This window comes from Anabrus simplex, chromosome 1, assembly GCF_040414725.1.
Source record: "Anabrus simplex isolate iqAnaSimp1 chromosome 1, ASM4041472v1, whole genome shotgun sequence".
Lineage (NCBI taxonomy): Eukaryota > Metazoa > Arthropoda > Insecta > Orthoptera > Tettigoniidae > Anabrus > Anabrus simplex.
The window spans coordinates 457,405,880-457,527,775 of NC_090265.1; the positions used below are offsets into that span (position 1 = coordinate 457,405,880).

At 40.4% G+C, this 121,896-nt stretch overlaps 1 protein-coding gene across 1 annotated transcript; it reads left to right on the forward strand.

Annotated features, from left to right (window-relative positions):
- Window positions 1-56,468: 56,468 nt before the first annotated feature.
- LOC136867309 (locustin) lies at window positions 56,469-118,898 on the forward strand. The gene is made up of 4 exons (XM_067144468.2): window positions 56,469-56,579; window positions 77,690-77,822; window positions 94,945-95,106; window positions 118,519-118,898. Exons 2-4 carry the CDS (start codon window positions 77,786-77,788, stop codon window positions 118,551-118,553), a joined length of 234 nt encoding a protein of 77 aa, XP_067000569.2. The 5' UTR covers window positions 56,469-56,579; window positions 77,690-77,785; the 3' UTR covers window positions 118,554-118,898.
- The last annotated feature ends 2,998 nt before the right edge of the window (window positions 118,899-121,896 follow it).

A 121,896-nucleotide genomic window follows, 5' to 3' on the forward strand; every position in this document is an offset into this window, starting at 1 on the left:
CCCCACTGGGAGTGGGGAATGGGAGGGGATGACATGAAAAATTAATGGGAAATAACCGATATTAATGTTGAGTCCATTGTGTGTGTCTCGATGAGACGAATTGTGACGCTATGAATACCGTTTAAGTTCACGTTCACCCTCCATTGAGAAGGGGCTGAGAGGGGCTTAAGAGTAAATAGTCTAAAAATGAGATTAGAGTTGGATCCACTGGTTTTAGGGTCACAAGGCTGATTGGTGACAGGCTTCATGACAGTTGAAATCTTATACATCCTAACTACACCGCGACGGGTAAATACATCTGTAGTTATCACTTATTATTTTTTTTTTTTTGAAAGGATCAAATACTTCCCAGAAAATTCGAGCTTCCGCAAGGACAAAATTTTACTCGAAAATTAAATAATCTAAAACTTGAAATCAAACACAAATAAATAACTCTAAAACTACATAACAGATAGTAAAATCGGCATCATAAAAAGGAATTATATAAAAATTCTCTTCACACATAACTAACTGGTAATACAAATCTTAAAGGTAATCATTTAAAAACTATCCTGGCAACGCCGGGTACTATAGCTCGTGGTAAATAAAATTAATTCATGACCAATACGCGTAATATTGAACAGAAATATGCATATTAACTGCAGAGTACAGCAAACATTTAATCAACAATGAGTAAACCGCAAGTGTTCGTCTACTTCTGCCACTGCCGCATCTTACTCATCCACTCTCGGCTTCTTTTTGTGCTCATTTCGGGCGCTTACCCTTGCACCCTCCTGACAATCTACGTGTACCACTCGTGTCTTCCGTCCTTGTCTTAACCTAACAAACAACGTTCTATGCATGGAAATGTTCTTAAATTAATGTTTGTTTATTAATTACGTTGCTGGATGTGACAGAATGTAGATTCTTAGAAGAACTGCACCCATATTTTACCAAAAATGCTCGATTACATTTTTTAAATTACTTCATAGTTACGTATGTAATTTTAAAATTAATATTCACGATGAATGACATCCAATGTTACAAATTTATAACATGTCAGCTTAGTTCATTTGTGCTGCACACTTACGAAACAAGTTCTTGCTCTTCTTCATGCAAATGCGGAATCATAACTTCTTTTCTGTGCTGAATGAAATCAACACTAAGAAAAGAGGAATCAAAATGGGACCGGAACTTTTGGATTCAATTTTAGTTACCATTTACTTCCTGAAGGACGCCCTGTGGCGGGGGCGCAGATGAAGAATACACCCACGGTATCCCCTGCCTGTCGTAAGAGGCGACTAAAAGGGGTGACCAAGGGATGATGACATTAGAACCATGAGACCACTTGTGTTTAGTACAGTTACGTACGGAACACCATGGGTCGACGTTATTTGTGACGAGTACCACCTTGCGAGAGAGCCTCCGTGGCTCAGACGGCAGCGCGTCGGCCTCTCACCGCTGGATACCGTGGTTCAAATCCCGGTCACTCCATGTGAGATTTGTGCTGGACAAAGCGGAGGCGGGACAGGTTTTTCTCCGGGTACTCCGGTTTTCCCTGTCATCTTTCCTTCCAGCAACACTCTCCATTCTCATTTCATAGCATCTATCAGTCATTAATATATCACTTTGGGAGTGGCGACCCCATCGTACTAACAGCCTATATATGCTTCATTCATTACATCAATGACTGGAAAACAGGTTGTAGGGTTTTTCTCACCACCTTGCGAGGAAAACCATGTGTCTACGTTACATAGGAATGGTGTTGCTCACATAGTGATACTAATCACAGGCAAGTGTGTTTTGTGAGAAACACCGCGGGTTTGGCTGGTGCCCTTGATTAGTATCACTATATGAGGAAACCCATGGATCTACCTCGTACGTTGCCTGAGAGTAGTACCATTATGTAAGCAACACCACGGGTTTGTGTTGCCTGTTGGCGTTACCATAATATGTAATACACCGTGGGCCTACATTGCCTATGATTAGTAACACAATGTGAGCAACTCCATGAGTATACGTTGCCGTGGTTAGTCCACTAAGTGAAGAACACTACGGCAATACCGGCGCCCGTAATTAGTCTCACTATGTGAGGAACACCATGGGTCTGCGTTGCTTGTGAATAGTACCCTTATGTGCGAAACACCATGGGTTTGGGTTGTGCCGTTGTCTGTGACATACCATGGGTCTACATTACCTGTGAATAGTACCGCCATGCGAGACACACCATGAATCTACGTTACCTGTGATTAGTACCATTATAGGAGAAACACCATGGTTCTGCTTTACTAGTGATTAGTACTATTACGAGGGGTCGATGACCTGGATTTTGGACCTCCTTTTTCTAACAAGCAACATCTCAGAATGGAGTTCCACGCCTGTTGCACTTGGTTGGTTAAATCAGCAACGGTTAATGCTGGTATTGGATGACGCTGGGTTTGTCGTCTCAAAATGTCTCACACGTACTCAATGGGTTAAAGGACTGGTGATGTCGCAGGCCTGGTCGACACTCTGTAGAGCACGTTGGGTATCAACCATCGGTATGAGAGTCATCCTGTTGGAAAACACCCTTTTCAGTACTGAGAATTGGAATATTGTGAATTGCATCCACTGATTGTTTTGGATTCATGTCATTTTTCATCATCATTCATTTTATATTTTAGTCAGTGGAGATATTTTAAAGTTTTAATTATCGATTCATTTCGTTGCACCTCGTTCCATTAGGGGCCAATGATCTAGGTGTTAGGCAACTTTAAACAACAAACCTCATCATCATCATCATCATCATCACTTCCTGAGGGCGCGAAGAAAAGACTCTGGATATCGCAGATCGGCGGCACCTATATTTCCATAACCAAAATATGTATGATTTCAGGAAGGCATGATCAAATTCAGCTGATGAGTCCAAAGATACGTGTACAGTGTAATCAAATAAGAGTAAAAGTTACATTATGTATAACAAGGTTTTTATGACACAAGATAAGTTTTGTTTTAATGTCTACAGTAAAAATACACTGGTGGGAAATGAAATCTCAACACCAAGAAGACATTAATTTAGAGGAATGCAATTTAGGATAAGCAATTTTCTAGGTGACATGTTCATTTTATTAAAGTTTCCAGGTCACAGGTTCAAGTACGTGCGAGAAGACATGTGACATGGTGATACAATAATAACCGCTGAAGTCTCCACGATTTTAAATGCAAGCAGGCATTGTGTCGTACAGATGCTGTATGTCATTTTGTCGTATGGAGTCCCACGCCTGTTGCACTTGGTCGGTTAAATCAGCAATGGTTAATGCTGGTATTGGATGACGCTGGGTTTGTCGTCCCATAATGTCTCACACGTACTCAATGGGTTAAAGGTCTGGTGATTTCGCAGGCCAAAGCTACTGGTCGACACTCTGTAGAGCAAGTTGGATAACAGAATCGGTATGAGGACGAGAGTTATGCTGTTCGAAAACACCCCTTTGAATACTGCGAATTAATGGCAACATAACCGGTTCAATCACGAATCTGACGAACAAATTCGCCGTTAAGGTTCTTGGAATAACGACGAGAGTGCTCCTGCTGTCAAAGGAAATCGCTCCCCAGACCATAACTCCTGGTGTACGTCCAGAGTGTCGACACCGCATACAGCTTGGTTCCAAACGCTCACCTGGCTTCATCCTTACCAATCTACGGCTATCACTGGCACCTAGACAGAAACGGCATTCGTCTGAGAACACAATAGATCTCCACTTCGCCCTCAATGAGGTCTAGCTTGACACCACTGGAGACGCAGATGGCAGTGATTAGGAGTTAGTGGCCTGAACGCTAAAGGCCGTCTAACTCAGAGCTGTTCCTCAAGCAATCGATTTGTTACAGTTCGCTGTGCCACTCTGGTGTCAAGCTCCAATGGCTGCTGCAGATGCAGTGAAATCCACCACAACTCTGCAGCAAAAACGGCAGTCTTCCCTCTCTGTAGTGGTCTATGCCAGACACCGGTCTTCTTGAGTCAGTGCCTCCCGTGATAATTCTTGCCAACATCGATGCACTGTGGATACATCCCTGCCAAATATTTCTGTAATATCGCGAAGAGAACTCCACCTTCTCGTAGCCCTATTACACGGCCTCGTTCACATTTTGTAAGCTGCTGACATTGTCTTCTTCCTCTCCTTAAAGGCACGTTTAACTCACACTTATCTCACAAAGTCAACACTGGACGATGACTAACGCTCACAAAATGTACAGCGCGTATTAGAAGCAAACTTGCCTTGCAGGATGATAGTGGCACTACTAGCACAACTCTTCGTTGACTAGCGCATAAATTTAAATAGGCGTCATCCTTCAGATGTACAAACAAGCCTCGCGAACTTCGTGTATCTAGCAAAACTCCTTGGTGTTGGGCTTTTATTTTCCGCCAGTGTAATTTTGTTGGAATTTCAGATAAAATATAGGGACTTTATATTTGCTTGTAGGGACACGACCTAAAACGAGCTGGCGATACTGATTCCAATCCATTCTATTCCATTGCATCCCATACGATTCGAACGAGTTGGCTTCATAGTACTCGTGAAGTAGCGATAAACTTCCATTCGGAAGACAATGGTTTCGAGCCCCATCGTCGTAGCACTGAAGATCGTTTTCTGTGGTTTCCTGATTTTCACACCGAGCAAATGCTGGCCTCGGTCAATACCTTCTCGGCCCTTCCCTATCCCATCGTCTGCGACAATCTAAAATAGTAAGACGGTAAACATATAGTCGATGAAACATTCCCTTTCCTCCTCATTTTATCGAATATCACATTTTAGAAAAGGATCTTCCCTGTTTATTCATCACAACGGACGAATCACAGGATCATGCTACTCACGCATAGTACTAAGGAGAAATTTCAAACTTCCGTTAATAATTTGAAAATAAGACCGATTTATAATAAGTTAATGTTAAATATTTTCTACTATGTTTTAATATTTTGGAAGAAAATAATACATACTTGATCGATGTATCAGAGAACGATGCAGAACGCCTTCTATTACGACGAGGCAATTTTAGTCTCTGGCTCGGGACAAATTCTGGTGCTTCAGGATTAAGTCTAGAATTCTTCAAGTTAGGCACACCTGGCCAGTTATGATCCATTTCCTCTTCCAATTTGCAGGTTTGTTCAACAGTCTGATCTATGGAATATATACAAGAAGCATAAACGGGCACATTCTTTTGAAGACATGTCTTGTTTATTTGTTAAGTCAAGAGTCTGGGGGATAGATAAATCGCGGTTTGGGTCACATAGCAGTCAGCTTGCATTCGGAAGAGGTGGGTTCCAACCCCACTGTCGGCAGCCCTGAAAATGATTTCCCATGGTTTCTCATTTTCACACCAGGCAAATGCTGGGGCTGTACCTTAATTACGACCACAGTCGCTTCCTTCTCACGTCTAGTCCTTTCCTATCCCACCGTCACCATAAGACCTATCAGTGTCAGTGCGACGTAAAGCAAATTTTTGGTTGATTGATAGATCCTCCCAAGCAAGCAAGTTAGGAGTTCTGCGTGACTGTTGATGTCGATATCACACTCACGAGACTTCCTGCTTTATGTGGAATATGAATCTCACGAGGTTATTTTTCATTTCTAAAAATCCGACATGCATTGTCTAGAAATCAAGCCACGGCCAGTAACTATGTTTCTCAGCTATCACGCTCCAAAACACACAACCCCCGCGACATAACAGCCCTGATGGGCTTTGGCCTATCAAGTGACCGCTGCTGAGTCCGAAGGCATGCAGATTACGACGTGCCACTTCTTGACTTTCTAGAACGGGCCCGCCATCTCACTGTCAGATAGCTCCTCAATTGTAATCACGTAGGTTGAGTGGACCTCATACCACCCCTCCGATACAAGTAAAAATCCCTGACCTAGCCAGAAATTGAAAGGAGGCCTCCGGGCAAGAGGCAGGCACGCTACTCCAAAACCGCGGGACCGGCTCACGCCCCTTTACCGCAGGTTATAGCTTCCTCTGTTGATTATCGGTAGTGTGTAGGACTCAGGTTCCCAAGATCGTTGGCTCAAATCCGGCATATGTATTCGATTTTTGAAGGGCAGGAAAACTCCGTTAGACACTCCATATTGCACGATGTTGGTATATGAAAGATCTCTGGTGATACATTTTGTGTTTATAAAATCGCCCAACAGAGATCCATTTCACTCTGCCATCTCATAAATTAAAGCGGAACGTCAAAATTGAAGGGCAAACAACCTATATGGCGTCAAATTAAAATATCTGCACATTGTAATATGGAGTTCTACGTGACAGTTGATATCGAGATCACACCCAAGAGACTTTCTATTTTTATGTGGAATCAGAACCACAGAAGGGTTTATTTTTCAGTTCGAAGAATTCCACATGCATTGTCCAAAATTCAAACCACGGACGTATTGGTGAGAAGCCATCTTCTTCTTCTTCTTCATCTGTTTTCCCTCCGGGGTCGGTTTTTCCCTCGGGCTCAGCGAGGGATCCCACCTCTACCGCCTCAAGGGCAGTGTCCTGGAGCTTCAGACTCTGGGTCGGCGGAGATACAACTGGAGAGGATGACCAGTACCTCGCCCAGGCGGCCTCACCTGCTATGCTGAACAGGGGCTTGCGGGGGAATGGGAAGATGGGAAAGAAGCAGCCGTGGCCTTAAGTTAGGTACCATCCCGGCATTTGCCTGGAGGAGAAGTGGGAAACCACGGAAAACCACTTCTAGGATGGCTGAGGTGGGAATCGAACCCTCCTCTACTCAGTTGACCTCCCGAGGCTGAGTGGACCCCGTTCCAGCCCTCATACCACCTTTCAAAATTTCGTGGCAGAGCCGAGAATCGAACCTGGGCCTCCAGGGGTGGCAGTTAATCACACTAACCACTACACCACAGAGGCGGACTGGTGAGAAACCATATGATCCGTAAATATACAGGATGAACCGAAATTCGCGCACTCGGACGTCGCAGCGCGACTCCTCACATGCCAGCAATAAAAAAAAAGTATCTCACAAAAGTTCGTCATGCGAGTATATCCGGCAGGAAAAGGACGTTGAAGAGTGGCAACTTGACAACTGGGGAGAATAACCAGTACCTCACCCAGGCGGCCTCTCCTGCTATGCTGAACAGGGGCCTTGCGGGGGGATGGGAAGATTGGAAGGGATAGACAAGGAAGGGGGAGGGAAGAGACCGTGGCCTTAAGTTAGGTACTATCCCGTCATTTGCCTGGAGGAGAAGTGGGAAATCACGGAAAACCACTTCCAGGATGGTTGAGGTGGGAATCGAACCCACCTCTAGTCAGTTGACCTCCCGAGGCTGAGTGGACCCCGTTCCAGCCCTCGTACCACTTTTCAAATTTCGTGGCAGAGCCGGGAATCGAATCCGGGCCTCCGGGGGTAGCAGCTAATCACACTAACCGCTACACCATAGAGAGAGAGACACCTTTGTTCTTTCCTTCCATTAATTACAGGCAGGAGCCAGTTAGGTTTAGGTCAGATTTGCAGCTTTATGGTTTCAAGGCTTTTTTTTTTTTTTTGCTAGTTGCTTTACGTCGCACCGACTCAGATAGGTCTTATGGCGACGATGGGACAGGGAAGGGCTAGGAGTGGGAAGGAAGCGGCCGTGGCCTTAATTAAGGTACAGCCCCAGCATTTGCCTGGTGTGAAAATGGGAAACCACGGAAAACCATTTTCAGGGCAGCCGACAGTGGGGTTCGAACCTTCTATCTCCCGAATACTGGATACTGGCCGCACTTACGCGACTGCAGCTATCGAGCTCGGTCAAGGCTCTTTATATATCACTATTCTATCATACCAATGTCAAGGGTCGCTTAACCACAAACAAAAACAAGAGCATACCTGAGTGAAAATGAATAAATGCCATTATTTAGAAATTACCAGAAAAATTATTCGCACTGCCAAACAGTTTATATCCGCCACATAGCGTACTCCTGTCGAATAGCACCAAGAGATCTCTCTAACAACCATCAACAGTGTCATATGCCCTGACTCCATGTGAACACTGCGGACAGGCTTTTGGCACACAATCTAGTGGTTATACATTTTATACCACCTCCTCTCTTACGTTGCCGGCCATCATTCTGACGCTGAAAATTTCTTCGACCAAGGGAACTCGAACCGGGTAACCACGGTGTCAGACCATATAGACTTGACGATCATGGACACTAGACGGGCCTCGACATTTGTAACGGTACGTATCTAATCAATAGCGGGTAGAGACCCTCTTTGAGACAGCTCTACTTCATGGTGTGGCGAGCCTATCCACGTGAGTCCCGGATCACACTGACCCGGTGTGTAGCATCTGGTAAGGGTCCTAGCTCAGGGAGAAGTTCGACTTCGATACCATGGAGATGACGGAAGAGACAGCCCTGTACTCGGGGATTAATAAGAGTACAATAAATTCATCTGCTGGCTTGTAGGTGAAGTAGAGGACTACTAAATGCTAGGGTAATTCACTCTGACAGAAAACCACTCGACAGTGATAGGCCTAGCAAGTCAGCAGAAGGAACATCAAACATATTGCTTTCAATACAAAAACGAGCCTCGGAGAGAATAGTAAAAGAAAGACTGCGACTAATACAAGCGGTATGTTCCGAGCTGTCAGCGGAGAGTTGGCGTGGAATGACATTAGTAGAAGAATAAGTTTGATTGGTGCCTTTAAAAGCAGGAAAGGACACAGTATGAAGATAAAGTTGGAATTCAAGAGGACAAATTGGGTCAAATATTCGTTTATAGGAAGGGGAGTTAGGGACTGGAATAACTTATCATCATCATCATCATCATCATCATCATCATCAGTTTTCCACTCCAGTTGCCCGGGTGTGGTTTACGAGGACTCTCCACTTCTGTCTGTCCATGTACCACTCTTCTCTCAAGGCGACATCCCAGCTGACTCCTCTTGTTCCTATGTCCTCTTTATCAAGGGAGATTTTCAATAAATTTTCAATTTCTTTGAAATCATTCAAGAAATGGCTAGGAAAACAACCGATAGGGAATCTGGCGACTGCCCTAAATGCAGATCAGTAGTGACTGATTTGCTTGATTGAAGAGTAATGTAGCGAAGCAAGTGTTGATCCACAACGTTCCAAACCATAAATTTGGCTGATTTGTTAAAACATAAAAGAGGTAACCGGTAATCTACTGCTGGGAATCTCAACACATGAAGAGAGGGACGAACTACCGGTAGTCGGTGGGGACGGTAGATTACATCCACGGTATCTATTGCCTGTCGTAAGATGCGGCTTAAAGGGGGGCCCTAAGAGCCTCTCAACTTAGGAGGGTGGTTTGACGACCACGAGTGCCTTAGCTGAGTCTGTTTCCACTTACTTGTGTCAGTCTCCTCATTTAAATATTCCCTGTCCGACCTCCCTTGATCAACTCTTGTTATCTTCCGCCCCAACGTTATTAGGTTGCGAGTCTTGGGGTGTCTTTCATTTTCACTTCCTACGTGGTACTTCGCTTTCTTTTGGCGACACCATCATTTTTCGAATTGACGGACCTGTTGCGTTTCCCTTCTGATTAAATTACTTTTACTAGAGGAATTTTGCTCAGTTGTACTTTCTCTTTAAACGATAATCATCACTACCACCACCAGAGAAATTAACTAAATTAACACTTCTTTCAACACACCGCACAAAATTAATATGAGTGAAGATGCACACTGCACGGAATTAATATTAGGAAACGACGTTCAGATGTGCTAATACCGTCAATTAACTGAAGTACGGTAACTGTTTCTCCGTCCTACGTCCAAAGATGTATCGAGGTGAGGTTCCTTTCCATTAAATCCTATATCTCTTCATTATGTAACAGACAGCACGTGCATGGATTCATGTTTACGTAAAATATAGTAAAATTGTGTAAAATATAGGTACATCTAAGTTATTCTTGTAAGTAGGGTAAATATTTAACACTGTAATCAGCAGAAGAATGAAATCTGACAATTCACTACATTTCTATATAAACACTCGTGTACAGTTTTTAAGACTGATATTCGGACAATTACCATAATATGTAAGTAATTTATTTATTATATACTTATGAGATACCTGTCGCGACACTGATGGAAATTTTGAAGGTTACGTTTAAAATGAATAAACGAACGGATTGGCCCTATTGATTAATGGCAGAACCCTGGAACATAAATAACGGAGGACTAACCTGCTCATTTTTAGATAGCAACTCCATTGCTCTCTCATTTACCGTTATACTATTTTACACGGCCGACTTGAAATATTGGCCCGGACTGGCCTGGACGCACTTTCATGACGTCAGCAAAACGGCATGGGAATGACAAGAGCACGGGTAATACAAGTCAAGGAGCCATTTTAAGTCCATGGCGTATGAAGCCATTTTCGTTCCCCGACACGAGGAGCCAAATTCAGTCCGTAATATCCGGAAGTGTTTGTGTGTATTTGTGCGATACTCAGTAAAATCTACGACATGCAAAGATCTGAAAGTTTTGTCATAGGTCGGTACAGCATTTCACCGATCACGTAAGGCTGTGTCAAAGGGAAATGCTTGCGCCAAGAAATGAAGTTGTCAACGTCATCAACAAGCGGCTTCTACAAAAATTACCCTGTGTTCTACAAATTTCCAAGTTTATCGACACAACATGTAATGTAGATGAGGCTGTCAACTACACTACAGAGCTTCTGAACAACTTGTACCACGAACATCTTGGAGTGGACGATTGTGGCACCGATTATCCTTCTCAGGAATAAGAATCCTCCTTCCCTCTGCAAAGGAATATGACTCTCAGTCGAGAAATTGATGCCGAATATCATTGAAGCCACCATCATGGCTGGTTATGCCACAGGTGTAGTATTCATTCCTCGGATTCAAATGATCTCTTCGGATATACCGTTTCAATTTAGACATCTGCAGTTCCCCCATTTGTTTGATTTTCGATATGCACATCAACAAGGTACAAGGGAAATAGCTTAAAATTGTAGGACTGGATCATCGGAAACTGTGCTTTCTTTATGGTCAACTGTATCTGGGTTGTTGAAGAGTTCGAATGCCAAACACACTATACATCTTAGCTCCAAATGGAAGGGCAATTAATACAGTTTATCCGGAAGATCAATCAATCAATCAATCAATCAATCAATCAATCAATCAATCAATCAATCAATCAATCAATCAATCAATCAATCAATACTGATCTGCATTTAGGGCAGTTGCCCAGGTGGCAGATTCCCTATCTGTTGCTATCATAGCCTTTTCCTAAATGATTTCAAAGAAATTGGAAATTTATTGAACATCTCCCTTGGTAAGTTATTCCAATCCCTAACTCCCCTTCCTATAAATGAATATTTGCCCCAGTTTGTCCTCTTGAATTCCAACTTTATCTTCATATTGTGATCTTTCCTACTTTTATAAAAGCCATTCAAACTTATTCGTCTACTAATGTCATTCCACGCCATCTCTCCGCTGACAGCTCGGAACATACCACTTAGTCGAGCAGCTCTTCTTCTTTCTCTCAATTCTTCCCAACCCAAACATTGCAACATTTTTGTAACGCTACTCTTTTGTCGGAAATCACCCAGAACAAATCGAGCTGCTTTTCTTTGGATTTTTTCCAGTTCTTGAATCAGGTAATCCAGGTGAGGGTTCCATACACTGGAACCATACTCTAGTTGGGGTCTTACCAGAGACTTACATGCCCTCTCCTTTACATCCTTACTACATCCCCTAAACACCCTCATAACCATGTGCAGAGATCTGTACCCTTTATTTACAATCCCATTTATATGATTACCCCAATGAAGATCTTTCCTTATATTAACACCTAGATACTTACAATTATCCCCAAAAGGAACTTTCACCCCTTCAACGCAGTAATTAAAACTGAGAGGACTTTTCCTATTTGTGAAACTAACAACCTGACTTTTAACCCCGTTTATCAACATACCATTGCCTGCTGTCCATCTCACAACATTTTCGAGGTCACGTTGCAGTTGCTCACAATCTTGTAACTTTTTTATCACTCTATAGAGAACAACATCATCCGCAAAAAGCCTTACCTCCGATTCCACTCCTTTACTCAAATCATTTATATATATAAGAAAACATAAAGGTCTGATAATACTGCCTTGAGGAATACCCCTCTTAATTATTACAGGGTCAGATAAAGCTTCACCTACTCTAATTCTCTGAGATCTATTTTCTAGAAATATAGCAACCCATTCAGTCACTCTTTTGTCTAGTCCAATTGCACTCATTTTTGCCAGTAGTCTCCCATGATCCACCCTATCAAATGCTTTAGACAAGTCAATCGCGGTACAGTCCATTTGACCTCCAGAATCCAAGATATCTGCTATATCTTGCTGGAATCCTACAAGTTGAGCTTCAGTGGAATAACCTTTCCTAAAACCGAATTGCCTTCTATCGAACCAGTTATTCATTTCACAAACATGTCTAATATAATCAGAAAGAATGCCTTCCCAAAGCTTACATACAATGCATGTCAAACTTACTGGCCTGTAATTTTCAGCTTTATGTCTATCACCCTTTCCTTTATACCCAGGGGCTACAATAGCAACTCTCCATTCATCTGGTATAGCTCCTCCGACCAAACAATAATCAAATAAGTACTTCAGATATGGTACTATATCCCAACCCATTGTCTTTAGTATATCCCCAGAAATCTGATCAATTCCAGCCGTTTTTCTAGTTTTTAACTTTTGTATCTTATAGTAAATTTCATTGTTATCATATGTAAATTTTATTACTTCTTTGGCCTTAGTCTCCTCCTCTATCTCGACATTATCCTTGTAACCAACAATCTTTACATACTGCTGACTGAATACTTCTGCCTTTTGAAGATGCTCACATACACACTCCCCTTGTTCATTAATTATTCCTGGAATGTCCTTCTTGGAACCCTGTTTCTGCCTTAAAATACCTATACATACCCTTCCATTTTTCACTAAAATTCGTATGACTGCCAATTATGCTTGCCATCATGTTATCCTTAGCTGCCTTCTTTGCTAGATTCAATTTTCTAGTAAGTTCCTTCAATTTCTCCTTACTTCCACAGCCATTTCTAACTTTATTTCTTTCCAGTCTGCACCTCCTTCTTAGTCTCTTTATTTCTCTATTATAATAAGGTGGGTCTTTACCATTCCTTACCACCCTTAATGGTACATACCTGTTTTCGCATTCCTCAACAATTTCTTTAAACCCATCCCAGAGTCTGTTTACATTTTTATTTACCGTTTTCCACCGATCATAGTTACTTTTTAGAAACTGCCTCATGCCTGCTTTATCAGCCATATGGTACTGCCTAACAGTCCTACTTTTAAGACCTTCCTTTCTATCATATTTATTTTTAACTACCACAAAAACAGCTTCATGATCACTAATACCATCTATTACTTCAGTTTCCCTATAGAGCTCATCTGGTTTTATCAGCACGACATCCAGGATATTTTGCCTCTGTTTGGTTCCATCACTTTCTGAATCAGCTGTCCTTCTCATGTTAACTTATTTGCTATTTGTTGGTCATGCTTCCTGTCGCTCGCATTTCCTTCCCAATTGACATCTGGCAAATTCAGATCTCCCGCTACAATCACATTTCTTTCCATGTTGTTTCCCACATAGCTGACTATCCTATCAAATAATTCCGAATCCGCGTCAGTGCTACCCTTTCCCGATCTGTACACTCCAAATATATCAAGTTGCCTATTATCTTTAGAAATGAGCCTTACACCTAGAATTTCATGTGTCTCATCTTTAACTTTTTCGTAGCTTACAAATTCTTCTTTCACCAGAATGAACACTCCCCCTCCCACCCTTCCTATTCTATCTCTACGATACACACTCCAGTGCCGTGAGAAAATTTCTGCATCCATTATATCATTTCTCAGCCATGATTCAACTCCTATTACAATATCTGGTAAATATATATCTATTAAATTACTTAATTCTATTCCTTTCCTTACAATACTTCTACAGTTCAACACTAACAATTTTATGTCATCCCTACTTGATTTCCAGTTCCCTGTTCCCTTATCACCGCTCCCTAGGCCAGGGATGGCGAACCTTTTCCAACTAGTGTGCCATTTTAAGTCTGGTTTATTATTCTCAACTGTTGACTGTGCCACTTGTTTTCCATTAAGGAATGTCTACAAACACCCACCCCAAGACTACCTTTCTAAATTCCCCATTATATTTCATAATATGTTATTTATTTATTTATTTATTTATTTATTTATTTATTTATTTATTTATTTATTTATTTATTTATTTATTTATTACACAGATATTTGCAAATACATTTGATTGCATGTTCCGTGGGGCAGTACCTCAATTAAGGCCATGGCTATTTCCTTCCCACTCGTATGCCTCTCCTATCCCATCGTCGCCGTAATACCTATCTGTGTTGGTGCCACGTAAAGCAAATTGTGAGAAAAAAATTATTAGGTATAAAAATCAAAAGTAGTAATATTGCGAATGGACTTCACTTCCTCCATTAGCTTCATTATCTTTCCATGTTGTCGTAGTTCGTATCACATCTATCCTTGCTTGTAAGATCACATTCATTCTTTCATCAAAATATACATGTGGGAGTTATCCAAATTAGCTTTCAATTGCTCGGAAATTCTTCACTCATTTTGTTATTATTCTACCCTCGACAGCAGTTCAGCTGGCTGATATTCTTCCAATTCTGTTAATTATTAGTTGTTTGTTAGGGAAGTTTTCAAATAAAGTGCCGGACGTCAATAAGAAAGTTTCTTTCAACAACTCACCTTGAGAAATCGGTTTCCCATGCATGCTGTACAATGCAGTGAGACAGATGGAGACAGCCGTACTGATATTATTACTGGGCCGGAAATATGATACAAAAGAACTAGTTAGTTTTGTGTAATACTCGATATTTGTGAAAAGAACTCCCTTCTTTCTTCATTTGAAACAGAACAAACATTAGAATGATTAGTCTCGAAATTAAGCTTTACATTAAATGTGGGGGATACAATTGTTTTTGAACACAGGCAACACATCTTTCTATCAGTCCGAATTCCCTTGTCCAGAGTTCTTGAAAAGTACGGTCACCATCTTTGATAAGTTTCTCTTCTTTTCGGCACCGAAAACATGTTTGCGATGTCCGTATGCAAAACTACCAGAAAACGACACTATCTCACTTGACTTTCGGACCTATCAGTGTAGCAGTGTTGCCATATTGCACATCCGAATGGAACTAGTATTTAGATTTTCGATATTTATTTCTTACACGTGAAAAACTATAAGTTAAGTAATGTCTGTAGTACATGACTTATATAAAAACATTATTATGTTCATGTGGCGTGCCACCGAAATAGTGTTCGCATGTCACCTAGTGACACGCGTGTCATAGGTTCGCCATCCCTGCCCTAGGCCATCCCGTTTCCCTGAATGTACCTCCCTATTACCCTTCCAAACAAATTTCCTAACTTATACGTACCACTGCGGTTTAAATGAAGGCCATCTGAGCGCAGATCCCTATCTCCTACCCACCCATTAGGATCTTACTGCTACATGGCTGAAAGCAACGGGAAACTACAGCCGTAACTAACTCCCGAGGACATTCAGCTCTCTCTGTATGAATAATGTACTAATGATGGCTTCCTCCCCAGTAGAATATTCTGGAGGTAAAATAGTCCTCCGTTTGGATCTCTAGGGTGGGGACTGCGTGAGAGTAGGCAATAATCAAATAGATGAATACTGACAATCTGCGTGTCGAAGCGCGAACGTTAGAATTTGAAATGTTGTGGTAGGCTACGGAATGTGTAAAGGGAGATGGATAGACTAAAGTTAGATGTAGTGAAGTACATTGGCAGGAAGACCAGGATTTTTGGTCAGGTGATTACAGAATTATCAACACAAAAGCAAACAGGGGAGATGCAGGAGTTGGTTTAATCATGAATAAGAAAATAGGGCAACAGGAAAGCTACTACAACCAGCACAGTGATAGGATTATAGTTGTCAAGTTGGGCACCAAACCAATTCCCACCACAATAGTGCAGGTTCAGCAGATGATGAAGAAATAGAAAGAATATATGAAGAGATAGAAGATTTAATACAATATGTAAAAGGGGACGAGAATCTAATTGTGATGGAAGACTGGAATGCAGTGGTAGGCCAAAGAAGAGAATGTAATACAGTAGGAAAATTTTGAATTAGGACAAAGGAATGAAGGATGAAGTCAGCTGGTTGAATTCTGTACCAGTCATAATTTTGTCCTTGCTAATACTTGGTTCAAACACCGCAAATGATAACTGTAGATGTGAAAGAGACGTGGAGATACTGGAAGGTATCAAAGACTTCATTATGATTAGGCAGAGATTCAGAAACCAGGTGTTGGATTACAAAACTTTCCCAGGAGCAAATGTGGACTCTGACCACAACATGTTGGTCATGAAATGTCACCTGAAGTTGAAGAAATTGGAGAAAGGTAGAAATGCAAGCAGAGGGGATGTAAAGAAATTGTAAGAAAAGAGTGTGAGGGATTATTTCATGGAACATGTTGCACTAGGACTAAATTTAAAGGCTGAAGGAAACACAAAATAGGAAGAATGAACAGTCAAGGAGAATGAGGTCTCTAGGGCTGCTGAAGAAATGTTAGGAAGAATGGAAAGATCAACTAAGAATCAATGGATAACTCAGGAGATACTAGACCTGATTGATAAATGACAAAAGTACAAGAATGCAAAAAAATTAAGAGGGCAGAAAGGAATACATGTGATTAAAGAATGAAAGGAAATGTAGATGCTGTATACAGGAAAATCAAGGAAACGTTTGGGGAAGAGGAAAACTAGGTGTATGAATAATAAGAGCTCAGTTGGAAAATCACAAGACAAAGCAGAACGATGGCAGGAACATATCCAGTAGTTGTAACAAGGTAAAGACGTAGATGATATGGTTCTGGAACAAGAAGAGGCTGTTGATGCTGATGAAATGGGGGACCCAATTTTGAAGTCAGAATTTGACAGAGCTCTGCGAGACCTAAAAAGCAACAAGGCACCTGGAATTGATGGCATTCCCTCTGAATTACTGACTGCTTTAGGAGAAACCAGCATGGTGGGGTTATTCCATTTAGTGTGTAAGATGTATGAGACTGGAGAAATGCCATCTGATGTTTGGCAGAATGTTATTATACCTATTCCCAAGAAAGCTGATGCTGACAAGTATGAAAACTACTGCACCATTAGTTTATTATCTCATGCCTGCAAACTTTAACATGTATTACAGAAGAATGGAAAGACAAGTTGAAACTGAGTTGGGAGAAGATCAATTTGGCTTCAGAAGAAATGTGGGAACACATGATTCAATCCTGACTTTAAGTCTGATCTTAGAGGATCGAATTAAGAAGGACAAGCCCACATACAGTACATGGCATTCGTAGATCTTAGAAAGGCATTTGATAATGCTGATTCGACCAAGCTATTTGAGATTCTGAAGGTGATCGGGATCAGGTACCGAGAACAAAGAATTATCTACAAGGAGTGAGACAAGGTTGCAGTTTGTACCCCCCTCCTTTTCAAGGTTTATATAGAACAGGTGTTAATGGCAGGGGCGTATTCTCCTTGAATGCAAGGCATTCACTGCATGCGTTACGATAACGCAAAGAACTGTCTGAAGTATAATTTTAGGTTGTTTCAAGTCAAATATTAACGATTTCATCTCTCAGAAGTTCAAAAGTTCCGCCCAACTGTACTAGTTCCGTTGCTTGACTACGTGTGGTGCTGGTGTAGTCTCGCCATCTATTCCACTCTTGAAAGAAAGAGACAGCAAACGGAAGAGTTAAGGATGTAAGGCATTCAATCTTAAAATTGCATTCTATGGCAGACATAGTTCGGAAACCCTCCGAATGATGTCGCTGTAATTGAAACTTGGTCAGACTTTGTCAACCCATACCAAGGTCAGTATAGGAAGGTCTGGTCACGCTACCACAATCCTTTGCGGTGACGGCCATATTGGGTCTTAGGCATCGTTATGATGTGGGCGGGCCCGATGTGATAATATTTGCATTTTTAAGGGAAATGAGATACTGCCCTACACCAAATTGTCAGAATAAGTCAACTGGCGGGAGTATAGTTTTTCGCTTTCCAGTGATAAGCAATGGAGAGCTCAGTGGATACGGTAAATATTACAGGCGTGATAAATGGCAACCCACTTATAATTCCGTCTTGTTCGAGGTTAGTAAATTATTACAATGGAATTATTCCTGAAGAATCACATGTTTATATGAACAGTTTTTGTATTTGTGGGTTCCATTATGTATTTTCTTCTGATATTTTAGTGAATCGCAATTTGGACGGTAACACTCAAGTGGAATTCGATCCCAAAAATGTTTCTAATCCACCCAAGTCTTTAAAATGTTATAGGAAAGTTTCCAAACAAATATGTTTTTTTAAAAGAAGCAGCAAATGTAATAGGAACTGTATAATAATATTATTCGTGTTTTCTTTTTTTTTTTTCGAGTTAACTACTCAAGGGAGGTCGTTTAGGAAAAAATGAAGTATGGATCCCGGCACAAGTAAGCTAAGTGACAGAAAAAGGCCAGGACTCAGGTAAGGGCTCCGTAGTCGCCAATCCGGGCTTCCAAATTAAGAGACCCCGCGGCCTCTTTTAGTCACCTCTTACGACAGAGACGAGGATAGCGTGGGTGTTATTCTACTACCCCTACCCACGGAGGGAGGGGGGGGGGGGTAAAGATTATGAAAGCCTATACAAATAGGTTCGCAGTTATATACCGCAAGTATTATACCACTCCTACAAAAGTGATACATGTGATTCGAATGATAAGTGTAGCCCAGTATTCACATAATGGCTAAGTATTCTTCTTAATCTTTTTTACAATATGGTTGACGTCGCACCGGCACAGATAGGTCTTATGGTGACGGTGGGATAGGAAAGGGCTAGGAGAAGAAAGCGACCAACAGCCCCAGCATTTGCCTGGTGTGAACAACGGGGAAACCACGGAAAATCATCTTCAGGGTTGCCAACAGTGAGTTTGAACCCACTATCTCTCGAATGCAAGTTGATAGCGACGTGACCGAAACTGCACAGCCACTTGCTCGGTCTTCTTCTTCTGATGAAGATTAGTATTACCTTGACCTTTTTTTGCCAAAAGCCAACTGAAGACTGTAGTCCTACAAATTATCATCACTGGTTTCCAAATGATGTTGACATAAATATAATACAGATGTCAGGTTTGAACCATTTTGTGGAGACAGTAGAATACATCCAGGGTATCCCCTTTATGGCGTAAGAGGTGACTAAAGGGGGCCCCAGAGTCTCTTAACTTGAGAGTGTGGGTTGGCGACCACGGTGCCTTTAGTTGTGTCTTGGCATTCTTTCCACTTACTTGTACCAGACTCCTCACTTTTTCTACCTTATCCGACCTTCCTTGGTCAACTCTTGTTCTTTTCCGACCCCGACGATATTAGAGCAGTCGAAGCTTTGGGAGTCTTTCATTTTCACGAACTTCGTGGCCTTCGTCTTTCTTTGGCCAATACCACAATTTTTCGAAGTGTCGGATCGTTTCAAAATTTCCCCTCTGATTAGTGTTAAAAGTAGATGGTTGCCCAATAGTACTTCCTCTTGAAACAGTAATCACCACCAGCACCACTTTGTACTACTCAGCTGCATGGGTTATCCATAAACTAGTTAGAGTAGCTAAGAACATCACTCTTGTTATATATTATGAGAAGAGTATTTATGCCTCAGTACCCAAAGACTTTACCACATCAGTGGATAACAACAGCGTGCGGCCAGTATCCAGTATTCGGGAGATACCGTAGTTTGTTCGAACCCCACTGTTGGCAGCCCTGAAAATGGTTTTCTGTGGTTTTCCATTTTCACACAGGCAAGTGCTGGGGCTACCTTAATTAAGCCCACGGTCACTTCCTTCCCACTCCTAGGCCTTTCCTGTCCCATCACTACCATAAGACCTATCTGTGTAGGTGGGACGTAAAGCAACTGGCAAAAGAAGGATAACAGAGAACATAATTTAATGCACTCAACTCAAGAGTCAGTCAGTCTTTGTCAACAAGCTGAAGTAACCTTTTAGAAACGCAGCATCCGTTACTACTTTCTTAATAAAGGAAATGCTCACGGAAATTTACTACAACTGTCTTTAAATCTTTTAGGTTCAATATTTCATCTATTCATGATATAATAGAGGTACTGTACAGATTTCTATGTTTCTGTCAATGAGTTTACGTATTTTGACAAACGAAATTGATTAGAAACACGGTAAGATCAAGTAATATAGACGTGAAAGAGTATACATGACCACTTCTCCTGATTCTTGTTTCTAAAAAAAAAAAATTAAATTTAGGTTCTATTAATTATCTTCCTATTCAAATAGCTGTGAATGGATTCATGTCATTTACGAGCTGTACAATTATATATACATGAACAATAGATGCCCAGTTAAATTCAGCATGAAAAATAGCTGTTCGTTTGATTTTTGTTCAATATTTGGTGCCTAAATCCTCTAAATTCGAATACACTTGCCTTTGGTTACGTTCATTTAAAGACCCAATATGGCGGCTCCATAGGTAGCATTCGTGACTTGACCTCCCTAGACAGACCTTGCCCATACACGTGCTATCCTCTGTCATCTGTTAGCAATTTGTAGAAAGTCGGCATGTCCAAGTTTACTGCGAACGGGGCCCACGGATTACCCCCTAGCGAGAACAAAACCTGACGAAACTGACAAATGCCACTGGGGTGACTTACCTCTAGTGCTTGAGTTGTGGCTGACTAGTGAGTTCATTCATTGTGTGTTTTGCTGATTAGTGATTAGTGTGCTGTCCCTGTGCCATTCGTCGTTTTTTGGTGTTTTTTTATATTCTCTGCATGTGTGGTATTAACGATGGATGAGTCTAAAACGGATAAATTGTAAATCTGTTTGAAAAGCCAATTTACTGGCCGTTCGTTTGATGAAAAGATTCAAATACTTAAAGCCGGGAGACCTCTCTCTTCCCTCGAAAATTTGAATATTTTTTTTTAAATTTAAAAACAGAAAACAAGAATTGTGTTCGCACGTTCAATCCAGAGACTTACAGCAAAACTGTTTGGCTCTCTGGCTCTGAGTCACTAAACAAATTATTCTGTTGGCATTGCTTATTGTTTGTTACTGAAAATTCCCCTTGGAACAGCAAGAAACTATTGTCATATTCACGCATATCCTTAGGTACCGTACCTTTGGTAAAACTAGGATAGAACTAATTAAATTGTTAGCCTAGTTTGATGAAAAATTAGAGTCACTTCACAAAAGCGAGTGCATTTACAGGACTGCTTCCACTCATTCAGAACGATTTGTCCGGCCCCATGGCTAAATGGTTAGTGTGCTGGCCTTTGGCCACAGGGGTCCCGGGTTCGATCCGCGGCAGGGTCGGGAATTTTAACCATAATTGGTTAATTTCGCTGGCACGAGGGCTGGGTGTATTTCATCCTCATCACGACGCACAGGTCGCCTACGGGAGTCAATTCAAAAGACCTGCACCTGGCGAGCCGAACTTGTCCTCGGACACTCCCGGCACTAAAAGCCATACGCCATTTCATTTCAGAACGATTTAATTCAAAGCAACTGCATCGTAATGACCGCTGAAAGAAAGATTCAGGTTGGGGAAGCTAAATTCGTAGGAATTATGATCGATGAGACTTCTGATGTTTCGAACTTTTCACAGTTATCTATTGTCCTCAGATACGTTCATAATGGTGATGTTGTTGAAAGATTTGTTGGTTTCTATAATGTGAGTTCTGATAGGACAGCGATGCATTGGTGAGACTTGTGATTGAGTGTCTGGGTCTGGATAACTTTGACTGTCGCGAGAAATTAGTTGCGCAGACTTTCGATGGAGCGGCGGTGCTTGCAGGTCAGGTGAATGGTATGCAAGCTAAATTAAAAGTAGTTCCTGAGGCTGTATTCAACCACTGCTACGCTCACAAGTTTAATTTAGTCTTCTCTCAACAAGCCGTTTCATGACAAAAGAATGTCGTGCGGTATATTCTTCGCAACGATGAGTGACTTTGCGACATTTTTTAGCAATTCTTCTAAGACAACTAACCTGCTGGACAGTATCCTCAAGAAAAGGTTTTCTAAACTTGCTCCAACAAGGTGGAACTATTCCAGCCGTTTAGTACAGACCATCGCGGAATATCGTGCTCCTCTCCAAGAGCTTTTCGAAAGTATTTTGGAGGAATCTGGGAACTGGGATAACAATACAATTAATGAGGCAAGCGGGTTTCTCGCGAAGTTAATAGAATTTCAGTTCAATTTTCTTTTGAACGTTTTTAATGAATTATTTTCATTGACTGATGTTACATATATCATCCTTCAATCTAAGACACTAGACATTGCATATTGCACCAGAGAAGTGAATTCTTTAGAAACTAAAGTATCTATAATGGGAAACAGTGGATTTGATAACATGTGGGATAGAACAGAAGTGAAATTTGATCCACTAAGGAAGAGAATAAAGGATGAAACTTCATTTTCGGTTAAAGATGAGTAGCCTATATGAGGGTTTACCTGGAAATACATGATATTATTCTAGCACAGTTAAAATATCGCTTCTGTTCATTAGGAGATCTGTCCTTCATTGAAATGCTTGATTGTAAGAAATTTTCATTTTTTCTGGCGATTTTCCTGAAGAGCAATTCAGTAAATTGATTGAAGTTTATGGAAAATATTTTGATATAGTACGACTTAAATCCGAATTGGGGGCAATGCTCGCTTCTGAACACTTCAAAGATGAGACTGTGGCTCAAATCCAGAAATTCCTATTGACCAGTGATTTCCTCGGCGGTCTTCCCGAGCTTTATAAGTTGTGCACATAGATTACTACTATTCCCGCTACATCACCATATGTAGAACGCTATTTCTCGGCCCTAAAGCGAATAAAATCTTTCGTCCGCAGTTCTCAAAGTCAAAGTCGTCTCTCTGCATTAGGAATGATGTCTGCGATTCTTTTTGCGAAATTCTTTACAGTGACGTCGCCGAGGAATTTCGCAAAAAGAATCGCAGGGTCGAGTTCACCTACATGTAATTAGGGTGAGTAGAATTGAAATTTACTTAATACATTGTGTTACTAGTTGCATGCCTCAGTGGAGATTCCAGGATACGCCACTGGTTAATGGATATCAAAGAGGAATTTGGGAAGGGAATCAAAATTAAAAGAGAGCAAATCAAAACCGTGAGATTTACTGACGATATTGTTATTTTACCTGAGACTGCAGAAGGTCTGGAGAAATTACTGAATGGTATGGACGGAGTCTTGGGTATGGAGTACCGGTACAACATGAAAATAAATAAGTCCAAAACAAAAAGTAATGGAGTGCAGTCGAATGAAGTCAGGTGATGCAGGAAATATTAGATTAGGAAATGAAGTCTTAAAGGAAGTGGATGAATATAGTTACTTAGGTAGTAAAATAACTAATAATGGTAGAAATAAGGAAGACATGAAATGTAGACTAGCACAAGCAAAGAAGGCCTTTCTTAAGAAAATAAATTTGCTCACTTTGAACATTGATGAGCGAATTAGAAAAATTTTTGAAGACTTTCTTCTGGAATGTGGCATTGTATAGAAGTGAAACGTGGACAATAATTAGCTCAGAAAGAAAGAGCTTTTGAAATGTGGTGTTACAGAAGAATGATAAAGGTGAGATGGATAGATCAAATCACGAATTTAGAGTTAATTAATCGATTTGGTGAGTGGAGATTGATTTGGCTAAATGTGACAAGGGATAGAATGATAGGGCACATCTTAAGACACCCAGGAAATTGTGCAGTTGGTTTTTAAGGGAAGTGTAGGTGTTAAGAACGGTAGGGGTAGACCAAGGTATGAATATGACAAGCAGATTAGAGCAGATGTAGGATGCAGCAGTTACATAGAAATGAAAAGATTAGCGCAGGATAAGGTGAAGTGGAGGGCTGCATCAAACCAGTCTATGGACTGATACTCAAACAACAACAACACCATTAAAAACTTAACAGCCATTTCATAATACGTAGTTACTTCCTGCCCACCCTGTATACCATGCACCTGTGCTTTGCTACGGAAGGCTACATTGTATACAAGATAAGATATGGAAAAGGAAAAGAAAGTAGAGTCAGCTTTGAGTAAGAGGAACTGCAGTATTCAGAAGCTCTAGGAAAGCCTGGTAGAAAACTATAGCATTGTGACCGAGCAAGTGCCTGCATGGTTTGGGCCACATAACTATCAGCTAGGATTCGGGAGATGGTTTTCCGTGGTTTCCCATTTTCACACCAGTCAAATGCTGGGGCTGTATTTTAAGTAAGGCCATGGTCGCTTCCTTCCCACTCCTAGCCCTTTCCTACCCCATCATCACCATAAGATCTACTTGTGTTGGTGCGACATTAAACATATTGCTAAAAAAGAAAATCATTTTGACCAAAATGAGTCTGTAAAGGTGAAGAGAATAAAAGATAGACCATAAATATAAAAGAAAAGAAGATGTGCATGGTGAATAAAAGTTAGTTCAATGAACAGTATAAAGCTGTCTGATAGAATGCAGAAGTACATCTGATCTTACAGCTGTAAATGAGGCAACAGCACTCAGAAGCATGTCTGATAATATTGATGTAAATGTGACAACTGACGGTGAACACTGTAAAATTCTCTCACAGAATAATGTCTTCTTCCTGCCAGCTTTCTGCATGTCTTACAGTCCTGTGCAAATTAATCGGAGCGCAGCAATAAATTACACATTTTTTCACTTTTTCATTTATTTACATAATACATACCTTGAATACCTTCTAACAGCTAACATGTCCTTCTTCATCCTTTGTGAGTTCTTTCACATGTTTGAATTCATTGCACAAGCTTTGAGCTCATATTTTTCAATTCATCATCATGAAACCACTCTTTAATTAGAGACTCTATCATGCGTATTTTGGTGGAACAGTCAAGTTTTGCGAGTCTCCTTTTGCAAAAAGCCCACAAGTTTTCTGTGAGATTTATGTTAGGAGAGTTCCCTGGCCACTCTAAAACATGAATATTGGTTTCACTGAAATTTATCTTTGACTTTTTTTGAGGTATGACAAGGAGCCAGATCTTGCTGAAAAATTCCGTCACTGTCTGGAAACATCTTCGGCAGCTCAGGAACAACTCTTCTTTGTCGTATTTGGATGTACTGGTGAGATTTCATCATACCTTCAACTAGGGAAGGGTCCTAATCCTTCATGTGTGAAATACCCCCAAAACATCTTCTACACGGTCTGTTGCAAATTATATGAAGTTGTTGCCTCATTATTCGCTCAGCACACACATTGAACCCTCTGCCCCTGCACTTGGAAATAACTCTAATCAGAGAAAAGAACTGTCTTCCAGTGTTCCATTGTCCATTCCTGATGACTACATGCCCATAAAAGATGTTTCTCATGCATTTCTCATGTTAGAAGGTGTTTCTTTACAGGTTTTCAGGCTTTCCTTTGGGCTAATAGAAGTCTATGGCAAACATTAGAAACATGCAGATTTACTCCCCTTTCTCCCAATTCATGTGCCAAGTCCACAGAAGTTAGCCTAGGATTTAATTTACTTCCCCTGAAAAGAAAACGGTCATCTTGTTCCTGCCACAGTTCCCCGTTTCGGTGAAATTGATCCAGTTTGTTCATACCACTGAAAAATTCTATTTATAGTGCCTACACCAACACCAAATTTAGTAGCTATCTCTCTTTGTGTCATAGAAGTATTTTGAGATAATGCTGTAATCATTCTACGCTTCCTGCGAGTCGTAATCATTGAAGAAATAAGTATTACTACCAACCAAAAATACTCCAAAGTGACTCACTTTGAAATAAATACAGCTTTTATCCACAACAATCATCACACAAATTAAACAACACTGAATAATAGTGTAAATAATGTGTAGAAAGCATGGGAACTAAGAATAAGACATGTAGCACACTGTCGCTAACGATTGGGAAAAAAATGAAAAAATTCAGTTTAAAACCATAGCAATATTATTGCTAGTAATAATAATATTACAAATACACTTCCACGAATGACGTCAAGGCACTGGAAAATGTAACAGAAAATGAATTCTTTTTACAGGAATATTATAATGTTATAGGTGTTATATTTAGTGTTCAACAGACTGAAAAACTTCTTAGGGGAAAGGAAAAGGATTGGAATAAAAAATGTCAGATACAAAGGGTGACGTTCAGTCTCATTAATCTTCTCATCCAAGTTAATGTTTCTGAACAGATGAACTCTTTTTGTAGATTGTGTAATTGAGTTGATTTATTTATTTAGTGATGCTACATTTCATAATGAACTCTATGTACGGTACACATTCTTGACACCAAAAGTAAATCATAGGTTATGAATTTCATTATGGTTAGTATTGACAATTGATCACTATAAATGGGTAGAGAATGGTCCACCTATTCAATACCGTTAGCTTGTATAATGTCTTATATAATTGGGACTAGTTTTGACCCCATACACACTATATTATACAATCAATTCTATGTACACATTAAAAAAATCTTTTACAGATGAATGTCCAGCTCTTCCAACCAAGAGAGGGCCTCAGGGGTCACACGATGTATGTCCTCGATGGAACCAGCGAAAGCTCGCAGAGGGCAGTCCTTCAGAATGTGCATGATGGTTTGTACTTCAGCACCACAAAGACAAGCTGGAAAGCCTTTCCATCCCCACTGATGTAGAGTAGAAGCACTTCTTCCGACTCCGCAGCGTATACTGTTGAGTGTGGTCCACGTGGACCGAGGAAGGTTGAACCCAGGCAACTTTGTCGTAGGATCCCTGATGTTGACAATGCCATGAGGGTGTGACTGAGTCCATTCATGTTTCCGTGTTTCATCAGGTTTAAAGTGTGAATTTACTAATTCCTTTGCAGTCATCCAGGCAGTTTTCTGTTATTTCAGTCTTGTTATGGCATTTTTATCTGTATCCTGATGTATTGGGAGGTAACTGTTCTTCAGTATCCTGGTCCACAGTCTAACAGGGGCACTTTGCCATCCAATGTGAGGAGGCTGAATGTTGCTCAGTAATAGTAACCATTGAATAGGAGTGGAGCACAATGTACCAGATTGATTGATTGATTGATTGATTGATTGATTGATTTATTTATTTATTTATTTATTTATTTATTTATTTATTTATTTATTTATTTATTTATTTATTTATTTATTTATTTATTTATTTATTTAATTTTGACTTTCCCAACTGGAGATTGCCTTTGAGGACAAAGTAGACTAAAGACAAGATTAATATCACATTTGACATATTGTATGTTGTTGTATTCAAACGTTTGAGAGAAATGATTCTTCAGGATTTGGATGGAATATTTCAAGGCAGTCACTGAAATTTCTTTTATTAATGCCTGACTGAGGTTAAATGATTTGCAGAACTGGATGAAAAAGAGAGGAATGGTTCCTCTAGTGCCAACCATTAATCTTATGACTTCGATATCATCCAGCTGGTACTCTTGTTGAAAGAATGGGATAGTTGGTTCATATTGTGGTATGTTTGTTATTCTATGGAATGGGGCTGAAGGGAGGAGCAATCAGTTGTGGCCCTACCCCATGTGTGATGTTGACGTGCCAGGGCTGTGCTTTCCGCTGCTCACCCAACTCAAGGTACAGGCCAGCGCCCATTGGTCAGTCACCACTGCAAGCCTTGTCATTGGCCGCTACATTGCTGTGGTCTTGAGGGATGTGGAAACATCTAGGCCATGGGCTGAGAGATTTCCATAACTGGAGACTTCTACAGGATTTGAGTCGCCGACGAATCTTGAAGGTATGTAAGGTATATAAGACAGGAGCAACTTGCCAGCAAGTTAGTTGGCGAGGAGCTCAGTTGGAGCTCAGCCGAGAGTTGAGCGAGAGTTTTGAGTTGGAGTGGGGCAGTTAGTGAGTGAGCAAAGAGGGTGAAGAGTGCAGTCAATCTGTGTGTGCCAGCCTGCAGAGGATTTGCCTGTTGGAGCTGTCATCTGATTTTGTATGTGTGTGGGCACACACGCGCCTCTTGGTGCTGGCTCCTGTAGAAGGACATTCGGTGTTCTGGTGCAGCTTAAAGGGAGCACTGGGTGGCAACGTGTGTAGGCTAAAAACAAAGTTCCATCGGGATGTGGACAGTAAAGGAAGCGGCCATAGCCTTAATTAAGGTACAGACCCAGCATTTACCTGGTGTGAAAATGGGACACCACGAAAAACCATCTTCAGGGCTGCCGACAGTGGGATTCAAACCCACTGCGGATGCAAGCTCACAGCTGTGCGACTCAAACCGTATGGCCAACTCACCCGGTCCTATAACAAAGTAAGAAAAACTTGTAGCTCACTGATTTTAATTTTCATTCCTTGGTTGTCTGGTCTTGATCTCAGTCCTCTCAGTGAGTCATTGCAAGTGTAAATCATATACATTCTTGCTGGGAAGGTAAAGAACCTTGGAAAAAATGGTCATCCAAGACTCTTCATTGATAATCTGGAAGAACTTCTTTCTGCATCTAGAAGAATCTTATAGATTATTAATGCCAATAGTAAAACTCTGTACCATATGCATTATTCAGAATAGAAAATTTGGTTGTGTGTTATGATGTTATTTACTAAACAATCTCTAATAATTCTTCCCATCATCATCATCATCATCATCATCATCATCATCATCATCATCATCATCATCATCATCATCATCATCATCATCAATGTCCCACTCCAATTGCCTGGGTGTGGTTAACAAGCCTCCTCCACTTCTTTCTGTCCTTCCATTTTTCCTGCTTCATTACTTCCACCACATCAAATCCAGCTTCTCTAATGCCCTTCCAAATCTGATCCTTCCACCTTCTTCTCGGTCTTCTAACTGGTCTCTCTCCCTTAACTTCTCTTTCCAGTTCCCTTCTTGCTACCCGTTCCTTTCCCTTTCTTTTTACATGTCTGAACCATCTCAGTCTTGCTTTCTGTATGTTCTGTACTAATGGTTCTATATACTGGGCGAGTTGGTCATGCAGTTAGGAGCACGCAGCTGCGAACTCGCATCCGGTAGATAGTGGGTTCGAAGCCCAATGTCGGCAGCCCTGAAAATGGTTTTCCATGGTTTCCCATTTTCACACCATGCAAATGCTGGGGCTGTACCTTAATTAAGGCCACGGCCAATTCCTTCCGATTCCTAGGCCTTTCCTGTCCCATCGTCGCCATAAGACCTAACTGTGTCGGTGTGACGTAAAGCAACTAGCAAAAAAATAATACGGTTCTATATTTAGCGCTTCTCTGATTTTAATAATTTGAATTCTTCTCACGCTCCATATAAATTTTAAATTATTTACCTTCAGTCAGAATTGGTTTCCTTTGCTTCTGTAGATCTCCTGCTGTAATTCACCTGTGCCAGTCCTTTGAGTCTTGCATGTTTAAGAACACTATGTTTGTGTTATTGGGGCTGTACCTTCTTCAGAGTCATATTAACAAATGTAATAAAAGGAAGATCACTTTATACTCATCCGAGATAAAAATTGACATAATATACAATATAGACTGCCATATGCTGTAAGGTTTGTGATCACCTGCGGTATTTTGTTCTTTTTTGTTTTTTATTTGTACCAACACCATAAATTAAAATGCCCCATATTTTACCTTCATAGCACACAACATGCAGCTGAGAATTGAACTAACTCATGCATTGTAAGTGGTGAAGAAAGGAACCAGGTCACTGACAGTGCAGTTCTTCAGAATATGCATGATATCAATACGCTGTTTCTCCTGCTAAGAGGAGGCTGACTTTGTTCTTTCCTTCACCAAATTATAGGGCTTAATTATATCAAGTAAATGAGGCAATAAAATGACTGATTTTGACTTTGACTTAGTTTCTTTCTTGACAGCATGATTCAAACGTAAGTTTCTCATAAAACATAAAGGAATATTGATAAAATACTCCTATTCGCATTTATAGAAGTGTAACTAAATTTAATTGACAAGTTATGTAGTATAATTTCTAACCTTATGATACAATATGATGATACAGAAAATCCATTCTTCTGTCCTTCCTCTAGCAAATACATCAACAACTTCCTCACTGAAGTTTTCCATGTCCTTAACAAATTGTTGCTCAATAAGCAAGATTACCAAAGCTCTCAGTCTGCCTTCCAGAAACATTTTCACCCTCTTCAATCTTGAGAAACTCCTGACACATTTGCCAGTTGTTAAGTGACATTTATGTGTACCCCCTCAACAATTTAAGACTTTCGCAGAATGTGCATTCTAAATTGTGTTCAACCATGAACTTCAATAGAATACCAGCTCTAGAGCAGTTGCTAATATATTTATGCTTGTAAATTATTATTATTTGCTTTACATCGCAACAACACAGATAGGTTTTATGGTGATGATGGGATAATAAAGCAAGCATCTGTGGCCATTGTTAAGGCACAGCCCCAGCATTTTCCTGGTGTGATGGGAAACTATGGAAAACCACCTTCAGGGCTACCAACAGTTTGAACCCACTATCTCCTGAATGCAAGCTGACAGCCATGTGACCCAACCCGCTGAGCCACTTGGCCTGTGTTGTTGTTATTGTTGTTATTGACTTTTTAGTGGATTACAGAGGGAAAGAAGCACAAGGGTTGAAAGGGTACACATAACACAAACATAAGTACAAGAAAACCAAGTGAAATTTGAAAAGGTGTATATTTTCCTTCTATTTACAATAGATATGAACTTGACATAGTTAATAACCCAAGTGATAGAACTGAGGGCTCAGACCACAATAAGGTTAAATGAAACACTGTACAATATTATCCTCAGAGAAGAGCTCAGTAGCTGTTAGGGTATTACACCGAACGCTTCAGTTAGAGGTTACAATATCCAGGTACCAATTTAGAGGAGTCAACCACCTCGTACCCTATAGGGGTGAAGCCCCAAGTAGACACCAGTTCTTACAACTTTGCTCATTAAGAGCCTTACAAAATTATCCATCATTAATAATAGGCCAGTCTGTACATTTTATTAAATATACATTAGAAACCAGAAAGGAAAGAAGCTATAGCTCTTTGCTCCTTAATAAGGTTCAGACACACACATAGTTGTCCGTTAGACCTAGAATTTACATACTACCTATGGGGTGCCAAGCTATTTTCAAAACAAGCACACTCGTTATTCATACATGGAAACACCAGATATTGTGAATCGAAAGATCCAGGTAAGCTGGAGCAAAAGGCCCACATTATGTTGTCCCAAAATGGGAAACAAACAAAAATTAATGGAGGCTAAAGCAAGCTCTCCAGAAAGATTACATTACATCCCTAACTGGGCTAAATGCCCCATGAAGCAGTGGCTAATCCATTCTACTAGATGACCAAGGTAAGAAAGTTAGGCTTCATAAAAAATTACAAAATTTAAATTTTCACAGAAATGTAGTCACCAAAACAAAGTTGAGAGGAATTTAATGAAGGTACTTCACTCATGCTTCCTTATTCTTACAAGTACCCATTAGGGCAAAGAACGGAGATGTAGCCTACATCTCTACCCGCAAGAGTTAAGTATAGAAATTTACAACATACAACGGCTCATAGAAAACTTCCCTAACACACAATTACATGGTTCGTATCCTTCCTAACTTCTCAGTCAATCTCGAGTTCAGCCATTCCCCTACCTCATGAGTCTCTGCTCTCTGTAGCACATCACAAGTAACACTGCTGCTCCTAGTCTAGTCATTTCCCATAGCAAAACACTGCAATTAAATAGCAAGTTGGTAGAACAATCTAGAGAATGACAAGGGAAGGAAGATGCTGATTGGCTAACAAGAAACCAGAAGAAGGGCAAAATATGATGTCACCTTACTAACAGTACTGGCAACAGAGATAAACAAAATCTTGGTACATTAATAAATTTCTTCAAGTACGGATATCAACGGAATGCCCTCTGTTTGCAAAAGTCCAAATCTTTTCCAGTGGTCTGCATTTTTTGAAACGTTCCAGCTTGAGCACCCTCAGATCGCCAAAGTCCAAACTAACCTCACAGGTTAGTTCACAATTATGAAGAATGGAGAGAAACTAGTACTGGCAGACAATATGAAAGCCTGAAAAGACCTAGCATATGACTCAAACCTCCCCCAACTGAGGTTTACGGTTCCCCAAGAACACGGGCAGGGTGGCCGCAGTCCCTAAGAACACATAAACAAACAGTCATGTTTATAGATAAGTACAGATATTGTACTAAAATTGTCGAAGATATAGGTAGATGTAATATGTTTACAGTATAATTCACAATATCGTATAATAGAAAAGTTCTCGCTCGGCACAGCAGAAGTCAAAGTCCGAGTAGTGATGCTTTCATTGACGGGCAGGGCGGCCACAGTAGCCAAGATTGGGGTTGAAGGGCAGACCCTCCAAGTACCCTGAGATACCATGCCCTCACTACAATGAGGATGAAATGTGTCAGAAGGTTGGTCACAAGGAATGACCAAAACATCAGGAGGTCACAGAGAAGGTTGTGAAACAGCAACCTGCTCTCAAAATTGTCAGATGTCAAAAGAGCAAAAACACCTGAATCTAACCAGAGGTCAAGGAAAAAAGAAGTGGTTGAAGTGGTTGTGCTAATACAGGTTTCCAGGTAGCTCCTCGAACATAGGAACTGGGCGGGCATCACATTGGAGTTTCGAAGCAGGCACTAATGGTCCCAAGCAGTTGCCATTCTCCCAAAGATTCTTCTCACCACCTCTGAAGTTGAAAAGGAGAGCTGTAACACAAACCAATATGGCTTTGCACCAAAATTTTTCATTTAGATACTTGGCAGTGGCAGTGGCATCAGATAACATGCTAAGAGGAATATGATGAGTAGGGAGGTGGGGGCGGTATAAGTAGGATACCTAATCAATTTAAAATGGGAAGATTTATGAATAAAATAGAACTTCAATTAGCAAAAGAACTTAAACATAATGATAACTAACACAAAATATATTGGAGGACTTATAAAGACCAGAAATCTATAGGCGCATCAAGCTCGGATGGCAAGCATTTGGAAGGAATTCTTCAGTATTAAGATCAAAAATGCCAGCAAATCTGAAGAAAACAGTATTTGACCAATGCATCCTTCCTGTGCTGACTTATGGCTGTGAGACTTGGACTCTGAACGAATTCACAAAAGGGAAACTTCGGACCGCGCAGAGAGCCATGGAAAGGTCAATGCTAGGCTATACAAAGAAAGATAGGAAAAGAGCTGATGACATCCGGTCTGTTACAAAGGTTAAAGACATCTTAGAGAGAGTACGCTCCTTAAAATGGCAGTGGGCTGGCCATGTTGCACTAAGAAATGATGATAGATGGACAAAACTAGTGCTGGAGTGGAGTCCGAGAGAACATCGAAGGCCTAGAGGAAGACCACCGGACAGATGGGACAAAGATATCAAGAAGATCGCTGGTACCACTTGGATGAGATCTGCCCAAGACCGTTCTACTTGGAGAAGACTGTTGAAGGCCTACCTATACCCACGACTTAAAGAGGCCACATCATTTTAATGATTGAAATGGCTGATTGTATTGTATTGTATTGTATTATAAAATTCAAGGACTATAGAGACCAAAAGGTCTTACATCTCTGATGAGGATTATGATGATGATGGTTGTTTAAAGGGGCCTAACATCTAAGGTTATCGGCCCACTTATATCTATTAACTAGCTGGAATATAAGGAGGCACAAGTACAGTTCTAATATAAAACAATACTTAAGACTTTTACTGAGAAGAGAAAGAAAATAGTTCTTAATTCAGGGATACATAGATTTTAGTAACTCAAATGTACAATATCAAGACAACATTACCTGTAGAGGATGAAAAGGACCACAGGTTCGATTCAAAATCAAATAGAACAAAAGAAGTATAGAAATACTGAGTCAGTAGAAATAACATAAGGTTCAGAAAATCTTAATTAAAACCAGACAAGGCAACCAAATAACCTAAGGTACAGCAAAATCTTCAATACCACCAGACAAGGCAACCAACGCCTGAGATCAGGGAACATTAAAGAAAGAATTCAGCGAAAATAATGAGACATGGACAATCCTGACCATAACAACAAACAAATCTGATGGGAGCACCCCACACCAGAGAGAAATCAGAACACCATGTGACCAGCCGAAAGCGAACAGGAAAATTCCTGCTCAAAACAAAAGAAAGGAACAGAATCAGCAAGAGAGGTCACAAAGAAGGTTGCAAAACAGCAACCTCCTCTCACAATTGTCATATGTCAAAAGAGCATAAACACCTAAATCTAACCAGAGGTCAAGAAAAAAAGAATACACCTAAATAAAGGGAAGAAAACAAAGATAACCTGCACTGACAATCTAAATTTGTCAGGAATGGAGGAACACACAAATACAATGTTTCCCAAAAGGTAAAATGGAATAAAATCAAATAAAATGCCATGGTAATTGGAGGATCCATCAGAGAAGAGAAAAGAAACAAAGGGGTTAAGATCTGATGGATCCTCAGAGAAAAAAGACATAAAACAATAACCATGGCTGGCAGTGGAGAATAAGAGGAAATGAAAATAAACCAGGAGAACAATCTGTTAATCACCATACAGTCATATGGCCAAGGACAAGTACGACAAAAAAATCCCCACCAGAGAAAAACACCTTATCAAAGGATATACAATGTTACCATGACAACAAAAGCAGAACACAAAGGAAACCAAAATCCTGAAATGGGAAAAATACAGACCAGGCAGACATGAAAACAAAAAGTAAAATTATACATAAATCATCCAAAAGATGAGGATCTACCAGAAAAGAGAAAATCCACTGGATCCTTGACAATCCAGATGGATAGGCATAGAATTTTGAGGATAATTTAATAAAAACCACCTATTCAATACTTTACACATTTAATGTGGTTTGAATCTACATGAATTTATGTAGACTTATTAGGTCAGTTACATGTTTCACCCATTATTTTGGGCATCTTCAGCCTGTAGACAACCTTTAGGTCAAGGTTTGGGACCTTTTTTAACCAATATATACAAATCAATACTGTATATACAAACATTAATGATCTCTTAAGACTAACATGCCAGGATAATCATTTAAAAAATGTGAACTAAACATAACTGTGGGTAACATAAGTTAATGGTGTTCTAACACATTAATTTTTTTTTGTTTTTTTGTTTTGTTTTTGTTGGTCCTGTTCTATCTAATTTGAAAATATGTCCAAAACTAAAATGGATCTTCTTTCTCTATCTTAAGTCTTGGGTAAAGAGGATATTACATACCGCGGTTCACTTGACCCCTATATCATATCATGTTCTTGACGTACCGTAACTGATGTCAGGATGTGTTGTCAACAACAAGTGGAGAGTTTTGAACTGGTTGTTAATTGTAGGCTGGTCAAGATTGAAAATATAAATTTAAATTAACTGTGTTTTAACTTGGCAGTTCTATTCTATTTAACTTCAAAATATGTTCAAAACTAAAATGGATCTTCTTCTCTGTCATAAGTCTTGAAAAAGGAGGATATTGATACTGGGGCTTATTTGACCCACATATTTCATTTTCATGTTCGTGACGTAACTAATATTGAAATGTGTTGTCAACACTAGTGGAGATTTAAAACCGATTGTTGTAAATAGACTGGTCAAGAATGTTGTTGTGAATGAAACTGTATGCGTCTTGACTTCGGGTCTCATGTAATGTCAAGGAATTGTCAAGAGTACAATATTAAGCAGTTTCTTAGTTTTAGGCTGCTGCTTAATTGAGAAGGAACATCCTAGACACTTGATACAGTCTTGTATGAATATAATTCCCATTGATGTGTTACTTGGTCTTTGGGAGGGATCTTAAGATTATTTGTTCAATTCATACTAGATGGACCTGTCTGTTCTGGCAGCGCCCGTCCTATCAACATTTCTACTCCTGGTGTTGTATTGGTGCGTAATCCAGATAGAACCAAGAATAACCAGAATTGAAAGAGATGGTGAGGGGCAAATAAAACACACAAGGGAGACATGTGCAACCACATTTCCATTACAAGAACTTCAGAATACATGACTTCCTGCACAGATCGCTAATGGCAACATTTATGTTGGAATAAACTTAAACATTAAAGAAATACAGGAAAACTTTTGTGATTCATGGAGTTGAAAGCAAACACCAACCAATGAAGTGACATATATAATTGAGAATGATCCACATGATGAAAGGCAATAAGTGTCGAATGATTAACATGCTCAGCCAAAGAGGACTGTGGATAATAGGCTGAATAGGAGAGATGAGAATGTAGAATGATCAAAACAGAATTTCCAACGGAGATTAGAAGTGAATGCTTTGGCGTTATCTGAAACTATATACTAACAAGGTCCAAAAGAAGAGAAGATAAAATATAAACAAGAAATAGTAGTTTGAGCAGTGATCAGTTTAGTATAGAATAACCAAGAAAAGTGAGTAAATCCATCCACGCCCATGAGTACGAACTTATTCCCATTCTCTTTGGATTGTGTAAAGGGACCCATGTAATCAATATATAATTGCTTCATAGGACAGGAGGCTTGATGAAAAGATAGTAGGCCAACCTTGGTATTTGATGGAGGCTTGCTAACCAAACAAGTTTTACATGTCTTTACAAGTTCCTTAATCTCTCGATCCATGGACTTCCAAATGAAATATTCCCTAATATTTTCACTGGTCTTAAAGACTCCCAAATGCCCACCGAGAGGCATTTCATGATTTAAAAATCATAGGCATTAATATAGGTGGGATGACAATTTTCATCTTCTGATCTTGACGAGAAGGACAATAAAAGACACCATTCCTCAGAACATAAGCGATAACATGTTGCCCAGAAGAAAGGGTATTGATAATAGGAGCAAGCATGGGATCTTCTCATTGGTACTTGGCAATATGATGATACAACAGAGGAGAATCAGAAAAAAATGGCATTCATCATAGAATTTACAGAAACTGAAACAGGAGGACAAGCCTTGGAATCAACATTGCTAGTAGAATCCCCAGAAAACATTCTACTCAAGCTATCAGCGACTCAATTCTCGAACCCCTAATGTGTCGCACATGAAACTGAAAAGCTGAAATCTGAATTGCCTAATGTTCAATACATCTATTACAATGAGACTTAGAAAGAACCCAAGTCAAAGCTTGATTATACGTTTCCACTTCAAAGATGATACCGGTATGCTCTAGATGGAGATGAATTCTTTCCAGGGCAAGAAGAACGGCTAAGCCTTCTAGCTCGTATATAGAATATTTTGCCTATTGAGGTGACAGAGTTCTAGATGCATAAGCAATGGGATGCCTACCGAGTTACAAATCTTGAAGAAGAACTGTGGCTACTGCAGAAGAAGAGGCATCGGTCTGTACAATGTCTTGGAAAAACCTGCCATGGCAAGGATGGGAGCATTACAAAGAGCCAACTTCAAATACAGCTTGTTGAGGAGGATCTCATTCAGATTTGATGCCTTTCCTGCATAGTAGATTCAATGGAGCTGTCCTGTTAGCAAAATTAGGGATGAACTTTCTGAAAAAATTAATCATTCCTACAAATCTGGCTATGCCTTGGTGGCTTGGAGTCATGAATGGCCTAAGTCTTTGAATGATCGACAGAAACTCCATCAAGGGATACTATGTGTCCAAGAAAGGACATAGATGATTTAGCAAATGAAACTTGAGAGTAACACCTGCTGCCTGCTTTTTTAAGGTGGTCGATGACTTCCTCAAGATGAATGAAGTGTTTTTCAAAGGTTTCAGAGTACACAACAGTGTCTTCCAAATAATGATAAACATAGTCAAATTTGACATCAGAAAGGACTCTCTCCAGGAGTTTAGTAAGAACAGCCACACATGTTGAGAGTCAGAAGGGCATGTGGTTGTATTTGTAGAGATACTAGCTGGTAGAAAAGGCTGTAAAATGTTTTTGATACCTTGGCAAAAGGTACCCTCTGATTGTAAGTTTGATTGAGGTCAAGTATGGTGAAACATTTAGCCTTAAAAAACCATGAGAAACACAAATGCAAGTCAGGTAGAGCCACTGACTGAAGAAGAACCTTGCTGTTCAAAGCACTACAATAAATAACTTGGCAGAAACCTCCTTGAGGTTGAGGCACAAGGGAAATAATGAAAGAATAGGTTGAGGTGAATGGACGAATGATACCATCACTCAACAGTTTGTCTATGATCTCCTTAAGAGCCTTCATCTTAGGGGGAGATAACCTGTATAGTGGAAATCTAACAGGAATAGAATCTGTAACCTCAATTTTATACTTGATTATGTCAGTCACACCTAGCTTCTCAGAAAACACATCAGAGAATGACTGACATAATGCTCGAATAATACCAGACTGTTCCTCAGGTAAATGACTAATATCTAGCATCATGTCATCCTGAGGGGAGGCAAAAAATGAGAACACAAAGCAGAATTAGATGGGAGAATAGGAATAGACAAGTCACTAGCAAATTTGGAAGTGTATGGCCTCCTTTGAAGATCAAGCACAAGACCAGAATGAGACATGAAGTTGGCAACCAACTGCAGTGTTGAAAAGACAAAGAAAATCCTGTCAGCGACCGAAACAGAAACAAGCTCGTACAGTAATAGTGAAGGATTCTATGATAAGAAATTTTGGACCCAAGGTAGAAGAGGACTCTATGATAAGAAATGTTGGACTCAAAGTAGAACAGGGTATTGCGTACTGCTATCCAGGCATACGAGTGGGTCAACTTGCAGAACATGTGAACAGTGATAGTATTAAAGAAAATCCTGACGCCTTGATTGTTCATATTGGCACAAATGATCTTTACAGTTTGTCAACACCCAGCGACACAACGGCCAAGACTGGTACACTTATTACTGTAATAAAAAGGAGATTTCCAGTGGCCAAGCGGCGTTTTACATCGGCACAATGTTGATTATCATTACATAGATGCTGTAAACTCCACTCTTGACTGGTTATGCCGTAATGGAGATGTACTTTTTGTCGATGCTAATAGTTGGCTTAGAGGCAGTGATTTTGGAAAAGATGGGCTACACCTTAACAGAAAAGGAATCTCTAAGTTTGATAAACTTCTCAATAGAATATCTAGAAGAATGCTCTTGGGAAACTAATTAAGAAAATGAGGTGTTTTGCAAATCCTAATAGCCAAAACTTAAGTGATACAGTAAATGATCTAGAAAGTATATCAGGAATGAAATACAACATGTAGATAGGGAATCAGTTCACAGAGGTCAAATACACAATCCTAATAAAGCACCAAAGTCATCAATAAAAATGTTAGTTGAACACTTTAGAGGATACTATCAAAATGTAAATGGACTTTGAAGCAAACTAACTAAACTTAGAATTTCTTCATGTTTAGCTGACAACGACTTCATGATATTAACCGAAACAAACTTAAATGATGAAAATAGTGATGAGGAACTCGGACTCAAGATATCAATTTTCACATGTGATAGGTCTTCTTTAATGAGTACGAAGGCATCCCATGGGGGTGTAATGATCTGTATTAGCAAGAGGTTTAAACCTGCTCTGATACCATGTATTAGCACAGTTAAACAGTTGTTTGTGTCCTTGACTTTTAACACCACAAAATTAATCATTAGTGCTGTATACATTCTACCCAGGTCTCCTGCCCAAAAATATTTTGATCATTGCATTGTTGTTGAAAAAATTAGTCAAATCTCGACAACCATTTATTGCTCCTTGTTGGTGACTACCACATCCTAATTGGATAGTAAATGAAGAAACATTTTCTGGCCTTGTGACAGTAGGTAACCACACAGTGCAGTCCAGTTTAGTTATAGACACACTTTCTTATCACTGATGAAGGGAATGGATGATTTTCCTGAAACATGTATGATAAAATAAATAATTTTCTATCATTATAAGGTGGACTCAACATAAAACTATTTTAAATAGTTTCTTTAATAGATTCAGACAAGTCAATACAGGATCAAATAAAATACCTATTATGGTTAAGTTTATCAACTATGGTGAGTATCGTAATGATAAAATGAATATGTTTTGGTACTGGATTTAAAGTGTTTTACCAGTGATCTGCAAATTATGTGATACTGAGAGCTCTGGAGTGTACAACCTCCATGGAAGGGGCTTGTGCTGCATTTCCATTTGTTTCTTACCAGTGAGCAGTGAAGTGTGTGACATTGTCAGCCCTCTAAAATGGGCTTGTCTTGTGCTTTCCTCTGTAGACTAAGCTCTTTTTTGTGCTAATTTCTTTCTTGCAACTGAGCCATCCATATGAAGGGATTTTTACAGAGCCCTAGAGTGTATATTCTCCATGGATTGGGCTTGTGTTGGTTTCCATTTATTTCCTACTAGTGAGCAGTGAAGTCTGTGAAGTTGCTAGCCCTAGAGTGTATACTGTCTGGAAATGGATGTCTTGTGCTTTCCTCTTTAAAATAAGCATTTTGGGTTAATTTCTGTCTTACCATTCACCTGTATTAGGTGTTTTATCGAGAGCCCTAGACTATTTACCCTCTGTGGAATGAGCTTGCCTAATCAGCCTTTGAGTGTGTACCTTCATTGGAATGGGCTAATCTCCTCAGCTTAGTGTGGGAGTAAGTCACACTATATTTGTTTATTCAATACTGATTTAAATTTAACATCTTCAGGGAGTGTGGTGAATATTTGTGCAGTGATCTGTGTAAGGGGAACAATTGATATGGATTCGAAGAAAATAAGCTCTTTTATTTTATCTCGTTAGACCCATTAAAGTCTTTAGAGATTCATGCATTTTTCAGTGCTAAGTATAAGTTCCTTACAATTTTATTGCTATGATTTAAATCTAGTCTACAGGATACAGGAGCCTCCTAGAAGGAAAATAATGGTAATCACACTGTATCAGTTTATTTAATAGCTGACTCTATAAACAACGCTGAAATTTAACTTCCTCAGGGAGTGTGGTGAATATTTGTGTAGTGATCTGTGTTAGGGAGAACAGTAGCCTTGTTGAATTGCTGAGACAATTGATTAGATGTTCATTAAGTAACTTCAAACTTGCTGCAAGTGGATAAAATTTGAGAAACAACAACAGGGATATGGATTTGGAAATTTCAACCCTTTTACTTAAATTTTGTTAGGCGTAATGATGACCTTGGCCGCCCCCCCAGTGCAGGGGTTACATGCCTACCTCTTACTCGGAGGCCCTGGGTTCAATTCCCGGCCAGGTTAGGAATTTTTACCTGGATCAGAGGGCTGGTTCGAGGTCCACTCAGCCTACATGATTACAATTGAGGAACTATCTGATGGTGAGATGGTGGCCCTGCTTTAGAGAACCTAGAAGAATGGCAGTGATGATTCGTTGTGTTGATCACACAACACCTCGTAATCTGCAGGCCTTCCAGCTGAGCAACAGTCGCTTGGTAGGCCAAGACACTTTGAGGCTATTGCGCCATGGGGTTTGGTTTGGTTTATTGATGACGTGACCAGAACAATACACTGTGCATGATTATAGAACAATCCTTGGAGCTGCAATCATCGTTGTATCTGCTATTTTTTTATTTGAAAAGGCACTTGATAGTCTGATGAGGAAGAAGAGGTGTTAAGCCATGTAGGATTTTGGGATTTGAAAGAAAATTATAAAGATAACTCAAGAAATGGGTGAGGAGTACACATGTCACTTTCTACATCAGGAGATGTTGCCTGAGTCCATCCTAGTAAACACAGGAGATAAGCAAGGATGTTTCCTGTCACCTATACTATTTCTTATGGTGCTGGATCTTATGATGAAGAAGGCAATGAATTGTCAAAGAGGAATCTATTGGCCACTGACAGAGAGGTTGGAGGACTTGGACTTCGCATATGACTTGTATTTGCTATCCAGCAATTTAACGATATGGAAGGAGAGCTCAGTGATTTAAGAACTGAAGCATCAGAGGTGGGATTGATGATCAATGGAAAGAAAAACAAGGAGATGCACTATAATAACTGAAATTAGCCACTATTACTTTTAGAAAACCAAAATATCAAACAAGTCAAGAAATTTTGCTACCTGGGAAGTATGGTTACCACCAAGGGAGGACTGAGGATATAGGATATATGATATAGGAAATATAAGAAATAAGTCTTCAAGAGCATTTGTAAAGCTGAGACCAATCTGGAAATAGACAGAACTTAACACCTGTACAAAACTACGCATCTTCAATACAAATGTCAAGTCAATACTGCTGTATGGGTGTGAAACTTGGAAGGCAAACAAACTACTGATTAGCAGAATCCAAACATTTGTGAATAGAAGTTTGAGGAATATTATGAGGATAAAGTGGCCACAAATAATCCCCAATGAAGAGCTGTGGAGAAGAGACAATCAAACACCCTTTGACATTGAGATGCATCATAGGAAACAGAAGAGGAGTAGGCATTCAATATGGCAAGATAAAGTAAAGACAACATAGCAAGAGAAGACCTGGAATGGAGCATACAAGGTAGCAGGCGAAGAGGCACACCAAAGAACGCCTGGAAGAGGTGCGTAATAGCTGAAAGGATGAAGAAAGGAGGGAAGCCGTGGATCGAGTTCAGGACCATGGTGCAGAACATTGTCCAGTGGCAGAAATTCATTGATGCCCTACGCTCCACTTAGGAGATACTGGAAATATATTTCTATTGAAGATCTGAGCTCCTCAGTGACAGTCTAAGGTGATTCAAGACAATGGTCTTGTAATGTTCTTTTGTTTGTGTCTGAACAGCTTTTAGGAATTAACGCTACTGAGGAGAGAAGTTCAAAATCATCTTTTTATTGTAAAACAGAACCATGCCTCACATATTCAATAGCATAAGGGCTTGTTGGAAATGTGTTTACTGTAGCTCTCATTCAAATTTCCACTGAAATTTCATTTCCAGTTATACTGGACTAATTATAATATCCCCCTAATCACTGACAATTTTCATCTTACTGTTGGTCTTGCTGATTTAGTGATTCATGACTTTTTCAGTTGTTAAAATTAGTAGATTTGTGTTTGGATTATTGGCATAATTATCACTGTTTCTCCTCCATGGTTTAACCTGCCTATGCTCCACAACTTCACCATTGAGGAGAGCACATTGCAAGCTACAATTTATGATGTGCCACTGCTAAAATTAATCATCATTGAGATTTTGTTCAGTCTGTTGCTCTATGGTGAGTAGCATGCTAAAAATTGAATATAAATTTGGTAATGGATTTTGTGTGGCTTCTGTCCTGACTCATAAGTGTATAGTATAAAGAAGACCGGTATTAATTTTGGTTGTTCTAGCAAGGTTTCCACATAAAAGTGTGGAAGTCAATCAAGCCACTTGCCAAGTGCTGAGAAATGGTATCTCCTGAAGGATGCTCTCTGAAGAAGTGTATAAGAGTGTTACTTACATGTGAGCAGAAAAAATTGTGATTTTGACAGCCCTTGAGTGTATACCCTCAATGGAAGGGGCTTGTGTCATGTTTCTTTTGGTGTTTTACCAGTGATCTACCAATTAGGTGTTGCTGAGAGCCCTAGAGTGTATGGAAGGGGCTTGTGTTGTGTTTCCATTTGTTCCTTACCAGTGAGCAGTGAAGTGTGTGACATTAGCCCTAGAGTGTACACCTTCTGGAATGGGCTTGTCTTGTGCTTTTTTTCTGTGGAATATGTACTCTGCTAATATTTATTTTATGCAACTGAGCCATGCATTTAATGTGTTTTCTTGAGAACCCTAGAGTAATTACCCTCTATGGAAGGAGCTTGTGTTACCAGTGACCTGCAAAGTATATGATGCTGGATGCCCTAGAGTGTACACCCTCTGTGGAATGGGCTTGTACTGGTTTCCATTTGTTTCTTACTATTGAGCGGTGAAGTGTGTGATGATGTCAGCCCTAGAGTGTGTACCCTCTGGAATGGGCTTGTCTTGTGCGTTCATCTGTGGAATAAGCTTTTTTGTGCTAATTTTTTCATACAATTTTTCTGTATTCGTTTTTTTGTTGAGAGCCCTAGAATATTTATCCTCTGTGGAATGGGCTAGTCTGATAAGCAATGTTCTGCTGAGTTGGAGTTGTCAAGACTGCATGTAAAGTTCTCAGGAATTTATATGATTAGATGTTCTATACCACAAATTGTAACACTGTTCACATCGATACATTGATCGCAACCTTATTACCATGACAGTTGCCTCTGTTCCTAGAACTGTTGAATATTCACTGACATCTAATTACCAGCAAGATTCTTCATTGAATTCCACACATGCTGACTTGGAATTTTAGATTTACCGGTTGGTCCAGTATATTACATGTGATAAATATCATTCTTGATCCGTATTGATGATACTTGAATGGAATAATATCAATAAGTTAATTTATTGAATTTACCACCCAATCAATACAAAATGTCATACTTTAGTTGGTTTACTTTGGCATATTAACTAAAATGGTACATGTTTCGCCTTGAATTCAGGCATCATTAGCCATTATCTTAACTTAAAAATAGAAACAGGCAAAGTCAATGGCATATTAAACTGAACCATATCACCATATGCCATTGACTTTCGATTTATCTCTAGTCAACAAGTATTGACGGTCACATGACCGTATTTCACTATTATTTTAAGCTACATTTTTATTAAATACGACCATCATTGTCATTTTCGTTGTAACCACTGGTCGGCCAACATAATTTTTAACAATCCTATCACTCGTTTATGACAAACTGTTGCTTTGTTCTTTCTTTTTAATTATAATAGAAACCTTCTAATGTCATATCACCATTACTTCCACCAATTGTAATTTTACTGACTCATTGTAATATCTTTATAACCAACTTAACTTTAATTCTTTTACTATATGCTAATTGTAATTTTAGTCTCTCCAAGGTTTTTTAATTTTATTTCATGTATATATAAATCAGATGCCTGTTTCTATTTTTAAGTTAAGATAATGGCTGATGATGCCTGAATTCAAGGCGAAACATGCACCATTTTAGTTAATATGCCAAAGTAAACCAACTAAAGTATGACATTTTGTATTGATTAGGTGGTAAATTCAATAAATTAACTTATTGATATTATTCCATTGGTCCAGTATATTCACCTCCTAGGATACTTCCTGTTACTCAATGTTTGGATTCAAATACACTGTACCTGTCACTTTTATGTCAGTGTCGACCACTGTCCATGTATTATTTTTGATATTACACATAAAATAGTCATGACTGGTAAACCAGATTTATTTAGTGCTATTCAGTTTTAAAAACGAATGTGTGTGTGCGTGTTCGTGTTTTTCCTCCGTGATGTGATGCTTGATGGGGAAAATTGCTCCATAGGGGCCACAAGTCACCATGCCTGAGAATGTAAGAGGCAGTGATTACAAGTACGTTTTTGTTATGGGTGGCAAGGAGATTCAGGATGTTGCCCATCAACGTGGAAAAAACGATCATGGACACAGTGACATGCTGGCTGAAGATGGAGAACCTGCTGGCCATCACCTTGAGCTCAGTAATGGTTAATGAGATTCACAGCCGGAGGCATCTCCAACAAAGCTGAATGGTTGGACATGACAATAAAAGGTTTAAAAGTGATAAAGTAAAATAATGGATTTCCCTCGCTTTACACTGAATAATATCACCCAGGTAGTGACGGGAATGATACAATTTGTGACATTGTGTTGGCAATCTGGGCTTTAGTGTTGGCCATCGCTTAACCACTTACTTAAATTGACATCAGATAATGCTGCCTGATTCCATACTTGGACTACTTCACCAACAGTCATGATATGTACAATATTTCAAATATGCAGTTGTGGATAATCTTTAATTAAACTGCTACCGCTAATTTGCAGTCCGGGGGGAACTACACAGCTACCAATGCAGAACACTAGGAGCAACGTTGATAATTCTGGGGGACAGGAACAAATCATCCCCATTCTCAGACAGACAGAAGTCTTTGCAGAAAGGCTCTTGAAGACCGTCGATGGGCATCCGAAAAATCTGTCATCCATCGCCTCAGGGACTGGGAAGACAGGAACCATTCATTGACTCATGAGATAGCAATAGTAAAATTGAAATTAAGCACTCAGATAAAGAATTACTTCTTTTGTGTCCAGCTCCATGGCTAAAGGGTTAGCATGCTGGCCTTTGGTCACAGGGGTCCCAGGTTTGATTCCCGGCAGGGTCGGGAATTTTAACGATCATTGGTTAATTTTACTGGCTCAGGGGCTGGGTGTATGTGTTGTCTTCATCATCATTTCATCCTCATCACGATGCACAGGTCGCCTATGGGTGTCATATCGGAAGACCTGCACCTGGCGAGCCAAACATGTCCTCGGACACTCCCGGCACTAAAAGCCATTCGCCATTTCATTACTTCTCTTGTGTAACATAATGTCAGTTATGGTCCCTTGACAAGAACAACTAGTGTTAATATGCACTTGCAATTTGGATGACTTGCTCAGCAACATCCTGCAGAATGTGCAGCACACTTGGAGGCAGCAAACATTCGTTATGTATAGATGATTAACTCGGCTGGATTCCAGGATGATGACTGAGGCTGCCTACTCACGCACATATGTGTAGGATTCCAGCAAGATATAGCAGATATCTTGGATTCAGGAGGTCAAATGGACTGTATCGCGACTGACCTGTCTAGAGCATTTGATAGGGTGGATCACGGGAGACTACTGGCAAAAATGAGTGCAGTTGGACTAGACAAAAGAGTGACTGAATGAGTTGCTATATTTCTAGAAAATAGATCTCAGAGAATTAGAGTAGGTGAAGCTTTAGTTGATCCTGCAATAATTAAGAGGGGAATTCCTCAAGGCAGGATTATTGGACCTTTATATTTTCTTATATATATAAGTGATATGAGTAAAGAAGTGGAATCAGAGGTAAGGCTTTTTGTGGATGATGTTATTCTCTATAGAGTGATAAATAAGTTACAAGATTTTGAGCAATTGCAACATGACCTCGATAATGTTGTGAGATGGACAGTACCCAATGGTATGATGATAAACGGATTGAAAGTCAGGTTGTGAGTTTCACAAATAGGAAAAGTCATCTCAGTTTTAATTACTGCATTGATGGGGTGAAAGTTCCTTTTGGGGATCATTGTAAGTATCTAGGTGTTAACATAGGGAAATATCTTCATTAGGGTAATCACATAAATGGGATTGTAAATAAAGTGTACAGATCTCTGCATATGGTTAGGAGGGTGTTTAGGGGTTGTAGAAAGGATGTAAAGGAGAATGTGCATTTCCAAAAGTTACAGAGAATAATTTATAAACATAAACAATACTTTCATTATTAAATAATTTTAAAGAGTATGAGAGTTTTTCTTCTGGTAAGATCCCAACTAGAATTTGGTTCCAGTGTGTGGGACTCTCACCAGGATTACTTGATTCAAGAACTGGAAAAAATCCAAAGAAAAGCAGCTCGATTTGTTCTGGGTGATTTCCGACAAAAGGGAACCGTCAAAAAATGTTACAAAGTTTGGGCTGGGAAGAATTGGGAGAAAGAAGACGAAGTGCTCGACTAAGTGGTATGTTACATGTGATAAATATCATTTTTGATCCGTATTGATGATATGAGTGAAATAATAACAATAAGTTCTTTTATTCATTTAGCCACCTAATCACCATTCATCTTACATAAACAAATAATTACAGATCAAAAATCAGATAAAAAATTAGATGTATGGCTTTTCAGGCATTTGCATTTTTAACCAGCGTTTCGTCTTAGGTCTGACACTAGACTCTTCAGAGTGGGATGTGTCAGACCCTACCTACTGATGCTGGGGTGTATGTAGGTGAACTATCTATCTATCTATAAATGTTTCATTCCCCACCCTGAAGGGGTGGGGCAAGCCACCTAGAGGGTAACGCCCTCGCTCTGGCCAAGAGATGTGGGCGGGTTGGAGAGGTTTGATGGATGAGGGAGGTGGGTAGGAGGATGTGAAAAGTAGAGGAGATGGTAGGGGTTGGGCCTCTTTTCTGAGCTTTATTGAATGTGCATTTCCAAAAGTTACAGAGAATAATTTATAAACATAAACAATACTTTCATTATTAGATTATTTTAAAGAGTATAAGGGGTGCTTTTTTTGTTTTTTGTTTTTTGTAATTTTTCTCGTTTTTTCCTGTTTTTTTCCTCTTTTTTTTCATCCTATGCCAAATGCTATACAAAAATATTGTGCTATAAATACATCTAAGAATAAGGATGTTTGCAATACAAGAATTCAGGGGTTCTAATAGCATGCTGTTCTGAAGTGATTCTGGATCTTGTGCATTACAATGCGTCATTAAGATATGATGCTATTGTCTATTTCTTGATACTGAGAGGAGGTCATATGAGAGTTTCTAAGGGTGTGAAGTTAAAACGAGTATTTAAGCCTGAATGGGTAGTGAGAAAATGGAGATTGAGGGTCTGATTAGCGAAGGTGTGTGAGAACCAGGTGTCTATTGTATGGATGGATATTTGGCAAGAAGATTGTAACAAATCGGACAAGATCTTCAATTGTAGGGTGGGGAAGAAGTGAACCGGTGGGCATGGTTGGTGGGTCAATAGTGCGAATCGGGGTTATGAATTCTGGGTGATTTGAGGGAGGTGTCGGACGTCCTCGACAGCGGCGAGAATAGACTGGATGGCTGCCCCCGCAAGTGTTACGGCGGGTGGGATGTAGGGTGTTGGGGCACTTGGTGGTGACATGATGCTGAGTGCAATGACCGCAGATTGGATGATTTGCTTTGCACTGGGCCGTTGTGTGATTGTTATAGAGGAGGCATCTTTCACATCTGATTGACTGTGGAGGTGGTGCACGAGAAGGTTCGACTTTGTGATGGTGGCGATGTATCGATACACCACTGGCAAGCAGTCTGTCCATGTCGGCTGGTGTTGGCAGAAGAATCCACACCAGGAATGTTGGACCCTCCACATTCCGGATGCGAAAGGCCTTCCGAGCAGGCACTTCCTCCGCACTGAGCTTGGCAAAAATTGTCTCTTCTGAAAGTGAAGGATCCACACCACGGATGATGCAACTTAGGAGATTATAACGTGGTGGTGAAGGTGGTGGTGGAGTGGGTGGTGGTGAGAGGGGTTGAAGAGGGATAGTTGATCCAAACAGAGTTGATCCTATTGTGGTGGCGAGTTGGTGTGCTGCTATTTCCCCATTGATTTGAATGATGATTCCTTTTGAAGTCCTCCTGATATCAGCGCTGTCCTCTCGGCGCATGTTGTAGCGAAGAAGCATGCAGAAGATGGCTTGAGGTGTCCGAAATTCTGGAGAAGGGTTAAGGAGGAGAAATGCATGTGTGCTGGAAGGGGTTTGCTGGAGAAATTGGAGATGGTTGATGGGTCGTCTAGTGCCAGACGTGGAGGAATATTCAAGTCGAGAGGAGGTGAGGGTGGTGGGGGTAGTGGTGGTAGTAGATGGGGATATATGCTGTATGGTGGTGTCTATTAGAAGAGATGTAGCGGGTTCTATAGGCGTCCGCGGTGCAGGTGCCGAGTCCACTGCCAGGCAATGCGGAGCACGCACTCCCTCGGGGGCTGGTTGATGCGTCATCCTCTGGTACTGAGTTCGCGTGTTGTCCAGATGTGTAGCTGGATTTGCTGGTAGAAAGCGTGCATAGTAATTCGGAGCTGCATAGCTGGACAGGAGAGTCATATGGAAGGCTATGGCGGCGGTGTCTATGGCGAATTGTCTGAAGCTGGAGATGGAAGTGGTGGTGGTGCAGGTGGCAGCTGTGGTATTAGCAGGAGAATATGGCTTGTAGGGGTACATGGTTGTGATTTAATTCAGACCCTGGAGCGGCGTAAATAAGAAAGACTTAGTAGACACGGATCAGGGCTAAGCTGCTGATGATTCTCCTATTGTGCAGTGCTACCAATGGGCACGTCCTGAGGTGAGACCTCACTGGTTTGCGTTCGTCCACCTGGCTAGTCCACAATTTCTAAGAAGCAATAAACCTCCATGGCTGCTTTCGGTGTTGCAAACAGTCGGACAGTGAAGGATGCTGCAGGTGAACTGTTTGTCTGTCTCTTGAGAAGTTTTCATTCCGTTACGCGATCTCTTTGGCCGGGAGAAGTGAAAACATCTGGGAGGTATGAGAAATGAAGGAGGTGGATAATGCGAATTGATATTAGGTGGAGAAGTGATGAGGGTCTCTTGGTTGAGGAGATGTTAGGAATTTGCTTGGCTGGGGAGATGAAAGAAAGTGAGGATTTATACAGGAGTACAGAGATGGAAGTTGCGAGAGGGGAGAAGGTGGTGTAGTGCAGAAGCAATGTGGAAAAGGACAGTTGTGAGTTGTCGTAGATGGTCTAGTATAGGTGGGGGGAATGAGATATGAACAAAGAGGGTAAGTGGACGGACATGTTATGTACGGTGAAAAGGAGGAGGATGGAGCCGGGTGTGACAATGAGATGTGGATTGAGGATTTCCAGCGTGGGGAAGGGAACGGGAAGGTTCGACAGTATGGCGACGGCTGTAGAGATTGACATCATGGGAGACAAGGTAGTCAACTGCTGCTGTACTGGTGAGCTGGAGACAGATTAGATAGGTGGGGCCGTGGGTGTTAAAGATGCAAAACGCCCTCCAGATGGGTATGCCTTGACGACGAAGTTGATGGTCAACTTCTGCTGGCGAGATGAGGAGGTTGACGCAGCGAACGACGCAACTGAACAGTGCGGGTGGAGTTGATGTCGATGCCATTGGGCGGTCGGCGGCTGCTGCAGGTGCGGTTGAAGATGGTGGTAACACTGTTGATAGCGGTAACAGAGGATGACGGGCTGTTGCTGGTGACACTGTGGATGGCAGCAATGAAGGTTGACTGGCTGCTGCTGGTGTGGCTGAAGATAGTGGCGACATAGTCGATGCCGATACAGATGGGGTTGGCATAGACAGGCGGTAGATGTGATGGGGGTCGGGGAGGATTGACGTGGAAAGGAAGTTTGACATAACAAGCGATGGATAGGACGATGTAGTAGTAGTGAGAGAATGGGAAGAGTAAGTGTGATAACAGGACACTATGGTATATGGTAGTGGTGGTGACGGTGGTTGTAGGCATGGTAGGCGGAGGTATGAGGACGGCTAACATCCAACGAGGAGTCGGCCTATATGCTTGTTGGTTCGGCACGAGCGGATAATTAAGGTGTGTAGCCACCCGGCCAATCAAAAAGAACAGGAGAGTCTTCTGCGATGAGTTGTGTATAGTCTACTTGAAAGACGTCGATGAACCAGGTGAACTTTTTTTTTCTTGTTTTCATTCCCTGCCCCTTAGGCGGGCCTCTTAGAGCGTAACATGCTCACTCGGGCCAAGGGAAGCGAATAGAATTGTGGGAAATAAGGAATGAGTGAGATGGGAAGGGCGATGTGAGAAATTTAATAAGGTGGGCTACGGAAATGCAAATTTTAGGGGATTTTTTTTTTTGCTAGGGGCTTTACGTTGCACCGACACAGATAGGTCTTATGGCGATGATGGGATAGGAAAGGCTTAGGAGTTGAAAGGAAGTGGCCATGGCCTTAATTAAGGTACAGCCCCAGCATTTGCCTGGTGTGAAAATGGGAAACCACGGAAATTTTAAGGGATTGTCGCAAAGGTTGTGTAAATAGAAAAGGAGATGCGGGGGAGCGTACTCTGGTCTAAGGGGGTGTAAAGATAGTATGAGCTTTATTTACAATAAGATACAATGGTAGAGTCATAATTTATAGTGTAAGCAGTAAGGTACATTCTGTGCAACTGAGATGAGACAGAGAAAAAGTTTATGCTAGATTTGGAGGTGGGAGGTGAAGGGTGAGGATGTGAAAGAGGGAAGAGAAGTTGAACAAAGAAGTGAGTAAGAAATGGAGGAGGGGCGATGGTGCGGTAAAGAAGTTGGGCGGACGAGATGTTTGGCAAGAAGGAATGGGCTGGGGATGGCGACGGGACGTGGTAGGTCGGGTAGAAGTTTGGGGAGGAGAGCGAGATGGTTCAACGTGACGGTAGTGGCCTTGAAGATGTAGTCCAATGGCGATGAGGTGTTGTGCATCCACAGGGGTCGGTAGGTGAAGTCGCACGAGGCGTGAAGGTCCAGAGGCGTGATAGATGCGGGAGACTCGTCGAAGAGGGGTGCCTGCCATACGGAGTGCCTGGGCGATGACTTCTTCTTGCAGGAGTGAATCCACGCCGCGGATGACACAGGTGCAGTTCGATGATGGTGGTGGTGAGGGTAGAGTTGCGGGTTGTCCTTTACCATATCGCTTCAACACTTCACCAACTTACCTTTCCATGCAACTTCCTTTGCGACACTCTGGTGTAAACCTCCATCTAAAGTTATTTCCCCCTACCTATCGGTTCTGCATGTAAATCAATCACATCTCCCTAGCCAAGAGGCCCGCCCAAATCATCTCATATTTCACACTGCCCCTCACCCATCTTATTCTTCTGTCACTTCTCCCTAACCCCATCACCTCTCCTGGCCAGAGAGAAGGCGTAACCCTCTAGGTGGCCCGCCCCACCCTTCCGGGTGGGGAATGAAAACTTCTCGACAGACAGACAGTTCACCTGTATACACCCCAGTGTCAGTGGGTAGGGTCTGACACATCCCACTCTGTTGAGTCTAGTGTTAGACCTAAGACAAAACGCTGGTTAATAGAGCAAACGCCTGAAAAGCCATACATCTAATTTTTTATCTGATTTTTGATATGCTCTATTGGTGGAAAAATATCTAATTCCCTCCATGAGAACTTAGAATTTCCATTCAAATAATTACAGGTCACTTGACCAACTTTCAACATTATTTTATTCAACATTATGTTTTAAAAAATACGATTTTGATCATCATTTCTCATTATTTTCTAGTTTTAACCGCTAGTCAGTCAACATCATTTTATAGAAATTTTACCACTTGTCTATATAAAATTGTTGCTTTATTCATTTTACTTATAATAGTAGTCTTCCAAAGTCACTATTGCAAATACTTTCATCAATCTAAACTTCTCACTCATAGTATAGCCTTTAAAACCAATATTGTATACTAGTCTCTTACCATGTGTTAATTTTCTCTCAAGTCTCTTCAAGGCTTTTTATAAATTTTTATTTTATTTATATGTAAATCAGGTGCCTGATCTTATTTCAAGGTTAAACCCATGGCTGATGATGCCTGTATGTAAGGCAAAACATGTACCATTTTAATTAACATGTCAATGAAATTCAACAAACACAAAATTTGTAGTAGTGATTAGGTGGTCAAATTAATAAAGTATGGTAACTTATTGTTATTATTTCAATTAAGTGGTATGTTCTGAGCTGTCAGTGGAGAGATGGCATGGAATGACATTAGCAGGCAAAGAAATTTGAGTGGCGTCTTTAAAAGTAGGAATGGTCACAATATGAAGATAAAGTTGGAATTCAAGAGGACATTGGGGCAAATATTCATTTATAGGAAGGGGAGTTAGGGATTGGAATAACTTACCAAGGGAGATGTTCAATAAATTTCAAATTTCTTTGAAATCGTTTAAGAAAATGCTAGGAAAACTACAATAATAATGTTTCTGCTTTTTATGTCCCACTAACTACTTTAACGGTTTTCGGAGATGAAGAGATTCCGGAATTTAGTCCTGCAGGAGTTCCTTTCCGTGTCAGTAAATCTACTGACACGAGGCTCACGTGTTTGAGCACCTTCAAATACCACCAGACTGATCCAGGAAAACAACAGATAGGGAATCTGCCACCTGGGCGACTGCCCGAAATGCAGATCAGTATTGATTGATTGATTAATTAGATATGATGGAAGGTTAATGTTCATAATATTGCGTTGTTGTTCTAAAATTCTTACTCTTTTATCACTATAATTTAAACCTAGTCTAAGGACACAGGAGTCTCCTAGAAGGAACATAATTAGTGTGAGAGTAAATCAAACTGCATCAGTTGACTATGTAAACGAGGTTGAAATTATCACCCTCAGGGAGTGTGGTTTTTTGCAGTGATCTGTCTTAGGGTGAACAATAGCCTTGATGAATTGTTGAGACAATTGAAGAGATGTTCATTAAGTAACTGCAAACTTGCTGCAAGTGGATAAATTTAAAAAACAACAACAAGGATATCGATTCAAAATTTTTGACCCTTTTGCTTAAATTTAGTGAGGCCTATTGATGATCTAACCTGAACCAAACAATCCGCATGACTACAGAACAATCCATGGAGCTGAAATCTTCATTGTGTCTGCTATTTTTTGACTTTAAAAAAGGCGTTTGATAGTGTAATGAGGAAGAAGATGTGGAAAGCCATTTAAGAGTACTGATTCAAAAGGAAATTATAAACATAACTCATGTCAACTTATGTCAAGTTTTACATCAGGAGATTTTGTCTGAGCCCATCCTAGTAAATACAGGAGATAAGCCAGGATGTTTGATGCCACCTATACTTTCTATGGTGCTGGATATTATGATAAAGAAACCAATGAATTGTCGAAGAGGAATCCAGTGGGCACTGACAGAGCGGTTGGAAGACTTGAACATCACAGATGTCTTGTGTTTGCTGGCCAGCAGACTAAAGGATATGGAAGCAGAGCTGAATGATTTAAAAACTGAAGCATCAGAGATAGGATTGATGATCAATGGAGTGAAAACCAAGGAGATGCACTATAATAAATGAAATAAGTCAGTATTATTTTGAGAAAACCAAGATATCGAACAAGTCAAGAAGTTTTGCTACCTGGGAAGTATGGTCACCACTGAGGGAGGATTGAGGATATAGGTTATAGGAATTAGAAGACATAAGCCTATAGGAACATTTGTATAGCTGAAACCAATCTGGAAAAAATGGAACTTAACACCTGTATCAAACTACACATCTTTAATACAAATGTAAATCAGTACTGCTGTATGGGTATGAAATTTGCAAGGCAAACAAGCAACTGATTAGCAGACTCCAAATATTTGTGAACAGAAGTTTGAAGAATATCTTGAGGATAAGGTGGCCACAAGTAATCTCCAATGAAGTGCTGAGGAGAAGAACCAATTGAACACCCACTGACACTGAGATGCATCATAGGAAATAGAAGAGGTTTGGGCATACACTATGGAGAAATAATGACAACATAGCAAGACAAGGCCTGGAATGGAACACACAAGTTTGCAGGTGCCAATGAATGCCTCTAAGAGGAATGTAATAGCTCAAAGGATAGAGAAAGGAGGGAAGGAGGACTGGGTGCAGAACATAGTCCAGTGGTGAAAATCCATTGATGCCCTATGCTCCACTTAGGAGATACAGGAAATAGGATATGTATGTCTACTGAAGATCTGAGCTCCTCAGTGACGGTCTAAGGTGATTCAAGCCAATGGTCTTGTAATGTTCTTTCGTGCTAGTGTCTGAACAGCTATTAGGAATTAAATTTAGTGAGGGGAGAATTTAAAACCTCTGTTTTAATAGTCAAACAGTATCTTGCCCCGCATATTCAACAGAACATGAGCTTGTTGGAAATCTGTCTACTGTAGCTCTTCTATTCTCTTAATTCTTTTATCACTTAGATGTAATGCTGCGACATCGATGGCCTCACAATAGGTACACTCCATGCGCATCATTTGGTTTTGATGTCCGTCTGGGTATGACACTTATACTGATATGTGTGGAAATGAAGATACTTGGACCTTATGACTGTGGAGATGTTGATGCTTCCTGGCAAGCAGGAGATTCAGGTGAGCGTGTTTCCATTCAATACCATTACATTATTTTTTTAACTGTATGAAATTTACATTAATCTGTCTCTTGAGCAATGTTTTACTGAGTTGGAGATGTCAAGACTGCATGTAAAGTTCTCAGGAATTTATATTAATAGAAGTTCTGTGGCATGAATTTTTTGTAACACTGTTCCATCGGTATATTGATTGCGACCCTATTATCATTACAGTTGCCTGTGTTCCTAGAACTGTTAAATATTCACTGATGTCTCATTACCAGCAAGATTCTTCATTGAATTCCACTCATGCTGACTAGGAATTTTAGACTTAGAGTTGGTCCAGATTGGAACAAACATTTCAGGTTGCCTATGGGAATCAACATCTTTATCACCTAGGATACTCCTGGTTACTCAGGGTTCAGATTCAAATACACTGTACCTGTCATTTCTTATATTCTCTTGTTTCCTTCATGATAGGTTCAATGAAAGTGCTATACGAAGTTATCACCGAGCGAGTTGGCTGTGCAGTTAGGGTCGCGTAGCTGTGAGTTTTCATCCCGGAAATGGTGGGTTCGAATCCCACCGTCGGTAGCGCTGAGGACGGTTTTCTACGGTTTCCCGTTTTCAAACCAGGCAAACGCTGGTGCTGTACCGTAATTGCGGCCACGGCCGTTACCCTCCCAATCCTAGCTCTGTCCCATCCTTGCGTCGCCGAAAACCTTCGATATGTTAGTATCGTGTCTAGTATGGTACCTATAAGAATGTAAACGTAGAAAGTGCGGAAGGTACCGGACAGTGGAGGTTTACACGTTCGCTCGCTAGAATGAAGCACTTCACACAATACCGGTTTGCAGACGTTCGCGCGACTTGCTTTTGGAGTTCGCCAGTGTTGAGTCATTCTCTTTGGTGTTTAGATATTCGTTGTGAAGTGCACATCACATACCAAGGATCATAAGAGAAATTCACATACCGGTACTACTTGTGCTACGCAGTTAACGTTTACACCAATTCTTTACCCTCTTTAGGTGAGTTAAATAAATTAATTATATACCGGTACTAGCTTTAGCTGCCTGCTGTCATTTCTTGATGGATACAGTACTTTTGCATCCATGTCTTGGCACAGGCCAGAGTAAAGTGTAGCTTCCATCGAAGTCCCAGTCAACATCCATGGCTGTGACAATATGGAAGTTGCCGGGGTATGGGTAGTGCTGAGTAGCATGACTAGTGCATCTGAGTGTTATGAAAGGTGCTGTTCATAGGGTCAGTCGTACTGCAATAGTACTTTCTGACCCAGTGAGGAAAGCAATGGCAAGCTACCTCACTCCTCATCTTGCCTAGTACGTCTCATTTTGGTGCTGCCATTGGTTTTTGGGGTTTCCTTATAACCGCATAACCTTTGGTGGTGCTATTTGAGGATCCGACCAGCCTCTGGGCTGATGACCTAACGGACAGACACTAGCTTTAGTACCCGACGTTGCCCGGATAGTTTCTGAATGTTAAGATTTGTACTACCAGTTAGCTATGTGTGAAGTGAATTTTTATACAATTCCTTTTTGAGATGTTGATTGGTATTTTACGATCTACTGTATTACGTAGTTTTAAATTTACTTAGATGTGTCTGATTTCAAGTAGTAGATTATTTAATTTTCTAGCAAAACTTGGTCCTTGTGAAGCTCGAATTGGCTGGGAAGTATTTGTTTCTAACAAACAACTAATGCGATAACTACGTATATTTATTTACCGGTCGCTCCGCTCAGTCCCCCGTCTCAATGGAGGCTGAACGTAGACTCAACCGGTATCCAGGGCGTCATAATTCATCTCACTGGCATGTAAACAATTGATTAGACATTGATATCGGTTATTTTCCATAATTTTTAGATATCATCCCCTCCCATTCCTCACCCCTAACGGGGGTTGGGTTGTTTCATCTCCATACATTTTTTTTTTCTCAGATGAAATGTTATATGTGTATCAAGTTTCGTTGATAGCTATTCTGGAACATTCCCTCATACGTCCATAATCTCAATTATTTTTACATTCATTTTCTCCCCTTATCAACCTCCATTCTGATTGTGGCCGAAGTATGACTTGTACTTAACCAGCATCCAGAGTGTCACAGTTCAAACTCGGCGACCTCGTAAACAATGGATTCGACATTAACACCGGACGTTTTCGTTTATTTTTATGTTTCACGCCCTCCCCTAGGAGTGATAGGGATGTTTCACCCAACAGCATTTTTTAAATTTTTCAGATATGTACCAATTTTTTATGAGAGCTATGCAGGAAGAAACACACGTAAATTCGACCATTTTGGTCATTTTCTTTTTCACCCCTTCTCATCCCCATGCCGATGGCGGTTTAACATGGACTTAAACGACTCTCGGAGTGTCATTATTCATTTCAGCAACCCCGAAAACTATGGATTCTATACTATTTTCGATTACTTTTATATCTCAACCCCTCCAACCCCTGCTCTAGGGGTGCTAAGTTTGTCATACCCCCATGGCCTTTATCTCCTGATAGTAAGTCATAAGTGTACCAAGTTTGGTTGAAATCGCTCCAGTAATCCCGAAAACTATGGATTCGACACTCTTATTGGTCGTTTTTAGTTATATCTATATTTCGCCCCCTCCCCTAGTGGTTCTAGGGATGTCTTAATCCCCAAAGTATTTTTTCCAGATAGTAGTCATACTTGTACCAATTTTGATTGATAGCTACCCTGGAACATACATAGGCCTACGTCCATTATCTCGGTCAGTTTGGAAATATTCTTCTTCACTTTTCTCACCCCCCTATACGAAAGGAGGCTGAACTTGGACTTTAAAAAATCCGGAGTGTCACTATTCATCTCGGCGACCCCCGAAACTATGGTTTTGACACAATTTTCAATTATTGTTATACCTTATTTCCTCCCACCCCCACCCTAGTGGTGCTAGGGTTATCATACCTCCATGATGTTTATCTCCTGATAGTAAGTCATAAGTGAAGCAAGTTTGTTTGAAATCACTCCTTAGTCCCGGAAACTATGGATTTAACACTGATATCGGTCGGTTTTAGTTGTAATTATATTTCACACCTTCCCTAGAAGTTCTAGGGGTGTCTAGCCTGCACAGTATTTTTTCACATACATAGTAGTTAATATTTGTACCCAGTTTAGTTGACAGCTATCCGAGAACATACACACAAATATCCATAAACTCCGTCATTTTAGACATTTTCTTTTCTTCACATCTTCACACCTCCTCTGCCGATTGGGGCTTAACTTGGACTTAAACGACATCCAAAGTGTCACTATTCATTTTAGCGACCCCGGAAACTATAGATTCGACACTATTTTCGATTATTTTTATATCTTACCTCCTCCAACCCCTACCCCTAGTGGGTTGCTAAGGTTGGCATATCACCACGCGGTTTTTCTCCTGATAGGAAGCCATAACGTAGGTACCAAGTTTGGTTGAAATCGCTCCAGTCGTCCCGAAAACTATGGATTCGACACTATCATTGGTCGTGTTTAGTTATATTTATATTTCACCCCCTCCTCTAGTGCTTTTGGGGGTGTCTTAACCCCCCAAAGTATGTATTTCAGACAGTAGGCCTAAGTCATACTTGCATCAGTTTTGGTTGATAGCTACGCTGGAACAGGGTGCATACGTCCATTATCTCGGTCATTTTGGATACTTTTTTTTTACCCTTTCTCAGCCCCTATGCCAAAGATAATGATTGTCACTACTTATCTCAGCGACCCCGAAAACTACGGAATCGACACTATTTTCGATTATTATTATTATTATTATTATTATTATTATTATTATTATTATTATTATTATATCACACCCTCATTCCTACACCTATGGGTGCTAGAGGTGTCTTAGTCCCATGCGGTTAGTCTCCTGATAGTAAATCATAAGTGTACCAAGTTCGGTTCAGATCGCTCCAGTAGTTCTGAGAACTATGGATTCGACACTATTATTGGTCGCTTTTAGTTATATTTATATTTCACCCGGTCCCTTAGGGGTTTTAGGGGTGTCTTGTCCCCACAGCAATTTTTACAGATGGTAATATTTGTACCAAATTCAGTTGACAGCTATGCTGGCAAATACACACGTGCATAATCTCGGTCATTCTGGTCATTTTATTTTTTCACTCTCACACCCTATGCCAAAGGTGCTGAACAAAAACCGGGGTATCACTTTTCATCTCAACGGCCCCCAAAACTATGGATTCGACACTATTTTCGTCCCCTTCCCTTAGGGGGGTGTCTTATCCCCACGCGGTTTGTCTCCTGATACTAGGTCATAAGTGTACCAAGTTCGGTTGAATTCGCTCCAGTGGTTTAGGAGATGTGGTACAAACCCACATACTTACAAACAAACAAATAATCTTATTGTTCTTCCGATTCAACCGCTTCTTATACACCTCGTGGGGTAGCGGGTGCGAACTGTGATACACATTTGGATTTGGCCCTGTTTTACGGCCGGATGCCCTTCATGACTTCAACCCTGATCTGAAGGGACGTAATCACTATTGCGTGTTTCTATGGTGGTTGGTAGTGTGGTGTGTTGTCTGAATATGAAGAGGAGAGTGTTGGAACAAATACAAACAACCAAAAATAATCACACGCGATTAAAACCCCCGATCTTGCCGGGAATCGAACTCGGGACCTTCTGAACCAAAGGCCTTAACGCCGACCATTCAGCCAAGGAGTTGGACATACATATATGGACATATACGAGGGTCTAGTCATAAGTCATGGCAACTTTTTTTTTCTCTCTCGCGAACAGGAGACAACACGGAAAATGTACGATATGCATTTGGTAATATAGGGCATGTACTTATGCATAGTGCCTGAAGACAAATTCTGACTTCAGGAGATTCTCGTAGGAAAGTGACAGAACACAGGCCATTGATAAACATTAATTGTTTTAATATGGTATAGACAGCAAATACACAAGACTACGTACAAAGGACAGGTCTCCACTGGTTACAGACCTTCGAAATAATCACCCAAGGTTTCAACTTTGCGTACATCTTTGTCCATGGACAATGGACGACCTGGGCGAGGCAAATCGGCAGTTGATACCCTACCCCGTTTGAACGTCTCCACCCACCTCGCCACTGTTCTATAGGGCATGGCATGCACACCTAATACTTCCCGCAGCTCTGCATGGCATTGGCGTGTATTTCTTCCGCGGAGAACTGCCATTTTAATATACGATCGTTGCTCCTGCTTGTTGACTTCCATTTTGTGACGCTCCCACTCACACACTGAACTTGGGGGCATGCTTTGACCCACACTGTTGTTTACATACACCATCTAGTCTTCTAGTGGCATCATACGCAAGTGCATACCGTACGTTTCCAAATGCATATCTTAGATTTTCCGTGTCATCTGCAGTTCGCGAGAAGAAAAATAGTTGCCATGACTTATGACTCGACCTACGTATATCCGTATATATTAGTCGGTACGTATTATGTAGGTATGAATAGAGAATAACAGGATACAGGAAATATTCCTAATGTTTATCAATCAATACTGATCTGCATTTAGGGCAGTCGTTCAGGTGGCAGATTCCCTATATGTTGTTTTCCTAGCCTTTTCTTAAATTATTTCAAAGAAATTGGAAGTTTATTAAACATCTCCCTTGGTAAGTTTTTCCAATCACTAACTCCCCTTCCTATAAATGGATATTTGCCGTAATTTGTCCTCTTGAATTCCAAATTTATCTTCATATTGTGATCTTTCCTACTTTTAAAGACGCCACGCCATCTCTCCGCTGACAGCTCGGAGTATACCACTTAGTGGAGCAGCTCGTCTTCTTTCTCTCAGTTCTTCCCAGCCCACACTTTGCAACATTTTTGTAACGCTACTGTTTTGTCGGAAATCACCCAGAACAAATCGAGTTGCTTTTCTTTGGATTTTTCCCAGTTCTTGAATCAGTTAATCCTGGTGAGGGTCCCATGCACTGGAACTATACTCTAGTTGGGGTCTGACCAGAGATTTATATGCCCTATCCTTTACATCCTTACTACGACCCCTAAACACCCTCATAACAATGTGCAGAGATCTGTACCCTTCATTTACAATCCCATTTTTGTGATTACCCCAATGAAGATCTTTCCTTATATTAACACACAGATGCTTACAATGATCCCCAAAAGGAACTTTCACCCCATAAATGCAGTAATTAAAACTGAGAGGACTTTTCCTATTTGTGAAACTCACAACGTGAATTCCAACCCCGTTTATCAACATACCATTGCCTGCTGTTCATCTCACAACATTATTGAGGTCATGTTGCAGTTGCTCACAATCTTGTAACTTATTTATGATTCTATACAGAATAACATCATCCACAAAAAGCCTGACCTCTGATTCCACTTGTTTACTCATATCATTTATATTTATATAAGAAAACACAAAGGTCCAATAATACTGCCTTGAGGAATTCCCCTCTTAATTATTACAGGGTCAGATAAAACTTCGCCTACTCTAATTCTCTGAAATCTATTCTCTAGAAATATAGCAACCCATTCAGTCACTCTTTTGTCTAGTCCAATTGTACTCATTTCTGCCAGTAGTCTCCCATGATCCACCCTATCAAATGCTTTAGACAGGTCAATCGCGGTACAGTCCATTTGACCTCCTGAATCCAAGATTTCTGCTATATCTTGCTGGAATCCTACAAGTTGAGTTTCACTGGAATAACCTTTCCTAAAACCGAACTGCCTTCTATCGAACCAGTTATTAATTCCGCAAACATGTGTAATATAATCAGAAAGAATGCCTTCCCATACCTTACATGCAATGCATGTTAAATTTACTGGCCTGTAATTTTCGGCTTCAGGTCTATCACCCTTTCCTTTATACACAGGGGCTACTATAGCGACTCTCCATTCATCTGGTATAGCTCCTTCAACCAAACAATAATCAAATAATTTCTTCAGATATGGTACTATATCCCAACCCATTGTGATATCAATTCAGGCCGCTTTTCTAGTTTTCAACTTTTGTATTTTATTGTAAATGTCATTGTTATCATATGTAAATTTTGATACTTCTTTAGCATTAGTCTCCTCCTCTATCTGGACATTATCCTTGTAACCAACAATCTTTACATACTGCTGACTGAATACTTCTGCCTTTTGAAGATCCTCACATACACACTCTCCTTGTTCATTAATTATTCCTAGAATGTCCTTCTTGGAACCTGTTTCTGTCTTAAAATATCTATATATACCCTTCCATTTTTCACTAAAATGTGTATGACTGCCAATTATGCTTGCCATCATATTATGCTTAGCTGGCTTCTTTGCTAGATTCAATTTCCTAGTAAGTTCCTTCAATTTCTCCTTACTTCCACAGCCATATCTAACTCTGTTTCTTTCCTATTTGCACCACCTTCTTAGTCTCTTTATTTCTCTTTTATAATAAGGTGGGTCTTTACCATTCCTTACCGCCTTTAAAGGTACAAACCTGTTTTCACATTCCTCAACAATTGCTTTAAACCCATCCCAGAGTCTGTTTACATTTTTACTTACCGTTTTTCACCGATCATAGTTACTTTTTAGAAACTGCCTCATGCCTGCTTTATCAGCCATATGGTACTGCCTAATAGTCCTACTTTTAAGACCTTCCTTTCTATCATATTTATTTTTATTACGACAAAAACAGCTTCATGATCACTAATGCCATGTATTACTTCGGTTTCTCTATAGAGCTCATCTGGTTTTATCAGCACCACATCCAGGATATTTTCCCCTCTAGTTGGTTCCATCGCTTTCTGAATCAGCTGTCCTTCCCATATTAGCTTACTTGCCATGTGTTGGTCATGCTTCCTGTCGTTCACATTTCCTTCCCAATTGACATTTGGTAAATTCAGATCTCCCGCTACAATCACATTTCTTTCCATGTCGTTTCCCACATAGCTGATTATCTTATTAAATAACTATGAATCTGTGTCAGCGCTACCCTTTCCCGGTCTGTACACTCCAAAAGACATCAAGTTGCCTACTATCTTCAGAAATGAGCCTTACACCTAGAATTTCATGTTTCTCATCTTTAACTTTGTCGTAGCTTACAAATTCTTCTTTCACCAGAATGAATACTCCCCCTCCCACCATTCCTATCCTATCTCTACGATACATTCTCCAGTTCCGTGAGAAAATTTCTGCATCCATTATATCATTTCTCAGCCACGATTCAACTCCTATTACAATATCTGGTAAATATATATCTATTAAATTACTCAATTCTATTCCGTTCTTTACAATAATTCTACAGTTCAATTCTAAAATTTTTATGCCATCCCTACTTGACTTCCAGATCTCTGTACCCTAATCACCGCTCCCAAGACAACTCCGTTTCCCTGAATGTACCTCCCTATTACCCTTCCAAACAAATTTCCTAACTTATACGTACCACTGCGGTTTAAGTTAAGGCCATCTGAGCGCAGGCCTCTATCTCCTACCCACCCACTAGGATCTAGATATTTCACTCCCAGTTTCCCACACACCCACTTCATAATCTCGTTTAAATCCCCAATCATCCTCCAGTCAGTATCCCTCTTACACATTATTCCACTAACAACAATCTCCGCTTCCTTAAACTTCACCCGTGGTGCATGTACCAGATCCCACACATACCCAACTATTTATTTATTTATTTATTTATTTATTAATGTCTTTCTGTACATGGCGGGGCTCAGGCTATGAAGCCTGCTATTATGCCAAACCATATAATTATGCACCTGCATAAACATAATATACTGAACATTATAACTACTTAAAAAATAAGTTAATTATAATTTAAAGTTAATGTGAAATGTAATTTGTATGAAATGCAAAGCATCATAAAAATCATTTTAACAATTTAAAATTAATTTATAATATTTACTATTATTAAAGCTATATCTCGAAAAATATAAACTATAATGTTTCTAACCTTACATTGACATTTTATTCATTTAACTTAATAATCTAAAATTTCAGGGTACTTCTAAGAGTAAATCAATCTGAGTGTAGGTAAAATTTCCAGCACATTCTTCTGAATAGCTTTAGGTTGCTTATGTCTCTAATTTCAGCCGGGAGAGAATTCCAGGAACGTATGGTCTCCGGTACAAATGACTTGTTATACGTACTACTGTGATGAGTGGGGATGGACAGCAGGGTTTGTACTGATGACCTTGAGGGTGTTCTGCCTGAGGGAGAGAGGTAGTTGAAATCTATTCTCAGATAATGTGGTTTACCTGTTCGCAGTATTTTTTGAAGAAGAGAAACAGAATGCTACTTACGTCTATCACATAATCTTAACCAGGACAGCTGATGGAGGAATGGGCTGATTTGGGAATGGAGCGGAACATTTAGAATGAATCGAATGCAGGCATTATGCGCCCGTTGAAGTTTGGAACCAAGTGAACAACTTATGTTATTATAGACTACATCACCATAATCAAATATTGGTAGTATTAGTCCTTGAATGAGCAGTTTCCTGGTTTTGACAGGTAGAAAATCTCTCAGTTTGTATAGTGAGTGTAATGAACCGAATACACGTTGACAAATTTTTGTTACGTGCTCTGACCAACTTAAATACTTATTAAAAATTATTCCAAGGTTCTTAACGGAGTCTTTCAGTGCTATAGGTGTTTCATTGATCTTGACAACCGGTATGTTGATGCTTTCTAACTTGGCATGCGCTTTTCTAGATCCTATTATGATGGCTTGCGATTTTAATGGGTTTACTTTCAGGCAGTGGCTACTAGTCCATTCGTTAATGTTAAATAAGTCTTCGTTTAATTTCATGGTTGCTTCTTGTATGTCATTCGGCTTGGTATGAATATACAATTGGATATCGTAAGCGTATAAGTGATATTTACAGTTCGTCAGTTGTTCTGATAAGTCATTCATGTATAGGGAGAACAGAAGTGGTGATAACACCCCACCCTGTGCTACCCCCATCTCAGTATTTCGCCACCTAGACACATTGTCTCCCACTGACACATATTGTTTACGTCCACTGAGATAGGAACGTACCCAGCATAATACATTATTAGAAAATTTCATCATTTCTAATTTAGCTAGTAAAATGTCTTTATCTACGCAATCAAATGCCTTTGTAAGGTCGAGAAGAATAAGAATTGTCATTTGTCCGTTATCCATTGCTAGCTGAATGTCGTTAGTTACTTTTACTAATGCTGTGCTGGTACTGTAGTTCGATCTAAACCCTGATTGATATCTGTCGAGTAAGTTATGATGTAAGAGATAGGCTGTCATTTGTTTGTGTACTAGTTTCTCCAGTACTTTTCCTAGTACAGGGAGAATACTAATAGGGCGGTAATCGTCAAGGGTTGTGCGGGTACTCTTTTTCTGCAAGGGTCGGATGATGGCATTTTTCAAGTTCCCAGGAAAGATTCCCGTCATAAGAGAGGTGTTAATAATATGCGTTATTGTAGGAAGAATGATGTCTAGAATTCTTCTTAAAAGGGACAGGTTTATTCCGTCGTGTCCAGTAGACTTTGATTTTATGTCATTAAGGGCGCTCTTTACATCACCTGGAGTCACGTGAGAGAAGTAGAATGTTTCACCACCATGCTTTCCCTTTGAAAATATTCTGTCAATAGTGGCTCTCTTGGTATTTCCGTTCGTCTGGACGTTTCTTGAGCTAAAATACTCATTCAGATCATCCAAAGGTACATTACAGTTACTGTCCTTTGTCTTCGTTTTACTTAGACCCATATCTCGGAGAGTCTTCCATGCAACAGCAGAGTCATGTGTATTTAAAATTTCGTACGAGTAGCGTATTTTAGCGTTTCTTATCATCTGCGTGGTTTTATTTCGAAGTTTTTTTATAATTCTCAAAATTTTCCTGCGCTGGATGTTTCACATAGTAGCTATAGGCTGAGTCCCTATCTTTCATTTTATCACGAATTTCTTGATTGAGCCACGGGTTAGAGGGTCGCTTTACTCGAGCAGTACGTAATGGGGCATGTCTGTCGTATAAAGTTAAGAGAAGTTCGTTAAAATGAGATACTTTGTCGTCAATGTCCTTTATATACTGAATTGTGTGCCATGGTGTGCTCAGAGCGTCCTCAATGAGAGCTTCGTCGTTCAAATTTTTGAAATCCCTGTATTTGATTATCTTAGGCCTGTATTTTGGACATTTTAAAGAGTATGCAGCGTAAATCATGTCATGGCGGGAAAGGCCTGGCACAGGCATCTGTCCATGTGTCAATATACGGTCATTATTGTTTGCAATGATTAGGTCGAGGAGTGTGTGCGAGGTTGCAACATGGTGTGTGGGTTGCAAGGGCAGAATTGTCATATTAATTGATTCAAACATGCATGTTAGTCTCCTAGTCTCAGTGGTTTCATTTTTCAGGTCAGTGTTGAAGTCTCCCATTAAAATCATATGTTCATACCTGAATATTAAATCCTGTAGCGCTTCTTCTAAATCTGTGATGTTTCCAGTCTTCGGTGGGCGGTACACTACACCGAGTAAACACTTCGTACCACGAATTTCAATTTCTACAAACAAGAACTCCGCTCTGTGAGAATATTCACTTGGCGATTTAAATATTACCTTGTATTTCAAATCATCGCGTATAACTATTCCGACTCCGCCTCCAGGCTTTCCCTCTCTGTCGTTCCTAATTAAAGTGTATCCACTCATTTTAACCAGCGCTGAAGGTATAGATTGACGCAGCCATGACTCTGAAATCATTATAGCATGCAGATTACAGGTTGAAAATATTTCGGAGAATTCTGAGAAATATGGGACAATGCTCTGTGTATTGACATGTGCTATTTGTAGAGAAGTAGGGTAGGGCGCAAGAATGTCTTTGAGACGGTTAGCGGTATTCTGCGAGGGGGCTGGCACGACGGGGTAATGACCTGCCTGGGACAGTGGTGAAAGGAGACTGAAATTAGAGACATTTGTTTCCTGGTTGCTAAATGTTGCCAACTTGAAAGTTAAATGATGACAACTGATAGTAAGAAGTACCTACTACAACTATAAGATTAGCACCTAAATCAACACTACGACTATGTGGAAAATTAACTTAAGTGAACTAAAATAACTATGGCGGTCCTTATATTACACAGAGTCTGCTCGTGACTAGCGAATACTGTTCAAATCTGAACGATTAGTTATGGCTATTTTACGGTTCCCTTGTTTTACGTATATGATCCCATCTCTAGACCATACGTTCTGGACGGTAAATTTTGCGACCGCGTCCTGAAGAAGTCGGAGTCTTGCTGGAGTTAGGTCCTCGCGGATGGTTTTATTCGTGCCCTTAAGTTTCTTTTTGTTCGTGAACATAGCGTTCCTCTTACGGTATGACACAAACTTGACGATTATAGGTCGCGGACGCCCATTCTGGTTTTTCCCAACCCTGTGAGACCTATCAATGTCATTCACAGAAAGACTGACCCCGATTTCTTTCGCAATGTCAAGAACTGAATTGTCAGTGTTCTCGTCCGCATTTTCCGGTATACCGAACACACGTAGGCACTGCCTTCTCTGATACTGTTCTAAACAGTCAGTTTTATCCTGCAGTTCAGTTTTTAAATCACTGATTGTTTTGTCCCGCTCCTCTAGAGCCCTCCTAAGTTCTTCAATTACACTCGTATTAAAATTGATAGTTTCTTTTAATTGGTCAACAACTGACTTTGTTACCTGGTCCTGGATAAGGTTGGCAAGCGTGCCAAGTGTCTCCTTGCTGCTCAGCGCTTCCTGTACGGCCTGCTTAACTATGGCTTCCATTGGCACTTGCTTCACCTTGCGTGGCATTATTAATTTATTGGATTTCTTGCCTTTTACTTTCACCAATCACTTCACTAACACTCACTCAGAACCACTGCACTGGTAGAGATAATGTTATACACTCTGAGCTGCCACACTACGAATATTCACCTGCTAAATCCACGTTCGCCACGAGCCTCGTATTCTGCGTCTATGCACTGTCCGCCATTTTGGTACTTATATCAGCTTGCCTTACGTTGTTGGTACTAGAGATGTGCATCACAATCACGAACTGTTATTTACTCACAGATACCAAAGAGTAGCAATCACAATATGTGATTGATGGAGCAAAATATCTGTGATTTACAATTTTTTCGTCTTGTTCGACGAATAACTGCAGTCCCTGTAGAACATACATTAAACTGATTTAAATCATATTTTTATTAAAAATGTGCCGAATTAGGCAGACATTCTCGTAGCAACGAACTCGAGTGGCAACATTAAAAACTATTATTGTGTGACGCTGCTACTAGCGCTCGTGATAAAGTGCCACTACCATGCAGCTGAGAGCCTACGACTGCTACCGCCCGACCAATTGCAGTCGATGTTCTGGTTTAGCTGTGATTGCTACCGTGCAGCCAATAGGAGAGGAGTTCTTATATCTGCTACACAGAGGTCCGTCTGTCACCTTATGGAGTCACAGTGCTGTGCCCAAGAGTAACTTTGCAGTCGACCTTCCCGCTTAGCTGTGATTGCTACCGTGCAGCCAATAGGAGAGAAGTTCTTATATCTGCTACACAGAGGCCCGTCTGTCACCTTATGGAGTCACAGTGCCGTGCATAAGAGTAACTTTGCAATCGACCTGCCCGCTTAGCTGTGATTGTTACCGTGAAGCCAATAGGAGAGGAGTCCTTATACCTGCTACCCAGATGTTCGCCCGTCACATCGAATCGCCACCAATATCCGATAGAGAGCACTCACAAAAAATACCTACACTTTTGTTCCTATGTTTTTACAGCTGATGAACCGTTACTTTTTAATTTGCCGAGGTTATTATTAGTTAGTGTTGTGGGTAATATTGAGGTATTAAAATGGAGCTTTCAACGAAAAGGAGGAAAACAAGTGATATATGGACGTTCTATAATATCACTGACGATAACTTCGCTCGGTGTAGAATGTGTAAGAATAAATTTTCGTACAAAACTTCAACATCGAATCTGAAAAAGCACATAACCGGTAAACACCCAACCGTGGCGGCGCCCTCAGTAAGTCTGAATCAAGTAAATTTAATTTTTAGCTATATGTTCATTAATCAATGGTGTTATTTTTTTTTTAATATACAGATGAGCCATTTGTATTGAAAATGTTACATCCCTAGTATGTGTGTTTATTGTAGGTGTCCCACCGTAAAGAAGACAGCTATGACTCGCAACAAACATCTCTTGCCCCTATTTCTTCAATAGGGAGAAGTTCAGATACTCCACCTGATGAAATTCCTACTTGCTCTTCGTCTGCTGGAAAACATTTAACTGAGATACCTTGCGCATTATCTAGTGTTCCCAGACCCATAGCACCCAGAACAACATTACGTCAGGAATCTGTATCAAAATTTGTTCCGAAGAAGTTAACCGCTAAAGAAAAAAATCATATTGATAATTCATTACTGAAATTGTTTGTTTGTGGCTTACAACCATTCAGTGTGGTCGAAGACGAAGGTTTTCTAGCATATTCTCATGCACTGAATTCAAATTATCAGCCACCAAGCCGCAAAACCATTTCGAAAACATTGATTCCTGCACTATATGAAGAGTGTGTGACAAATGTCAGAAGTATTTTGAAGTCTGTTACAAAACTGTGTTTGACTACAGACTGTTGGACGTCACTAAATAATCAGAGCTTCTTAGCCATAACAATCCACTTCGTAAATGAAAACTTCGAACTGGTGTCAGTATTGCTTGACTGTACTTTAATTGAGGGTAGCCACACTAATGTCAACCTTGCTAATAAAATAAAAGAATGTGTCAGTTCATGGGGTCTGGAAAGTGCTATTTTGCTAGCTGTTTCGGACAATGCAGCCAATATTAAAAGTGCTATAGTGAACGAACTTAGGTGGAAACATTTCGGATGTTTCGCACACACACTGAATTTGATTTTAATGGATGCCTTGAATTTAGTGATGCCAGTCGTCGAGAAGGTAAAAAGCATAGTTGCGCACTTCAAGAGAAGCGCTATTGCCAACGAGAAGCTGTGCAGTTACCAGACCAAGAATGGCCCAGGACAGCCGAAAAAGTTATTGCAGCAAGTGGCGACACGTTGGAACTCTGTTTATTTTATGTTTGACAGATTTGTTGAACTTGCAGATGCCATACGTAGCACAGTTGCATTACTTGACACAGATTTACCAGTGATCACTGCAGATGAGTGGGCAACAATGAAAGAAATGTGTCGCGTTCTAAAACCATTTGAAAGTGCTACAAGGTTTATTAGTGGAGAAAACTATGCCACTGCATCAGTCGTCATTGTGTTGGTTAACTGTTTAAGTGATATGTGCCGAAAATCGCTTAGCAGTAACTTGAACGAAAAAGTAAAAGCTGTGGTCTTGAAGATTGAAAGTGGTTTGTTAACAAGTCTGGGATCAGTTGAGAGTAGCAAAACAATATCTATCTGCACATTCCTTGATCCACGTTTTAAGACTCTGCCATTCAAAAATGCCACTGCTGCTGAAAATGCTGAAAAACTTAATCAGAATACTCCAACTGAAAATCAGACTACGCAAGCTGTTTCTCATGATGATCCAGATGTTTCTTTATGGGATTCATTCGACAAGTCTGTGGCTAAAGCTCAACCCTGCGGTACTGGAAAGTCTAGAGCTATAATTGAAGTACAGAGATATTTAGAAGATGACATTCTACCACGGCAAATGGACCCTTTGCAATGGTGGCGAGAGAGAGTGTACAACTATCCACACCTTAGTTTGGTTGCTAGAGAGTATCTGTGTGCTTTGGCTTCGTCCGTGCCATGCGAAAGGGTATTTTCCAAAGCTGGTAATGTGCTGAACGAAAGTCGCACCAGGTTAAGTGACAAGAAAACTAGCATGCTTTTGTTTCTGAATGCGGAATGCATCACTTAACAAGCAGGCTTAATTTGGTGACATCCCAAATTCTAACTGTAATTTAGTGTACTGTGTTAGTTACATAAGTAGGCTTAAGCTTGTTGACGTGTGGGCTTATTTTATTTTATGTTTGGATGTTGATTTAGTAGATTTAACTGTAGATTAAGGAGACAAGCGTAATTAGACCTCTAGTTGTAGTTTTTTTTAAAAAAATCACGATTTTTTATTTGTTCTGAGAAGCCGCGTGCTTGTGATTAAACAAGTTTCAATGATTTTAATTTTTCATAATCTTAAAGTTTATTTGTTAAGGATACTTCATGAGAACTTCCAATATTTCTCTAGTTTACTTGTCAGACCGTTTGCAGTACTTTAGAAGTCTTCAAAAGTCTTGAAACTGAATCAGAACATGTTATAATCGGTCAAAGAATTGCTAAGTCTTTGACAGAATTGACAAATGAAATATGGGTATTAGTGGTGCGCTCTACGCCTCTAAGCATGCTGGGAATATAAACAACAAAAATGGCTTCGTCTTCATAGCCGGAGAATGTTATGTGCGTAACTGCGTATTAACTGCTAAGTAGGAGGCACATCCCTGGCTGCTATATATCCAGTGGGCTCCATAGATTACCACAATAGAATTAAAAGCACGTCAGCATACGAGGAGATTGCAAGAGAAATATCTAAAGGAAGTGGGCAGGTTTTATGTTTATTACCGGTACCTATAAGTAAACACTATCAGCAATGTTTGATTTATGACGATATTCTCATATATTATTGTTGTTATTATTATTATTGGATGCATAAAATGTTCTCGTGCAGTAAGACATTAATTTCCATTCCATTGCTATCATTTTTATTCGATCCATGTGAATAAATTAAATATATCATAACATCTTCAAATGATATTATGGGAGTGGCCTAAATACATTACAAAAATTATGTTGAAGGTAACCTGTTGTTACTAACTGTTATCAAATCACAGGTAAAAATAACAGATACTGAAAAGTAGCAATCACAGTTATAACTGTGATTTAAAAATGTCCGTTATTCCCATCTCTAGTTGGTACCAACGTGAAACACTACCACCTTCTTCTGCCCCTCCCCCCTATCTTGTACTTTTCTCAACATCTGCATCAACCTCATTCCTGTTTTAATAGTAGACTACCTAAGCAATGTTTCCGAACCTCTCGCGTGCCCTCAGTACTGGACACTACGTATATTCAGAAAAACAGAATTTTAAACGTACGGTACTAATACTGTCGTTCCTTTTTAGGAATACTTGATGGGATGGCAGCACATAAAAAGGGAACGTGGAGTGATAAAAGGATGTAAAGGCGGTTGATGGTTTTCTGGTGGGGAAGTTTAGCGCGAGGAGAGCATCTGAACACTTTTTCGTCCCCCAAAAGATCTTTGTGTGATCACATTTGTGCCCTTAAAGAGGCGACTCTATTAAAATGACGCCACCAATGGGTAGATATCAAAAGACATTCAACGATGAGTTGGAAAATGGACTTGTTAACCAGCTCAAATATCTAGACAGTTGTCTCTTACCCATGAACAAAATATAATTTTTAATATTGCCGTATTATCTTGCTGAGTACCGTACTTCAAGTTACCACACCAATTCAACAAAACAAAAAAGATCGTGGGGACAAGTTGTATCGCGGATTCATCCAGCGGCATCTGGAATTTTCTTTGCGCTGTGCTCCATCAACAAGTTTACAGCGAGCCGCAGTATTTAACAAGGTACAAGTGTACGCTTTTTACGTAAAATTAGAGGAACAAATAAGAAAATATTCCTTTCCTCCAAGCAGAATATTTTACTGTGACGAAACTTGTGGCAATGTTGTATGTTTTTTACAGAATTGGACTTCCTTCCAGCGTCAAACACCAGATTAGTGCCAGGAGAAGACACCAGAGTGGGTAGTGCTTCTGATCAGCCACCAGCAGTGACGTTAGGGAACTTGAACACCTTTCTCTGTGATCGTCCCACAACGGGACCCTCCTCTATTCGACGAGTCTGTTCCTTCCACTACCAAAGTCTTCCGAAATGCCATTGATCAGATCTCCCCTGTGACTGATGTTTCGAAGAGGAGAATTATTGTAAGGAAAAGGAGAGGAGAGAAAAGCGAGGTTTTGACATCCACGCCTTATAAAAATTCTGATAGAGAGAGGAAATTGAAGAGGCTAAAAGAAGGTAAACAAGAACAACGAAGACGTCAGAAAACATTGAGGAGAGATCAGAAAAGGATTGAATGTCAGACTTCACCTTCGCAGAAAGGAGGATTCAGTTCGGAAAAGAGGATTGAGATAAGAAAGCAGATGAAAATGACTCAAAGAAGTCTGACAAGCGCATACCGGGTAATCGCCGATCTTACGTAAATTTTACCCACACGCTAAATTAGCCAAGAGTAACACAATGGCCAAAGTACTTTTTTCGGAAATGAATTCGTGCGACCTACAGAAAGCGTTAAAAATTCGTATGTTTGAATTGGCGCGCTCGGCTACGTAGTAGGTACTTCACCGCGTGCTGGGTCCACTTGTCGAAAGGCCGCTATTCCATATTCTACCCGCAACTCGCACTGTCCAACAGCTGATTTTAGGCCAAGTTGGCATACGCTTTAAAAGGAAGGCTATTGAATATTGGAGAAGTGGTAAGCGGGGTCCGCTTTCGTTTTCGTCGGTGAAACAAAAGTTCCATCGTCTCAGAAGCAAAAATGATTTATTTTTGTGGGAAAAGCATATGAAGAACAATCGGACGCGCTGCGACAAACTGAGGGCAATAGCATGTACTGTCAGAACAAAATCGATTTTTCCCATCAAAATAATGAAATAATTCTGAATGTGTCCATCCAGCAGTGGGTTATGCAAGTTGTTCGTGAAGAACAACGCCCGGGGCTTAAAGCTTGCTGTAGGTCGCATAGATTATGTTCCGAAATATATATTTTAGCTATTGTATTATTCTTGGCTTATTTAACGTGTGTGCAAAATTTACGTAAGACTGTGATTCTTCGGTACCCGCCCTTTCCTTGTGAGTGTCTTATTATTTTGTGGAGAGTCTTGAGGAGGATTGGGTACAGTGTTGCACCTGCAGTGATTGGGATCACGTTGTGTGTGCTGATAGTGATAACATAGATCACTTTGTATGTGAACGTTGTAAGCAAGGATTTAAGTGATTTATTTGAAATAAATAAACAACTTTTCTATTATAATTTTAATTGAAATTTTATGTGAATGTTGACTATTGATAATTTGTTTGCTTTTAAGATAATGGGTCCCATACTGGGACCAGCTTTTTGAACATCATTTGTACACTTTTATAAATTTCAAAATTACTCTGATAAAATAATAACGGATATAGGCTATCCATATTTTCTGGTATTACCTCATTACGCATCTTATCCTTTATCCTCGGAACTTGGTTCTGTATTAATTCATGAAGAAGTTTTCCATAGAATAGGCAAAAAGGCTTAAGTGTCCGGAACTGGGGCAACTTCCCTTATAATAAACTATATATGATTCCTACCAATTAAACTATAGATATTTAAACCAAAAAAACTGGAATATTATTTCCTATTCCCCTTATCGAGATACAGAACAAAATAAACCTAACTTACGTAACCCAGAACACACACTCTACCAAACACCAACGGAACTACTCAATGATAAATTGAAATAAATATAACTAACCTTAATTTTATATATCAACACACTAAAAACTAATATTTACAGCACTAATTGGATCACACACACACACACACAATTACTACTTTATTACTATTTTATCTCCCCTTTTTATAGCCGACCTTTCACCAGTGCGTTTAACAAGTTTGACAAATGAACAAGTACTCAGAGGAAAAAGGTCACTCGAGAACTCAACTCATCAAGACAGTCAAGTACTATACTGAAAGATCTGTTTAGGCCACATATTAAGATACGACCAATACCAAACCTTGCAGCTGTTATTAGAAGCTAAAATAGACGGACGATGAGGTGTTGGAAGAAGACATCCAACATCCAGGTGTGGGCGGGAGTCTTTAGCACACAGTAGGCCTATGTAACAATTACGTAGGGACAAACTTTCAGGACACGCTCCTCACACGTAGAAGGAGAAAATATGTTATATAGACATGGGTCTAAGAACGCTTTATTTCCATGTCAGAACTCTTTTCTGCAACGTAACTTCTCATTTCATAAATCCCACATGCATAGGCCGGTATTGATGAGTATAATTTGTTTAATAATTATTTCATCCATTCCGTCCAAGACATCTCTGTTATAAATTTCAACAATAAAGTAGTATGGTTATTGAAAAACTAGCACGCTTAAATTTCAAATTGACCAAAAATGTAAATTGCATTTTAGATAGAGAATGATTTACTGTGAAGAAGTGGACAAAGTTATTAATAATGTGAAACCTCCAAACAACAAGGATCACTATGGCTTTACCAACAACATTTTAAAATCTATCATTAGTTCTATCTCTATTCCTTTGTCAAAGATCATGTCTTCAAACTGGTTACTAAACATTTCTTGGATAGTTCAAATGTACAAAAAGGCGATAGGTCAGAATGTAGCAGCTATTGTTCAGTCTCTGTTGTTCCGATTCTCTCAAAAAAAAATTGAATATTTACAAATTTGTTAATACTTTGTTTTTAATAAACTTTTTTCAAAACTCAGTATGGCTTTATACCAGTTAAATTGACGGTAAATATATAATAGTTTTATAACAAGTAATTTTGTGTAAGGTAATTATGTTACGGTTTCCCTGTGTGACCTTAGTAGGGCCATTGATTGTATATCGCATATTTCACTTGAAAAATGTCCGGTTCCATGGCTAAATGGTTAGCGTGTTGGCTTTTGGTCAGAAGGGTCCCGGGTTCGATTCCCGGCGGGGTCGGGAAGGTTAACCATCATTGGTTAATTTCGCTGGCACGGGGGCTAGGTGTATGTGTGGTCTTCATCATCATCATCATCATCATCATCATCATCATCATCTCATCACGACGCGCAGGTCTCCTACGGGAGTCAAATCAAAAGACCTGCACCTGGCGAGCCGAACATGTCCTCGGATACTCCCGGCACTAAAAGCCATACGCCATTTCATTTCACTTGAAAACAATGGATATTGTGGCATTTCTGGAAATATCTAAATCTAAATATATATATATATATATATATACAATATCTATATCTGTATGTACATATTAATGTATTATGACAAAGGCTATTGCACTTGTTTCTTAACGCCAAATAAATGATTCAATAATTTTCTCGAGTATTAAAAGAACGCCTCATTTGCACTCTGGTATTACTTCATTTCGACTACTGTGACGCCGTGTACAACGACCTGACTGCTACTCTAAACGACAAACTACAACGGGCGCAAAACGCCTGTGTTCGCTATATATGTGACCTACGTTATTTTGACCATGTTACACCTGCCTACGATGAACTCGGTTGGCTAAAACTCAAACAGCGCCGTAATTTTCACGCTTTATGCCTTCTTCATCGAATACTCTCCTCATGCTCACCTCCCTACTTGTACAGTCAATTTCATCACCTCTCATCCAATCACAGTTTTGGAACACTGTCAAAATCTGATACACTCTTATCTATTCCACCTCACCGCACCACACGATACACAAACTCATTTGTTATTTCTTCGGCACGACAATGGAATGCACTACCCGTCTCTGTCAGAGGAGCCTCTCCTGCTAGTTTTAGGCAACTTTGTCACCGCTACCTACTAAGTAATATTACAGAAATACTGTAGATTTAGCCTTTCTCAAACTATAGACCTTATATAATCCCAATGTTATTACCAAGGATAATAGAATTTAGCTATTCATGTCATAATTGTGTAAATAATCATCATCATCATCATAATCATCATCATCATTCTCCTATTTTTTCCTATTTTTATTTTTTTATTTTTTTAATCATAATATTGTATTGTTTAGTAGATGTTTCAATTGTAAGTGTATTTATTTCTATTTTGCACATGTAGATTCTGTATTTTCTGGTTAGATGGAAGAGAGGGCCTAATGGTCTTAATCTTGCCAGACAAAATAAATCCATTGTATTGTATTGTATTGTATTGTATTGTATTGTATAGCTGGTGTAATATTTTTCGACTATCGCGCCACGTGAGCTCTGCTGTTGGGTCTGCACATCTTTGTTATTCATATACCTAGTTTGTTGATAATAATTCATATGTGAACATCTTATCTCTGTTACTGGTTAAACCCAGGAAGAAAGCTCAATTCTTATCTTTTGTTTTCAAGGATTGTGGGGTACCCCATCCGTACAGTGTTTACCAGCTTGTTCCTCTCCTACTATAAAGTAGAAGCTGTCAACTTCAGAAAGAAGAAGGCGTGAACATGAACATGAAATCGTACCTGTTGATCGCTCTATGTGGTAAGTAAATCTGTTAGTTATTTTGACTACTATCGTCTCAGGTAGCTAGTGTTATTCATGAAATGTATCCAGTGAAGGTATAGTGCATTTTCGACTCCTATGACCACATACAGTGGATATATAAAATTCCATTGTTCAATCATTATTCTATTCAATTTCCGTCCTGCAAACGTACTAGTGATTGGAGAGCGTGGTAGCGTCACTGGCTTCTCACCGAAGCGACCGCAGTTTGAATTCCAGCCAATACATGTGAGGTCTTTGAAATAAACAATCACTTGCCAGTGATTCGAATTCTGCGTAAGATTGGGGATCCCGTAGCTATGATCATGATATCAACAGACATGTACTAAAATTAAATTTAGATTGCAAGTTAGATTGCTTTTAAACTTACTAGTCACCCAAGAGATGATTGTCACCTCTCATGTTCTAACTCGGAAGTAAATTAGGATATTCCACAGTTTCAATGTATTGAGATAGAATGAAGCATACCTCCGACTAATCTCAGAGCCATTTCCGAATTTTGTCCCAGAAATATTAGGATTGGTCTAGAGTTCAGTCCTAGAAGTTTCTATATCATTCTATAGTTCTATAGCAGAAATCTGTTCTTTCTACAGCTCTGTCCTGGAGGTTATTTGGATACCGTATTTCAAAGGTTTCATAATAAATGATTATAATAAATAATTTTTATCAATCAAGGATCTTATAGCCCGGCCCCCCTTTCTGAATGGTCAGAGTACTGGCTTTCTGTTCAGAGGGCTCCACGTTCGATTCCTCGCCGGGCCGAAGATTTTAGCCAAGTCTGGTTAATTCCTCTAGCTTGAGGACTGATTGTTTGTGCTCATCTTCATAAAGATCTTCATTTAGATACAGCACATCACACTACAACTACTGAAACACGCGATAGTAAATACATCCCTTCACATAGCGTTGGCTTCAGTAATCCAATTAGTCTCAAATAATTGGGAAAAGGTCAAGTAGGAAAAGAAGGTGATGATGATTTTAAGGATATTATAAATGTTTGTATCATTGTATCGTTGTTCCATCCGAGAAATATTTGAATCACTTTGGAGTCCCGTCCTAACCATTGCTTGTATCTTTCTAGAGATCCTTACTACAAATATCGGTGCGATGTAAAAAAGATCAATATTCGAAACTGTCTGGAGTTATATCAGAGAAATATTTGAAACGTTCTACAGTATGGCCTAGAGGTTATTTGAATATATCTAGGGTTCTGTCCTGGAAATATCTCGAAGAACCTAGAGTTTTGTCCTAGAAATATTTTATACATTCTAGAAAATATTTAATGATATTGGTTTTACTTCCCCTTTTCCTCGTTATTCTTCTTCCAGCGCTTTTCCCTCAGCCTAGTGGGTTTGCGGGTGTAAAGTGTGTCGCACACGTGGATTTGGCCCTGTTTTACGGCCAGATGCTCTTGTTGGTGCAAATCCAATGTTGAGAAATGTGTCCATGATTGCCACTTTCGCTTGTGATTGGTAGTGTGATATGCTGTTTGTATATGAAGAGGTGTATGTTGAGACAACCAGGCACCGAGTCAGAGGAATTATCCAAACTGGGTTAAAATCCCCGACCCGACCGGGAATCGAACTCGGGACTCCCCTGAACCGAAGGCGTTGACGCTAACCATTCAGCCAAGGAGCCGGACGCACCATATATTTTATGTGCCGATGAATCTATCGACGTGAAGCTACCTCGTTTGAGTATCTCCATATACCATCGGTCAGAGCCAGGATCGAACCTGCTGATTTCAGCTCAGAAGGCTAGCGCTCTACCGTTTGGGCCACTCAACCTGCCTACATTTTAGAATTCTATCCTAGAAGTAATTTAGATTTTTGTAGGGTTACATAAGAGAAATATTTCAGTAAATATAGAATTCTACCCTAGAAATATTCACATCATTTAAACATTCCATTCCGGAGCTTATTTGACTTTTTAGGCTTCAAACTAGATATCTGAATTATTCCAGAGTTCCTTTCCTGAATTAAAATTTTAGATTTCTCTCCCAGAAATTTTCATGACATAAAAATGAGTTTCATCGATATTTCTGAGTTATTGCAGAATATGAGGGCTTTTCTACTGTTCTGATCCAGATCGGGTTAGGTTATTGCAGTTATTTGAAAATTAGTACTTTATTCATTTACTATCCATCTGCTAGTTTTTCTGATTTTCTTCTCCTGGAATAAACAAATATTTGGAACCAGCGGTGGCTCGTGCTATCTGATGGGAGGAGGGTGGATGTTAGTTTCTAGTTTCCTCACTGGATATGTCTTAACACAAAGCTCCCTCTTTTTTGGTAAATATGTCGTTAAATATAGCATAACCGGGTGTGGGAGAGGAATGTTACTTACAACTATTTACTTATATTTGACAACTGTCTTTTCCAAATATGTTTATGTAACTCCTTAAATGTGTACATCTGAAGTGTTAGCTTAGTGTGAAATCGCATTCATAAGTGAGTGGTCATACGAAAAGTGATCTGAAGAGAATATATTGTTACGAACAAAACACTGTCTGATTTATCAATCTAATTTAATGTAGGATGACTTATTTAGTACATACACAATAATACTTGAAAATGAATGACACATTTCACTAAGTAGTGGTTATTTACAACAGTCACATGTCCTCAGAGCAGGTGTTTAGCTTGGCGGTGGAACGGGTAATCCTGATTAATAGCTTTCATTTCGCTAAGCACGCGGCAGTCTCTTCACTGAGCAGTTCCCTGTAGCTGGATTCGAACACAAGCCTGTTAACTATCACAACACGCGACTGCAGACAAGTCTGATAATTCACACAATCGTTTGACACTCGGTTCGACTCCAGACAAAGTGAATAACTCACATAATCCACTCAACACAACTTACAATCAACGTGAACATTTTACACACTGAACTACTCAACACATAAAACTCGTCAAGAACACAATTATACAGCAACCACACAAGAACAACAACATTTTGATCGCAGTGAGCCTCCTTATATATACGTGGTGATGAAGTATTAGAATCTTCGGGATGCAACCAGAGAAGAAAGATTCTCGTTTCACTTTCCAGAAGGCCCACGGGGAACCAGACGAAAACACAGTGCAACGAGAAGCCAGCTATGTTCTCGGGCTGGTTGGGAGGGCTCAGGCCTGACTCATTTATTCCTTCCAGAAAATACGACAGTGCTGAGAATCACTTTTCCCTTCAGGTGTGTTCTCGAGGAAATCGGTGCGTGACATAATCGACAACTAGTGAACTTCTTTGAGATTTTACAGAAGTTATAATGACATCACAGAGAAACTAGTAATATTAATACTACTACTACTACTGCTGCTAATAGTAATAATAACAATAATAATAATAATAATAATAATAATAATAATAATAATAATAATAATAATAATTGTACCGGGGGTACACCGTCTCCGGCCAGTTAACTGCGCGCCTTCTTAAGTCAATCTGTGTAAACAAACTTGAACTGGTGTACTACAGCATAGTTTAGTCTTCAACTGTTAGATGTCTCTGTCATCGCTTTAATTGCTCCCTCTAGCGGGACGAACTCTAATTATTCCATAAAGGAAAGCTTATTTCTACAGTTGGCAAACCTTAGGTTTTGAAGATTGTTTTGTTTATGTATCAAAGTTATCAGCACTTCAGCAGGTTCCTTCTTTAGTAGTAATCAACCTATCTGAGACTTGTAAATATTTTCTCTTGCCAATTAAAATTCGGGGTGTGTACAGGAATCTAGCCTATCAATAAAGAGTTCTGGAAGCTTCCCCTCAAAAATTCTATAAAAGCTGGGCGTTTTAGGGCCGTATTGTTTGAATTGCTCTAGTGTGAGGAGGGTGTATTGACGTGAACCAGGAGTCAGGGGCGCGGGTGGCGTTAGGAAGGCCCAGCAACTCAAGGTAATCGCAGAATTTTCATAAACATGTCATAGCTCCTGCGGATAGCTTGAGGGGAATGTTTCAACCACTTTTATTTATGTAAATTTCTAAATTTGGTGGTTTAAATATAGAATTTTTGGCAAGTCTGATGCCTCTATTCTAGTCCGTACTGAGAAATGTGTAATGCAAGAGAACGAAGAGTGAGTACCCTCTGTCGGTTCCCATTCACCTTGGCATGGGGTGACTACGGTTTCCAAAGCTCCACATTTCTTTAATCATATTTGGCTTTAATATTTCTTACTTAGTCACCCCAGTGTAGAATAGGTTTAGCCTCTGTATCATTGTGCCATAAGCCCACTTAGGGTTTTAACTATTTCTCTAAGGAGGACAAGTGTTTCGCCTCATAGCCTTTTGTTTATGGCCAGTCATGTTCAACCTTTTCTTTTTACATTAAGGCCAGTTAGTATGGGCAATCATGCCCCTGTTTATTCGATAATAGTTTCTGGTGCTAAGTTCGGGAACAGTAAGTTATAAACTGCCGAGCAATAGATAAGCCCAAATCAGGGCTACTTGGTGTAAATACTTTAATTGAGGACAACCGATAGGTTGTAAGTGCGCCATGAGAAAATTGATGCCTCTGCGAGGCTGGACTATGATATAGTTGGAGCGTAGACTCCTACAAAGTGTATTTCTCTGGAGTTTTTCTAACTCTTATAAAATTTTGTACCTGGCAAGAGCACTAATGCTCTTTTCTATGTAAATCAACCAAACTATTAACAATTGTTTATTTGGTACCTGATTTTCGGACTTTTAATTCCTTGTTATTGCTAGAGCTGACGAGATCATTAATATTGTTGTTATTCATTCAGATTTTCTATGTATCAATTTTTAAATTAGAAAAAAAGGAAAGAAATAAAATTTCAAAATTTTTGTGTTAAGTTCTCCTCTAGTTAATTGCTTGTCCACCCATTCAACTCTTACACTTCTCACCCCTCTGTGATCCACGATATTTCCTTAATAATAATAATAATGATAATAATAATAATAATAATAATAATAATAATAATAATAATAATAATAATAATAATAATAATAAACGCCTTTACCAGTAATACATTTTCATAACGGGCAAAGTGTAATATATTTTATTTTCATCATATTTTGTTTTGAAACGGTCGAACTGCAGTTCATGGTTCTTCACGAATTTTTAACAAAATTAAATTATAAATTTAGTTCAATGTTATATTTTACATTACTTTATATATTTATATGAAATTCAAATATAGCAATAATTATTATTTCAATGATTATGCATTTATTTAGCACTTTTGTAAAAGTTGTGAACTGTTCAAAGAAATCGCGATTCACCGAGCAGATCGTTACAGTACAATTCTGCTTTCGGGAGGAGATTGGAACAAACCCCACATGGGTACATGTAGTTTAGAAAGTTATATAATGTAATTATTTGATTTATCGTAACTTGGTAATATTTCAGTGATGAAAAATCTCCCACGTTGGTAGTAATGGCACAATTCTACTACGTTCGTTGGAAGTGTTGTGAATACATTTTGAGCGACGTTAATACAATACCTTAATCTACACATAATTACCAAATCGTTGATTTCTAACTTCAGTTTTCTATTCAAAGCAGTGTACTGTACCGTATATTTACCTACTCAGATACTGTGCAGCTTTTCACGACGAAGAATTTATTAATCGATGTTGATATAGCAGCGGCTTGTCTATTGTTATTGTGCTCTCTTCCGCGAGCATGTTGGGTCACATCACTTCGTGGCCGATGTGCAGCTGAGAAACTCTTACAATACTTGCAAAATGCTCCTTACTGATTACTGGCGTGACATACACACCAATCGATTTCTTCACTTTCATTTTCCCAATCCTTACGAAAAACGCACAACCTTTTATCTTTCATCTTAATATGATCACCTTTGCGTTCCAAATTGCTATCCATTTCCATTATTGATTTACCCCTTTACAAATCAACCACGTGTTCATTTCACAAGATATGAAACACAACATTCCTATGCGACAGAAATTAGTCAAATGGAAAGAGCACGGCGCATGCGGTACTGACGGCAGTTGTCCGTTATTACCAGCGAGTTAGAAAGAGGACTATAGAGTGCCTATTGGACCGCCATATTTGAATCTAGTTGAACGCCGCGTCCGACATATTTTAAGCGGTGGGCGTTGTGATGAAGTACACAGGCTGCGGTTTTCTTAATTTGGAAAGCATTCAAAGATGCATAATGTCTTTTTTTTTTGAGAGAGCATTAAACGTACAAGATATAGGCTACATACTTACAGCAAAGCGATCGAAACATGCACTGTTGTCTTTAATGATATTATAAATTGCCAAAGGCAAAATAAAAAAGTATCGATTAGGTGGAAAATATTTTCTTATGAAACCATTAGATTATATCATCGATACAGCTATGAAGTGAATAGTTTGTAATAATTATATTGTATAAAGAAGGAAAACTAACACATGCCCAGTAATTACAAAATAAATCACAATACCTTGCCATTAAACAAATTTAGCCTAACTTGCAGAGAATTAAAATATAGAACAGGAAACCTTGAAAAAATATAACAACATAGAGAAACAATTCATAGCATATCACTTGAATAATAATAATAATAATAATAATAATAATAATAATAATAATAATAATAATAATAATAATAATAATAGTAATAATAATAATAATAATAATAATAATAATAATAATAATAATAATAATAATATGCCTTTGCTGGCGAGATGTAGTGTTTACAGTGCACTATGTCTTCTGGTATGGGCTATATCAAATTTGTTACTTTCATTGACCTGCCTCAGTCTCATCCTTGGCTTTGACAATATGAAAGTGACTGAGGTATGAGTGATGCTAGTAATACCATTCCTTATCCAGCCAGTACGTGTTATGAATGGTGAGAAAATATCGCTCATACGGTCGGTTGGTGCATGCATTTCAGTGGGCTTGGCAGACTGATATGTAATAGCAACGGCTGGCTCGGTGATGAAAGCAACGGGAAACTACCTCACTCCTCATTACCCTAGTACGCCTCTTCAGTGACGCCTAGGCTATTTATGACAGCTGTTGGCGGAGTTGCAGAGGATCAAACCAGCCTTCGGGCTGAATACCCAACATACAATAATAATAATAATAATAATAATAATAATAATAATAATAATAATAATAATAGTTATAGCAATACCATATAACAGAGAGGTGTAAGAAGGTGCCGGGGTGAATGGTCGGACAAGGAAATGACCAGAGCACAAGTTCAAGCACTAAATTTTGAAATTTTATTTATTTCCTTCTTTTTTATTTTAAAATTTGATTGATAGAATATTTGGAACAAACAACAGGTGAGCTCGTCAGCTCTGATAACAACAGCGGACTATAAGTCCAAAAATCAGATAGAATGTAGAGATTTTATCAACACGATAATCTACAAGGGATGAGCAATATAGTTGTAAAAAGGTACACTTTTACAAGAGCATGTTTGCATTCTAGGTGACCGAGCTCCAAAAGGTTACTGTAATTCAGCATCTAAGAGGCACAAGCTTCTTACAAAATTGTGCATTACAAACTTCAAACACTGCGTTTACGGTCACTTCTGCTCAATAGTCTGTTACACACTCGTCTATAAACAATTAACAAATAAACAGGGGCAATGAGTGCCCATTTTAAATGGCCTTAAAATAAAATGAAATGTTTAACATAAACGGCCATGGACAAAATGCTAGGAGGCAAAACACTTGCACTCCTTTTAGGAAAAATTCTTAAAAACCTAAATGTGCTTATAGCCCGAAGTTTCAGACTCTAAGCCTATACTACGGAGGGATGACTAAACGAGAAATAGTGAATGCCGAAAAGGTGTTAAGAATTTAGAGGTTTAGAAAAATTTTAGTCACCCCATACCAAGTTGAATGGGAATCAACAGAGGATAATTTACATGTTTCCCAGCAGGGATTTGAACAGAGTCCTCATGCTTGCCGAAAATCTACATTTAAAACCTTAAATTAGGACCTTAGATAACATTAAAGAAGTTTGAAACCTTTCCATCAAACTATCTGCCTGGAGCTATCACCTGTTAAGAAATTTCTGCCATTACCTTGAGTTGTTAGGTCTTTCGAACGCAACCCTGCAGCCCACGGTAGTAACCGTGCTGCAGCCCCTACCTCCGAATAACACGCCGCAGTCACTAGACCTGAGCGATGAAGTTGACAATACGGCCCTAATACGCCCAGCTTTTATAGCATCTCTGTGGCGAAGTTTCCAGAACTCTTTACAGATAGGCTGGACGCCTGTACACACCCCCAATTTTAATTGGCTAGGGATAATATTCCAAAAATTCCTGATTGGTTCATACCAAAGGAAGAAGGAGGTAGTAGGAGTATTGACAAATTTGACACATAAACAAAAGAAAAATCTACAAAAACGAAGGTTAACGAACTTTGAAAATTGAAATTCCCTCAAGAACTAATTGTCCTTAATTCCGCCTATGGGCACCTAGGTCGATGGTAGAGACATCTAATGTTGAAGGTCCAAGTATCTTGTATTACATTAGTTCAAGATCCATAGCTCAGATGGCCTTCTAGTAGGCGCACAGTTCAACGGGACGGAGAAGATATAACCACGGTACAATAAATAATAATAATAATAATAATAATAATAATAATAATAATAATAATAATAATAATAATAATAATGCCAGCGAGATCCCTACACTAAATGGGGAAGGTGACCTAGAAAACATTTTAAAAGAAGAAATAAGAATCCTGAGGAAAATTCTCGGCCCCCGAAAAACAGAAGATGGATATAGACTGAGGTCACGCAAAGTGACACAAGACCTTTCCAACATTGCAGCAGATATCCGCAAAAGACATCTGAAATTTTATGGGCACGTTCGCAGACTGCCGCCAAGTAGACTGACACACAAGATTCTCACCTACATAGAACATCTAAAAAATATTCCATGGGTACTGGAAGTGAAGAAGGATCTGGAAAAAGCCCGGATGAACTCAACTGACACCGCGGACAGAAACCTCTACAGGAAAAAAAAATTAATGGATGTAAAGTGCAACCAGAGAACGAAGTGAAACAGAAGACTGGAGCAAAGTGGACAGAAGAACGAAAAAGGATCCACGGAGAAAGGATGAGAGCTGTTTGGCAACTCAGAAAACAGAATCGTTAGAGCTTTGCGTGATCCATTGGGTCCATACGCACATAATAATAATAATAATAATAATAATAATAATAATAATAATAATAATAATAATAATAATAATAATAATAATAATAATAATAATAATAATAATAATAATAACAACAACGCCGGGCTGAGTGGCTCAGACGATTGAGGCCCTGGCCTTCTGGCTCCAACTTGGCAGGCTTGATCCTGACTCTATCCGGTGGTATTTGAAGGTGCTCAAATCCTTCAGCTTTGTGTCTGTAGATTTACTGGCGCGTAAGAGAACTCCTGCGGGACAACATTCCGGTACCTCTCCGTCTCCGAAAAAGTAGTTATTGGGATGTAAACGAAGAATAAGTATTCTAAAGCCGTGGAGTACAAGATTTGAAGTGGGCGATAATAATAATAATAATAATAATAATAATAATAATAATAATAAAATCAGAACAATAAGTTGTAAAATAAACCAATTATAACAATATTGTTTAAAAATGGAGCGTCCTTCTAGTGTTAATGATCTTAAATCACAATCACCTGCTTTGTCCAGCACAAATCTCACATGGAGTGACCGGGATTTGAAGCACGGTATCCAGCGGTGAGAGGCCGGCGCGCTGCCGCTTGAGCTGTAGGATTCCATTTAATAGTAGAGAATGTTATTGGTTTTTCGTCCTATCAACTACTTTTTACGGTTTTCGTAGAAGCAGAGGTGCATGGATATTATCCCGCCGATGTTCTTTTACGAGCAGGTCAATCTACTGACACAAAAGTGACGTATTTAAGCACCTTCAAATACCAAATATGTCTACTTGGACTTAGAAAGCCAGTGCTCTACTGTCTGAGCCACTCAGCCAGGCAGGAAACCGTTAATCGCGATTCGTTGTTTCCTGCAAGAAAATAAAAGTAGGCCTACTGTACACATGTTGCATTATGTTACAAGCACAGGCAACGTAATTCTGCTAATCGCCAATTGCGTACTTTACTAAAACAGAAAACGAAACTTATTTGAAATCTACATATATGAAAGTGGATGTTGGTATATTTGAGGTTAATAGACTCAAAAACTACTGGACCGATTTCGCTGAAAATTTCACAACTTGTATTTATTACTCCTGGAAGGGTTTATGAAGTGGTTTGAACGAAATCTGATGGGTAGTTTATGATGAGTTATTTTATGTAATTAATTTAATTGCAAAGCTTCACCAAGATTTGGTCGACTCGATGGATAGATTGTCGCTAGGCGACAACAACTTCGCTATAGGCCTATCATGATAGTTCGATAACAAATGCTGTATATGGGAGGATGGGAACACGCCACCATGTTTTATAAAGTACCTTTCGTTGCTAGGAGTTTCATGACCGTGGCTGTGAAATAGCAATCCAACATACCGTGATCGAGACGTACTTTCATGTCATAGGACCAACTTTGATAGTTTGAAGAATGTAGCTTGTATTAGATGTGAACAATTATTTAAGAAACTGTGAAAAGTGCAGAATATCAACAGTGGAATGACAAGAGTTATCAACAACAGATCAGATGTAAGGCTTTTCAGGCGTTTGCTATATTAACCAGCGTTTCGTCTTAGGTCTGACACTAGACTCATCAGAGTGGGGTGTATGCAGGTAAACCATATGTCCGTTTGGACAACCCCGAAGGTATGCCTAGTGTGGTGCCAGTACCGGTGCGCAAAGTTGCGCTCCTCACCTGGCCTGTTGTAGAAAATAAAGTATAAGAATAATAACTTGATGATACTGATGTAATAATAATAATAATAATAATAATAATAATAATAATAATAATAATATAGTAGGATTATTTACTGTATTGTGTGTACTGTAAATTGTGAATATGGTTAGAACGCAACATTATCCGATGCGTGCCATGGCTGTTATAGGAGGATATCTAAATTTTTCGGACCAGCGGCAGGGGTTGAGCCCGGATGGTCACCCATCCATACTCTGACCATGCCCGATGTTACTTAACTGTATCGGGCCCTGTCGCTGGGTTGTGTGCTGGAATATATTTATATTCTAGCGTATCAGATGTTATTAATACGTGAATTTAGTCTCCAAAATAGATTTTAGGTGGATTTTAAGCAGCATTATTGAGGTGCACCCGCCGCGGGGTCCGGTTTCTGGTGTTTCTGGTATGGTATTGTGAGAAGGGTTATTTTTTGGCTAAGAAGGTACTTGGTTAGGAAGTGAGTTTTGTTTCTTGGCTTGGCAGGAATGTATACTTGGTAAGAGTTGTTTATGAGTGCGGGGTCTCGGCTACTCGATCCACCGAGGGGGCCCCGACGGAGGTCGAAATTGGTGGAGGGTTAATTTTGTGAGGGTTGGTTGAAATTGGAGAACTTTGGGGTCGGGACGTGGGGGGGGGGGTCGCCGGTACTTGGGGTTTTCCTTTGACCTGGGGAGGGAGGATCCACGTCCTTAGGCAAGCCGTCACGTGGGGACCTGGGAGGATCGGAAGCCCATTATAAGAGGCATAGTCTGATAACTGCATACGGGAGATAAATCTCCACAATGGAATTATTGCCCGCCTAACAATTCCGAATGGAAAATTCTAAGTTCCCATGGAGGGAATTAGATATTTTTCACCAATAGAGCTTGTCAAAAACAGATCAGATGTAAGGCTTTTCAGGCATTTGCTCTATTAACCAGCGTTTCGTCTTAGGTCTGACACTAGACTCATCAGAGTGGGACGTGTCAGACCCTACCCACTGACGCTGGGATGTATGCAGGTAATCTAAATCAATCAATCAATCAATCAATCAATCAATCAATCAATCAATCAATCAATCAATCAATCAATCAATCAATCAATCAATCAATCAATCAATCAATCAATCAATCAATCAATCAATCAATCAATCAATCAATCAATCAATCAATCAAAATGGTTATTTCATTCCCACTCCTCGGACGAGGAGCGGGCGGGCCGACAGCTAAACGAGTAGCTCTTTGGCCTATTTAAGGGAAAAAGATTATAGAAGAAATCTAAAAAGTGGGGGTATGTGGTGTACATTCCGGGGGAGAAAGAAAGATATTGAACTGGCACAAGGACACCGCGACAACAAGCCGGGACCCAGGGAAGACCCGCAAAGCACCCCGCGCAAGCAGACCCCCACAAACATCAGAGGAAAAGGGACGTATCTCGGGCGCGCAAATCGGAAAAAGATAAATTGTTACATAGAGTTACAGGAGTATTTACATATATTGAGCTGGTACAATGGGTGGGCGAGGTGTGAAGTTGGAGTAAGGAGTGGGGTAGTGTTGTGACAGGAGGTAATAGAGGGTTGTGGTAATATTGGTGATGGAGGTGGCAAGTAGGTGAAGAAGGACCAATTTCGGGAGGGGCGGTAGGAAGAAGTTGGGTTGTGGAGCGGGTAGGTAAATAGCTTGCGGTGGTGGGGTGGGTGGCGGGGCGGGTGGGGGCTATGAGAGGAGGTATTTGAAGAGGAGCGGACAATACGGCGGGGGAAGGGGTAGCGAGTGTGCTCCACTCGGTAGGTTCTTCTGCGGAGACAGACGCCAGTGGTTATCAGATGTTCTACGTCGGCGTCAGATGAGAGTTGGAGGCGGATCATGAATGTAGGGCCGTGAGTGTTGAATATACGGAACGCTCGACGAGCTGGGACGCCTGCCATTTGGAGTTCCTTCAGTATGTCCTGTTCGGTAATTGCAGGGTAATTGCCACGGATGACACAGCTCGGAGGCGGATGCTGCTTTTGGGCTGTTTCGGCGGCTGCTTGTCCTTGGTAGACTGGCTGAGCTGTAGAGGTGGCATCCGGGGAGTTGGCAGGGGGTTGCTGGGGACTGGGTAGAGTGGCAGGTAGGGATATGGTGGAGGTGAACGTGATAGGAGAAGGATGGCTAGTCGTGGGATTAAGGGTAGAAGTATACGAGGAAGTCTGGGCAGAAGTGGTGAAGGTAGTAAGAGTGGTAGTGGTGATTGTGGACGTAATGGTGGTGGGAGGCTGTGGGGACTGCTGGGGTGTGCGAGGTGGATGAACGTGAACAGCGCGAAGGGGGTTATAAGAATGAAACGTTTGCTTTAAGAGGTGCTCGGGAATAGGGACCACTGCATGTAGTCTGCCGTTGATTGTCGCGCCGCAGATTATGAGGGCTGCCGTTGAATCTGGATCTTGGAAGTAGACCAGGACCTCCGTTGAACTTTGAGAATCAGCAGTGGGGCCGTCCCGGAGCCGGAGAACATCGGAGATTTGGGAGCCGGGCTGGCGAAGTTCGAGGCGAATGAAGGCCTCTGAGAGAGCGGTGTCCACGTCCTTGATGAGACAGGTATACATGATAATAGGGGAGGCGATAGCCAACTAGGCATCTTCCTATTATTTATTCTTTGTTCGACTGAGTGAGAGATGAGAAGAGGGCCACCCAGCCGAAAAAATCGTGAGGCGGGACGTGATTTTCGTGGATGCAGGTAAACTTCTTTAAATTTTTAAATTTTTTTTAATGCTTTCATTCCCCACCTGAAGGGCGGGGCGGGTCCCCTAGATCGTGACGCGATCTCTCGGGCCAAGAGAGGTGAAGAGAACTGATAGATGTGTTAAATGAAGAAGAGTGTAAAAACGGTGTGAAAATTTGAAGGAATGGCTACGAGACTGAGTTTATGAGGCTGTGCGGGAAGAGTAAAACATGATGAGTTTTACAATTCAGAGTGATGGATGAGGTGATACAATTCTTAATGATGAGTATTATGTGCCGAAGTCGGTCGGAAGTAAGGTCCGGGGTAGCTATGGGAGGTGGTGGTGATGTTATGGAGAGATAGAACGAGGAGGCGAAGAAAATCGTATGTTTGGAGAGGTAGGGGGATGGGTCCAGTTGGGAGAGGGAGCGGAGTTTGTTGTGGACATGGGGGAACACGGGGGAGGGATGGCTGGGGGCGGCGGTGTGAATTGTGGGATGGTTAGCGGTTGGGTGGGGGTAGGTGTGGGAAGTGGGAGGGCTCTACTCGATGGCGGTGACCATAGACTTGCTCGCCGCTATTGATGAGGTGCTGGGCGTCTTCTTTGCTGGGCATCTGGAGGCGTATCATGAATGTAGGTCCATGGGTGTTGTGAATTCTTATGGCTCTACGTACATTAACTCCAGTTTTCCGTAGTTCTTGGATTATGTCTTGCTCGGTAACTTCTGGAGATATCCCACGTAGTATGCAGCTGAAGACGGCTGGTGGGGGCGTCTGTTGTTGGTTTGCTGGTGGTGAGACTGCGGCGTCCGGCGGAAATAGCGGTGGTGGGTTGGCTAGGGTCTGCTACATATCATTAGGCTTCATCAACTTAGCTATAGTTTGAAATAGTGTGAGCATTTAGAAGTGTTGACCAACTTGTGGTCTGTGTGCTTATTCATATATGATAGTGGCTGATAACCTACATGTTAGGTTGTTAAGTGTGCATTCATGCATGATAGTGGCTTATAACGTAGATGATAGGCCGTGTAAAACAATAATTACCGTATCAACATGCATAAGTTTATGGTACATTTTATAAGCTAAATGTGAAGGTCGGTGAATAAGTGTGATAGTGGTTGTGAATGCTGTTGTTAGGGACAGAACCTCGAGGTTATAAGCCGCATAGTAATAAGTGTGATAGTGGTGGTGATAGCTGTTCTTAGGGGCAGAACCTTGAGGTTATCAGATGCATTAAGTATTCGTATTTTTAAATTTTCTTTGACGGTAATTATTCTGGGTGTAGTGGGGCCGATTGCGTTATTATTGGCCACGTTTCTCGATTTATAAGACTTAACCAGCAACATATCGTCATTTTTAGAAATGCAGGTTATTGGTAGGCTATGTTTTGTCAAGTTTATTATTTCTAGAAGTGTAAATAAAAAGACAAATATTACGGTGAAAAATTCAACTTATGAAATTAGAAGATAAGTAACTAGAATGATCACCGTATTGCTTAACTGATATTATGTTAACACATCAAAATATCACACACACATATATAATGTTACTTGACACTTTTCATACAAAAAGGAAAGGAAATGTTGCCAGGGAATTGTATTATCACCATCGTCAATAGTTTAAATCAATTAATAATAAGGGGCACACTTAAATCGGTATTTAAAAACACTCCGTAATACTCTTCTTATGGAAGACCGCCTTGTTTTGCCATACATCAGCTGATCGCTCACAGCTTGATGTTGGCGCCACGCTTGGCCGGTAGAAACATAGGGGGCGCCCTCTCTATCTATTTGTATGCTCGAAGATTATTACCCATTATATCCACCAGGCGGGTCAACCCAAAATTCGCCACAATTGTAAGCGATGAACCAAAGAGTAAGTCTGTTTGCAATGACAACTTCAGACAGAAAGACGAAAAGAGAACTTTTTGAAGGAAGTGGTATACCAGAGGTGTAAATACAGACGCATTTCTCTCGAGTCACAAAACGCTCAGAAATATGGGACAATAACCTTCCCGGGTAAGAACTGTCCGGGACGCGGTACATTTAGCATGAATACGGGACTGTCCCATAAAATCCGGAACGTCTTGCAACCCTGATGGGGAGACTGGAGTCTGAAGCAGAATCTAAACTGAAAGTATGCGCCTAACAAGAGTGTTAGGTGTTGCAAAAGATTTTACTGCATATTGCTGGGTTCCTATGGGGGGTGACACTTGAGTAGAACAGGGTAATATGAAGGAATGCTTTCATATCTAGTTCAATATTGGAAGTTATTTTCCTTTCTTTCCTTTGGCGAAAGGACGCCGTACGAAAGTCCTTTGTCACCAACCACCGCTGTTTGAAACTGTGGTTTGGTCTGCCCGAATACGTTGGATATTTTCAAGTTGTGAATGGAAAAGTTTCCCTTCTGAGCGGGTTTGTTTATTTTCGTGAGGAGAAATTACTACTCACATGGATATATGGATCAAAACATTCTGTCGTTTGTGTGTGGGTACGGTAGAATACATCTACGATATATCCTGACTGTCGTAAAAGACGACTAACGGGGGTAATCCCTAGGGCACGGGTGTCAAAGCTTGCCCGCCGTAAGCGCAGTGCCAGTGCTAGAAATATCTGTGCACGAGGGCACAACTTGCTTCCGTGAGTCAGCAACGCGGGGAAGTACAAGCCGACTGAATGTTTTGATCCATATATCCAGGCTCTAGTTACCTGTTCTGGTCTACAATTGATGGTTGAAACATTCAGCTGCATAGGCTATGGTATGAGGATTGACTGCATAGACTGTGGTATGAGGATTGATTGCATAGGCTGTGGTATGATGATTTGTTAGTTTGTGTTTATGGGCCTACTTCTGTATCAGCATGGTTGCTTGAAGAGATGCTACTGTTATAATAGCCTATTTTCCTTTATATGGAAGCATGACGTTTTGCTGCAGAAGCAGTATAGTGGCGGTATAATATTCAGTATTATTGTGCTTCATAATTGTTCATAGGATAGTTGAGCATGTTAAGCACCTATAAAATAAAGGCACAAATATTCTGCAATAACTCAGAAATATCGACGAAAGTCATTTTGATATGGTGGATGTTTCTCTTCCCACGGTATTAGCTTTTGCGAGGTCAAGAGAGTCTTACATTTTCAAGCCTATCGTGGCCCTTGTCTTCCTTTTGCCGATATACTCATTCACTGAAGGGTCAGACCTCTGCCGTTTTTCCTCCAATTAGTGTTACGAGAGGATGGTTGCTTAGATACACTTCCTTTTAAAGAAATACCTGCACTTTCTCGGTACTTCGGCGGCATGTTTATGAAGACGGAGAACATTTCACTTTTCCTTCTTTCACCACTTTTTCTTAAATGATTTCAAAGCAGTTGGAAATTTATCGAACAACTCACTTGGTGAATTGTCGAATCCGCAATTCCTCTTCCTATAGGCTACACGAATATTTGCACCAATTTGTCTTCTTGATTTATTTTTACCTCTTACCTATTCCGTTGAACAGAGGTCACTAACAGGTGGTCTGTACATGCCAATTACAATGATTCTTGTAGGTACCGCAGTATTTTTTATAATTCACAGTGTAATTGTTTCAGGACTCGCGATTGGAGCCACAGTTCACGGAGCCCCAGGAGATCCATGCCCCTGCCCTCAGTGCATCATATACGATCCCATCTGCGCCTACACTTGGGACCGTGAATACCGAGTATTCTCAAGCGAGTGTCATATGCGCTGTTACAATAGATGTTACAGTACTAGTAAGTTACCTTCATCTATGTTTCTTGTTTGCACTTTCGTTTGATTCTTTATTTACGGAGAACGATAGCTACATCTACGTTCAGTAGGCCTAATATTGGTATAATATATATTAGCAAGGTATTGTTACTTTCATTGATCTGTCTCTTTCTTTCTTTTTTTTTTTTTTTTTTTGTTATTTGCTTTACGTCGCGCCGACACTGATAGGTCTTATGGCGACGATGAGGTAGGAAGGGGCTGGGAGTGAGAAGGAAGCGGCCGTGGCCTTAATTAAGGTACAGCCCCAGCATTTGCCTTGTGTGAAAATGGGAAACCACGGAAAACCATCTTCAGAGCTGCCGACAGTGGGGTTCGAACCCACGATCTCCCGAATACTGGATACTGGCCGCACTTCAGCGACTGCAGCTATCGAGCTCGGTTGTCTCTGTCTTATCCTTGGCTTTGACAAAATGAAAGTGACTGAGGTATGAGCGATGCTAGTAATGCCATTCCTTATGCGGCCAATCCCTGCTGTGAATGGTGTGAAACTGTTGCTCATAGGGTCGGTTGGTGCATGCATTTCAGTGGGCTTGGCAGACTGATATGTTATAGCAACTTCTGGCTAGGTGAGGAAAGCAACGGGAAACTACCTCACTCCTCATTTCCCTAGTACGCCTCTTCAGTGATGCCTAAGCCAACTATGACAGCTCATGGTGGAACTGTTGAGGATCCAACCAGCCTTCGGGCTGATGACTAAACATACATACATATTAGCAAGCTATGCTTAGCAACATTTTGTTAAATAAGTCGTACCATACTTTCACAGTGACAATTTTTACATGATCATTTTCGAATACGATGCTATTATCTTTGTTATGTCGCGGTCAGCTACAATGCACCTCCTCACTCCCCTAGTTCTCACCCGATAGTCATTCATTCTCAACGCCGATCTGCCTCATGTGTTTGCGCAGGCCTTTTCCTTTGTCTGCCCAATGGTCTTTTCCCGCAGGGGACAAAATTCATTAGCTTCACAGGTCGTCCATCTGTGACACACTCTGCCCACCCGGGGTGTTTACTTCTCATGCACCGAGCTCGATAGCTGCAGTCGCTTAAGTGCGGCCAGTATCCAGTATTCGGGAGATAGTAGGTTCGAACCCCACTGTCGGCAGCCCTGAAGATGGTTTTCCGTGGATTCCCATTTTCACACCAGGCAAATGCTGGGGCTGTACCTTAATTAAGGCCACGGCCGCTTCCTTACCACTCCCAGCCCTTCCTTGTCCCATCGTCGCCATAAGACCTATCTGTGTCGGTACGACGTAAAGCAACTAGTAAAAAAAAAAAAAAAAAAAAAAAACTTCTCATGCAGCTTGTAATGTTCTATCTTTATCAATTTGATTCTGCTCACGACTGTACTGTATCTGTCATTTCCCAGAGGCTGCGTCTTTCATTACTCCGAAGATCTTCCGCAAGACTGGGAAGACTGTTGTAATACCGTTTCCCAGCACTCCCGGTCCCCCACCTGTACAAAACAACTGGCAGGATTAACGTTTTATGTAGCTTGTGTTTGAACTGTCTAGAATCAGTTGACTGAGTCGCTCACTCCGTGAAAACTGTCCCAATACAGTACTTGAACTTGAGTACTCTTTAAAAGTATCGGCACTACAGAGCTGCAAGAGAACGATGCATAAAGATGTTGGAGATCAGTTTTTCCGAACTGAAATCGCTCGTGTTCAGATTTGGTCTTTGCTCGCTCGGAATCGCCAGAACACAAGGGAGTGCACGCTTTCGAACTCGTATCATACGTGTAAGCCAGGGCCTCTCAGGGTGCATGCGCTTGGTGCATGCACTGTGCACGGTGCAAAAGACGACTTCGCTTGGTTGACTAGAGTGCCGACCCCCCACTCCTCTATTTGGAGCAATAGCGCTTACTCTCTCTTTCCTCACGCCTGTCTCGCTCGCTCCCCCTGTCTCCCTCTGCCGCACTTGCTTCGTAGCGCTCCAAATCCGAGCTGAGTTGCACCGAGTTGAGCCGAGCTTAGCCAAGTAGCCCAGAGACGAAGCGTTGGTCCGAACCAAACCGAGCGGCACCGATGCACAGTGCACGGAGCCCTTGCGCCTCGATTTGCACGCGTGAGATTTTGGGCGTTTGAGAGGCCCTGGTGTAAGCTGTACCCCAAATACAGTCCGGCTCCATGGCTAAATGGTTAGCGTGCTGGCCTTTGGTCCAGAGGGTCCCGGGTTCGATTCCCGACCGGGTCGGGGATTTTAACCTTAATTGGTTAATTCCAATAGCTCGGGGGCTGGTTGTGTGTGGCGAATTCAGCATTATAAATCATCCTAGGTAGGGTCCTCTTCTTTATTGACAATGCAGGTCGCCTAATAGGCTGTCTACGAGAAAGAGACCCGCATCAGGCCTCTCCGAAGGCCATGCGCCATTAAATAATTACCCCAAATACAATATTCTTAAATAGTGGTGTGACGTGTATGAACGTGCAGTACAAGCTAACAGAAGCAGCTGCGGCCAGTATCCAGTATTCGGGAGATAGTGGGTTCGAGCCCCACTGTCGGCAGCCCTGAAAATGGTTTTCCGTGGTTTCCCATTTTCACACCAGGCAAATGCTGGGGCTGTACCTTAATTAAGGCCACGGCCGCTTCCTTCCAAGTCCTAACCCTGTCCTGTCCCATCGTCGCCATAAGACTTATCTGTGTCGGTGCGACGTAAAGCCAATAGCAACAGAAGCAGCTGAGCATAAAGTACATGTTTGCATTTATTTATTAATTTATTCAGTTATCTTTATTTTCAGTTGGCGCTATTATCTGTATATATGTATATAAATGTATGTATGTACCCTTCTGAGTTCTGAGTTAGCACTTCTGAGTTTTTTGATTTGTATGTAAAAAATTATAGAAGCCTCAACTTTTAACTTATCAGGGGGGTTATTAGCTCAAAATGTTTATACATTTTGGTTCTTTATAAATATAAATGCAAATGGGAAATCCTACCCTTACGTTCAATACTGCTTTGAGTTCTCGTGGACCGTCTATAACCGGGCGTAGCAGTGCTGAACCGGCCGCGTCAGCCCGTCTATAGGCGGACGTAGCACTCATCGGGTTTTTCATGACTGTTATCTGGTATTTCAGATATGAACGCAAAACAAAATTGTCTCCAAAAGATTATATATGTTATATAAACTTAACCATCTATAATACAAACAGAATAATTACATTTTACTTTCGTCGAAGTATCTATTTGGATTTAATGACTGCCTCACAAACTCCAGGCATGCGATGAATCAGTTTTTGTATGTATTTTGAGTCTGTATGATTCCACACACCCTTAACATAGTTCCAGAGATGATCCTTGCTAGATATATGAACTTCCCTCATAACGTCTGTCCACTTCATCTCAGAGCATTTCAAAGGGATTACAATCCGGCTTTCGGACGGCAAGAGCTTATGTACTTTCTCCTTTTCCTATGATGCAATGTACTTCTTACAGAACTCTGACCGATGTTTTGGGTCATTACCCTGTTGAATGTTGAACCTTTTCGCTATCAACCGCAATCCACACGATATTGTATGATACTGAAGTATGCGGTGGTAGTGCTTCTGATCCATACATCCTTCTATTTTCATAATGTCCCCAAGTCTATTTCCTGCGAAACATCCACAAACCATAAATGAACCCCACCTTGTTAACTGTAGGTAGAACGCATTGCTGGGCCACCTTTTCTCCTTCACGTCGGTGAACAAATATCCTCCTTCTGGTTCCGAAAATCTCGAACTTCGATTCATCTGTCCAATTACGATGTTTTCTATCCCATTCGAGTCTCTTCTTTTTATTTATGAGCTTCAGAAGGGGTTTCCTTGCTGCCACACACTCTTTCAAGACGGGTTGAATCGGTCTCCTTTTTACTGTTGCAACAGATATTTGTTTCTTGTTCAATTTCTACCAGTTCTACGCGAATTTGTGGCGCTGTTTTGAACCTATTTCTCTTACTAGTAAGTTTGATGAATTTAACATCACTTTTAGTTGTTTTACGAGGTTGTCCTGGCCGTGGTCTGTCTCCTGTTATCGTCTGGCGGTGAAGGGTGTATTGCACTCCCCCCTATAGACACGCTACATTGTTTCGTGATTTGGCGAATCGATAAACCTGCTTGTCTGGGTGCTACAGTTGCAGCACGTTTTCATACAGTATCTCCACTCTTGGAACCATAATAACGATGTGCACACTGTCAACTGTCACTAAGGAACTGAAATACAGGAACCAAATAGTATGTACGTAGGTGGATCAAAAGGTTAGTTGCACTAACGCGCCGCAGCAGCGCGCTGTGTGTCACAAACGTGGGCACAGTGGAGAAAGGGACAGACACTGCCCACACGTCTGTTAGGCAGGTCTCTGTGGTGCCTCGTCTAGTATTGTGTGAATAGCGCCCAAATGCAATGGCGCGTCAACTGGACGTTCACTCCAAATGTGAGGTATGTGCGACAGTCCGATTCATATGGGCCAAAAGGAAGAATTGCATGGACATTCATCGTGAAATCAGTGCTGTGTATGGGGAGCGGGCCATTTCCCGGCAAGGTATTGTAAAGTGGTGTCAGCGATTCGAAGCCGGACGCACGGATATCACGGACAACCATCGCGAAGGCAGGCCCGCAACGTCCATGACCCGTGCAAAGGTCAACAGTGTGAATGGGATCATTAGACAGAACCGGCGCATTAAACTGAGAGAAATCGCGACACAGCTGAACATGTCGTACGGCAGTGTGTTCGCCATTGTTCACGAGGACCTTGGATATCGTAAGCTGTGTCAAATATGGGTCCCACGTCTTCTCACCGATGAGCACAAGGGACAACGTTTCCAATCCTCCCTGGCATTTTTGCAACGCTATGCCGCAAACGGCAACGGGTTTCTGAGACGAATCCTCACAGGCGACGAAACGTGGGTCCACCACTTCACTCCCGAAATGAAGCGAACATCAATGGAATGGGTGCACCCCTCATCACCACAACGAAAGAAGGCCAAGGTTCAACCTTCAGCCGGTAAGGTTATGGCGACAGTGTTCTTTGATATGGAGAGTTTGCTGCACGTGGAATTCATGCCGAAAGGAACGACGATCAACGCGGCGTCGTATTGCCAAACGTTGCACCGGTTGCGTAAAGCAATTAAAGAGAAGCGCCGGGGGAAAATGAGCGCCGGTGTGATTTTGTTGCACGATAAGGCAACACCTCACAAGGCCCGCCAAAAGAGAGAACTGCTGCAGCGTTTCAAGTGGGAGGTCTGGCAACATCCCGACCTAGCGCCATGTGACTTTCATCTGTTCGGTAAGCTCAAACCGGAGCTCGGTGGTCGACGTTTCCAGACCGATGAGGAGGTGAAGGCCGCTGTCTCCGAGTGGTTGCAGAACGCTGGAGGAAATTTCTATGCATCCGGCATCGACAAGTTGGTTGTGCGTTCACAGAAATGTTTGGAGTCTCTTGAAAACTATGTGGAAAAGTGTCGTTGCAGTGTATGTCGTTATAGTCGTCTTGCTGTTGTATAGGTGGTTTAATAAATGGCCATAACTGGGAAGTGCAACTTATTTTCTGATTTGACCTCGTACAATGGCTCAAGGTGAAACTTGTACACTGAAGAAAAAGCTTGTATTGATCATGGCATTAAGGTAACTATGATGAAAAGTGAAACAAAATTAGGATTTTCTAATGCCTCAGACATTATAGATTATATACTGAAAGTATCGATCACGTGGAGCTATACATCAAATATAAAATAAATAGTTTGTGTGAGCTGTCTGCAAAACAGGTCAAAATGAAACTCGTACAGCGCATTGAAGATGTCAATGCAAACAGTACACAGTCTATTCACTCCCTCTTTCTTACTCATACTTGTTCCCAGGTTAGACGTGCTTCATTGCATTATCTGTTTACAGTGTGTACGGTACATAACAAATGCAATAGGACGTCAGAATGGACAAACATCATTGGAGAAACTTCAACGTATCATCCATCATCATAGACAAGGTAAATCTCTAAGAGAAAGAGTCAAAGTCGTAAATATATCGTATTCCACTGTACAGGACATCATAAAACGTTTCAAAGAACGAAAAGTGTTAGTCAACAAGGCAAGAGAGAGCTCCAGAAAAATCTCTAGTTACCTAATCAAATGAAAAAGAATACAAGAATCTGCTTCTAAGTTGATTTTAGAGGATGAAAAGTGGTTAGGAAAGACATGTAATCCTGAAACAGTGACAAACGGGTTACGGAAACATAATTATAACGGCCGAGTAGCTAGGAAGAAACATTTCATCAGTGAACTCAACAGAAGGAAGAGACTCATATTTGCTTAGGAACACCGAAATAAGGATTTTGAATTTTGGAAAAGAAGTTCTCTTCACCGACGAGTGTAAGATAAACCTCTTTGGATCCGATGGGAGGGCTTATGTGTGATGTAAAGGCAGATACCGAACTTCGAAAGAAGAATCTACGACCATCTATGAAACATGGTGGTGGGTCTGTCATGATATGGGGCTGTATGGCTGCCAATGGGGTGGATAATTTAGAGTACAAAGAGGAAATTATGGACCAACATGTATATATAAACATGTGCAACCCAGTGCTCAAAATCTTGGAATTGGTGGTACATTCATATTTTATCAAGATAATGATCCGAAACACCGGGCTCTGAAAGTTCGCACCTGGCTTCTTTACAAGTACCCAAAGGTTAGTACCCTATTCACTGGGTATTAATGCAATAGAACATAATTGTATGGTCTCACCTCAAGGTTAAAGTACAGCAGCACTCTGCCAAAAACAAGAATTACTTGAAGAAAGCAATTTTAGAAGAACAAGATTCCTGTGTCTAACTGGAAAAAGGTAGTGAAATCAATACCCAGGAGATTGAGGGACGTTATAAACAATAAAGGGTTTCCGAAAAAGTATTCATTATTTGGATTCGTATTATTATTATTATTATTATTATTATTATTACTTTTTTTGCTAGTTGCTTTATGTCGCACCGACACAGATAGGTCTTATGGCGACGACGGGACAGGAAAGGGCTAGGAGTGGGAAGGAAGTGGCCGTGGCCTTAATTAAGGTTCAGCCCCAGCATTTGCCTGGTGTGAAAATGGGAAACCACGGAAAACCATTTTCAGGGCTGAAGACAGTGGGGTTCGAACCTACTATCTCCCGAATACTGGATACTGGCCGCACTTAAGCGACTGCAGCTATCGAGCTCGGTCGTATTATTATTATTATTATTATTATTATTATTATTATTATTATTATTATTATGTGCTATTTGCTTTACGTCGCACCGACACAGATAGGTCTTATGGCGACGATGGGACAGGAAAGGACTGTTTCTAATATCTACAGAAGCAAAAGACAATTGTTGTCTTATAGTAAGAAAGTGTACGAGTTTTATTTTTAGACGAAAACTGTTCTGTTGTGACAAAATGTAATGCCGGGCTGAGTGGCTCAGACGGGTGAGGTGCTGGATTTATGACCCCAACTTTGCAGGTTGATCCTGGATCAGTCCGGTGGTATTTGAAGGTGCTCAAATACGTCAGCCTCGTGTCAGTAGATTTACTGGCATGTCAAATAACTCCTGCGGGACTAAATTTCGGCATCTCGGCGTCTCCAAAAACCATCAGAGTAGTTAGTGGGACGTAAAACCAATATTATTATTATTATTATTATTATTATTATTATTATTATTATTATTATTATTATTATTATTATTATTACAAAATGTAATTTTCTGTTGCATTGTTCCAAATTATGTATTGCTAAGTAGGGATTGTATGCAGCGTATACTCTCTAGTATTATAAAATGTTTCGTTAATGTACTACATGTCGTTTTCCAGGAACTGGTGGTATACACTATACAGTGTTATCAAGCCCTTTTGCAAATTTATCCCACTTTGCTAGTCGAAAATTCCAACGAGGTTGTGGTACTGAAGACACAAGAGGGATCTCGGTGCCATAGTAAATAATAACCGGTCTGTGTTGACTGTGAGGAAAGAAACTGATGACCTTTCGTTGTACCATGTGTTGTTTCTCAAGAGTTGACTGTGACACTATGCACAGGTCAGGAGAATAATCCTTTAGCCATCTGCCAGAATGAAATGTGCCTGGATGTTTAGCATTGTGGACGAGTTGTAGGGAGTTTGCTTCAATCCAGTTATTTAGGTTGGACCCATTGTTATCTTCGAATTCATAGCCCCATGCTGGGCTGTGACTGTTGAAATCTGCGACGTACAAAACAGGGTGATCAAAAACTTTTAATCCAGTTATTTAGGTTGGACCCATTGTCATCTTCGAATTCGTATCCCCATGCTGGGCTGTGACTATTGAAATCTCCGACGTAGAAAACAGGGTGATCAAAAACTTTTAATGAATGGCTGGACCAACTGACTCCTGGTGGTTTATAGATATTCACAACAGTAATGCCTGAGATTTCCACTGCCAGGACAGAGATATCTGTTGAGCTGTCTTCATAAACAACTTTAAAATCAGTTAACTGGGATCTGGTGTAAGTTGCGATCCCATAACGTTCATCATTGATTGCCCCAGCGAGATTGTAACCACCAATGTTTCCTCTTTTGTAGAGATCTTCACTGTCACTGGTATGTGTTTCCTGCAGTGCTATCAAATCCACGTTGTTCTCCAGCATAAGACGAGACAGATACTGACATACTGACTCTTTGGTGGTGATATGGATTCGATATTTAAGTGCAAATGCGGAGATTGTTACTAAGTTTGATCGACATGTGTTCTGGTTGGTCCTGAAGAGGACTGCTAGTGGACGTAGTACTTGCTATCATCTGCTTGTTGCTGTGTAGCAGCGCCTTCGTGGAAGAATCAGCCGGTGTACCACCGTTGCCCAGAGAACGCCCGAATGTCTTATCTAGCACTCTTCGGGGAGGCTCCTTCCGCATAACATGGAAGCTAATCGGAAGCTACATGTGTTTTTTAACGGAACAGAAGTCTCCCACAACTTCTTCCCAAAATATCTGGGTGTCACACTGGATCGGTCCTTGTCGTTCAAACAGCATTGCTTGAATCTGTCAAAGAAGCTGAGTACAAGAGTAAATCTACTGCATGAACTAGCGGGCAGCAACTGGGGTGCAGATGCAGACACTCTTCGCAATGCTTCACTTTCTCGAGCATACTCGGCTGGTGAGTACTGCGCTCCTGTGTGGGAAAACAGCACACATTCGAGCAAGATTGACGTACAGCTCAGTGAAACCATGAGAGTTGTTACTGGTACAGTGAGGTCCACTCCTACTCAGTGGCTGCCTAGTTTAGCAAACATTGCTCCTCCAGATCTGAGGAGAAAGGCAGCTAAAATACAGTTGCTTAAGAGGACCTTTGCACACAGGAACTCACTTTTGTTCAATGCCTTACGAGATGCACCTGTGATGAGGTTAAAATCCAAGAATCCACTCTGGACGGATCTACACTCGTATGAAAAATTCAGTGTAACAGCAGAATGGAGACAGCGATGGGAACAATGTCCACCCACCAACGCCTTTCTGATTAAAGACCCAACGAAGAAAGTGCCAGGTTTCGATCTTCCTCGACATGAGTGGTCAAAACTCAACTGTTTCAGAACAGGCCACGGCAGGTGCCGATATGTGATGAAAAAGTGGGGATATTGTGAAAGTGCTGCGTGTGAGTGTGGTGCTGAGAAGCAGACATTGCTTCATGTTGTTGAGAGCTGTCCACTGTCAGCATTTAAGGACGGTTTACGGTCTCTGCATGAATTGACACCAAGTTCAGTGGACTGGTTATCGAAGCTGGACATTCTAGTTTAATTACCTCTATATTTTAATTTGTATGTTAATTGTATTTTTTACACATTATGCTTGTAAATGCCATACGATAATAATAATAATAATAATAATAATAATAATAATAATAATAATAATAATAATAATAATAATAATAATAATAATAATAATAATAATAACTGTTATACATGTCATTATATCACTGCACGAGTTTCACTTTGAGCAGCTAAGAAGACTGCCGACATCACTACACTACAGGGAACAACAGTGATGCATCGAATGGACCTCCACTCGTCAACTAAGTAAACAAACATAAAAGTTCAGGTATCTATTGTTTATGTACACAGCATTCTTTTGGGCTAATATTGCATCTAGATGAAAACAAACACAAACAGATAAACATGACATGTTTACAAGTGTTGTATTTTTCCTTAGGTTACTCAAGCATAACGATGGTGTTACACCGTATCTACAGGGAATTAGATATAAATTATTAGGGGTATTGAAATTAATGAGTGGTAGGGTATGTATGTGTTTGTTCAAACATAGCTCTTACTATCTGAAATGGCGACGATCAGGCAGAAAATGACTGGATGTGGGAAGGAATCGGCCATGTCTCTGATTAAGGTGCCTGATGTGAAAATGGGAAACTGTGGAAAAATATACTATGAAGGTAAGACACCCCAAGAGATGGGGCTGCTGAGGAGGTGACATGTAAAAATAATCAAAGACAACCAATATTAGTGCCGAATCCATACTTTTCGGGGCCGTTGAGATGAATGGTGACACTCCGGATGCCGTTCAAGATCAAGTTCAGGCCCCATCGGCATGAGGAGTGAGGAGTGAGAAAGAAAATATCTGAAATGAGCGAGATTAGTGTTGAATTCACCGTCTTGGGGGTCACTAGGGTGATTGATGACAGTCCCAATGACGGTTAGGATCGTGTTCGTCATTTCAATATAGTGCGATGCATAAATACATACAGTACAGTTATGCTAAGCATATAGCAGCTAATATAAGACAATGTCTAGGCAATCCCTACACTGCCCGATTTCCTAGTTCACCGTTAACAGATATACGACTCGTGTTGTGTAACTAGTTCGCTTGGTTCATTATTATTATTATTATTATTATTATTATTATTATTATTATTATTATTATTATTATTATTATTATTATTATTATTATTCTTTCTTCGTTATGCCCGTTTACAGAGCGCGTTGGAACTTGTTAGCTTGATGATGGTTTTCCTTTCTTCTTCTCCTCCCAAAATCTCTTCATGAACTCGCTATGCTGTTTCTTGCGTTCTTCCGTCCATTGTTTCCCTGTGGTTCTTTTAGCCTTTTCCGTGAACGTGTGCTTTGCAACCAGACTCCCAAAAGCCTTGCGATCCCTGATGACATCTTCTGTGATGTTCATTTCTTTTAAGTCCTGCTTTATTTCCTCAAACCAGCTTATTTTGACCTTCTTTGAATTAATTGTTATTCAACTTTGGTAACCCAATAGTACCCTTAGAATTTACTTTCTTTTAAAAAAAGTACAACTTAGCAACTATCCTCTATTAACACTGAACCGAAGGAAATAGAAAAAGGTCCGACACTTAAAGAATGAAGGTGTTTGCAAAGAAAAGGGAAGGGCCACGATGGGTGTGAAGATGAACGACTCCCTAGGCCTCGCAAACTTAATATCGTCGGGGACGGAAAAAACAAGATTTGATCAAAGGTGATCGGATAGGAAAGATGAAAGCAAGGAGCCTTGGTACATTGAGTGAAAGCAATGTCAGGCTCCAGTACGGGAACCGTGGTCACCAGGTGTCGCGCCAGATGCGACCGTGCGGCATGCGACCCGTGCCACTAGCGACCGAATAATCTGTAACCGTGCCGGATGCGGCATAGCTTATTAAAGTGAAAACTGAGTTGTCAGCACCGGTCGCTTCTGGCACGTAACCGGTCACCAATCCACGCTCCCAAGTTCCGAGCCATTGTTTCGACTTTCAGTCGCCCCTTACGGCAGACAGGGGATTCCGTGGATGTATTGTCAGAACTTTGTTTTAATTAATTGAATATGAATTGGGGGATAGCCTTTCCCTAAATGGAATGAAGTCAATCTATATTATTTAAAACTATAGTGATTTGAGAATTTTCCTGATATTCCATCAAAAAAACAAAACAAAAAAAAACACTACTTTTAAGGCACAACAGTCGTTCTCCGTTGGTATTATACTGTTATACAAGTTACGCAGAACGATATGAGTGGGGATGTTTGAGGAAGTCCCGCTGAGATTACATAACGTCTCGCGACGCAAGCCTGAATGAATTCGGGAGAAATGAAAGACAGGTTAGAAAGACCATTCAGTAAAATTGTATTTACAAGTGGCTGATTATAACTACCATGATACGAAATAAATAAATAAATAAATAAATAAATAAATAAATAAATAAATAAATAAATAAATAAATAAATAAATAAATAAATAAATAAATAATATAGAGCACCGTTAATCCGATCTCCGATTGTTCGACTCTCCGCATAATCCGACCACGGTGCAGGTCCAGATATATATTGTTCGTATGCACATTGTAGGCATGTCAGTGCTTGAAGCGTTACAAATAATACATTATTGAGTCAGCTGGTGATACGTGACCAACCTGTACATTCGGGTGTTTTACTTAGTAGGCGTTCATCGTTAAAGCAGTTTTTTCTTGAGGAGGTGAATAGTTTTTGTGTTGGACAGTAACAATTTGCTTTCAGTTTGCGTACTCGTTATACGCTGTAATATGGCAACCAGAAAACGTAAACACGTGAGAAGTGCTTGAAAGATTACAGTAAGGTCAAAACAGTGCAACTTGAGTAGGTGCGGGCGTTACTACGATTAAAGATTGGGGAAAAACAGAAAAGCACTAGAAATACAATAGCCGTTTTCAAGGAAGGATATCCCTTGTCTGGCCCTATTATCAAAGAAAAGGCGTTTATTTTGAAGAAAAGATAGCGAGCAGAAAAATGATAATTTTGCTGTGAGTGAAGGATAGTTGCATCGCTGGAATGAACGCCATATGATTCATAAATTGGTAATTTCAGACAAGGAGTTATCAGCTAATGATATAGCTTCAAGCGCATTTATTTCACAGTTTGAAAATGTTAAGAGAATATGACGTAACACCCGATCGCCAGTATTAGGTTGCAGCCGGTTTAGGTGAGACAGAAGAAGGCGGAAACCTGTTTGGTAAAATGAAATTTTTTAATATGAGGGAGACTATTTACACGATTGCCGAGGCTTGGGAAGAAATTAAAGCATCAACACTTGAAAAATCCAGGCGCAAAATTTGGTCGCCAATTTCAGATAAAATTTATTAAAATGAAGATCAAGATAGCCTACACAGGCAGTCGTCCAAGATTTGCAAATCTTGAAAGCTGATGTTCATACCGACCAAGTTGGGGAGTGGTTTTCTGAAATTGACATTGGCTGCACAACGGTAGAACTAGACGACAATAAGATCATCGCAGCTGTCATCCAGATTGCAGACTATACTGAAAAAGAAGACGATGGTAATTATTATGATGATGATGAAAACTATGAATCTCCTGGTCGATTATCCCATGCGGACGCCAAGTAGGCTTTTGATTTACTTCTTTTGTACATTGAAAGGAGTTCTCATTAAATGCCTGTAGACATTTTCTGTATAAGGAAGTGGAGGGATATAGTAGCAAAATTTCGAAAGTGATCTGCCAGAAAAATGAGCATTACCGACTTTTTTCATTCTTAAGTGTTTAAGGAATGCCCATTTCTTATTTTACTGGGTCTTCTGAAACGAACTCGTTGCCCGGTCCACACCGGTCAATAAATGCGAAAAAACACAAAAGTAAAAACAAAAAGATATCGCATTCGCAGTAGAAGAGACCGGTGTATCAGTTTAGGCCGATGGTTTTCAACCAGAGCAGACATAAGAAATAGTCGGAATTTGAACCCAGTTACCCTGTATGAATAAAAAAAAAAAACTATCTGGGGTAAGTCAATGTACTAATGAAAGAGAGTAATTAAAATATGAAGTTTATTAAAACAAAAGGAGATAGGCTAAATCAAGAATCAAGGTAAAATAACATGAATAGGTCTCAAATAAAACAGTGGAATAAAATACAGGATTACTCACAGTCAAACAGTTGGTTATGTAAAATGGGCTCACACACGTCCGTGTAATAGATTAAGTTTTACTCCCACACACACACAATACTCACGTGAAATAAACAGAAGCCATCAATAGACCAACTTGCTTTAACTCATAACATAATCACGAAGCCCGACGAATTCAGACTTTATCAAAAGAAATTAGAATTTGATCCCTAGAACTTATTTCACATTAGGTCGCAAAGCAGACGCCAGAAAGGAGACGCCCCTGCTAACAATCAAAACGTCACGAAATGACGGAAAAAGTTCAAATGTAAAGAAGAGGGAAACGTGACGTAAAAAGGGGTCCAAACACAGAGAGAAAAGTGTGGTCTGCGCAGATCAAATAGAAAGATGGAGGCCGCAAAATAAATAAATTAAATAAATAGATAAATAAAAGAAGGTATATACACGAAAAGTTCCATGGCGCCTTGCATAAATAAATAGGCAGTATAATGAATATAGCCTCCACGGCTCAGGCGGCAGCGCGCCGGCCTCTCACCGCTGGATATCGTGGTTCAGATCCCGGTCACTCCATGTGATATTTGTGCTGGACAAAGCGGAGGCAGGACAGGTTTTTCTCCGGTAGGCCTACTCCGGTTTTCCCTGTCATCTCTCATTAGAGCAACACTCTTCATTTCATTTCATTTCATTTCATTTCATTTGTCATTCCTTTATCATTGCCCCAGAGGAGTGCGACAGGCTTAGGCAGCCTGCACATTTCCTATCCTCACCGCTAGATGGGGGGGCTTCATTCATTTCATTCCTGATCCGGTCAGATGACTGGAAACAGGCTGTGGGTTTTCAGTATAATGAAATACCGCGTCAGGGAAAAAGAACACAAAATAGAATAATAAGAATATGAGTAAAATAAGAAAAGGAGTTGAATTAAACAATCCTCCTCGAATTGCGGAAAGGCATATGGTTGACCATTCATACGAAGTTCACCACTGACGAGGAGCCAACACACATAAAAAAGATACATAAAAGCGACCCACAAGGAGTCGAACCGTTCTCATAGATCCAAGGGATAAAAAAATGTGGCTGGCCCAAAACTCAGTACATATAAGCCATGTCTTCCCCAAGATATTATCATAACACAACGTGGCATCGCAAATTTCATCATAACACACAACCTATCATGAAACAATTTTCTTTGAAATAGCCTCGAAAAGTGCCGAAATGGACTTAGTAAAGGCACATGACAGTGAGAATTATCAGGTCGGGGCCATAAATCAAATGGCGTATGGCTTTTAGTGCCGGGAGTGTCCGAGGACATGTTCGACTCGCCAGGTGCAGGGCCATAAAACGCACGCGAAGAAAAATTCCAGACGTAGTGAATGAAATAAGATAAGGATAAAGGCTCCACATTTAAATACCAACATACGCCCACACACACAACACATCAACCGCATGTCAGGCACCACGAGAAGAAATCCGAGTTAGGGAAAACACATTATAAATGCATAAGGCAAGGAAAACCACGTAAATATCGATAACATTTCTAGTTCGATGCAAAAGTATAAATCCAAATGTAAATGAAACGAAATGCAGCCCCGTGGTATAGGGGTAGTGTGCCTGAATCTTATCCGGAGGCCCCGGGTTCGATTCCCGGCCAGGTCAGGGATTTTTTACCTGGACCTGAGGGCTGGTTCGAGGTCCGTTCAGCCTACGTGATTAGAATTGAGAGCTATCTGACGGTGAGATAGCGGCCCCGGTCTCGAAAGCCAAGATTAACGGTCGAGAGGATTCGTCGTGCCGACCACACGACACCTCGTAATCTGCAGGCCTTCGGGCTGAGCAGAGGTAGCTTGGTAGGCCAAGGCCCTTCAAGGGCTGTAGTGCCATGGGTTTTTTTAAATGAAACAAAGCGCTGAATTACTTTAAACGCCTCCAATCAAAAATGCCTGGCAACATGGAAACACAACGGAAAACATAATATAGGCTCCTAGATCGTTCAAGACATTGAGAACAATTAGGAGCTATAATATACCATAACTCGACTTCATTGGTCTGTGTTTCCCCCACTGTGCCCCTTCCCCGAAGTGGTGTCGTACCCGGTGCGTCTAAGCGCTCCTCTTTCAGACGTGATGGTGTCGCAGTTCACATCCAAGTTGCAGCCACTTACGTTTAATTTTAATTTTTTTTTAAATTAGATTTGTGGACTTATGACAGTGAGTTTATGTAGTCAGAGGTTGGGATAGCACTGTCGCTGCTCCCTAGAGTGTGATTGCGGACGTGGTAACTCATCGCGGGTGACCACGCCCGATGTTGCTTAACTGTGTGTGCGTGATTTTTGTTTTTATTGGTACCCTCTCACTGTACCGGTGTTGTGTGTTATAGTGGGTCATAAGTCCACAAGTAGTTATACCAGTTGGGGTGTTTTAATGAAGTTTTCAAATATTATAAAGTGCGCCTCGGCTTTTCTGCTTAGTTCCAGTGCGTCGTAATGAGCATAAGTTAGTAATTAATTGTCGAGCCACTTTCACTGTGTCTGGAGGTGGGTTTGTGGGTGGTGGTGTAATATTGAGGTCTAGTAATTTGGGTATCTGCTGTCTTTGCCTGTTAAGTGTGGCTTGGTTGAGTCTGATTGCCGCTGTCATAAAGGGGTAACCAGGGTAAGAGGCTGCGTGGGCACCCTTGAAGTTTACGCATGTAGCGCTGTGTTTGGGTACCTCGCAGTTGGTATGGTGGTGGTTTCCGCCACACCTGTTACATCTTTGAGGATGAGAATTGTTTTGGGCGGAGTGCTGTAAGCATTGACAGTTGAAACACTGTATTACACGCTGTCTTGGAGTGTAATGCGGTTTCGCCTTGGGTCTGGGGTTCGAGCGGTTGCCTTTCCATCCAGCCTTCAGCTGTGTGGGCGGTGGAGTCTTTGAAGTTAGTGCGGCGGCAGATGCTGCAGTGGCAGTCTCCGCCTCCGCCCCTGGTTGAGAGGAGTCAGGGTTCTGGCTCGTGACCGGTTTCGGGCCCCTATGGGACTTCGATTTTGGTCCTTTGTCAGTCCCATTTGTCTGTGTTTGTTTTGTACCCGTTTCTACGGGGGTTTGGGTAAGCTTAGTTTTCGTGAGGTGGTGTGCGGAGTGCACTGTCTGCTTATGGATTTAGAGAGATGTCTGTTTGTGAGGTGTAGCCTCAGTAAGTGCTTCTGTTTGTGAGGCTGTGGTGACTATTGTGGGATCGAGGGGTTGATTTGGTCAGAAGTACCAGGGTATGGGGTATCGTCTTTGGGGTAGGTTATACGGGAGTACTGGAGTTTCTCGTTTAGGACTTTTGTTATGGGATTTATGACTTTGTTCTTGACGGGAGTGATTAGGATGAGGTGGTTATAGGTTTCTTCGATAACTGATAGGCTATTGGTCAGGTGGTGAAGAGTTTCTTCGAGGGATCTCCTGTGGGCTTGCATGGTTCCGGCTGTTATGCGGGAGGGGCGATATCGCAAGGATATCAGTCTTGGGGCGGTGTTTGCCGAAGTACCATGGAAGGGAATGTCATGGTGGATAAGGTCAGGGATATCTTCTTCGGGTTGTTCACTTTCAGGGGAAAATTCATAGGAGGGGGTAGATGATTGGGGCTGGGGGTGGGAAGTACTTTGAGCTTGGATTAGAGGAGCTTTGTGAAGTTAGACCAGCAGTTAAGTTTGCTAGGGTAACTAATTCAGGAAATAACTGGGCAGTAACGGGTGAGAGAATGTGAGAGCTAGGATTGGGGGAGCCGGGGTCACAGCCACTCAGTCTACCGTTATTGACTCGGTTCGGATTCATGGTTGTGTTGTTTTGGATGGGTAGGGGATCTTGCGTGTATGCAGTGGTGTGCGGTGAACATATTCATTACCCCAGCTGCAAAAAAGTTTTTTAAATATAAACAATCGTACCCCTACTACACTCTCCAAATTCAACACTATCATTTTGTAAGGCTGTGTTTTTCGTGAAAAGGTCTACCTGAGAAAGATATTTCAAGAATATTTTCAAACGCACGCTCGCACATACTCCCAGATTGATATCCACGGCAGTGACGACACCATCATAACTTAATCTATAGCAGATTTTAAACAGTGTACTTACAGTTTCATCCGGTGACGCTTCGTGATAGTACAGTCATGGTTTTCACAAAAATACACTAGGACTAACTATTTGTTTTTTACTAAAAAAGCCTAATCTAAACTAATCAGCAAAATTTAACTGGTATTTTACAGTCGTTGAAGTTTTATAGTTTCACTCGCATACTGAGTGTACGTGCATCAACGACAAACGAGGGAAGATATTTGTCACGACGTATAACACACGTTATATTCATGAAGAATGCCACGGAACTCGCGAAACCTTCACCTATAATCCAAAAGGAACACTACAAAAATTCACTATATACCACCATCACAGACAACCAAATACAAAATTATTTTTCTTCACGCTTAATGTGTTCATGCTGGCCAACCTAAATGTTTTTCTGCGACTATCGGAACACACACTCTACACGTGCCATCAATGAATTGTTCGAAGAAACTGTATACATGCCGAAACCCAAGACTAAAATATATTCTTCTATATTACAATAATTGATTTCATATACTGGTTCTATTTTTATTAGCAAGACAATGTGCAAGTAGCTATACTGTTAAGATGTTGATATTTTTCTTGCAGTCTCTAGTGTGTGGCGCTGAAGATTTCGAGTGTCAAGTATTAAAACTAACATTACCTTACCTAAGCTAGCTGGCCTGTCGCCGTAAATTGCTGTCGGGGGAGGGCCTACAGCTCCGCCCAGCTGTCAGGACAGGGAAGCTTCAAGACCATGCGTCACCCAAGCGACCTTAAATTTCGCTGGGGTAGCTCTCTTTTGCGCCGGCGATGAAACCCAGTTCCCTGGACAAGCTGAACTGCGGTAGTGTGAGTGGATTGTCGAGACAGCTGTACTTGGCTTGGCTTAGATGTTCGTAATTTTTGAACATTATAAAAAGTGTTCTAAGGAATAATTAGAAAATGTTAATACAAAGTTCTTCACCCCAGCAGCGCTGGGGTAGATGGTGTTCAGTGCACGCCACTGCGTGTATGTGTGTGTGAGTTGACGCACTTGAGGTCAAACTCGTACGAGGACCTGATGTCTAAGTGGCGCTACTCAGTGAATACTGTCGATTCAGGTATAGATTACGTATATCAACGTGACAGGAATCGAACAAGTAGTTGCACTGAGAGCTAGACAAGATTTGTTTTCTTTTGCGTGAGCCTGCCCTGGGATTGGCTGGCTGGCTGGCTAGATGAGTTGGCTTGGAGGGACGAGCGGGGAGCTCGCGACTGCTCGCGGGTGGTGTGAGCGCTTCTAGTGGCAGGATGCGGTACTATCCAGTACCGCGGAGCAGCTGGTTGACGGGAGGTGAGCTGACGTCCGGGGTGCTTATTCTGTGCTTGGTTCGCTTTTTCCTCCGTGGTGTGCTCGAGTCGACCGCTTGGCTGAGAAAATAAACAGCCTACTATTACTCACGAAGCCAAGAAGATAAAACGAGATGACACAGGCCAATGTAAGCGAGTCGCCTCATTTTTCAAGACTTGAACCGATAAAACGTATGGATGTAGCACAACAAGTCGATATGAGAGATTAGGGCCTCCATCTTTTCTCAAACAGGACCAGAATAGAATCCCCAAAGAATACTCAAACAGAGATGAGTAAGGAGTATTCTCCGCGAGACTGGAATCTTGCTGCCACCTGATGGCAGAGATATGACATGCATAAGAAGCGAACGTGAATACAATATGAGAGAGGTTACCTAATGTTGACATTAATGCTGCACGCACATTGGATCCGTGTTCGTACGAAATTATGGTACGTCGTACGAACACGTGTGAATATGTACGAACAATCCCGACGCCAGTAATGCTATGCAGGTTCGCATACTGCACATGATTTAGTCGTGCGTATACGTGCGTTTAGATACAACGTTCGATCACGTTCCTAACATGCTGGGATTTTATCGGATCTTTACGTACGAACTCCGAGCAGTATGGATATTAGAAAAATTCATAACGTTTATGTATGAACAAAAATGCTTGTAGGATCAAAGGGATTGTAAATATCACTTGCATGACCATGAACACAATTCATGGAGGGATATTTCTGAAGAAATGGATATGCCCGCTAAGTAGTAATTACAGTATATTGTTTATTTACGCTTGAAGTGATGCAAATTTCTGTATGTATAGGCCTATATACAAAATAACGTTTACAAGTTACGTTCTGCATTATTACTAGGCCTCTAATTTCCGTGACATAGGCTATACCGGTCTCTTTCTACAAATTTAGCTTAAACTGAACACATTCCTAGCTGTTATGAACATTATGACACGGTTTTTATTGGCCATATATACGTATATACTTCATTTCATTAAATTCATATTTAATCAAAATGGTAGGGAAGGCTATCAACGGTTTTTTAAACTGATTTATTTACAAACAACAGTTAATTCATAGATAATAATTTCAAATCGTTTAACAAAATGAACACAGAAAATAAATAAAGAAAAACACAATCAAAACCATCTTTGCAACTTCCTGTTGCTTGAAGTTCGTGAACTAAATATAATATGACACTGTTTTGTGTGTGTAGTTTTTTGAACTTAAAAAATAATATTTATACTTTTAAATTAACAAACAACAAATTAGTAATTGAGCCTCCTACAGAATGATCTTGAATTTTCAATAAGCAATCGGTTACACTTACTAGCAACACGTGCTCATTAATATCACTCACTTCAAAACATTAATTATCTGCTCTCAATTCAATAAAAATGGACTAATGCCATACCGTATTTTCCAACAGTTTGAATTGAGCACTATTCGCTTCATTAACAAATGTTACAACACTTCACTAATTTATTTGCTCAACAAATTTTACTTTCCTCATTTTTCACCCATTTCATTGTTATTATGATTATTATATGATTATTATTCCCTACTCATTGATCGAGATTAGAAGATTATGTCTTAGCACATGGAACTGATTTGTGAAGAATGCATTATCGGCACTATTTCTGGATAGATTTACACCCTAGTGCTGAATCGGTAGACCTCGGCAATCTTCGAGATTCGTACTGGTAACCTTTGAAACACAAACTATGAATCGTTTATGCATCGCTGTGCGACATCTGGCGTACACTTTATGTACTACTACTGTTGTTGTTCACACAGCAAAGCCAAACTACAGAATTCATGCTAGGAACAAGATTCGCATCGATAAATGTTATATAATGTGTGTGTGACACAGTTGTTAGCTAAAGATAATGACGGTTTAGGAACTTCATATCGATCGATCATATTAGCGATTCAATTCAGATTTCATTTCCATTCAGTTGACAGCACTACCGGAACCGGGAGAGCTTCCACCTTGCTCCTCACCCCCGTATACAAATCTATCCAGAAAAGGTGTGCCGATGATAATTCTACCATCAAATTCATCTTAACATATGTGGATGTAATTACCTCAAAATTATTTAATAAATTAGTATCTTGTAGGCGTTATCGTTATTATAATATATTATATACCACAAAATAATAAAAGTGCTCTAGTTTGAAGATTGAAACTTGCAATCCATTGCCAAATAGAGTTACAGCATTCATGCCTTTATTCTGCCAACACATAGTAAAGTTTGAAGTGAAAAAATATCACTTCTACAACTAATTTAATAGAAATATCAACTTTAAGAAGACCATACTATAATTTACTGGAGTAAAAGACTGATTACATCAAATTATACTTAATTTGAGATGGTGCCGGGCGATTCCCTCCGCTAGGCATTCATGATGTCGGATGCCCTTTGCCTGGCGGTCGGTTGTGTAGTGTCATCGTTGTGGCTGAGTAACTTCTGTTTAGGTTGACATGGTGATGATTATATCCCTAGCTGAGTATTGCTGATTTGGATCCATGGTTTGCGTTGTACTGGTCGTCCCACGCTGATTAAATGAAATGATGTTGATGTCCTCGTAGTTTATTCGGTGAGGTAGCTGAAACTGACACAAGGCTTTAAAATTTGCACAACCAGATTTAAACACATATGATCTATGATCGTTCCTGTTGAATCATACTTAACTTATCTCTTCCAATGGTGATGAAATGCGCTATTTATTTTTAATTCACTTTCTTCTAATACAGGCTTGGGGGATAATTTTAAAGTACGATAGGCAAACAATTTGATTTCGGTTGAGCCAAGTTCACTTACGCAAAAGTTTATCACTGCCGACCATCCTAGCCTTGGCCGCAGATTGAGCGCAGCTCCAAGTTGACTCGAAGTACGACGTTTCTCTCCTAGAATTTCGCATTTAATTCGACTTCAAAGTACGATCTAAGTGAGTAAGAGAATAAGAATATAATAACATTTATAATTGCATCCTCGCTGTTTATATTACTCGCATGCGCGTAGATGTTACCGTCAATATTAATTCTTCTTGGTTCTTACGAGCGCCTGAATGGTCATTAGTTCATCTGTTCGGCTGTGGAGAATTTCAGAATATTTCATTTTTCAAATGAAGTCGTGCGCATGCAATTGTCCCCTTGTCGAAGTCACGTGGTTTATAGCCTTGCTCAACACAACTTTTAGAAAAATAAAAGAAATAAACCTCTCCTTCTCGGCTCTTGCTAGCTTGCTAGCCACGTTCTCTTGGTCAATGACGATTCCACAGCTGTTCGTGCAGCTGTATTAAATGGCGATACCAATAGATTTACTCGTAGATAAAATACTCTTCTTTACTCCCAATAAAGAAGAAAGACGGGTAGAATTAAAAAATTCTCACTTTGTCGATCCCCGCATAACTTCGTCATTAAGGATCTCAGGACAACCATTGTAATAAGACAGAGAGGGTTTTCTAACGGTATTTTACATGAAAGGTCGGAATTGATATTTTAATTAAATTCGTATGTCTTCTGGTTTCGTAGTTATTAATCATAAACCAAATCATATACCTTAAAAACATTACATTTATAAAGCCCACCCCCACGTCGCATATCTACCTGAGACTGTATTTATGGATATCTATTTCCTCTCATGTCTCGCATTACCAAACAAAAGGTACCTCAATCATTCGTATCTTACCGGAACCATAAGTCAGAATTTATGTAGCCTGATTTTATAGACGTCACATCAAAATTATTGTCAAGTATCGTATTGCAACAATAAAAGGACACATTGTACAAGTATGAACATATAGAGAAAATGATGGAGATGTTCTATTCCAACATATGCAAGAACAGCCAAGAAAATCAGGATTTTATTAACTCACGTGCTTTTTTATCTTGTACCAGTCACTGGGTGATAACATAAATTTTTGTCAATTTCGCAGAAATACTTTCGTTGATGAGCTGATGAGTTACAGCAAAAAGCTGATTTGAATATTTTATAAATATTGACGTTATTTTTCCTTTTCAGATTTTGTGAGGTGTAATATATACACATTTTATAAACAATGTTGATGTTATTTTTTCCTTTTCAGATTTTATGAAGCGCAACAAAGGATCAAAATGCTAATATGGTTTAAGTTTCGGAAAGTAAAGAATGAAGATGATTTCTCAACCATTGTCTTATTGTTACTATGATTTACTCTATCAGTATATGGGAATTCAGGAACCCAATATATTTATATTTTATACAGTATATCTACTTATATCTATTATATAAAAGGAAGTGTCTGTCTGTCTGTTTTTGTCTGTCTGTCTGTAAGTGTAAACGTAAAAAAAAACCTCGGTTTCACTTCTTCAAAACTCAAATGGAAACTTTTAGCACTGAAGATTGCATTTCACATTGTATACAAATATTCAAATGTTTGTGATTTCCCTATGAACCAAACATATTAATTATAATATTTTTCTTTTGAGGTGTTATCTTGTCAATTTGGTTGCAATTAAGCCCTCTCTTTTCCCATGCATTATCGAAAATATATTCTACAGGTCGTAATAAAACCTTATGACGTATGTATATCTCTATATATAGGCCTATCTACTTTTATATATTATAATAAATACAAAGTGTACGATGCCCAGCCAAATCTACAGAAAGCAGAGATCTAAAATCTATATCTATATCTTCATTGCCTTAATAATTTTTATCGTTTCAATTATTCATTCCATATTACCCGATATTCATTTCATTCACTAAAAATTTTCACAACTTCTCTTTTCTCGTGCATTATTCACATACTAAAATATTATTATATTTATATTATTAATATATTTTATATTATATCTACTCATATCCATTATAATAAAATGAAGTGTCTGTCTGGTAAGCTTACATTATTTACATTACTTATTTTACTTCTCAGCAAATGTACATTTTAGTGACATTCTTGTTGAGTGCACGATGCTCAGTCAAATCCACGGCATGCAGGGACATGAAATTTTCAACATAGCTAGATTAAAGTGGGTCCAAATACACCAAGAAGCCGGATTTTTAATTTCCACGTTATTGGTGAGTTATGAACGAAATACCGGTGTTAGGATATGACAGTCCATCGTGCTGTCACCAAGATTAAATGCATAGATTCACTGTCGCTAGGCAACGTACATAAGAGAGAGAATACAAGTCAAGGAGCCATTTTAAGTCCATGGCGTAGGGACACATTTTCGGTCCCCGACACGGAGAGTACGTAATATCTGGAACTGTTTGTCCGTGTGTATGTGTAGGATGCCCAGCCAAATCTACAGCAAGCAGAGATCTGAAATTGTTAACAGGGGCGTATCCTTAGATGAACTATTTTATCGTTTAAATTATTTATTTCATATTACCCCTTATTGATTTCATTCGCTTTAAATTTTCACGCATGGCTGTGTCAAAGAGCAATTCTTGCCCCGAGAAATTAAGCTGTAAATGTCCTCAACAAGCAGCTTTTACGTGCGTATGTGTGCAATGCCCAGCGAAATCTACGGCAAGCAGAGATCTGCAACTGTTAATATAGGCTTATGCTTAGATAAGTCTTTATACAGGTAAAGACCTGCCTCCATTAATTATTTTATTATTTTGATCGTTTCAACCATGGAACACAACTTTCAGTCCAGAAACGTGTGCCGAATATTATTGAAGCCACCATCATGACTGGATACAATCCGCGGGCGAAGTTATATTCATTCCTGGGATTCAAATCATCCCTTCGGATATACCGTTTCAATTTCGACGTCTGTAGTTTCCCATTCGTTTGGATTTCGCTATGTGCATCAGCAAGGCACCAGCCTTCAGCTCCAGCATTTGCCTGGTGTAAAAATGGCAAACCACGGAAAACCATTTTCAGGGCTGCCGACAGTGGGGTTCGAACCTACTATCTCCCGAATACTGGATACTGGCTGCACTTAAGCGACTGCTGCTATCGAGCTCGGTAAGGCACCAGGACAATCGCTTAAAGTTATAGGGCTCGATTTTCGGAAACCATGCTTTCCCCATGATCAACTGTACGTCGGTTGTTCAATAGTTGGAAAATTCAATCACTCTGTACATCATAGCTCCAAATTCAAGGACACTTAATGTATTTTATTCCGAAGCTCTGTAAGGAAAAATTAGTTTGGTTTTTATACAACAAGGTCATTTATATTATTTTAGTAATATTTGTACCATCCACCAACCCGGTTTCTTAAGCATTGAAAGTAACAATAAATAAAAATAATGTAATTTATGTAATAACGATGCATGTCCACAAATATAATGTTTTTTATTTTGCTCTTCGTCCGCCTCTGTGGTGTAGTGGTTAGCGGGATTAGCTGCCACCCCCGGAGGCCCGGGTTCGATTCCCGGCTCTGCCACGAAATTTGAAAAGTGGTACGAGGGCTGGAACGGGATCCACTCAGCCTCGGGAGGTCAACTGAGTAGAGGTGGGTTCAATTCCCACCTCAGCCACCCTGGAAGTGGTTTTCCGTGGTTTCCCACTTCTCCTCCAGGCGAATGCCGGGATGGTACCTAACTTAAGGCCACGGCCGCTTCCTTCCCTCTTCCTTGCCTATCCCTTCCAATCTTCCCATCCCTCCACAAGGACCCTGTTCAGCATAGCAGGTGAGGCCGCCTGGGCGAGGTACTGGTCATACTCCCCAGTTGTATCCCCCGACCAAGAGTCTGAAGCTCCAGGACACTGCCCTTGAGGCGGTAGAGGTGGGATCCCTCGCTAAGTCCGAGGGAAAAACCGAACCTGGAGGGTAAACAGATGATGATGATGATGATGATGATGATGATTTTGCTCTTCAATAAAGAAAAATCTAACGGTTGAAATAATAAACGTGGGCGAAGCCGCGGGTACATGCTAGTAATAAATAAAGCATACACATAATTATTATTTAGTTATTCAGTTGTTCAGTTGTTATATAAATCCGACACTTGTACTTTTCGGTAATACTTGAGCTGGAAACTACTGTAACTATAGAAATACGTGGCAATGTTTGCTATGAACCCTCTCTCTCGTCAAACAAAATGCAAGATGGCAACTTGCTATAAAATTTCGGCTACAGCCATGATGGACCTAGCAGTGGTGTCAAATTTGAACAAAGCTGTCCACAATCTGTGAAAATAAACTAAATACGTCTCTCGGACCATTCTTCTTCTTCTTCTTCTTCTTCTTCTTCTTCCTGGACTTTCCACGTTTACCTCGGGTCAGCATTTTGTTGGAATTCAGCCCATTTTTACAGTAGATGCCTTTCCTGACGCTAACCCTATGTAGAGGGATGTATGCACCAGAGACCGAAAATTAGGGCTGTTAGACTAGACAAAAGGGTGGTTGAATGGGTGGCTGCATATCTAGAAAGCAGAACTGAGAGAATTAGAGTAGGTGAAGTGTTATCTGATCCTGTAATTATTATTATGAGAGGTGTCCCAACGGGCAGTATTACTGGAATAA

Coding starts and splice junctions, on each gene's coding strand:
- LOC136867309 (XM_067144468.2), top strand. CDS start 77,786: ATGAACATGAAATCGTACCTGTTGATCGCTCTATGTG. Junction 77,823..94,944: donor CCTGTTGATCGCTCTATGTG/GTAAGTAAATCT, acceptor TAATTGTTTCAG/GACTCGCGATTGGAGCCACA. Junction 95,107..118,518: donor CAATAGATGTTACAGTACTA/GTAAGTTACCTT, acceptor TTTCCTTTTCAG/ATTTTATGAAGCGCAACAAA.